General features: G+C 43.8%; 1 long non-coding RNA gene across 1 annotated transcript; it reads right to left on the reverse strand.

Moving 5' to 3' along the window:
* Nucleotides 1-4140: 4140 nt before the first annotated feature.
* LOC148148491 (uncharacterized) lies at nt 4141-112673 on the reverse strand. The gene is made up of 4 exons (XR_015758735.1): nt 112353-112673; nt 110134-110460; nt 107610-107680; nt 4141-4656 (listed from the first exon to the last, which is right to left on the reverse strand). It is a non-coding gene; the product is annotated as an uncharacterized LOC148148491 (long non-coding RNA).
* Nucleotides 112674-144179: the final 31506 nt, after the last annotated feature.

A 144179-nucleotide genomic window follows, 5' to 3' on the forward strand; every position in this document is an offset into this window, starting at 1 on the left:
CTTAACCTCATCCTTACGATCCTATTGAATGTCATAGCAAACTTGAAAGGCCAAGCGCCTCCTCCAGTTCCTATTGGCTTATGGTCTTATGGTCTCATCAATTTGCCTGCCTCAGAAGCATCTATCCATAGCAAAGATAAATTGCTGGAGAAACTCAGCTGGTCTGGCAGCCTCTGTGGAAAGAAAAACAAAATTAACTTTTCGAGTGCAGAAACCCTTCTTCAGAACTGATTGTCGCTGTTTAAATGTTGGTACAATTGCTGAAGATGCGGTGGGGGTGGAGTGGGAGAGGGAGAGAGAGAGAGATAGAGATATAGAGATAGAGACGTAGAAAGAGAGAGAGAAAGAAAAACAGCTGAGCAGACAAAGGAATGAGTAAAGGTCAGCCTGGGAGAATCAATGCTAATGGAGATTATTAGTAGCTGACAACGGGTCGTTGTGCCAAGTGATGACAAAGTCTGGTGTGTGGAGTTTGGAGGGAGGACATGGGAGAAGGTGCTCATGTACTAAAATTATTGAACTCAATATTGTTAATACAGTCAGTTTTGAAGAGAGTGAGGAAGAACACTCTGCAGAGATGGTTGGGCAGTGATGTTGAGTGACAGCAAATAGCAGCAAGATAACAAAGTTGTCAAATAACAGCATGTAAGCACAGCATGTACATCTCCAGATGGCTAATTGATCGCCATAACAAATAGCTGTCAACACTCCAAATCACGACATTGAAGATTGATAATTCAATCTCCTTAACTCTGTTTTTATCTGGTAATATAAATAATAAATTGACAACAGGTGCCTGTGTACAATTATGTATATCTGGAGTATTTTGAAAAATCTTTAGCAAAACGAGGATGTTGTAATGTGTCTCATAGTCAGTATGCCAGTATACCTTTAAGAAACATGCTCATGACATTATCACTGTAGCATTGTATGTGATCGCTAGGATATAAAGGTCTCAAACTCCATCTTAACTGGGGCCACTTTGAGCCTGATGTACACTGCTGTAGGTCTGGAGTCACATCTAGGCCAGGCCAGGCCAGGTAAGGATGGCAGTTTCCTTCCCTAAAGGATATTAGTGAACCAGACAGGTTTTTCCAGCAATCAACAACAGATTCATGGTCATCATTAGATTCTTAATTCCAAATTTCTATCACACTCAAATTCCACCATCTGTCATAGCAGGATTTGAACCTGGGTCTCTAGACCATTACCTGGGTCTCTGGATTAACAGTCTACTGATAATAGCACTAGAGCATCGCTAGAAGCTAGTTATTGTTTATAACTGAATAGCTTAATATTATCTGAGATACGAAGTGCGTGTAATAGTAATATTTGTTTATATCAGGACCAGTGATAAATGATCATTGCATCCTTGAATCCCACATTACTGAAGTCTAGTTCTTAACGTTACAGGAACTGGCATAAGTGTTGGCGCTTCACGTACAAATACCTTGCTGGAGGCAAAAGCCCATATTACAGTGGCAGGAACATCCTCTCCTCCAGGTCAGGGTACTGACAGTGGGTCAAACCTGATCTGTGAAATTAAACCCAAGTCTGTCCAAGAATGAACTGACCCCAAGCTGATCATTGGCATGAAGTAACCATTGAAGGGGTTAAGGCAAGTTGGCTGTTTGGGTTCATGCTGCTGCCTTCTGAAATATGGAGTACATCAGTCAAATCCCAGAGGAATCTCATATGTTTCAATCAGGTCCTTCTTCTAATTAATTACAAGCCCAACTTAGTCAATCTCTTCTCATAAGGCAATCCCTGCATATCTGGTTTCAGCTGTGTGAACCTTCTCTGGCCTGCCTCCATTGCCAGTGTATCTTTCCATAGATAAGGAGCTCAAAATTGTGCACAGTAATCCAGCTGTGATAGAGCGATGTGTGTGCATGTTGTTATTCATTCAGTGAGTCTTAATTTGTGAGGAGGCATAACTTTTACATGCATGTTGCAGTCTGGAAAGTAATTGGAAAGGTTCCAACATTTTTCCCATCACATGATTAACAGGATGGTTCAGAGATCAATGAGCAAAAAAAAAGGGAGAATTGAGGAGAGTTTTGTTTTCGTACAGAAGGACCAGGGATCTGGGACTCACTGCCTGAAAGGGTAGAAAAGGAAGAAACAGGAGGTATAGGCAATGGCCTACTGCTGTTATCACTGGACTATTAATCCAGAGACCCCGGTAACGTTCTGGGGACTCAGGCTCAAATCCTGTCATGGCAGAATTTGAGTGTGTAAAAAATTTGGAATTAAGAATCTAATGATGACCATCAATCCGTTGTCGATTGCTGGAAAAACCTACCTGGTTCATTAATATCCTTTAATGGAAGGAAACTGCCATCCTCACCTGGTCTGGCCTACATGTGACTCCAGACCCGCAGCAATGTGGTTGGCTCTTAACTGTCCTCTGGACAATAATTGCTGGCCTAGCTGGTGATGCCCTTAATCCGTGAATGAATTTTCAAAAATCTCATCACATCTGAATGTGGACTTGAAGTGCTCTGTAACCTATAAATTTATGGAGCAAGACCTTGAAATTAGAACAAAATTATTTTTTAGCTGACATGGACAACAATGACTCCACCTCCACCTATCGTTTACTCCTTCTCACACTCTATCTTTAATACATATAGCTACAATCCCAGTTGTAATCAGTTCTGAAGAAAGGTCACTGGACCTGAAATACTAACTGTGTTTCCTCTCCACAGATACTGCCAGACCTACTAAGTTTTTCCAGCAATTTTTGTTCTGATTTCTGGCCAACAATGAGTGGAGTGGCCACAAATGTTCTTTGTTTTTACACAATATTTTGTAGAACCAAAGGTTCTGTGATATCAACCACAAGACTCTGCTCCAATGGTGCAACTCTCTGTCGCACAGGGGAGGTGGTGGCACTGTGATCAAATTATCACATGCACACTCACACAGTACAGTGCAGTGTCTAAGCTCACTTCACCAAACGATATTCCACTTGTGCTAAACGTTATCATATTACATTCCAAAAAGCCACTTCCATTGTTTCTGATATTCAAAGATGATTCATTTCAATTTTTTGAACTGAACAGAATCTATTTCACAAACACCTGAATGTCAGAAGATTTCAATGGAGCGCTTATATTGATTATTATTTTAAAAAACACAATTTATATCTGCAGACTCTTTGTAGAGGTCAGTTGTGTCAAAGCCCATTATATTAACATGAGAAACATAACTTTACAGCAGAACAGGCAAAATAGACTCTATGGCCCCTCAACCCTGTTCCACCATTCACTGTGGTTGTGGTAAATCTTCCACCTCAACTTCATTCCTTACCTTATTCCTTAATTTCTTTATTTCCTGTCTGCAGGATACTCTGTAGTTCCTCAGTTAGTTCGGTTTTCATTGAAGGGGGATAGAAGGAAGAAGAGGAAAGTAGAGAGCAGGCATGGAGGAAGAGAGAGGAGAGGATAAGCAAGGAGAGAAGAGATGATAAGGAAGAGAAAAAGGGAAGGTGAGGAAGAGAGGAGAGAGGGTAGAGGACACTGCGTTTTAATAGCATTTTATCGTTTAATGCCAATTTTTTGTTCATGGCTACATTTCTATTGATGACACACTGCAATCTGTGATTCCGAGAGAATGTAATTCTCCAAGAAGATCAACCCTGGGTCTAACCTTGTAATTAAATCTAATTGGCAGCCTTATGGTGAGAAAACTGGGGTATGGAACAAATTTGGACAGCTTTCTCAAAGGGCTGACACAGATACAATGGAGTGAATGGTCTGTTTCTGTGCTGTAACACTCTACAACAAAAGGAATGTCACTATGATCAGAGACTTCAACATCTTTAGGCCAGTAAATGAAATCTGAGGCACAGATCAACCATGACGTTGCTTTTGGAATGGATCCAAGGGACTGATTGACCTGCCTCTATTCCAATATCTTGTAATTCTGGGTTGACAGAATGAACAAAATTCAGAATAGAACAAATAAATTGCTGAAGCTAACTTCAGCAGCGTCTAATAATACCTCTGCCTAATTCACCAATTCCTCTGCTAACTGGATTGTTTCAGGTCACCCCAGCTTTTCTGGCCTGCAATGATTAGACGATGCTAATTATCAGACTCAACAAATAGGAGGCATCAATACAGGCGAAACAAGAAATGAACGTACACACAAATGGAAGATCGATAAGATACAAATGGATCAAGCTATTATATCAATTTCTATATCGATACAAAGAATAAGGAATTGCTGTAACATCAGGTTCAAAGCATGGACTGGACTACAAATGGATGATGTCAGAGAACTCAAAACACAGAATATTTTAATGTTTGTGGACAAAGCAACCTTCAGTTTTACTTGCAAGTTGCAGGCAGTAGAGACTGAGTTCTGACATGTCTCTGGAGGAGCTCCCTGATGTATGGCCACACTCTGTCCTTGTGGAGCTTCATATTGTTCCAGTTTCCTTCCTTCCTCGTCCCAGTGGAGATTTATTCCAGACCTCCAGTTTTGTTTTGATTTGCAGTGTAAGATGTAAACTTTCAAATTTCACTGTACTAACTCGAGTTCTCTCAGGTGTGTCTGCATTCAACTTGTGTGTTGGTTTGGTTGGTTCTTTCTTGTTCTTGTGTCATTTACCTGAGTTTGTTCTTTGCTTCTTGTTTTAAGAGATTTCTGTTTGGGTGAAAAAATAGAAGAGATTTTACTTCGCCACCCTTATCCACTTGCCAAAAAAATGTTCTCCTCTCCTTGCCGGAGGTTAAATGAATGTTTTTGGAGAAACGTAAAGTAGGGTAAAGTCGTTATAGTCCCAAAGAACCAGTGGACTCCTCTCTCATTAGAGAAGGCGACTGGTGGTGATTTAACCCGAGGGCCACCATGCCTCAGGTGGGGGAAAGGTTGAGAAGGAGCAGCCTTCATGGTAACCTAGGTAGGAACATAGAAGATACCAAATAGCTGCTTCCAGTCCATACCAGTCGAGGAAAGTTAAAGAAACAAGCTAAGATCAATGTGTACCAGAAATTGGCCTTTGCTGAGGGTTTTGTGCTAAGTCCTGACCGGGGCAGGTTCTCTGTCCATCTCTCCTCCTCCTTCCACCTATCATCACACCATCCAAGTGTCCGAAGTGGTGGGACAAGAACTCCCAATACTGGAAGTTGCCATATCCTCTGATGCAGTGGAGCCCAATGGAGGCCATGCGAAACAATGAGATAAGCTGCACTGAGTTAAAGATGAGCTTGCTTACATCCACCAGGGGGCATCAGTCTAAGGATAGGGCCTGTCTCCATGATCATTAGCTTCAAAGGGGACTGTTGGGTTGGTTTGGGTGGTGGGATGGGGATGTCCTCTACTGGTTAACACAAAACTCAGGAACGAAATCTACCCCAGCAAACTGGAATAGATTACCTCAGGGGAACCACAGGGGCAAGTAGGTGAAAATTGTTGGGGATATGCAGCAATGTAGATTGAGGTTAAAATCCGATCAGCCACGATCTTACTGAATGGTGGGGTGGATTCAAAGGGCTTAGTTTTTAACCTATTCAATTTCCTATTTATAGGAAGCTCTACCTCTGTTGCATGTTCTCGTGGCATCATTGCTAAATGGAACTCATGGACAAAATCTTAACAGTGTTTTGTGGAATACAGCCACACTTTTTTAATAGTCAGTATTCCATCTCACTTTTGGTACAGTCCTGTCGCCTCTATCCAACCACAATAAAATACTTGATTGATCATTTGAAGGCAAAAGTTACTTCGACAAGCATATGAACAAGGAACGAGAGAAGGCCATTTCCCTGAATGGGGGCAGCTCCAACAACACTCAACAAGCTTGACATCATCCAGGACAAAGCAGCCCGCTTGATTGGCACCACATCCACAAGTATCCACTTCCTAAACCACCGATGCTCAGTAGTAGAAGTGTGTATTATCTACAAGATGCACTGCAGACATTCACCACAAGTCTTTGGACAGCACCTTCTAAACCCATGACCACTTCCAACCAAAAGGAGAAGGGCAGCAGATCAAGGAAACACCGTCACTTACAGGTTCCTCTCCAAGCCACTCACCATCCTGACTTGGAAGTGAATCACTATTGCTGGGTGAAAATCCTGATATTTCCTCCTGAACAGCATTGTGGGTCAACCTACAGCACATGGACTGCAGTGGTTCAAGAAGGCAGCTCACCACCACCTTCTTAAGGATAACTAGGCATGGGCAATAAATGCTGGTCAGCCAGTGTGAGAAACAAAGCTCACGTGTCAATAAATTTCAGTCTGAGTCAAATTCTGAAGCAGCGAATTTTATTGAAACGTTCTTGCAAGACGGCTGTCTAACAGGTAGGCACCCCCGATCTGAGGGTTACATTCTGAATTATGCAGTTCAGCTGCATCTCTCGGTCCTCCCCTTTTACCCCACTGGTTACTTTTGCTGTAGCGCGTAGCCTATCACAAGCTCTAGCTTCACTCTGCCTCTGTTTACTTCTCCCACTACTCTAAGCCTGTCGCCCCTTACTCTTATTTATCTTATTCCTTATATGTGACTATCCTGGCGTAGGTTGCTGTCTTCATGCGATCATCCTGCCAAACTAAATTCTTTCCATTGGCCACATCCCTCCTGCGACTGATACACTATTCTCCTGTGACTGGTACACCCTGATCCATGGTTGCTCTGCCCTATTAGTCATAGATAATTCTACCTGTTTCGCTTCTCACTGTTTAGTATTTGCATGCACAGCCCAATTTTATCATGCAAGCTTTTGCAGAAGCAACACCTCGAACATAGACATAGAACATAGAACAATACAGCACAGAACAGGCCCTTCGGCCCACGATGTTGTGCCGAACATTTGTCCTAGCTTAAGCACCTATCCATGTACCTATCCAATTGCCGCTTAAATGTCACCAATGACTCTGACTCTGCCACTCCCACAGGCAGCGCATTCCATGCCCCCACCACTCTCTGGGTAAAGAACCTACCCCTGACATCCCCCCTATACCTTCCACCCTTCACCTTAAATTTATGTCCCCTTTGAACACTCTGTTGTACCCGGGGAAAAAGTTTCTGACTGTCTACTCTATCTATTCTTCTGATCATTTTATAAACCTCTATCAAGTCACCCCTCATCCTTCGCCGTTCCAATGAGAAAAGGCCTAGCACTCTCAACCTATCCTCGTACGACCTATTCTCCATTCCAGGCAACATCCTGGTAAATCTTCTCTGCAACATCTCCAAAGCTTCCACATCTTTCCTAAAGTGAGGCGACCAGAACTGCACACAGTACTCCAAATGTGGCCTAACCAAGGTCCTGTACAGCTGCAACATCACTTTACGACTCTTGAATTCAATCCCTCTGCTAATGAACGCTAATATACCATAGGCCTTCTTACAAGCTCTATCCACCTGAGTGGCAGCTTTCAAAGATCTATAAACATAGACCCCAAGATCCCTCTGCTCCTCCACCTTACTAAGAACCCTACCGTTAACCCTGTATTCCGCATTCTTATTTGTCTTTCTAAAATGGACAACCTCACACTTGACAGGGTTGAACTCCATCTGCCACTCCTCAGCCCAGCTCTGCATCATATCTAAGTCCCTTTGCAGCCGACAACAGCCCTCCTCACTATCCACAACTCCACCAATCTTCGTATCATCTGCAAATTTACTGACCAACCCTTCGACTCCCTCTTCCAAGTCATTAATAAAAATTACAAACAGCGGAGGACCCAGAACTGATCCCTGCGGAACTCCACTTGTAACTGGGCTCCAAGCTGAATATTTACCGTCTACCACCACTCTCTGACTTCGACCGGTTAGCCAGTTTTCTATCCAACTGGCCAAATTTCCCTCTATCCCATGCCTCCTGACTTTCCGCATGAGCCTACTGCATGCCTTGGGGTTATCCTTGATCCTTGAACACCTGTTCCCTTATTCTGCACAATTTTAACCCTATACCTTACAATCCCCCCCCCTTTTCTTTTTGGGTAATAATTGTTGTCTTCTGCATTTGTCTCATACGTTGCCTTTCAGTTTGCTAGCATCATCCCTGAGACTTCATTTATCTTGGATAATTCCTTAAGGTCACCCATCCCCTCATTGTTCAAGAGATTGAGTCCCTCTGCCTGATTACCTTTTAGAGGCATTTGGTTTGCCAAGGCCGTCTCAATTAGCCACTGGGTTAACCCCCATACACAAGGTATGATACAACAGCCAATTGCTGTCAGTACCCCTGCTACCACTATCAGGGAGGTGAGGATGGAGACTACCACGCCTTTCCACTTCCCAAACCATGACTTCAGCCATCCTGTGAGTGATTGTCCACTCCTGAATTCTCAGCCAGTTCTTCCGCCAAGTTGGTCAATCCTTGCAAGGCACGAGAGATTGACCCGTCAGGTGCTGTATTATTTGGAATAAAAGTACAACTGCTCCCTCCTAACATCACGAATACATCCCCTTTTTCAGCTAAAATCATATCTAAAGCCATTCTGTTTTCCCAGGCCATTCTACTGGTTGCATTAAGCTGTTCTGCTATGCTTTTGACTGCGTCCCCAGTGTAATTGATTAATCTTTGCTGATTATAGAAAATATAGTTTATCCAGTTCACATTCTTGTTGACCGTTACCCACCAGAATAGAGCCGATTCAAAACCTGCTGCAATCTGGTTGCGAGCCTTGTACTCATCTGATACCCCTCTAGGAACTCCTACAGAGTCTAGATATATCTGATCATCAAACAAAGTACCCAATAGTGATCTCATACTTTGTCCCCCTTTCTTTACTATCTCTTTCTTTTCAAATGCCAGGGTGAACGGAACTGGCAATTGTACAATCGCACACAATCTGGAGGTAGGGTGGGTCTCAATATTTTCTCTCTGCAGTACCACCACAGATCCACTCGGGGAATCCTTAATGCTGAGTAGTTCCCTCCCTTTTTCATCACGTACTCAATCTCGGTACATGCTTTCAGCTCCCCCAAATATCTGGACCGATTTGTTCTTCGCCTGTTTACACACGATGTGTGATTTCCAACCATGGCAGAAACATGGTGGGGGGGGGGGGGGTCTTTAAGCCTTCCTTCTTTAAAGGAGGGAACATTAATAGAAGGGGCATACAGTCTTTATTACTCCATGCAGTCTCATCCTGATACAGGGCTATCATATATGTCATGCCCCTCCTGTCTCGCTTCCACCCGAGTGGAAAGGGCACTACTTGGGCCATTGGTCTCCCAGAGGCACATGTATAACAATTGCTTTTATTCAGACTTTTCACAGTGTACTTTACCCATTCAGCCCAGGCATTTGTATCCCCATATCCTGTCTCTCCTTCAATGGTCTGCTTTAAGTCCTTTAGCTCTACAATTTTTATCACTTTAGGGTCAGAGTAAGGGACTCTATTATTCCTTTCCCTTACTCGGGTTCTGTCTTGCACCTGTATTTTAAAACTACATCCCAGGAAATCCTTCCCATCTGTTTTCATCTCTATTCTGAATGTTTGGTTTAACTGGACCTGATAGGTTTCTCCCCCTAAAACTGTTCATACCATGAGGTTTCCTTTATTGTTAAATATTTTGGATTACACTCTTTATCGGGACAGTCAAGAGCTGGCCGGAAGTGGGCTCGGTGTACTGTAACAAGTGGATTGATCAAGAGATCACCTTTGACGTCGTCCTGTCTCCACCATTCTTTACATTTTTTTATCCCAAAGATATTCCTTACACTTCTCTCTCCGGGACACTTTCCTCCCGTTAGTCCTGCCCCATGCCCCCCTTTCGGGACCTTTTTCACAGAACCTAAGATGCATCTCTGAGTTACTGTATTGCCTTTGATTTCTTACATCTCCACAATCCACCAGGCTGCAGGTATCTGTTTCTATAACTTGTGTATCTGTACTTTTTGGAACCGTTATCACTAAGTAAGATGACCACACCATGGCCTGACAGAATCCTAAGACTAGAAAAGCTAATATAGTGTACATAAACATTCTTCCCATTCTACAGTGGTAGTGAAGCACCAAGCATTCAATACTGCAGAAACTATCCCGCGCTCGCGCCGATACTGTATAATCAGTTATTTAAAAGTCTTTTTGGCTTAAGTTTAAGTGGTTCTTCTGTCGATTCGGTTGTCCAGACTTCTCTCTCAACTGGAGATTCCACTGGCCCTTTAATCCGGGTGTAGTGAGTCCAGCCTTTCTCTGCCATTCTTATCGCTGTTTCAGTAGTTAGGAGCGCTTGGTATGGCCCCTCCCAGTCTGGTTGCAATTTGGTCTCAGTCCATGATTTGACTAGGACACAATCTCCCGGTTGAATCGGATGGACGGTGAATTCAAGGGGTGGAGTCTGTGCCAACAAACTCTGTTTCCTGAGGAAAGACAAAGAGGAGGACAAGCCCAGTATATACTTCTTTAAGAACAGATCTTTAGTCTCCAGGGTTGCAGATCCCCTTTCGTTCCCAGATAGGGCAGGCCAAGCAATATCTCATAAGGGCACAGTCCCATATCTTTCCTTGGGGCCGTTCGCACTCGCAAAACGGCTATAGGTAAACATTTAGTCCAAGGGAGTTTGGTTTCTACTACTAATTTAGATAACTGCTTCTTGAGTGTCTGGTTCATTCTCTCAACCTTTCCTGATGAAGGGGGTGCCAAGGGGTGTGGAACTCCCAGGGGACTCCTAACCCCTTCATTACTCCCTGGAGTACCCTGGAAGTGAAATGAGTTCCCTCATCTGAATTTATGCATTCCACTATCCCGTATTTGGGAATTATGTGTTCAAGTATTATCTTGAACACCCCACTTGCAGTGGCAGTGACTAAAGGGTACGCCTCCACCCATCCAGATAGGTGATCAGCCATTACCAGCATATACCTCAGTCTTCCCACTCGGGGTAATTCGGTATAATCTGCCTGAATGCTCCGAAATGGTCTTAGCCCAGGTTCTCTCCCTCCTGGGACTTGTTTCCTTAACACCTTCTTGTTTACTTATTTGCATGTTACACATCACTCACATCTCTGTTTGGCTCTCGTACTGCATCCATATTTCCTTAAGACTAAATCACACACTGCTTGCAATCCCCAGTGACTCCCCTGATGTAAGACAGCCATAATTTCTCGCATCATCATTTTATTCAACATTCCCCTCCCATCGGGTTACCTCCAGCGCCCATATGCTGTCCTTGCAGCCCCTAAATCTTTTAGTTCCTTTTCCTCCTTTGCAGTAAACAATGGGGCACCCTGAAGATCCGGAACTGTAGGTATTAGGGAGTATATCACTGCTCCTGGTGGATTTAGGGCTGCTTCTTTAGCTACCTCATTGGCCAGATTATTTCCTCTTACTTCCGGTTCATTCCCCTTCTGATGTCCATTTATATGAACTACTGCTATTTCTCTCGGGAGTAACAGGGATTCCAGCACTTGTTTTATCAATTGCTCATGTGCTAGTTCTTTTCCTCTGCAATTTATCAGTCCTCTTTCTTGCCAAATTTTTCCGAAGGTGTGTACCACTCCAAATGCATATTTGGCGTCTGTGTACACCATTCCTTCCTTGTCTTCTAATGTTCTGAGGGCTCTTTCTAGGGCATAGAGTTCACAAGTTTGGGCTGACCAGCCATTAGGCAGTCTTTCAGCCTCAATAACACTTCCCTCCATCCCGTCTACTACAGCATATCCATTGTGTCTTTTATCCTCAATCACCCGTGAGGACCCGTCGATAAACAACCGAGCTCCCACATGCAATGGGACGTCTCTTAAGTCCATCCGCACTTTAGTCTGATATTCAATAATATGAAGGCAGTCGTGTTCTGGATTACCAGGGGCTTCCCCTCTCCCCCACCACAGAAATGCAGCTGAATTTAAGCCACTGTCTGTGACTAACACAAGGTCATTCTGCTCTATTAAGATTGTCTCATATTTCAAGATCCCAGAGTCTGTGAGCCATCATCCTGCTTTCTGGTTTAATATGGTCTGTACCTGGTGTGGGGTGCTGACTATTAAGGCTCCCCCAAAAGTAAGTTTCCAACTCTCCTCTACCAATAAGGCTGTTGCTGCCACTCTGGCCAGTAATGTAGCTTTCCATTCTTTAATTAACAATGAATTAATGCAATCATGTTTTAAATTAACCATGAATCAATATGACAGGTTATTGAGAATGTGTGAAGGAATCCTGCCAATTAATATTGATTCAGGCCAACACAATTGATTTATTATAAATATTAATTATTATCTGTAATTCAGGGTGGAAATGCAACAAGTGACTAAAACATTTTAAAAACTGTAATTGCGCAGTTCTGTTTGTTTACCAGTCACTTGTGACTTCTCATTCTGTTTCTGTAATTGTTTTGCTCAAGCACATTCATTTTTAAGAACCTCAACAGATTTCATAGCACCATTTGCAGTTAATTCAATCCCCAATTTGGTGGCAGTATCTTGCCATGAGCGCAAAACTGATTCTTCGTGCCTCTCATCACAAAACTGTCACCATGGTCCAATTAACTTTTTCGTTCCCGCTCCCATGTTACGTTGCCAGATCAATTGCTGAGCCGATTTAACCAATTGAACAGCTTTAGGGCCACCTAATGGCCATTCTTCATCACCCAATGTTTTGTTTAGACCTTGATCTTTTTTTCAGAAATATTGCAATATTTCTTGCTCCCTATAGCTTCAAATACCAGGAGCTTCTTGCTCCCTGTAACCTCAAATACCAATTTATCAATTTATGCTTGTCTAACCTTAAAGCCTGTTCCTAACTATACATTTTGGAATCTTACTTGTAAGTATATATTTATATATTATAAATTCATTTATTCAGTACTAAATATTTAAAATATAAAATGCATACAGTTCCCAACTTTGAAATTCACTATAATTACCTGGCTTTAGTCCCTTAACTTAAATCCAAAATTAGTTTTCTTAAGTAGTCCTGACCAGTCATTGCTCAATTACAATGCTATAGGTCGTGAAATAACCGGAGCTGCCTTAAAAGGTACGTCTACATTCAAGTTAAAAAAAAACTATTAAAGCATGAATAATGGCCAATCCAAGGTCACCGATATTAACCATAGGATTTTTTAAAAATCATTTATTACAATCTAATATTGAACTGAAACTTCAACTGTCATTGAGGGCGTGGACATGCTGAATCAAGCTACGGCTGGCGCATTATAATCACCAATGAAACACATCAGTCTTAAAATTAAGTGAAAACAAATGAGTCTGAAACACAAAAAAAAGGTTATAATGTTGTTTTCCTCCGTATTAAGCTCATTTGAAATCACTTTTATGTAAGGATAAAAGAGATTAGTTAGAAACTGATAGTAAGGCAGTCATGACCTGTAAAAAGAACAGAAGTTAACATTTTATTTCATAATTACTGTAAAATCCTTAACCGTAAAAGAATTCATGTTAAATTTCCATAATAGAAATCAGATTCAAAACAGTCTGGATCTCAAGCTCCAGGGAACAAAGCACAAACATTGAATCCCCAACAAACAAATGTGCATTCAAACCGAATCACAAAGGGTTAAACTTTCTATTAGCTGTACAGCTCTTTCTCTCTCTCTCTCTCTCTCTCACTCACACACACACACACACACAGACACACACACAGACACACAGACACAGACACATACACACACACAGACACATACACACACACATACACACATACACACACACACACACACACACACACACACACACACACATACCATATCTCACAAGACACTTTCTGAGCTTCCCGCAACAACTCCTCTAGAGGCTTCTCGCTCCACCCCTCTATCTTTTGAATCTTTTTCTGGATGTCTGGCCATGATTTAGTTACGAAGTGTATCCTCAGTAGCCCTTCAGCTACCAGCCCTTCCGACACGAAGCATAATCTGATTCCTCCTGACTGAAAGGCTGTTTTCCGTTGACATATAAATTCAAATATTTAAAACACAGTCTTCGTCCGACCCGTACTTTGGCCAGAAGACGGCGGGACGAAGAATGGATTCCTTAGCCCATACAAAGCAACAATATTTAATCAGCTTTTTTCCTGTCTTTTTCCCTTGTACAAGTATTATTTTTCCAATTCCACATCATCCTGCCCAACGGACTTTCTGGAGGTATGTTGTCAGGGACCCAGCCTCCATTTCCATTTCCTTTTTTGTCCTGGAGGCTTTTCCTTTACCCTCAGCACAGCCCACATTGAATTCCTTATTAACTACTAGAACTCAATCCCAGCCACCAAGGCAGTACTTAAAAAAAAATCTCTTTTCTTTCCTTGGTCCGTGCATGGAGTTGCCTGACTGCAGTTGTGCCTACCATAAACGATGGGGACTCAAACCCCACAAACCTCTTTACTGGTTCAGAATGACTTTCTTAGGATTCTGATCAGTCAATCAGGAGGGGCACCTGCCACTGAGAAACACGGGACCGTTCTAAAAGGGAACAGGATGCGTCTTCCTAACCGTCGATGGTGCCTACTCCACCAATGATGACAGGATCCTGGACAAGCCCCCAATTGTGAGAAACAAAGCTTATGCATCAATAAATTTCAGTCCGAGTCAAATTCTGAAGCAGCGAATTTTATTGAAACGTTCTTGCAAGACGGCTGCCTAACAGGTAGGCACCCCCGATCTGAGGGTTACATTCTGAATTATGCAGTTCAGCTGCATCTCTCGGTCCTCCCCTTTTACCCCACTGGTTACTTTTGCTGTAGCGCGTAGCCTTTCACAAGCTCTAGCTTCACTCCGCCTCCGTTTACTTCTCCCACTACTCTAAGCCTGTCGCCCCTTACTCTTATTTATCTTATTCCTTATATGTGACTATCCTGGCATAGTTTGCTGTCTTTGTGGCGATCATCCTACTGTTGGGGAGATTTCACTGGGGTGTTTAATGTAGGGCTAGGGAGGGTGACACTAGTTCTGCAACAGACACTTCTAGTTCCAGCCCTGAAATGGTTAACAACAGCCAAGCGAGCTGCTGCTGGAAACTGCATGACTACCTGGCTGGAGCTTGTAAGGGATATGCACAATGTTAATTAAATCTTGGAGCCTGTAAATACCAGCCAGTATCAATTGCCCCATCGAAACTCGGGATTAATAAAGAAACCGATCGGAATCTGTAACTGTTAGACAAGTGTGAATTGCTCTATCGGAACCTGTAACTGTTAAGTGTGAATGGCTCTATTTAAGTCTAAAGTTGATCAGTGTAATTGTCAATTTAGTTAAACTGAAACTATTGAAAATGGCTAGCCTGTCAGATGCATAGTAATTCCTTGAAACAATGAACTATTGAATACGGGATCGGAACCACTCCCGGGGATGGCTGAGCCATTGTCAAGCACAGCAGGAGCTGGACAGGCACTTTGATGCGGCCAATAGGAGGATGGATCCCCAGCGCGCGCAGATGAATGGACCAATGGGGAAGGCGAACTGACCGGGGACTCCAGGCAGCGCGAAGTATAATTGTGTCAAGTTTGAATGAGAAGGGAGAACGCCTTCTCCAACGAATGCATGCTTGTAGATTCGTTGTACCAGTTAAGATTCTGTGAATAAACGGCTGTCTGCGTCTAACCATAGTTGCCAGTGTGAGTCTCTCCTTCCGAAAGAACACGCAAAGACGGGACCCCGCGGGTCCGTCTTAACACTACCAAACTAAATTCTTTCCGTTGGCCACATCCCTCCTGCGACTGATACACTATTCTCCTGCAACTGGTACACTCTGATCCACGGTTACTCTGCCCTATTAGTCATGGATAATTCTATCTGTTTTCGCTTCTCACTGTTTAGTATTTGCATGCGCAGCCCAATTTTATCATGCAAGCTTTTGCAGAAGCAACGCCTGTTCCCTTATTCTGCACAATTTTAACCCTATACCTTACAGCCAGCAACACCCTTGTCCCACGAACGAATAAGTTAAAAACTAAGCCCTTTGAATCTGCACCACCATTCAATAAGATCATGGCTGATCGGATTTTAACCTCAATCTACATTCCTGCATAACCCCAACAATTTTCACCTACTTGACCCTGTGGTACCCCCAAGATAATGTATTCCAAAAAATAACGAATTACTTTTTGCTTTCCAGATCTAACTCTGCTTGGACCTATTGAAACTATTGAAAATGGCTAGCCATTTTCTGCTATCGTTTTTCTGCTATCTCCTGCCAATTCATGTATCATCTATTGAGTTTTGTATGGTCAAGCCTCACTGAGGCAGCACACTGGAAATCAAACCCAATATCTAAGGAGTTGTGGCAAAAACTAATGACTTTATCGAAATATGCAAAATCGCATATTAATTTGATGAATGGACAGGACACAATACTTAACAGTAATGACTACTTGTTACAAATAAAAAGATTTTCACCACAGGTCAACACCTATAAACTGCTGATATATAACTCTGCTAGTTAAACTCTAACACACTTCTGAAAATCCCAAGAAAAATATGCAGATAAACAAAGATAGCTAAATAAAAATTGGTCTTTTGGGTGGAGCTGGAAATGTGTTGCTGGAAAAGCGCAGCAGGTCAGGCAGCATCCAGGGAACAGGAGAATCAACGTTTCGGGCATAAGCCCTTCTTCAGGAATGAGGAAAGTTTGTCCAGCAGGCTAAGATAAAAGGTGGGGAGGAGGGACTTGGGGGAGGGGCGTCGGAAATGTGATAGGTGGAAAGAGGTCAAGGTGAGGGTGATAGGTCAGACTGGGGTGGGGGCGGAGAGGTCGGGAAGAAGATTGCAGGTTAGGAAGGCGGTGCTGAATTCGATGGATTTGACTGAGGCAGGGTGGGGGGAGGGGAAATGAGGAAACTGGTGAAATCCGAGTTCATCCCTTGTGGTTGGAGGGTTCCTAGGCGGAAGATGAGGCGTTCTTCCTCCAACCGTCGTTTTGTTGTGGTCTGACGATGGAGGAGTCCAAAGACCTGCATATCCTTGGTGGAGTGGGAGGGGGAATTGAAATGTTGAGCCACAGGGTGGTTGGGTTGGTTGGTCCAGGTGTCCCAGAGGTGTTCTCTGAAACGCTCCGCAAGTAGCCGGCCTGTCTCCCCAATATAGAGGAGGCCACATCGGGTGCAGAGGATGCAATAGATGATGTGTGTGGAGGTGCAGGTGAATCTGTGGCGGATATGGAAGTTTCCTTTGGGGCCTTGGAGGGTGGTGAGGGGGGAGGTGTGGGCGCAAGTCTTGCACCTCGTGCGGTTGCAGGGGAAGGTGCCGGGAGTGGAGGTTGGGTTGGTGAGGGGTGTGGATCTGACGAGGGAGTCACGGAGGGAGTGGTCTTTACGGAATGCTGATAGGGGAGGGGAGGGAAATATATCGTTGGTGGTGGGGTCCGTTTGGAGGTAGCGGAAATGACGGCGGATGATGCGCTGTACATGGAGATTGGTGGGGTGGTAGGTGAGGACCAGTGGGGTTCTGTCCTGGTGGCGGTTGGAGGGGCGGGGCTCAAGGACGGAGGAGCGGGAAGTGGAAGAGATGCGGTAGAGGGCATCGTCGACCACGTCGGGGGGGAAATTGCGGACCTTGAAGAAGGAGGCCATCTGGGTTGTGCGTTTTTGGAACTGGTCCTCCTGGGAGCAGATGCGGCGGAGTCGAAGGAATTGGGAGAATGGGATGGCGTTTTTACAGGGGGCAGGATGGGAGGAGGTGTAGTCCAGGTAGCTGTGGGAGTCGGTCGGTTTGTAGTAGATGTCCGTGTTGATTCGGTCGCCTGAGATAGAAATAGAAAGGTCGAGGAAGGGGAGGGAGGAATCTGAGACTGTCCAGGTGAATTTGAGGTCGGGGTGGAAGGTGTTGGTGAAGTGGATGAACTGTTCAACCTCCTCGTGGGACCACGAGGCGGTGCCGATACAGTCATCGATGTAGCGGAGGAAAAGGTGGTGGTGGGGCCAGTGTAGTTGCGGAAGATGGATTGTTCCACATATCCTACGAAGAGGCAGGCATAGCTGGGGCCCATGCGGGTGCCCATGGCTACTCCTTTCGTTTGGAGGAAGTGGGAGGATTGGAAAGAGAAGTTGTTCAGGGTGAGGACCAGTTCAGTCAGTCGAAGGAGGGTGTCGGTGGAAGGGTACTGGGTGGTTCGGCGGGAAAGAAAGAAGCGGAGGGCTTTGAGTCCTTCGTGATGGGGGATGGAGGTGTACAGGGACTGGATGTCCATGGTGAAAATAAGGCGTTGGGGACCGGGGAAGCGAAAATCATGGAGCAGGTGGAGGGCATGGGTGGTGTCCCGAACGTAGGTGGGGAGTTCTTGGACTAAGGGGGACAGGACGGTGTCAAGGTATGCGGAGATGAGTTCGGTGGGGCAGGAGCAGGCGGAGACAATGGGTCGGCCGGGGCAGTCAGGTTTGTGGATTTTGGGCAGGAGGTAGAAGCGGGAGGTGCGGGGTTGTGGGACTATGAGGTTGGAGGCGGTGGATGGGAGGTCCCCTGAGGTGATGAGGTTATGGATGGTCTGGGAGATGATGGTTTGGTGGTGGGGGGTGGGGTCATGGTCAAGGGGGCAGAAGGAGGAGGTATGTGCGAGCTGGCGTTTGGCCTCAGCGGTGTAGAGGTCGGTGCGCCAAACTACTACCGCGCCTCCCTTGTCTGCTGGTTTGATAATGAGGTTGGGGTTGCAGCGGAGTGAGTGGAGGGCTGGGCGTTCCGAGGGTGAGAGGTTGGAGTGGGTGAGAGGGGTGGGGGAGTTCAGGTGGCGGTTAATATCGCGGCGGCAGTTGGCTATGAAGAGGTCGAGGGCAGATAGGAGGCCAGCATGGGGTGTCCAGGTGGATGGGGTGTGTTGGAGGCGGGAGAAGGGGTCGTCAGAGGGTGGGCGAGAGTCTTGGTTAAAGAAGTAGGCGCGGAGGCGAAGGCGGCGGAAGAATTGTTCGATGTCACGCCGCATGTTAAACTCATTAATCCGAGAGTATAGGGGAATGAAGGTGAGGCCTCTGCTGAGGACTGATCTTTCATCCTCAGAGAGGGGTAGGTCTGGAGGGATAGTGAAAACACGGCAGGGCTGGGAGCTAGGACCTGGTGTGGGGCTGGAGCTGGGTGTGGGGGCGGGGTTAGGTCTGGGGGCGGGGACGGGGATCGGCGTGGGGGCGGGGTTGGGCGTGGTGATGGCGATCGGCGAAGGGGCGGGGTTAGACGTGGTGACAGAAATAGGTGTGGGGGCGGGGTTAGGCATGCAGTCGGAGATCGGCGAAGGGGCGGGGTTGGGCGTGGTGACGGAACTCGCCGGGGGGGGCAGGGTTAGGCGTGGAGATCGGCGTGGGGGCGGAGACACATGCGGCATTGTGGGCGTGTAGGTTAGTGACGTCAGTGGGGGCGGAAGTGGCTGCGGCGACCGCAGAGACAGAGTTATTCCCCATAGCCGCGGAGGTCGCGAATCTGCCGGCGATTGTCTTCATGGCGATCGTGGAGGCGGTTGTTTGGGCGGCGATCACGGAGGCTGCGAGGTCGGTGGGGGCGGAAGTGACGTCATCATCGTCGGCGGCGGCAGCTATTGCTTTTGGGTGGAGGCAAAAGAAACTGGGAAGCAGTTTAAAAGGAGTCCTCAGGACTCAGTGGAGTGTTTCCCAAGTTCTTTATTTCATTACTTGTTTCCTGCAGGTTTTGAAGAGGTGGTTGGAAGGGGGGGGGGGGTCGCACTTCTTCACAGAAGGCACAGAATGACTGGAACACAAATTGTACAGTCTCTACCTTATTGGTTAAAACCAACAACTTACAGCAACTTGCAGAAAATAAACTAGCTAGCTTCAGGCTTTAGGTATGGATGAGAAGAGAGACACTCATCTACTTTTTCAACAGTCTGAATGATTCTGCCACAAACATTCACATCCATAAGCTTTCAGCTAGGCAGCAGCCAATCAAATTGTTGTGGTCAAGCTAATATCCTTTGGCATTGACGCCTGGTCACATCTCCACAAGCCCATCAACAATTGGTTTCCAACTGAATAACACTTTTTCATACACCCAGATGTCAATCCATCTTCAAACAACTTCCCATCACTGCTTTAAAAAAGTAGCAGTGTAAACATTATTTACAATGAGTCTCACTAACTTGCCTTCAATTCTTTCCTTAACCCTTTGTCATAAAAGAGTTCTTTTTCTATTTCAGTTCACAATCTCAAATAAAGTATAATAAAAAGATTTATGTAATAGATTTACATAGGAAGGTCAAAAGGGAAAAGATAGGTTGACCAATTAGTCTGCCAGCCTTGTTTCCATAGCCTCTGATGTTGCTTTCTCTCAAATAGCTTTCTAATTCATTCTTAAATGTTAACATGAGCTCTGCCTCAATGACAAACTCTGGTTCACCAACCTCATAATCTTTTATGTTAATAACATTTCCCTGTTTCGAATATTCTTCAAAAGTGAGACATGTTGATGGAGCTTTTTTCTTGAAGTCATCAGGAGAAACACAAGAATGCCAAACTTCAAACAGACAATCCCAACAATTTGTACAAATCTGATCAGTTATTTGCCATTAGTGCTGTAGGTCCTGACATATCCTATGTCCTTAAGTTATGTCTGACACTAAACTGTATCTGGATTAGTGGTGCTGGAAGAGCACAGCAGTTCAGGCAGCATCCAAGGAGCTTTGAAATCGACGTTTCGGGCAAAAGCCCTTCATCAGGAATAAAGGCAGAGAGCCTGGAGCATGGTGAGATAAGCTAGGGGAGGGTGGGGGTGGGGAGAAAGTAGCATAGAGTACAATGGGTGAGTGGGGGAGGGGATGAAGGTGATAGGTCAGGGAGGAGAGGGTGGAGTGGATAGGTGGAAAAGGAGATAGGCAGGTAGGACAAGTCCGGACAAGTCATGGGGACAGTGCTGAGCTGGAGGTTTGGAACTAGGGTGAGGTGGGGGAAGGGGAAATGAGGAAACTGTTGAAGTCCATATTGATGCCCTGGGGTTGAAGTGTTCCGAGGCGGAAGATGAGGCGTTCTTCCTCCAGGCGTCTGGTGGTGAGGGAGCGGCGGTGAAGGAGGCCCAGGACCTCCATGTCCTCAGCAGAGTGGGAGGGGGAGTTGAAATGTTGGGCCACAGGGCACTGTGGTTGATTGCATCTGTGAATTGCGGGCTCATCGCCCAAAACAATCTAATTATTCCTTGTAATTTGGTTCAATCTTCCTCCTGTTTCAAATGAAGCTGCCAGCTTGCACTTCCAAATCAGTTATGAAAATGATTAAATAAGTAGGACCCTCCTCGCTGATTGTCTCCATCCAGAATATTGACTCATTCAAATCGACTTGCTGAATCCTATTATCCAGCTATTATTCCGTCCGCTCCAGTTGCTCTGATATGAATGAACATACCACCAATTATTCCATGTCTCCACAAATGCTCCACAACTTTGTACATGATAATAAGACCAGAAAGCTCAGCAGTTGAAATAGACCATTCAGCCCATCGAGTCTGTTCCATCATTCAATGAGACTATGGTTGATCTGATAACGCTAAACTCCACTTCCCTGCTGTTTCCCTTAACCCTAGATTCCCTTACTGGCTAAAAATCTGATGTGCAGATGCCGGTGTTGGACTGGGGTGGACAAAGTCAGAAGTGACACAACACCAGGTTACAATCCAACAAGTTTGTTTGAAATCAGCAGCTTTTGGAGCGCTGCTCCTTCATCAGGTGAAGTGCAGGGAAGTACCCAGGCACAAGATTTATACAAGAGAGATAATGGTAAGATAATTGCAGGTAATTAAGAGTGTAAAAAGATAAATACAAATAGTAAGTGGAGCATCAACAGGTGAGATAATAAGTCTCTGCAGGTGGTCAAAAGTGTAAGATGGTATGCCTGAACTGTCAACAGCTGAATAGTAAGTGAAGGGGATGACTTATGATCCAATTAATAATCACAAAAAAATCAAAAATAAGGTGGTGTTAGGGACAAATCAAATGGCTGGAATAACATGATAGGTAAAAGAATTGCATGCCAAGGGTCTAACCAAAGTAGCAAGTAATCCAAAACTAATTAAGGTAGATAGCAAGTTATCAAGGTGATGGTTATCAAAACAGGAGAGTAAGGAATATTTTGCACCGGACAGTGTGGTGGGGTTACATGTATCGATACATGAACCCAAGATCAGGGTCGGGGCTGTCTTCATGGGTACGGAACTTGGCTATTGGTTCTGCTCCGTGATTCTGTGTTGTGTATCTCGAAGACTTCCTTGGAGGACACTTACTTGAAGATCAGAGCCTGAATGTCCTTGGCCATTGACTGGGAGGGAACACTCCTGTCTGGTGATAGTTGTGCGGTGTTCATTAAAAATCTATTTATGTCAATCTTGAACATACTTATTAATCCAGGCTCAACATACCTCCGTGGTAAAGAATTCCAGAGTGTCACTACTTTGAGAGAAGAAGTTTCTCTTCATCTCTATCCTAACTGGGCAGCCCCTTACTCTGAGATTATGTCCTCTGGTCCCCGTCTCTCTCACGTAATAATTCATTCTATAATCTTCCTGCTATTGATATGAAATTAAATTTGCCTTTAAATGTCCAGATTTTGCCAGTAAAGGTGGTATTTTTGATTTCATCCAGCATCTGACCTATGCTATTCCCTTTCTAACAATATCAGAAGAATTCTGACTGATGTTTCTGCCAGCATGCTTTTCAATTCTGTACGAGTCCTTGGGTGAATCCTTTCCAATTGAATTGCTTCACATCAGTCTTAGAAAACTCAGTGGTACTGTTAACATCCTAATCTGCACCATTTTAGAATATCCACTTTTTTGTTTCTGACTTTGTATTGTACTTTTCTCTTGTAAATATTTTCCTTGGAGCATCACGGGTTGAGGGGTGACCTTACAGAAGTTTATAAAATTATGAAGGACATGGCTTAGTGAATAATCAAGGTCTTTGAGGAGAAAGTGAGGTCTGCGGATGCTGGAGATCAGAACTGTGGTCGATGATGCCCTCCACCGCATCTCTTCCACTTCCCGCTCCTCCGCCCTTGAGCCCCGCCCCTCCAACCGCCACCAGGACAGAACCCCACTGGTCCTCACCTACCACCCCATCAATCTCCATGTACAGCGCATCATCCGCCGTCATTTCCGCCACCTCCAAACGGACCCCACCACCAAGGATATATTTCCCTCCCCTCCCCTATCAGCATTCCGTAAAGACCACTCCCTCCGTGACTCCCTCATCAGATCCACACCCCCCACCAGCCCAACCTCCACTCCCGGCACCTTCCCCTGCAACCGCAGGAGGTGCAAGACTTGCGCCCACACCTCCCCCCTCACCTCCCTCCAAGGCCCCAAAGGAAACTTCCAAATCCGCCACAGATTCACCTGCACCTCCACACACATCATCTATTGCATCCTCTGCACCTGATGTGGCCTCCTCTATATTGGGGAGACAGGCCGGCTACTTGCGGAGCGTTTCAGAGAACACCTCTGGGACACCCGGACCAACCAACCCAACCACCCTGTGGCTCAACATTTCAATTCCCCCTCCCACTCCACCAAGGATATGCAGGTCTTTGGACTCCTCCATCGTCAGACCACAACAAAACGACGGTTGGAGGAAGAACGCCTCATCTTCCGCCTAGGAATCCTCCAACCACAAGGGATGAACTCGGATTTCACCAGTTTCCTCATTTCCCCTCCCCCCACCTTGTCTCAGTCAAATCCATCGAATTCAGCACCGCCTTCCTAACCTGCAATCTTCTTCCCGACCTCTCCGCCCCCACCCCAGTCTGACCTATCACCCTCACCTTGACCTCTTTCCACCTATCACATTTCCGACGCCCCTCCCCCAAGTCCCTCCTCCCTACTTTTTATCTTAGCCTGCTGGACAAACTTTCCTCATTCCTGAAGAAGGGCTTATGCCCGAAACGTCGATTCTCCTGTTCCCTGGATGCTGCCTGACCTGCTGCGCTTTTCCAGCAACACATTTTCAGTCAAGGTCTTTGCCCCAGAGTAGGGGAGTCCAAAACTAGAGGGCATATATTTAAGGTGAGAGGGGAAAGATTTACAAGGGACTGAAAGGACAACTTAAAATGTCTGGATGGGTATATGAAGGATACGGGCCATTTGGAACTAGATTCAGTTAACCTATCTGGTCAGCAAGGACGGGTTGGACCGAAGGGTCTTTTTTTCCATGCTGTACATCTCTTTGACCCTATGCCTCCAAATATCATCACACCTGGCTCAATGGATGGCACTCTTGAGTCAGAAGTCATGCGTTCGTGATTCCACTCCATGGAGGTGAGTGCTGAGGAAGTGTCTCGGGACCCGAAACATAGTGCATACAGTTCTGGTCACCGCATTAGAAAACAGATGTGGAAGCTTTGGAAAGGGTTCAGAGGAGATTTACTAGGATGTTGCCTGGTACAGAGGGAAGGTCTATTGAGGAAAGGCTGAGGGACTTGAGGCTGTTTTCATTGGACTGAAGAAGGTTGAGAGGTGACTTAATTGAGACATATAAGGTAATCAGAGGGTTAGATAGGTCGGACAGTGGGAGTATTTTTCCTCGGATGGTGATGGTAGCACAAGAGGATATAGCTTTAAATTGAAGGGTGATAGATGTCAGAGGTAGTTTCTTTATTCAGAGAGTAGTAGGGGTGTGGAATACACTGCCTGCAACAGTAGTAGGCTCGCGAACTTTAATGGTATTTAAATGGTCATTGGATAAACATATGGATGAGAATGGAATAATGTAAGATAGATAGAGTTCAGACTGGTTCCACAGATCAGCGCAACATCGAGGGCCGAAGGGCCTGTACTGTGCTGTAATGTTCTATGTTAACTCCGATTTCTCTGCACAAATGCTGCCAAACCTGCTGAGCTTTTCCAGCAATTTCTGTTTCTGTGTTTGATTTCCAGTATCTGCAGTTCTTTGATTTTGTTTTGTTTAGATGAGTACAAAATTTCATTTGATTCAAACTGAGGGAGTGCTGCACTGTCACAGGGACCAACTTCTGTATGAAATATTAAACTCAAAGTCCCCATCCTCCTCCTTGAGGATGTTTTTTTCTCCCTAGTGTCCGAGCTAGTATCAATCCTTCAATGAATGCCTTAAAATACATTACCTTGTCATTACCATTTAGTTACCTATGAGAGTTTGCTGTGCCAAAAGTTCTGCTACATTACGACAGTGACCCTACTCGAAGGGTTTAATTGTCTATAAGACATTTTGGAATTCAATTGGCTGTGAAAGTTCTAATTCTGGATTCTCTTAAAGTTCAGTTGGCAGCTCGGAAGGCAAATGAAATGTTGGCATTCATTTCGAGACGACCAGAATACAAGAGCAGAGAGGTAATGCTGAGGCTGCATAAAGCTCCGTTCAGACCGCATTTGGAATTTTGTGAGACATTTTAGGCTCTGTATCTGAGGAAGGATATATTGGCATGAGAGGTGATCCAGAGGAGGTTTGGTAATAAAAGTGAACAGGTCGCAGTACTGCACTCTGCCCAGTAGAAGGCACTACAGCCCATGAGTCTCCACCACTATAATCCATGAATCATCCTTGGGATGAAGGACTTGATATATGAGGAACAGTTGGGGACTCTGGCTCTGAACTCAATGGAGTTTAGAAGGATGAGAGTTAAGGTTTGGATTGAAACTTACAGAATACTAAGAAGTTAGGTGAGAATGCACATGGAGAAGGTGTTTCCACCAGTAGGAGAGACTCAGACCCAAAGGCACAGTCTCAGAATGAATGGACACCCCTTTGGAACTGAGACCAGGAGGAATTTCTTCAGCCAGAGGGTGGTGAATCTGTGGAACTTATTGCCACAGAAGGCTATCGAGGCCACATCATTGAGTGTCTTTAAGACAGAGATAGAGAGGTTCTTGCTTACTAAGGGGAGAAAGCGGGAGAATGGGGGAGAGAAACATATCAACCATGATCAAATGGCGGAGCAGGCTCGATGGGCTCCCATATCTAATAGACTAAAGGTGCCAGTTCTACTCTTCTTTCAAAAAAGTCACTGCAAGCCCATGGATGCCAGCCACACTCACACTGAATCCAACACAGGCATGATGGATCGAAGGGCCTCCTCCAATACTGGATGAATGCAAATAGAGTCAAAGAGATGTACAGCATGGAAACAGACCCTTCGGTCCAACCCGTCCATACCGACTAGACATCCCAATCCAATCTAGTCCCACCTGCCAGTACCCGACCCATATCCCTCCAAACCCTTCCTATTCATATACCCATCCAAATGCCTCTTAAATGTTGCAATTGTACCAGCCTCCACCACATCCTTGGGCAGCTCATTCCATACACATACCATCTCTTCCTGGTCGCTGGCACAGTTTGTCACTCAGAAGGGGGAGGGGGCTGTAGCGCAATGTACAGGTAGCTATGTTGAGTCAGTGTGAAACCCATCAGCATAAAGCAGATCTGACACTACTGTGTGTATGTGTGTAGGTGGCAAGTAGATTGAAATGGAATTGATTCAGCCAGTTACAAACATGTTTCCTTTCTGGGTCTGTCAGAAGGTAGGAATTTTTATAAAAAGCTGTGATCATCATGAGGAACGTAACAGTCACCCATGTGGTTCTGCTATCTGGAAATTTCTACTGTGACCTCTCAAAGGTTAGAACCTAATTGTTTCCAGGGATGATTGATGAAGCAGGTGGGGGTAAACACAACTCTGTGTTTTGTCCAGACAGTAGAGGTTTCTATAAGTACTTGTGTTAATATCCCGGAGAGCTTAGTGGGAGGAGAGTTATAAAGGGAGCTGGCTGTGCTCTTTCAGATTACCCACATGAATTACTGTGGTGGAGACTCCTGAGCTGTACTGCCTTCTACTGGGCAGAGTACAGTACTGCGACTTCTTCACTTTTATTCCCAATGCTGTAATGTTAGCACTCAGCTATCTTGAAGTGGTCAATTCTGCTCTGCATTGTACAGAATTCAATCGATAGTTTGTGGATTACATTTAAAGATTCTGGGCTGGGGAAATCGAGGGATGGTTTGTCCAATTTTCTGTGAGAAGCCGCACTGAAAACCTCATGCAGTTGGACCACCTGGTCTCATTAATATGTTAGCAACCCCCAGGACCTTGAGTTGTACTTTGAAGGGCTCTCGTCTGCCTTCAATCATCTTCTCACTCCTGAACGGGAACAGCAGCAAAGTCAAAATGTCTGGTTTTAAACGATAAGATGTTGGAGCAGAAATGGACCATTCAGCCCTTCAAGTGCTCTGCTATTCAACGAGATCATGACTGATCTGATAATCCTCAACTTCACTTTCCTGCCTCTTCCCCATAACCCTTGATTCCCCTTCCTGATTAAAAATCTGTCTCAGCCTTAGCTTTCGGAGCGACACTCCTTCATCAGGTGATAGTGACACTATCACCTGATGAAGGAGCATCGCTCTGAAAGCTAGTGTGCTTCCAATTAAACCTGTTGGACTATAACCTGGTGTTGTGTGATTTTTAACTTTGTACACCCCAGTCCAACACCGGCATCTCCAAATCACGTCTCAGCCTTAGATATACTTAATGACCCAGACTCGATAGCCCCCAGCAGTGAAGAAATCCGTAGATTTACTACCCTATGAGACAAAATCCCTTCTCGTCTTTGCCTTAAATGGGCGACCCCTTATTCTGAGATCGCGTCCGCTGATCTAGACTCTCCCAACAGAGGAAAGAGCTTTTCTGTAAATATCCTGCACAGTCCCCTAAGGTTATGAAGGGAGGTTCCAGGATTTTCTGATCTCATCAGACTGATTCAGATCTAGTGTACAATGCAGAAACAGACCATTCAGGCCAACTGATCTATACTGTAGCAAGTTTGACATTCTAACTATTCTCTGGGTAAATAGGTTTGACATGTCTGGTATGTAATAGGGGTTTTCTCGGGTTGGGATAGTTCAGTTCGCACTCAAGGGGTCCATTCATCCATTCATTCAGCAGTTATTCAATTAGCACCACTCCCCTCCCAATTTCCCACAATCATGCAAGTCAACTCTCTTCGAGGACACACCCAATTGCCTTTAAATAGTTCCCACAGAATCTGATTCCACTGCTCTTTCAGGTGGTGTGTGTGTTTCTGTTTTTCTCCATACCCTCTTCAAAAAGCACTCCCTCTTTCTGGCATACAGTACCTGCAAGACTCACCTGGGCTTTAGTGCCTGTCCAAATGGTTAGCAGGCTATTCGCCACTGGAAGGCATGACTGATTCAAACCACACCTGATAAATGTGCAGAAGCACCATCCAGCATAGCGTCTGAAGAGTTGAGCTCTCCCAGCTTTTAATCATAGCATCATGGTAAACTTACAGTGCAGAAAGAGGCCATTTGGCCCATTAAATCTGCACTTCTCGATTATCTAATCTGTCTCTATCAGCCAGTGCCAAGCTCCTGCATTTTCCCCATATCCCTGCACACTGTTACCATCCGATAAAATAGCCAATGCTCTCTTGAATGCCTCAGTTGAACCTGCCTCCCCTCACATTTCCAGACAGTGCATTCTACACTCTAAATACTCACTGGATGGAAATGGTATTTTTCGCACATCACCCTTGCTTCACTTTAAATATGTGACCTCTCATTCTTGTTTATTTAACAAGTGGACTCACCTTCTCCCTGTCCTGCCCTCTCATGATTTTGAAAACATCAATCTGATCTCCTCTCAATCGTCTTCACTCCAAGGAGAACAGCCCCACCTTCTTCAATCTATCAGCAGAGCTCATTCCTGGAACCAGTTTAGTAAATTGCTTCTTCACGGTCTCCAATGCATTTGCATCTTTCCCAGAACATGGCAGACACAACTTCCGTTGGGCCAAGGGACATTGCTGTACTATAAGACTCTCTGAAAACTGTGCGCATTGCTCCAGCTAATACCTAACAAGGGACTTGTCCAAATTCAACATCATTTCCCTGCTCTTGTACTTGAAATAAGCCTCTTGTCATTCCCCCAACACAAGAAAACACAATAATCAATCAGCTGATCATTGCACTGCAGTGGTTGCATTTGGTTAGTGATCTCACCTGTGGTCTCTTCTACTGATACCCAAGTTTGAGTGTTAAAGGGAAAGACACACCAACCCCAAAGGTGCTGAAGAACAGAGAAAGTTCAGAGATTTGAATGATGCAGTCTCATTATTTCCCATGATTCCCCTTGGAGTCCCACCCAAACCCAGCCAACTCCATTGCCATCAGTGGAAGATGGTAGAGTGCAGGATTTTTCATTAGTGAAGCAGGAAGGTTGAGGTGGGAAATTTCCTGACCTGGTGGTCTGCCTTTTTTCTAGGGCCCCTGCTCCCCTGCTGGAATCTCCTCCTGCGGTTGCAGCTGGAATGAAGTTGGAATAGGCACACCAGGAGGCAGTTCAGAGGTAGCCCCAGAAGTGATCATGTGCTAAGGCAGCCTGGTTAGAGGGCCCAGTTCAGTTCTCTTGAAGTTCAGCCCCATTGTACTTTTAGGCTGGTCAACTGGTCAGCTCTCACACCCGGTTGGCACACCATCCACAGCTCATGTCCTTTCGCATCCCGGCCCCAGATACATCTAAATAAAATGGGCAAACAGGTCTTGCTGCCCTTGAACCACATTCTCTTTGTATTGTCTGACAGGGAAGTTGTCAATGACTCCCCCTGTCCCCACTACAGCTCCCCATCCCTGCTCCTCAGGTCTCCAGTGAAAATTGTAGTCAGGACCTGACATGGTCATTTGAACTCTGTTGCCTTTCTTATAAACTGCAGGGCAGATTCACAGTGAGGGGTCAAGAGTCTAAATCCCTGCCTTTAACTTTATTCCGACCCACAAATTAGCCTAATTTCTTCCTGGCTAAAATCAGACCCTCTCAACTTGTTAGGACAGAGGAGGAATGGGCATTTTGCTAAAGTACTTGGAGATGATGATAACTTCAAGACTAAATGCTTTACGAAGATACTGGAAACACAGAGAGCAAAGCTAAATACTCCCTAAAGAAAAATTAACACAATTATTAACAATGAATAAAGTGTGGAATGAGACAAAGATATTTTAAAACATCTTTGTTAAAATTGAATAGCTTGCAGCCAGGAACCCTCATGCCACATTTACATCAATTCATCTCTCATTCCAAGCTCTACCTATAATTTAGACCTCTCAAGAAACATAAGCAATTCATCATTTATTAAGGAGATTGCCAAGACTGATTTTGTAAGTTATTGTCAGCTTTTTAGTTTGAAGGTTTACCCTTGCTATCAACTACTCAAGATTCCCAACTGATTGTTTCCATGCAACACATTTATTCAGAATTCAAAAAGAAACTTACACTCAATAAAATGGCCACAGGTGCAAGGTCACCTGGATGTGCTGAAGAGTTAGTAAGGGAGAAGCAATTGTGGTTCTCTCGATCCAGTCTCTCTGTTGTTGATCTGTCTACTTTATTCTGGGTTAGTTAGCTATCCTCATGGAGCGCAGTCTCTTATCTTCAGTCAGTGCTTGGTCCCCACTTGACCAGCTCAGGATAGGCTGAACGTGCCTTCTCAAGGCTCAGTAATTGACCACTTGTTTCTTAACAACCTTATACATTGCTGTGGTTCTGTTCGCCGAGCTGGAAGTTTTTGTTGCAAACGTTTCGTCCCCTGGCTAGGCGACATCATCAGTGCTTGGGAGCCTCCTGCGAAGCGCTTCTTTGATGTTTCCTCCAGTGTTTATAGTGGTCTGTCCCTGCCGCTTCCGGTTGTCAGTTTCAGCTGTCCGCTGTAGTGGTTGGTATATTGGGTCCAGGTCGATGTGTTTGTTGATGGAGTTTGTGGATGAATGCCATGCCTCTAGGAATTCCCTGGCTGTTCTCTGTCTGGCTTGCCCTATGATAGTAGTGTTGTCCCAGTCGAATTCATGTTGCTTGTTGTCTGCGTGTGTGGCTACTAAGGATAGCTGGTCGTGTCGTTTCGTGGCTAGTTGATGTTCATGTATGCGGATTGTTAGCTGTCTTCCTGTTTGTCCTATATAGTGTTTAGTGCAGTCCTTGCATGGTATTTTGTACACTACATTCGTCTTGCTCATGTTGGGTATCGGGTCCTTCGTTCTGGTGAGTTGTTGTCTGAGCGTGGCTGTTGGTTTGTGTGCCGTTATGAGTCCTAGAGGTCTCAGTAGTCTGGCAGTCAGTTCCGAGATGCTCTTGATGTATGGTTGTGTGGCTAGTCCTTTTGGTTGTGGTATGTCCTCGTTCCGTGGTCTTTCTCTTAGGCATCTGCTGATGAAGTTGCGCGGGTATCCGTTTTTGGCGAATACCTTGTATAGGTGTTCCACATCTTCTTTTTGCAGTCCTGGTGTACTGCAGTGTGTTGTGGCCCTTTTGAATAGTGTCCTGATGCAGCTTCGTTTGTGTGTAACGAAACGTTTGCAACTAAAACTTCCAGCTCGGCGAACAGAACCACAACAACGAGCACCCGAGCTACAAATCTTCGCACAAACTTTGAACCTTATACATTTTTTTGATCATCTGACATAGCTCATTCTCTCTTCTCCAACTCTCAAAACTAATCAGACAACAATCATCTCTATCACCATCCCACACCACTTCCCCAATTAATTCTCAGCCCCCTTGCCCCTCCCCAGTCCTGATGAAGAGTCCTGCCCTAAAAGTTAATTTTCCTGCTCTTCGGATGCTGCCTGACCTGCTGTGCTATTCCAGCACCTCACTCTATCTGCAATAGTCATCTCAGCCAACTTTACAGATTCCAAGTAACCATCCTAAGCTATGTGTTTGTCACAGATATAGCAACAATTTTGACGTTAAAAAGCACACAACACCAGGTTATAGTCCAGCAGGTTTATTTGGAAGCACTATCTTTCAGAGCACTGCTCCTTTAGATGATTGTGGAGTATAAGATCGTAAGACACAGAATTTATAGTGTGATGTAACTGAAATTATATTTTGAAAAAGACCTGGATTGTTTGTTAAGTCTCTCATCTTTTACAATGAACATGTTGGTTTCAGTTCTTTCATATGTAAATTGCAGAATTTTTTTAAAAATTACATTCTCAAGTGAACTTTACCAATTGGTGTCATCTCGACCCAGATAAGGCATTTTAGGTGTGAGGTGCCCTACGTGAATCTGTCTGTGCTATAATGGTCAGACTGATTCTACTCTAAAAAACAGATTTACAGAATCTTACATGGATTCATGCTGTTTTTGAGCAAAATAAAATGTAATTCTGCAAGTACAAATTCACCCCACAAACTTATATGTGTATGTGTGTGTGTGTTGGGGGGGAGGGGGCGTGCGGAAGGAGGGATAGAGTCATACAGCACAGAAACCCACCCTTCAGTCCAACCAGTTCATGTCGAACATAAACCCAAACTAAACTCATTCCACCTGCTCGCGCTTGGCCCAGGTACCTCCAAATATTTCTTAATCATATATTTATCCAAGTGTCTTTTAAATGTTGTAACTCTACCCGCATCCACCACTTCATCTGAAAGTTCATTCCACACACTAACCAACCTCTGCGTAAAAACGTTGCCCCTCATGTCTTTTTTAAATTTTCCCCCTCTTACCTTAAAAATATGCCCCGTTGCTTTGAACTCACGCACCTTAGGGAATAAATATCTGCCATTCACCGTATCGAAACCACTCCTGATTTCATAAACCTCTGCAAGGTGACCCCTCAACCTCCTACGCTCCAGTGAAAAAAGGCCCAACCTCTCCTTATGACTAAAACCATCCATTCCTGGCAACATCCTGGTTAATGATTTCTGAACCCTCTCCAGTGAGGTCAGGGCCCAATTCACAAGTTCAAATCCCACCACAGTAGTTGGTGAAATTGAAATTTGATTAGTTAATAATGGTAAGCATGCCTCCACAACAGTGGCCGTGAAAATGCTGAATTGGTATAAAATCCCATTAAGTTCACGAATGCCCTTTTGGGAAGGAAATCCACCATCATTCCTGGTCCAGACATGCAACCATCAGAAATAGGAACAAAAGGAGCCCATTCAGTCCCTTGTGTCTTCTCTGCCATGCAATAGGAACATGGCTGACCCCAACACTCTTCATGGCCACTTTCCTGCCTGTTCCCCATAACCTCCAATTCCCAGACTGATCCAAATCCATGTCAGCCTTAAATATAGAAAGGGACTCTGCCCCCACACTTCTCTGTGGCAAGGAGTTCCAAAGACTCTCAACCCTCTGAGAGAAAAGATGGCTCCTCATCTCAATCCCAAAATGGTGCCCCTTTATTCTGAGACAATGCCCTCTTTTCCTAGACTCTCCCATGAGAGGAAAAATCCTCTCAGCATTTCCCCTGTCAAGCTCCTCAAGATCACCTCTCATTCTTCGAGATAATGTGCTTATTATTTCACTGCCCATTGAAATAGCCCACCAAGCCGTTCATTTAGCCCGAACTAACTGTTGTGGGTGTTTTTATGCCACATGGACTGCAAAGCTCATGAAGCTGATTTTACATCACCAGCTCATGGACAATTAAGGAAAGGGCAGGAAAAGTGTCGGTTGTTCCAGCAATGTCCACAGCCAATAAACAAATCTAAAAATAATGAAGAAGCCAGGACATTGTGTCATTAACTGATAGCAGTAGTTAATGCTAAGCTATGTGATTATACAAGGAAGGTGCTGCGTATGCTGAGACGACAGGGAATTTTTATTAGGTTTTATTTGTTATGAGGTTTTATTATCACATGAACTCAAGTACAGGGATGCAGGACCATACGAGATAGTTCAGTACAAAATCTGAGGTGAAAAGTCGAAAAATAAAGAAATGTTAAAAGTACAGCATTACAGTTCTTGTCAGTGTAAAGTAACAAATAAGAAATAGGTAGAGACAGCTGCACCAAGGTTTACTGATGCTACACTGGAGATTGTGGTAGAGGGGACGGAAATTGTAGCAATGGCTCTTATTGAGTAATGGTGTGAAGGGTGTACTCAGCAGCCCCTCCTAAAAAGACACTGCCACAGAATTCAATGCTAAGAATCAAGTCCCAGAGACTTAGATACAATGTCACGAGGTGTTCAATGACAACGGATGAGAGGTAAGTTTAATGTATGCGCTGCCAAATGCCTTATCCCACCAAGTGCACTATTAGCCTCAGACGCTTCCTAATTCATAATGCCCGCCCTCCAAGAATCTCATCCCCAAACATTCAGATGCTTATTCCCACCCTCACACAACCAGCCATGTTGCAGGTCTCAGAAATGTGCCTCACAGATCCCACACACTGCCTGCTATTCAGCAAAGGAAATAGCTTCGGCCAAGCACATTGCATGACACTCAGCGATGCAGTTCCCTCTCACTTGCAGAGGATGGTCAGCATGCAGCCAGAGCTCAGCGGTGGGCAGAACTCATCCCCCTCATTGTTTTGACCCCAATGAAGGATACAGTGCTCATTGTCATGGGCAGGGCATTGCTAATGATATAGACAGACATGGGGCTCAATCCACAACAGATAAGCATATTCTCACACACAATCTTCTTTCTGTTATCCCTCCTTCTTGCTCAACCTATGACATCTTGTTATTTACACGCTGCAAGCAGTGTGTTCCAAATCATATTAACTCACCATTTACAACATTTACAAATGTATGCAACAGAGCTGCAGAGCCTAGATCTGATCGATTAATTATGGAATCACTTCACCCTGAATATTGAGTGTTGGCTCTGCTTTTTGGCATGCAAGTAGTCCTGAGCTGCAGTCTTCAGCAGTGTTTATATAGGTTCCCCTTATCTTTAGGTAAATTTGGTGCTGCATGCCCTCCTTCACTCTTCAGAGAACCAAGGTCGATCCTGGACTTGATAGTGATGGCAGAGTGGAGGATTTACAGGATTACCAAGACCTAGATTATGTTTGAGTGCAATCCAGCTGCTGTCGATAATCCACCTGATTCCCAGTTTTGTGTTATTGGATCTGTTCAAAGTCTATCCCATTTAGCACAGTGGCAGCACCAGATAACATGATGGAGAAAATTCTTGTTGTGAAAATGGGATTTCATTCTCATAAGCACTGTGCAGCAGTCAGTCCTGTCACTTTTCCCTAGGACAACACATTCAAAATCAAGTTCCACTGTTCTCAAGGTCATTACAAAAATTAAACATTTACCAAAATACACAAAGTCCCAATTCAGTTTCTGGTTAAAGGCCACAGCTTATAACAGCTGGTAAGGAAAATAAATTGGCTTTCTTCAAGTTTTAGGTATTTTACTGGAGGCAGAGACTCACTGCCTACGCCTTGCAACAGTCCAAAGGTTTCTGCCAGTATCATTCACACCCACAAGCTGTTCAGCGTAATGGAGTCAGACTTTTGCTGTCAAGCTATGGCACCCACAACTGTTCACAACATCAAAAAGCAATCAGAACCTCACTTTCCACATATCCCCTGGTCCCAGCCCATCTGAAAATAGCCTCCCCTACTGGTTGAACAAATTAGCAGTGTAAACATGACTTACAACGAGTTTCAGTAACTTGCTTCTTAAAAGTGTAGCAATTCCTTCCATAATCTTTGATTTTGGAAGCAGTTCCCTTTTCCCCCATTTCAATCCACAAACAAAAGTCCAGAAAGTATAAAGATCCAATCTTCATACTCATACCATCACCAATATTGGCAGCTACATCTGTAGTAGGCAGATTGGTGAGGATCAGGTCAAGTATGCTTTTGTTTTGCAATATAAATGTCTAATCTATTAATTATCCATTAACTATTAGTTTATTTATTATAATCTACAAGTAAAGTTTATACAGCTACTCAACTTTGTAATACAACCTTATGACATTGTTTTTAAGTTCATACTCAATCACGGTTGTGAATGGCAGTCAAGTATGTATTCCCCTTTCGTTAGTTCTCTCAACAGCTGTGGATACCCAATACCGAAGCTAAGTTGTTTAGGATTAATCAACATTAGTTGATGAGGGTAATGCAGTTGATAATTTATCTGGACATACACAAAACATTTATAAAATGGCACATAATAAGTTGAAGCCTCTGAAATAACCTCTGAAATGACAGCATGGATATGAACTTCGATGTGTGACAGAAATCAGAATAGTGGCAAACAGTTTTTTAGATCCAATGAAGGTATTGTTGTCTATGGGTATTATAGCATCCTAAAGGGCTAATACTGATGAGTGTAATAAGCATTGCCCACTATAATGATGCTATGGGACTTGGTGAGAGAGTAAAATAGTCAGATCTTGTAGGAAACAAGCCTAAAGTTGCTTTTCTCAGCAGTTTTTGGAGTAATGCGTAATCTATTCTGTAATTAGTAGCAGAGATGCAGTAAACTACATCCTGTTTATTCTACAAGATGATTCTTATTAGACCAGAAGTGACAACACTTGTAGACACTAGGACACGTAAGCTCCCAAGGAACGCATACACTTTGAAGATGTAAGTGGCAGCACGTGTAAGAGTGGAGATTTCCGGGATTCAGGATTAGAGCCACTGCTTCCTTGATATGGATATTCGTGACCTAGACATGCTGGTTCAGGGCATGATTTAAAAATTTGCACTTGATACAAGATTTGGTAGTATACTGTGATTTTATTGATTGTTTAGTGAATGCAAATCCTGAAAGAGAAGCAATTGCCACCTCATTTGCTGAGTTTAAAATGATTGGTCTGAGGTAGGGGTCTCCCCACTTGGTGCACAATGTTTGAACTGAGATGCAATTAGTAGCTCTGGACCTGTATAGCGAGGAATAGGTTCATAATGATAGTTCAAAGGATGACATTCAACAGATGGAGTTTGTGACTGTAAAGATTAGTAATTCTTTTTCATAAACTGTGAAGAGGATAATGATAGGCTTCGTGAGGATACAGACAAGCTGGTGAAATGGGTGAACATGTGGCAGATGACATTTAATGCAGAGAAATGCAAAGTAACATTTTTCAAAGAAGAATTAGGAAAGGCAACAGAAAATGAAGAGTTCTAAAGGGTGTCCTGGAACAGCAGGACCTTAGAAAAAATATGCACAAATCTATGAAGGTGGTGGGACAGGATGAGAAAGGGATTAAAAAGATTTACATAATTCTGGGCTTCATAAATTGTGGTGTAATGCACAAAGGTTTAACGAGCCATTGTAAAATATTGCCTCAACAGGAATATTGTATTCAACGTCAAATTTCCCAATTTGAATTTCAGAAAAAATATTCGTAAGAAAATTTTGAAGGATGAAGGATTTATTTTCTCAAGGTAAGTTGAAGAAGTTGGGGCTATTTTCATAAAAGAAGATAAGAGGAGTTTGATAGAGTGTTCAAAATCACGAGGGGTCCACAGAGTTAATAGAGAAAACCCATCTCCTTTGACAGATGGTTGAGAATTTTTTTTAAACCATTCATTACTGAGGCCAACATTTCTTACCTATCTCACATTGCCCAGAGAGCAGTTAAGAACCAACCACATTGCTGTGGGTCTGGAGTCATATGTAGGCCAGACCATATAAGGGTGAACAGTTTCCTTCCCTAAAGGACATTAGTGAACCAGATGGGCTTTTTCCGACAACCGGCTCAGAATTCCAGATATTTATTAAATTAAAATTTCACCATCTGCCATGGCGGGATTAGAACCCAGGCCTTTGGATTAACAATCCAGTGATGATTCCATGAGGTCAGCGCCTCCCCCTGGAAGGAGCAAAAGGATGTAGATTTAAGCTGATTCGCAAATAAAAGGGTGGCATGAGAGAAACATTTCATATGCAGTGAGTAGTTAGGATTTGGAAGGTGCTGCCTGAAAGTGTGATGGGGACAGATTCAATCAGGGCTTTCTGAAAAGGAATTGAGTGTGTAGCTGAAAAGAAGTAAATAGCAGAATGATCAGGTAAGAGTCGGGCAGTGAAACCAGTTGAGTTGCTTTTGCAGAGAACCAGCACAGATGTGATGGACTGAATGGCCCCAATGTATGTAATCATTCTGAGATTTGGTTCCAGGGGACAGAGCCACTAAATCCTTTTTGAGCCCAGATTGTTGATATTGATTGGCTGTTACATTGTGCGTCACAAGTCCTCACTTCAACCAATGCCCACGCATGCATTCTATGGATAAGCAAACAAGTGCGGGAATCCTAGTTGCGTTTTCCCATGCCTAAACTCTACAGCACTGGAGATGATCAGAGCACCTCGATTGCATCTGCTCCTCGCTGCCTTCTCTACCATTTGGTCCTCCTCCCCATCCCAGCCGAGATCATCCAGCCATCTCTATAACTCAGCAGAATGCGGAAAAGGAGCTCTTCTTATTAATTTGCACCTATACCCTCTGAAAGGGAGATTATCCATCCCAAATGTGTTTATGTGCTGTGGTGCTGCTTGTTCAATCTGCTTGGAATTGCTCCCTGTGGCTATTGATTGGTTGTCAGCAGCTCTGAAGGTTATTCTATAAGGCTTCGCACTACTTGTCAGCTCCTGCTAAATAACCTCAACATGCCCCTGACAAGCTCCACGACATTTCCTTATTAAAAAGTGAAATACAAATTTTTGTGTTTGTTATTAAAATTCACAGCTCAAACTAAAACTCTTGCCTACAATTAAGCACTGATATAAATTTGGAGTCACTGTTGTAAATCCCCCTTCTGCTCATTTGAATTGAACACTAAAACTACTTATGCACAGCTTGCATGATATCCCAGTGACATAACTCAATAACATTATAAAGGCAGACAACACAACTCGTACCCATTAGAACAGGCTCTCTGTTCTGTGTAAATATCGCAATAAAAAGTTTTTGACAGGAAACAAAATGCAACTTTCGAAAGGAAGAAACTTGTGCTTAAAACATGCTTCAACACCGCCTTGGAATGCCGTAAAGGACAGAGGTAGTCTACAGCCATTGAGGTAGCTCTGTACTACCAAATGACCATTGAATGTTATTGGAATTCCAATCAGTGTTATTGATCTGGCAATCTGTGCATAAGAAAATATCACAAATGATTATACCATTGATCAGATAAGAAACGAATATTGACCAAGATGAAGGGAGAATCACCTGTTTGTTTTTCATGGTGCCCCTGTGATTTCTTTCCTCCAAGGCAGGTAGACAGGCCCCCAGTTTGAATGTCATATGAAAGGCACACAGACAACAACGTGGGCTCCCTCAGTGCGCCACTGAAGGATGACTATGTGGGTTACAATGGGTTTTCAGTAAACAATCTTGTGGGCTGGCAAACATTTGCGTTGTAATCAATATGGTAGTCTCGATTTCCCCATCAGTGTAATCTTATTAAGGGCATTTGACAAAAAAAAAACAAGATCTTAAAAAAAGGTCAGCTCCTGACGGATCATGACATGGCAAGGATGTTTCTTTGTATCGGAGAAACTAGAGCGAGAGGTCACACATTAAAACCTTTGATTTATTCATGGGGTGAGGTGTCACTACCAGGCCAGCATTTATTGCCTATCTCTAATTAAGAGTCAACCATATTGCTGTGGGTCTGGAGTCACATGGAGGTCAGGCCAGATAAGGATGGCAGTTTCCTTCCCTAAAGGACATAAGTGATGTCATTTTTCCGACAATTAACAATGGACTCATGGTCATCATTAGACTCTTAATTCCAGAATTTCTTTTGAAAGGAAAATCAAATTCCATTATCGGCCAAGACAGAATTCAAACATAGATCCCCAGGGCATTACCTGGTTCTCTGGATTAACCACTTAGCGATGATACCACTAGGCCATCACCTTTCGCTCAGAGATGGAGCAAACCTGAGATGAGACAAAATGCTTCCTCTTAGAGGATCGTGGTCTTTGGAATTCTCTTGACACCACACTTTAGCAGTGGCATTAAGATCATGGCAATGACACAATGGAAGTTGACTAGACTGAATAAGGTGTTTTAGTTATCTGGAGCAGTATTTCATGCTCTCTCCTGTGACAGGTTTGGAGGCAAAACATTTAATTAGCTGGGATAGTGCAACATTAGTGTGGTGATGGATTGGAATGGCTGTAAGTTAGTAATGGATTCAAACGGCTGAAGGATGGTGATGGATTGGAATGGCTGCAGATTGGTAATGGATTGGAATGGCTATAGATTGGTGATGGGTTGGAATGACTGTAGGATAGTGATGGGTTGGAATGACTGTAGGATAGTGATGGGTTGGAATGGCTGCAGATTGGTGATGGATTGGAATGACTGTAGGATAGTGATGGATTGGAATGGCTGCAAATTTGTGATGGGTTGGAATGGATGGAGATTGGTGATGGGTTGGAATGGCTGCAAATTGGTGGTGGGTTGGAATGGCTGCAGATTGGTGATGAATTGTAATAGCTATAGGATAGTGATGGATTGGAATGGCTGTAGGATGATGATAAGTTGGAATGGCTACAGGTTGGTGATGGGTTGGAATGACTGTAGGATAGTGATGGATTGGAATGGCTGTAGGATGGTGATGGGCTGGAATGGCTGTAGGATGATGATGGTTTGGATGGTTGTAGGATGGTGATGTGTTGGAATGCCTGTAGGATAGTGATGGGTTGGAATGGCTGTAGGATAGTGATGGATTGGAATGGTTGTAGGATGGTGATGTGTTGGAATGCCTGTAGGATAGTGATGGGTTGGAATGGCTGTCGGATGATGATGGATTGGAATGGCTGCAGATTGGTGATGGTTTGGAATGGCTGAGGGATGGTGATCAGTCAGGACCCCACCAGCCTCCCACCTCCACCCCAATTAAACCTGCGGTGAGAAGATCCCTGGATGATCCCCCTTCCTTGCCAGCAATCTTTAAGTTACATAATTATTACAACAAGGAAGAAGGCAATTCAGACAATGTGCCTGCTAAGAAACATTATCAATTCTTACTTCAAACATTATACTTCATTCACACCCATATCTTACATATTTTCCAATGAACCTGCTCAGAAATGTTACAACACATCACTGGAGTAGTGGAGTCTTGAACCCAGAGTTCCTGATCCCTTGGAATGGTTACTAGTAAGTAACCTGTGGATTGCTCAATCGATTCACAATGCTCTGGATCACCCTTAAAGATGCAGCAAAGCAGTCTGCTCACTATCCAGTTGGCTGTCGAGAAAACCAAACAGCCTCCATAACATCTCCTGCCCCAGAGATAATCGAGAATTTGAGCTTGTCTTCTTTACAGTAGCAAAGCTTAAGAGAAGACTTAACAAAGGGGTTGAAAATTGAGGGATTTTGTGAGAGTAAAAAGGATTAAATTGCTTCTACACGTCACAGTGATAGTAAGCAGAGCATCAAATTTAAAATGATCATCAGAAAAACACTAGGAAGGCAGTGAGATTTATTTTTAACTTAATATGTCCTGTAATGCATTGTCTGAAAGTGTCGTGGAAAAAGATTCAGTAGGAACTTTCTTAAGGAAAAGTCTGCAGTTCTACAGTAAAAAAGCAGGAAGAGTGGGGCCAATTGGACACTCAGTGAGAGGTAAAATTGCTTTTTTTTCCACTGTTCCATTCAGTCACAATCTTCTGTACCAACATGAGCGAAATCCCAAAACTCTCTTCCTGACAGCACTGTGAGAGCATCTGCTGTGGTTCAACAAGAGCAGCTCAGTACCACCTTCTCAAGGTGATTAAATGTCAACCTTTCTGACAACACCGACAAACAGAGAAATGACTTCCTTTCTGAACCTCTGAATACATCAGGAAATGAAGCGGAGATCTTCTTGATTTGGATGGGTCCGTGCAACATCATGAACATTCTGCAGTCCAAATCTGAGAAACATGCAACTGGGCATGAAGTATGGCACTTTGAGCAAGACTTCTCCTTCGAGGCATCTGATTGGTGAATACTCATTGCACTGCAGACTTGATCTGTCAACTCAGAGTGCAATCTCAATAAGGTTATCTCAGATTACAACAGGATCTTGACCAGATGGGCCAATGGGCTGAGGAGTGGCAGGTGGAGCTTAATTTAGATAAATGTGAGGTGCTGCATTTTGGGAAAGCAAATCTCAGCAGGACTTATACACTTAGTGGTAAGGTCCTGAGGAGTGTTGCTGAATAAAGAGACCTTGGAGTGCAGGTTCATAGCTCCTTGAAAGTGGAGTCGCAGGTAGGTAGGATAGTGAAGAAGGTGTTTGAGGTGCTTTCCTTTATCTGTCAGAGTATTGAGTACAGGGGTTTGGAGGTCATGTTGCAGCTGTATAGGACATTGGTTAGGCCACTGTTAGAATATTATGTGCAATTCTGGTCTCCTTCCTATCGGAAAGATGTTGTGAAACTTGAAAGGGTTCAGAAAATATTTACAAGAATGTTGCCAGGGTTGGAGGATTTGAGCTATAGGGAGAGGTTGAATAAGCTAAAGAGTTTCAGAAGCTGAGGGGTGACCTCATAGAGATTTATAAAATCATGAGGGTATGGATAGGATAAATAGACAAAGTCTTTTCCCTGGGATAGGAGAGTCTAGAGGGAAAAGGTTTAGGGTGAGAGGGGAAAGATATAAAAGAGACCAAAGGTACTACTTTTTCACGCAGAGGGTGGTGCGTGTATGGAATGAGCTGCCAGAGGATGTGATGGAGGCTGGTACAATTGCAACATTTAAAAGGCATTTGGATGGGTATATGAATATACCCATTTCGCTCATTCCTGCTAAGATTTGCTTTCCCAAAATGCAGCACCTCACATTTATCTAAATTAAACTCCATCTGTCACTCCTCAGCCCATTAGCCCATCTGATCAAGATCCCATTGTACTCTGAGGTAATCTTCTTCGCTGTCCACCATACCTCCAATTTTGTTGTCATCTACAAACTTACTAACTGTACCTCTTATGTCTTCTTTCCTGTGAGAGTGTAAACAGGCCAATTTTGCTGACCTGATGAGGTATAAGCCAAAATAGACCCAGGGAAACAATAATTTGGGATTCAGAATTCTTAAATGGTGACCTGATTCCAGCATTCCAGTATTTTGATTTGCATCTGGGATATGAAGGCCCATGACATAATAGGCACAAAAACTGAAGTAGGTAAAAACAATGACTGCAGATGCTGGAAACCAGATTCTGGATTAGAGTGGTGCTGGAAAAGCACAGCAGTTCAGACAGCATCCAATGAGCAGGAACGTCGACGTTTCGAGCAAAAACCCTTCATCAGGAATACAGGCAGAGTGCCTGAAGAGTGGAGAGATAAATGAGAGGAGGGTGGAGGTGGGGAGAAAGTAGCATAGAGTACAATAAGTGAATGGGGGTGGGGATGAAAACTGATGTTATGACTGCTTTTCTCCTATGTACATATATATAATGTATGCATGCTATATATTTCAGATCTTTCATGGAGAATGATTGGCTTCTGAAGCCTGTCTGAATCATAGCAGTTCATGAAGTTTATGAACCATGGGAACGCTGTTCTGGAGTTTAGAAACTTTTAACAGGTGAGCATAAAAACTGTTGACACTTATTCATCAAAGTTAGATGCTGTGAAGTAACATAAATGTTTTACCACAGGGCTTTGTTTCAAAATTTATTGGCCAACATTTTGGAAGTGTTCACATGCATTGGATTACTTTATCCAGTGGATGAAATGCTCTTCTACATACTACAGTATTAAGATGGATATTTTATTTTGTCATTTGGACCTTGTGCTTTAATCTTTACATTGATTCACAGTTCAGCCATTCTGTGCCTACCTGAAGCAGTCGAATAAATGTCCATCCGTTCCACTGATTCTGAGATTTTAATGTGTTTAGCTCCAGACTTCTTTCTCTCTGTTGTGCAATGGAACTTCAGTCCGAGTATATGGCTAAGCTACAATCCCATGGATGGATTCAGCTGCTGTTATGGACCAGGGAACACCTCCTCAAAATGTTTTAAGAAGGTAGGCAAACCCTAAATTCTTACTTTTTTCAGGCAGATGTAAGATGGATATTTTAGGAGTGATGCAGCTGGTCAAACCACTCAGCTTTAAACAAAATAGAATTTATTTAAACACGATGAATGGAACACAAACAAAAGAAAACAGAATTTAGAATAACAACTTACTTGATAACCCAATCGATTCTGTCGCAGCTTAACAAAGGAGCTGTTCCAGTTCCCACAACATCCTATAAACACACGCCTTGGTAAAGGTAAATTTAAACACAGGGTCTTTCAGGCAGGAGAGATTTCAGCGAGTAAGTTCAGGCAAGAAACGTCTGTTGAAGCATGGAATCTCTTTTCATTGTAGCTGCTTCTCTGTTACCTGCTGTTTTCTGACTGCCTGCTCAAAACTAAACCAAACTTGAAAAAAAATTGAATTGGGAGAACTGGCCACTCTCCTTTCATTGTACAACAGTGTTAAAAAAAAAAAACCTGAAGGCCTCATCTGATTGTTGTTAGCCATTTTGGCACCACTGACTCTGCAACCCCTCTTGTAAAAAACCAAGGACAGCACAACCTTGTTAAAGGGGCAGCATCATCACACTGTACAGTGTTTGTTCAGTCATCTGTGTCAGTGGGAGCCATCAATGGGATTCTAAGCTTTAATTTTATGAACTGTTTTATGAGCAGTTGACAGAGTTTCCCAGGAGACATTTCTGAATGTCTTTACATTTATGCTGATTGTTTTTTGAGCACTTGTGGCAGTCATGCATTCACTTCAAGATGGATACTGCATGAATTGGCAAGGAGGCATTTTGTAAGGGAGAATAATGAAGAAAAATTGAAGTATATGGATTGAGAACTGATGGCTAGAACATTTCATGTCAAGAACTGGGCTTGTTGTTCCACCAAACAGAATTAGACATTTTGGCCTACCAGATTTCCTACCCATCCACCTCCATTCCCAGACTTGCTTCAGGAGATAATTTCCCAAATCCATACTTCCTTGCTGCCCCATCAGGACAATGACTGGGTAGGTAGGATTGTGATGATAAGTAATAGTCTGATCGATAATTACCCATAAAGCCCTCTGTCTTCCATCCCAGCAGGATGTGAAAGTTCCTATGGCTTTTTTTTAATTCACTGATGGAAAGAGGGCATCACTGTCTAGGCCAGCATTTATTGCCCATCCCTAATTGCCAGAGAACAGTCAACAATATTGCTGTGGGTCTGAAGTCACATGTAGGTCAGACCAAGTAAGGATGACCGTTTTCTTTCCTAAAGGACGTTAGTGAACCAGTCTGGTTTTTCTGACAATCGACAACGGATTCAGGGTCAACTTAATTCCAGATTTTTTTTATACATTGAATTCAAATTCCACTATCTGCCATGGAAGGATTAAAATCTAGGTCCCCAGAACATTACCTGGGTCTCTGGATTAACAGTCCAGCAATCATACCAGTAGGCCGCCACTTCCTCCCTAATTAATTACTTTGATTAGGAGTAGGAGGATTCATTCATGATTAATATTTTTCATGCTATTAGTACACTTACTTCTTCAACAACAGTAGAAAACCATAGACCTAACAAAGATCTTTGAAAGTTTATCTGACCGGTCCATCACTTCAATATATCTTTCAATGGGAAAGCTTAAAAACCAGAGATTAATGTTTCAAAATATTTGTTAACAAAAAACCCAGAGGGGATGAGAAGATTTTATTTTGTATATGCCTCTACATGTGATGACTTGGAATAGCTGCCTACAAGATTAGTGAAAAAGATTTGATAGTAACTTTCAACAAGGATACATAGCTGATAGAAAAATAAAAGCAGACCAGTTAGCCTGATACCTGTTGTTGCAAAATGGCTAAAGGGCTGAAAACTACAGTGGGAAATGGGCACTGTACCTCACACACTACTCCCCTCACTTCTCCCCAATCCTCGCACTCCAACAAGAAATGAAACCACATTGACATATAACAGCATGCACAGGATACGTTGTGTAATTATGAAATTTCCTCTATTCACTGGAAAAGAGATTCCACCCTTAAGAGCAACCAACCAATCTCCAGCTAGCAACAACACAGACTCAGTTACGGTAGTGCATGTAGGCCCATGTAGAAGACAGCATGGTCCCTGGATAGAGCTAAGTCTGGGACATTTGACCTTAATTATTTACTTAGCTCTGGTGGGCAGTACCCGCTCAGCAGTCATCCTATAGGAGTGAGCAGGAGAGTGATTGTGAAGATAGTGTGCTAACCACCCAAAATATAATTCATGTCCACCCCCAAAAAGGACAGCCAAAAATAATGTAATATCCAACCCATTGTCCATAATTAATGATGGAGTCACTGAACAAACTTTTCAGGTGGCCAGAGAGAACCAAATGGATTTCTAAAGTGTAGGCCATGTTTGAATCTGATGGGATGTCTTGCGGAATGATTCAAGTGGGGATCTTTGAATGTTATCTGTTTAGTTTTTCGTAAATACTTACCAAACTGTAGTAATTAGATTTTAGTCACAGGTCTTTTGAGATCATTGCCCATTTTGCCAGTAGTTAACTCCCTGGATCAGCTCATTTGATGATATTTTTCAAGGCAATGAATTTTCCATAAAATCTGATGTTTTCAGGATCTTGTATTGTTCACAAAAAGGTTCTACCAATGCATTTTTAATGCATCTGAACCCATTTAACCACCTCTTTTTATTCTATTCTATCCCAGTATTATGCTATAGCCAGAAACTTCATAAAACACCTGTGAGACAGTTCTTATATCTGGTGCCAGTCAGTCTATGTCCTTCATGAAGAGGAATGCTAATTTATTGCATCTTATTACTCAGGCAGGGACAATTTTATCTACGGAGACTTGTCATTTGAGACTTGGCTGAGATTGCCAAACTCAATTTACATTGGACCTGCGTAAGTGTGCTAAGCTTTCTGGATATACAGTGATTCATTCACATATCTACCTGATCCGTCGAAACAGATTTATTTCTAATGTGGATGGGTCCTCTTCCTCTGAAAATCTCTCATGTAACACATTTAGGCAACCATGTTAGCTATGCATTCTTTTGTAGCTTATTACAACATGTCATTCCCGAAAATGAACATTTTTAATGACTGTGATAACACAAATCAGTGAAAAAGAGAAATATGTGAATTTAACAAAATGGTAATGATCGTCACAGCACAACAGTTAACTCGTACATAGATAAAGATGTCAGACAAAGGAGCATTCATCATTTTTCATCTGCAATCACAAACCCGACAGTTTTCTGGTCAGGGTGAGGGGACAGCTAAAAGTAAAGGCACACCATCTGAGCCAGCTGAAATAACCCAACACTAGCTTTTTGATTTAATGCTCTTCATTGCAGTTCGATCAATAATTCTGGGCCCAGTCAGACTCCTATATCCAATTTACAGGAGTCTATCACTGAGTAGACGGAGTCAAAGTGAAGACAAAGTCAACGCATTAATGATGTGCTACACGGTGCTATTTTTAACACGCTTAGTAAATATGATAGCTGGTGCTGGTGGCATCTAATGGCAGATAATCAATGTTGCATCAACCCTCATTTTTTTCTTTTATTGACAGGCTGTCCAATTTGGATACCGTGGGTGGCTAATTGGAAAGTCAACTGTCCATGGTGTACTTGGCCACATAGTGAGGATTCAAGTTTTCTTCAAAGTTAGTCCATAATGACCGGCTTCCCAATCGACTTTCAGCAGTGACCCTGCGCGTGAAATCAATATAGTAAGTGCAAGACTAGACAAAGGAAATCACGTCTAGGTATAAATTGCACCTATGTCATCTGTGGTATTCCAATATCCTAAGGTGTTCATTTCTTTCTCCCTTACTCCTTTTTCCTTCAACAGGGCTTTAAAGCCATAACTTGGCGGCACCTAAAACAATGGCACCCAACACAAGCCTAAAATCATCAGCCATCCATGCAACCCACAGAAACCAAGTACCATAGCGTCAGCCAGCATGGAAAGATGCCATTCAATCCATGCATCCAATTTGTCCAACTCACCCTCAAACATATGAACAAGGAACAAGAGTAGGTCACTTGAAGGGCTTATGCCCGAAACATCGATTCTCCTGTTCCTTGGATGCTGCCTGACCTGCTGCGCTTTTCCAGCAACACATTTTCAGCTCTGATCTCCAGCATCTGCAGCCCTGACTTTCTCCTCCTTTGAGCATGTTCCACCATTCTGTAAGATCATGGCTGACCTAATTTTAACCTCAGCTCTACATTTCTGCATACCCCTGATAAACCTTCAACTCCTTGGGATCGAAAATCTATCTCCCTCGGCCTACAAAAGATTTAAAAACTGAGCAAGGGAATTCTAAAGACTTGCCCTTTCTCCATAGCTTAGCAAGATGTGCTAAAGTTTCTCTTGAATGGTGTTGAGGATCCTGCTTCCAGTATTCTTTCAGATCACAGAGACACTGAATTGCCACAGTACACAAGGAGTCCTCTCTGCCCATCAGGCCTACAAGCTACCCATTTGTACTATTCCACTGCCTCTTCCCTGCATCCTTGCACATTGTACCCTTCTAAGGAACAGTCTCATGCCCTCTTGAATGCCACTATTGAACGTGCCTTCCAGGTAGTGCATTCTAACCCCTGACCATTCACTGCATGAAAACAAGTTTCCTCATATCATTTTAGTTTCTTTTACTAAACATTTAAATCTGTGCCTTCTTATTCTCAATTCGTTCACAAGTGGGAATCGATTCTCCATTTCTACTCTGTCCAGATCTGTCATGATTTTTCACTATTTCTATTCAGCTCTCCTCTCAGCCTTCTCTTCTCCAAGGAAGCTAGTCCCATCTTCTTCAACTTCTCCCGTCCATCCTCACAACTGAAATTTCTTATCCCTGGAACTGTTCCTACACTCTTCTCCAGCATTCTCTCCAGCATCTTCATATCCCTGCTCTAGTGTGACATTCAAAACTGAATACAATCACAGAATTACAGAATTGTTACAGGGCTGACAGAGGCCATTTGGCCCATTATGTTCATACTATCCATCTGAGCACCTTGAGTGCCGATCTCCTGCCTTTTCCCTGTAAATGAATACATTGTTTCTATTTCTTTGGTACCTAATACCCACTCGTATGCCTCAATTGAACATTGCCTCCATCAGACTTGCCAGCAGCACATTCCATACTCACCATGTGAAGAAGTTTTACTCCCTTTGCATTTGCTTCTTTTGTGGAACATGTTAAAGCTGTGCCCTCTGGTCCTCGATCCTTCTACGAACAGGAACACCGTCCAGACGTCTCAGGATCCCCTCACCATTCCCTCTCCAAGAACAGTCCCAACATCTCCAATCCATCCTCATAACTGAAATGTTTCATCCCTTTGTGTAAATCTCATCTGAATTTTCTCAACACATTCACATCCTTCCTAAAGTGTGGCTGCTGGAACTATTGGGGAGTCAGTTTAATAGTTACTCAGGAGTTAGACAGGTTTTTATTAGTCCAACGTTACTTGGGTAACTAACCTAACTCCCACAGAACCTTCAGAATTCTCCAACTTAAATGGATACTTTTACAGGGTTGCAGCTGCTTGGAAAGTGCCCCATGGAATCTTCAATTTCCCCACAGTCTGCTACATCAGAGATTCAGCAAGGTCCGAACACGCAAATCCTATCTATGCTCTACCAATTACTATCTGGTCATTGCAAAAGCTGTGTCATTGTCTCTCCATGCTCTTCCTATGAAAATTAAATTCAACTACCTGTCAATCCAAAAGGAAAAAACAATACAACTTGTGACTGACACACTTTACTTTGAAATAGAAGACAAGCATTACTTGCCTCTGAGATGATGGGGTTGGTACTCATGCCTCCTCAACAGCAAGCAGATCCTCCGGATTACTAAAACAAATACACAGAATGCTGAAGAAACTCGGCACGAGGAAGAGAGATACAGAGTTCATGTCTCAAATTAACCTCAGAAGAAGGGTCATACCAGACTCAAAGCATTAACTCTGTTTGTCTCGCCACAGATGCTGCCAAACTTGTTGAGTTTCTCCAGCATTTTCTGTGTTGGTTTCAGATTTCCTGTATCCACAGTATTTTGCCTCTGGACTATTAGCAATACAGCTGCATTATAACTATCAGCAATAAAAACAGCCTCTTAATTGTCTGTCTAGTTATTTTGCTAATTGCTATAACTCTGGGTGGTGTGGTTACTAATACATCTGCCTGTGGAAGTCCTAATTTTGCTTTATAAAAACAGTGCATAATTTTAAATTCCACTCTTAACTTTCTGTGCTCCAGGGAAAACAATTTCAACTTCTATTGACTCTTTATTCCTTACATCAGAGATTCTGCAGGGTCCCAACACACAAGTCCCATTTACTCTTCACCAATTACTATTTGGAACTATTCCAGTAAAACTCTCACCCCATGATACAGAGAGATTCATGTAAATCACAATCAAGTAACTGATCAATCTGATATCAGTAAGAGAGAAGGCACAAGTCCAGAATGAGCATGTGAAGAGAGTGATCTGAGATACTGCACTGGAGAGAATCTGCTATGTACAGCTCTAGATATAGGAGTGTTACAGTACTTAGAGAGTTGAAGAGACTTCCTGAGTAATAAGGAGAAAACACCATGATAAGAATGCATTTACTGCTCACCAGAGCCAAGGATACTCCAGAACTTAGTTCAATATACAGGTCACAGTATTAGTTTAAAGCACAAGATTAAGTAAATTTGACATATATTCTAAAGGGTGGCCCCCTGAATTGGACAGAATACTGCAGCTGAATTGGTTCAATTTCATTTCGAATTTTTCTCCTCCTTTCTTGCTGACTTTTGCCATAGAATTCCTACAGCGTGGAAGCAAGCCATTCAGCCCATCGAGTCCACTCTCACCCTCCAAACAGCATCCCACCCAAACCCACCTCTTACACTATCCCTGTACCTCCACATTTACCTTAGCTTGTACACCCAACCTACACATCCCTGGACATTATGGCCAATCCAGCTAACCTGGACTGTGGGAGGAAACCGGAGCACCCAGAGGAAACTCACACAGACATGGGGGGATAAGGCAAACTCCACACAGACAGTTGCCTGAGGGTGGAATCGAACCCGGGCGCTGTGAGGTAGCAGCGCTAGCCACTGGGCCACCATATTTGAAATATCTTAGCATGGAACTTGTGAAAAGATCTTATCTTAGCCCTGTTGCCCCAGGACATGCCAGGCTTGAGATGTAGGCACATTTACAAAATTCTTAAGCGACACTGCTGGTGGGAGAAACTTAGAACATTTATCGCTGTGCTGAGGATGATTGTCCTATTTCAGAGACTACAGATAGACATCTCATTCAAGAGAGTCACAGTCAAAGTCAATACACTTGATGATGCAAAGGCTATTTGCATTCTCGCTCACAGAAAACTTTTGTAACAAAGCTCTCCTTTTTGGTGAAGTGTGATGGACTGGTTTCTAAGTGAACCAACAATCTGAAGTTGCTGTATTATTGTACAGCAAACATCATAGAAACTACTAAATGGTCCTTTATTCTTTATCAACTGCCAGCCTCCACAAAACTATCATTATGCCATAACCCAACCATAGCCTTCACTCTTTGTATACATTAGTTTGTATAAGCTTAGCATTCCAAAGAACGGATTCAGAAAATAAGCCTGCCTTACAAAGTAAACAAATTGTTGTATTCATTGAACCATCCGAACAATACAAGACTACCTGATAAAATGGATTACAGCTTGAAAAAGGGCCCTTTGTCATTTTGATTGCCTTATGTTATTGCCCAAATATCAACTGTTCTGACACATTTTGCGAAGATAGTCCTTTCACAGTATAATGGAGTGCTGAGGTAAAATGGATTATTTAATAAAACGGATCCATCAATAAGACCTCACATTGACAGCGTTCCTGGTAGAAGTATTAACTTAATTATCATGTTGCCCACAGGGTCTCCATGGTACAGCATGGAAGGATGTGAAACATTTGTACAATAACATCAACTTTCATAATGTCTCTGAGCGCTTCACAAACAGTGAAATACTTTTGAAGTTTTGTCACTGTTCCCATGTAGAGTGGGCAGAGGAGGTGGATGTATGCTACTGAATTATTAATCCTTCCTTAATAATGTAAGTTCAAATTCAACTTTTAAAAACCAAAACTGAAATCAAAGGCTATAATGAGTAGAACTTTCCATGCAACCATCAGATTGGCACAATAAAACCAGCTGGTTCAATAACTTTCCTTCCTGACTGGGCCTGTTCTGTGTGTAACCTGAGACACAGTAATGGCATTAGCTTTTAGCTCCCTTATTGAATCACTGCAAATTGTGCAAGAAGTCATCCCATTACCAACTTTCAGGGCAGCCTATTGTCAGCTGTGATTCAACACTGTTATCTTGAGCTAGAAAGTTTTAGGTTCATGCTCTTTGGACCAACTCAGAAGTTACATGACACCAGGTTCTTGCCCAGTTTATTTGAAATCATAAGCTTTCGGAGCGCCGCTCCTTCAATAGGTCTCTGAAAGCACCACCCCAAAAGCTTGTGATTTTCAATAAACCTGTTGGACTATAGCCTGCTGTCATGTGAGTTCTGACTTTGTCTACCCCAGACCAACACCAGCACCTCCACATCATGTTTTTTGGGATGTGATATTAAACCAAGGCCTTCTCAGGTGGATGTACAAAATATTTTGTGATCATTTTGCTGAAGACTTCCCCCTGATGTTTTAGCCAATGTTTATTCTTCAATCCATATCAGAAAGACAGATTATCTCATTGCTGCTTGTGGGAGCTGACTGTGTGCAAAATGGTTGCAGAGTTTCCTGCATTAAACATTGACTGTACATCATCGACTACAAGCAGCACACTTGGTGATGTCCATTACCTAAGAAATGTAAGAATTTTATTTTAATCTATATTTAGAATTTCATTCTTGCCCATGACATCCAATTCATCAGAAAGAAGTGTGGAAATTCATTGTACTTTTACCAAATGAGCTCACGGTAGACAAATAGGAGTCTGGAAGAACACAGCAAGCCAGGCAGCATCAGGAGGTGGAGAAGTCAACATTTCAGGTTTTAACCCATCTTCAGAACTTAACCCTTCTTCAGGACTAAAGGGTTAATACCCAAAAATGTTGACTTCTCCACCTCCTGATGCTGCCTGGCTTGCTGTGTTCATCTAGACTCCTGTTTATCTACTCTGGATTTCAGCATCTGCAGTCCTTTTATCTCTATTGGAGCTCATAGGTTGGTAATTAAAAATAGAAATATATATTTCCTGATGGTGCTATTTCTCTGTGTAGATAAACATGTGAGAAAGGTTATACATTGAGGGAAGGTCTATTTTCCAATTAACCTAATTAGGATAGGAAAATTAGCATAAATTAGCATCAGACATTAATACATTATCAAAAGGAGCAGGGAGAAAATTGTCTGCATTTGTCTGGTAAGGGTAGAATGGATTCAAAAGGAATTAAAGGGTGCGAGGGGAATATTTTTGTCCAACAATGTTCCCAGATTGATTCTTTTTTTATTACAGCTTTAGTGTGATTTCCAGGAGTGAGGCTTCAAGTTATTCCCAAAGCTAAGTAAATTCCTAACCAATGGATACAAGGCTCCCAGCAACAACAATTGTAACGAATTGGATGTAGTGAACTGGTCCAAAAAGATCGAAAGCATGAACATAAGCGAATATTTAAGACCGAATCAAGGGAAAAGATATTATTACTGGTAACTGAAAGCTTGAACAAAAATGGCAAGCTTTAAGAATTATCCTAATGGGGCAGAGAGAGGTATAACGATGAAAAATTGTTTTGAGGGGTTGAAGGGTTAAGACAACTGAAAACTGCCAATGGTGGGGTGAAAGCAGTGAGAAATGCACAAAAGGCCATGACAGAAACAGCACAGATCTTTGGAGGGCTGGAGAACGAGACGAAGTTAGGTGGTTTGGAGGATTAAGGCCAAGGAGGGAGCGTGAATGTGAAGGTGGCAATTTTAAAATCGAAACGTCACTGGATGGGGAATTGATGTGACAGCACATACAAGGGAGTAATAGTTAAATCGGAATGTTTGCAAAATTGGACAGAGAAGCAGAGTTGTGATATGCCTATGATGTGTGAAGGAGGAGAGACTGTTTATTACAGCTTTAGAGTAGCCAAATCTGAAGGTAACAGAGTTAGTGTCATCCCTGGAGCGAATTGCAGCAAGGTGACTTAACATGATTAGCCTCCATTCAAATAAAATAAAATTGATCATTCTAGTAAGATTCCCTGATAAAAAGATTAAATGTAATGAACACGGTGTAGTTTCAGTTCAGGTTATTAGGCTTGAAATGTCGACACTGTATTTTCTCCACAGATGCTGCCAGACCTGCTGAGTTCCTCCAGCCATTTCTGTGTTTGTTTGCTTGTTTCAGGTTGGCAGCATCCACAGTTATTGTAGTTCACACAAAGCCCTATCTGTTGCTTCACGACAGATCTAGTTCCAAGTGTTAACAAAGGTCTTACAGTTGTGCCACACTGAGATCAAGGTACGTCATATTTCACACTGTACTCAGCTTACACATGTCTAAGATCTATAATATGTGGTACATCCTGCAAGCTGCTTTGACCATTCTTTATCCCCCGACTTATCTATGGACACTAACTAATTAGTCCCTACACACTGTGAAGTTCAGAGGTCCCCTGCATTGTTCAGACTCTACTGGGTAAACTTCCCCCAATGTCTTAGTCTCAACTTTAAATGTAGTAAAGAACTAAAGCTTTCCATCCTAAATGAGGGATTTAAAATGACCCGGGGTTATATAGACGTGTCATCGAGAGTTACAGGACAGGATGATACAAAACTTTTGTATTCACTTGTGGGATGTGACCGTTGCTGGCTGGACCAGTATTTATTGCCCACCACCAGTTCCCTTGTGAAGGGGGAGGTGAGCTGTCTTCTTGAACCGCTGCAGTCCATGTGCCTGGTAGGCCCACAATGGTGTCAGGGAGGGAATTCCAGAATTTTTGCCTTGCAGCAATGAAGGAACAGTGATAGAATAGAATACAATTAGCTTTATTGTCACACTTACTCAGATGAATGCAGTGAAAAGTCTACAAGTCGTCACTTATTGCACTGTCTTAGGTACAGAGGTCCCCAAGTATTGCTTTTTCAGTTACACTTCTTGGAAAAATAGAGAAGTAAAAAAGTCCAACAATGCAGATTTAGGAATGAATTATAAAATGGAAAAGAAAGCCTGTAGAGAGAAACAGTCTTCCGACCCAGTCCATGCTGATACCTAGCTCCCTGTCCGCACCATGCCAAGACTCCAAATCACGCTTGGCTTCACCTCAGGGTTCACAAGGCCAGGAAACCACTCTGACACAGGGACAACGTACAAACTCCACACAGACAGTCACCCAAGGTTGGAATCGAACCGGGATCCCTGGTGCTCTGAGGCAGCAGTGCTAACTACCGAACTGCCCTGCTGCCCACAGAGCTCTGGTTTCGATTTTCTACTTTTGTTTCTGGAATGGTATAAAGGATGGGGGTCTCTAATGAAGTGGAGCATCATGGTTATTCTTTGTGGAACTGGGAAAACCTAAAGACAGACCTGTTAACAATAGTGGCTCAAAGTTAAGGAGACGTTTGGCCGAGTTATTAAAGAGAAGCTGTTTCACTGGCAGGAGAGTCAGTTGCCAAATTTAAGGTAATTAGCCAAAGAACCAAACAGGGGAAGATGTGGAAAGCTTATTTTATTTAATGATTTTCTATTATCTAGAATACATTGCCTGGAAGGGTGGTGGAGGGAGATTCACACTAACGTTCAAAGGGAATTGAACAAATTCTTAAAAAGATGAAATAAAAAATTTCAGGGCTCTTGGGAAAGAGCCTGGATGTGGAACTAGTTGCATGGCTCTTCCAGAGGTAACACAAGTACAGTGGGTCAAATGGTCCTCTTATGTCCCATATGACTCTAACTTATGAAGCACTTAGCAAATTAAAATCAGCATTTTGCATTGCCTCTGTGCATTAAAGTGCTCCTACGTGTCAGCATTGCCTCCCGAGTGCTAACAAGTGGGATCCTACTCAAGATCTACACTTCCATTCTCGATTAGGACCCTGATACATGAAACAGTCCAGTTTCCTAGCCTCATGTCATGTCAGTGTCAGTGATGTAATACAGTTTTCAAATTATTAGCCCTATTGTCTGGGGGCTGAGGTTGGCACCCTACCCAAATGCAGGCAGGAACCAATTACAGGGGAGGCCAGGGCAGGTCTTGCCACTGCTTTTGGAGATGGCTGAGCAGGGAGAGCAATGGTGTTGTGGACAACTCTCCGCCAGGCTGCTCCGGCAATTCCCTGATGCCTCCTTTGTGGCCTGGATTGACCCCAGTCTGACAGAGGGTCTGTCATCTTCTCTCCGCCTGGGAGGAGACGTCCATCGAGCCAGAACATTGGGTCGACATGATTAGAGCCAGTAACAGAACCCAGCATGACTCAAGTCCCTCTCACAACTGTAAGCACTCACGAAACCAAGCCTCTTGAGCTCAAACAACGATAATTCTGCACCATTGTTTAAACAACTGAGTTTATGTGCCACTGAGGCATATTGGCTCAGTGGTTAGCACTGCTGCCTCACAGTGCTAGGGTCCCAGGTTCAATTCCACCTTCGGGTGAGTGTTTGCGTGGGATTTGCACATTCACCCTGTGTCTGCCTGAGGTTCGTCCGGCAGTCCAAAGATGTGAGGATAAGTGGATTATCCATTGCAAACCTGCCCATGGTGTCCATGGATATGCAGGCTAGGTTTGTTAGCCATGGAAAATGCAGGGTCCCAGGAATTGGCTGTGATGCTCTTTGGGGGGTTGCTGCAGTCTCAATGGGTGAATGTCCTGCTCACACACTGTAGGAATTCTAAATGAAAAAAAATGCTATACCTTCCTGTGAACCATTCCAATCCTTATGGCTCCCTACTTGATTCTGACAGTGTGCAAAGGTCTCCCAGCAGAAAGCTGATGGGGCTCGCTTGTTATATTGAAGAGGAAGCTGGACATGACCCTTGCAGCTAAAGGGATCAAAGGGAATGGAGAGAAAGCGGGAATGGGATACTGAGATTGCATGGTCAGCCATGATCGTATAGAACACAGAACATTACAGCACAGTACAGGCCCTTCGGCCCTTGACATTGCACTGCCCTGTGAAAACAATCTGAAGCCAATTTATTCTTCAATATTCCATTATCATCCATATGTTTATCCAATGACCATTTAAATGCCCTTAAAGTTGGCGAGTACACTACTGCTGCAGGCAGGGCATTCCACACCCCTCCTACTCTCTGAGTAAAGAAACTACCTCTGACATCTGTCCTATATCGAGAACTCCTTAATTTAAAGCTATGTCCCCTTGTGGTAGCCATCACCTTCTGAGGACTGTCCACCCTATCCATACCTCTGATCATCTTGTATGTCTCTATTAAGTCATCTCTTAACCTTTTTCTTTCTAACAAAAATATCTTTAAGTCCCTCAGCCTTTCCTCATAAGAACTTCCCTCCATACCAGGCAGTGTCCTGGTAAATCTCCTCTGAATCCTTTCCAAAGCTACATCCTTCCTATAACCAGAACTGTATGCAATCTTCCAAGTGCACCTACACCAGAGTTTTGTACAGCTGCAACATGAGCAGCTGAATGGCGGTGAAGGCTTGAAAGGGCTACTGGTCTGCTCCTGCAAATATTTTTGAGGTTTCCACATTCCCCCATTTGAAAATGGTTGTCGAGACAGCTGACAAGCTCCATAAATGAGCTCAGGTGTTTTGAGAAATGCAGGTAGATACATTTTCCCCCCGAGTCCCCACTTTAAATATAGAAACCATCTGCAAAAGAACCAATAACACATTCCACATCGTCCCATACCTGAACCTGTCACACCTTCCACATCGACCCATACCTGAACCTGTCACACCTTCCAGATCAACCCATACCTGAACCTGTCACACCTTCCAGATTGACCCACACTTGAACCTGTCACACCTTCCAGATCAACTCATATCTGAACCTGTCACACCTTCCAGATCGTCCCATACCTGAACCTGTCACACCTTCCAGATTGACCCACACCTGAACCTGTCATACCTTCCAGATCAACCCGTACCTGAACCTGTCACACCTTCCAGATCGACCCATACCTGAACCTGTCACACCTTTCAGATCGTCCCATACCTGAACGTGTCACACCTTCCAGATCGTCCCATACCTGAACCTGTCACACCTTTCAGATCATCCCATACCTGAACCTCTCACACCTTCCAGATCTACACATACCTGAACCTGTCACACCTTCCAGATCGTCCCATACCTGACCCTATCACACCTTTCAGATCGTCCCATACCTGAACCTGTCACACCTTCCACATCGTCCCATACCTGACCCTGTCACACCTTTCAGATCGTCCCATACCTGAACATGTCACACCTTCCAGATCGGCCCATACCTGACCCTGTCACACCTTTCAGATCGTCCCATACCTGAACCTGTCACACCTTCCAGATCGGCCCATACCTGAACCTGTCACACCTTCCAGATCGACCCATACCTGACGCTGTCACACCTTTCAGATCGTCCCATACCTGAACCTGTCACACCTTCCAGATCGACCCATACCTGAACCTGTCACACCTTCCACATCGTCCCATACCTGAACCTGTCACACCTTCCAGATCGACCCATACCTGAACCTATCACACCTTCCACATCGTCCCATACCTGAACCTGTCACACCTTCCAGATCTTCCCATATCTGACCCTGTCACATCTTCCACATCGACCCGTAGCTGAACCTGTCACACCTTCCAGATCTACCCATATCTGAACCTGTCACATCTTCCACATCGACCCATAGCTGAACCTGTCACACCTTCCAGATCTTCCCATATCTGACCTTTCACATCTTCCACATCGACCCATAGCTGAACCTGTCACACCTTCCAGATCTACCCATATCTGAACCTGTCACACCTTCCACATCGACGCATATCTGAACCTGTCACACCTTCCACATCGACCCATACCTGAACCTGTCACACCTTCCAGATAGACCCATAGCTGAACCTGTCAACCATCAACACTGGAAAATCCAGCCTGCATGACATCAGAAAGAAAGAGGAGGTGGGTGTTCATTCAGGAGAAACATTCAGGACGTAACAACATGTGAGGCCAGAAGAGATAATTAAGAGCCAGAAACCAAGTGTGGAAAAAGTAGCACAAAAATTTGAAGGACAAAATGAAAAGGTAAGCATTCGAATCTTTTATTCAATAAAAAATTGGCTGTATATCAATCACATTCACTTCACTGCTCCAAGCATTTCTTTAGATAATTTTATTTTAATCTCAAAAGATTCAGATAGTAAAAAAAAAGTGGAAACAGAGACCAGGGGAAAAAATGTGTAGTTCCCAATTGGCTTTTGGTGTTTAGTTATTTTAATGTGCTCTGAATGTCATTCTCTGGCCGGAGGTAAAATATAATGTATATGTGTATATTTAGTGCAACAAAAAAAAATGCCTCTTGAGCATAGCACAATGTTCTTTCAAATCTGGTTTTCAGAATTTATCTGTGACCTAATTCAGTCTGAAGTCAATTACATATGGTGGAACCTTCCCAACCAGTCAGTACTGGGGGTAAGCTTTCTTACTGAACTGTCTTTCACAGATCGGATGAGCGATTTCAAAGCCAGTAAAGTTTTGGCTGCTTCTCTCCCCCTTCCTATAGATTATGCCATCAGTTAGAGGGTTGCTGAACCTCAGCTTTGTGCTGTGAATTTACAGTGCAATAGACTTTTAGATTCCGTGGAACTCTGCACTAATCTCATCCACATTGTAACCATCTAGCCAACTGCGCTGACTGGCCCCCACAATGACAAAGTCATGTGGGGCACTTCAGTAGCATTCTTGCTCTGGGTTTTGTGACACAAGATTCCCTTCAGGGTTCAATTCCTACCTGCCCCAGACATGTGTCATAGAAACATAGACACGTAGAAGGTAGGAGCAGGAGGAGGCCTTCAAGCCTGCTCCACCATTCATCGTCCAACTCAACAGCCTTCATCCTGCTTTCTCCCCATAACCTTTGATCCCATTCTTCTCAAGTGCTTTATCTAGCTGCCTCTTGAATACATTCAATGTTTTGGCATCAGCTGCTTCCTGTAGTAATGAATTCCACAGGCTCACCACTCTTTGGGTGGAGAAATGTCTCCTCATCTCCATCCTAAGTGGTCCACCCCGAATCCTCAGATTGTGACCCCGGGTTCTGGATGCACCCACCATCAGGAACATCCTCCCTGAGTCTACCCTGCCTAGTCCTGATAGAATTTTATAAGGCTCTGTGTGGGAGTCTCCCTCCCCCCCTCCTCATTTATCTGAACTCCAGTGAAAACAATCCTAACCAAGTTAATCTCTACTCATACGTCGTTCCCACCATCCCTGGAATCAGTCTTGGAAATCTTCACTGCACTCCCTCGAGAACAAGAGCATCCTTCCTCAGAAATCTGTCATATCCCGTTTGAACAACTTGTTTCAAAATACATAGATCTTCTTATTCTCCTTGTGTCCCCTTTTCTCTGCCTTCCCCCATTATCTCCGAACAGTACAGCTCTTTGTTAGGGCATTTCCTCAAGATGACAAATGTGAGGTGATGCATTTAGGCAAGTCTAATTGTAGAGCGAATTATATAATGAATGGAAGAGCCTTGGGAAAAGTTGATGGGCAGAGAGATCTGGGAGTGCAGGTCCATTGGACCCTGAAGGTTGCTGCACAGGTGGATGGAGTGGTCAAGAAGGTATATAGTGTGCTTGCCTTCATCGGACGGAGTATTGAGTATACGAGCTGGCAAGTCATGTTAACATTTTACAAGACATTGGTTCGGCCGGATTTAGAATACTGTGTATAGTTCTGGTCGCCACATTACCAAAAGGATGTGGACGCTTTGGAAAGGGTGCAGAGAAGATTTATGAGGATGTTGCCTAGTATGGAAGGTGCTAGCTATGAAGAGAGGTTGAGTAGGTTAGCTTTATTTTCACTAGAAAAAAGGAGATGGTGGGGGGGCCTGATTGAGGTTTACAAAATCATGAAGGGTCAAGAAAGGGGAGATAGAGTCATAGAGTCATAGAGATGTACAGCATGGAAACAGACCCTTCGGTCCAACCCAACCATGCTGACCAGATATCCCAACCCAAACTAGTCCCACCTGCCAGCACCCGACCCATATCCCTCCAAACCCTTCATATTCAGATACCCATCCAAATGCCACTTAAATGTTGCAATTGTACCAGCCTCCACCACTTCCTCTGGCAGCTCATTCCATACACGCACCACCCTCTGCGTGAAAAAGTTGTTGCTTAGGTCTCTTTTATATCTTTCCCCTCTCACCCTAAACCTATGCCCTCTAGGTCTGGACTCCTCGACCCCAGGGAAAAGACTGTGTCTATTTATCCTATCCATGCCCCTCATAATTTTGTAAACCTCTATAAGGTCACCCCTCAGCCTCCAACGCTCCAGGGAAAACAGCCCAAGCCTGTTCAGCCTCTCCCTATAGCTCAAATCCTACAACCCTGGCAACATCTGAACCCTTTCAAGTTTCACAATATCTTTCCAATAGGAAGGAGATCTGAATTGCACACAATATTCCAACAGTGGCCTAACCAATGTCCTGTACAGCTGCAACATGACCTCTCAACTCCTGTATTCAATACTCTGGCCAATAAAGGAAAGCATACCAAATGCCTTCTTCACTATCCTGTCTACCTGCGACTCCACTTTCAAGGAGCTATGAACCTGCACTCCAAGGTCTCTTTGTTCAGCAACATTCCCGAGGACCTTACCATTAAGTTTATAAATACTGCTAAGATTTGCTTTCCCAAAATGCAGCACCTCGCATTTATCTGAATTAAACTCCATTTGCCACTTCTCAGCCCATTTGCCCATCTGATCAAGATCCTGTTGTAATCTGAGGTAACCCTCTTCACTGTCCACTATACCTCCAATTTTGGTGTCATCTGCAAATTTACCAACTGTACCTCTTATGCTCACATCCAAATCATTTATGTAAATGACAAAAAGTAGAGGGCTCAGCACCAATCCTTGTGTCACTCCACTGGTCACAGGCCTCCAGTCTGAAAAACAACCCTCCACCACCACCCTCTGTCTTCTACCTTTGAGCCAGTTCTGTATTCCATGAGATCTAACCTTGCTAATCAGTCTCCCATGGGGAACCTTGGCGAACGCCTTACTGAAGTCCATGTAGATCACATCTACTGCTCTGCCCTCATCAATCCTCTTTGTTACTTCTTCTAAAAACTCAATCAAGTTTGTGAGACATGGTTTTGCATGCACAAAGCCATGTTGACTATCCCTAATCAGGTAGAGATAAGCTTTTTCCCAGGGTGAAGGATTCAATAACAAGGGGTCATGCTTTCAAGGTGAGAGGTGGAAAGTTTAAGGGGGATACATGCATCAAGTACATCACACAGGTTGGTGGGCGTTTGGAATGCGTTGCCAGCAGAGGTGGTAGAGGCAGGCACGGTGGATTCATTTAAGCTGCGTCTGGACAGATGCATGAGTAGGTGGGGAGCAGAGGGATACAGATGCTTAGGAATTGACCAACAGGTTCAGACAGTACATTTGGATCGGCTCAGGCTTGGAGGGCCGAAGGACCTGTTCCTGGGCTGTAGATTTCCTTTGTTCTTTGTTCTATGATGATCACACAGCAGTCATTCTCTCCACTTGTGCAATACAGGCACCATTTTGGAGTCAAAGTGGAACCCATAGCACATTGAGGAGCTGAGAACTGAATTCCGAGCCCAACATGGGAATGGAGCAATTTTATAACTTTATTAAGCTGTTAAATGATGAATAATCATTATTGCCTATAATACAGCCATGTTTATAATATTAATAGTTTATTAAAATTCATTAACTGCTACAGTGGATGATTAAACTTTAAAGTGAATTCTTAAACAAAATTCCCCTGATTATGCAACAAATTCTTCTTGTATGGAGTTTCAATTGAGCAGGGTAGAAAGAAAAATGTCTGAACTCCCAATTAATTCAGTCATTATATTCTGAGAGGCATCTGGGAGCAAGATTCCCCAATCAATTAGAAAGCAGGATTTACCCAGCTGATTGTTCCAAAGCTGCATCTGAATTAAAATGATAGGTGTGCAATAGTCTGGATTTGGAGATACACTTCTATTTTGCATACACGCATTTAAACACAGAGATCAAGAGGTTTGTCAAAAATACCCCACTTGTCCAAAATATTTGATCTACAGATACCTGACTGAGAGACTTAGCATTAAAATACACGAAAGGTGTGCTGTTTCTGCACTTATTCCACTCGATACCCATTAAACACCAGCGGAAAGCTTAGGACTTAACATTAAAAAAGCAAAGAACTCCAGATTTTGGAAATCTGAAAGAGAAGCAAAGCCTGCTGGGAGAAACTCAGCAGGTCTGGCAACATCTGAGAAACAGGTTAACTGTTTAAGGTCTCGTGATCTTTTGTCAGAACGTTCTGAGGAAGGGTCACTAGACTCTAAATGTTAACTGTTTCTCTCTCCACAGATGCTGCCAGACCTGCTGAGTTTCTCCAGCAATTTCTGTTTTGGTTTGGACTTATATTACCTGGAATAGGTAAAGCGGAGGCAGAGTTTGATTGTATTTTTTAAGATTTTTAAAACTAAATGCTAGGATGGACAGCAATAAACATTTTCCACTCAGGAGGTAAGCACAGGACAAAGAGACTACCTTAAACCCATAGCCAGGACATTCAGCTCAGAAAGACAGAAGGGATGGAACTCTCTCCCAAAATTAAACATCTCCACTTCTGACCTTACAACAGAGTGAAGGTCATTGACGAAGCAACTGAAGATGATTGAGCATAGAACACTACTCTGAGGAGCTCCTGCACAGATGTCCTGGAGCTCAGATGACTGACCTCTATCAACCGGAATCATCTTCCCATCTTTGACTCCAATCTGTGGAGAATTTGCCCCCAGTATGCATTGCTTCCAGTTATGCCAGGGCTCCTTGATGCTACACTCGGTCAAATGTGGCTTTGATGGCAACCTCACCTCACGTCTGGAATTTAACTCTTCAGTCCCTGTTTGAACCAAGGCTATAATAGGGTTGGAAACTGAATATTGAAGTGTCGATAACACCTTATGTCACTTGCAGATGATCAAGAGTAGGCTGATGGGATAGCAATTTGCCAGGTTGGATTTGTCCAGCTTTTCAAGAGTAGGACATGCCTGGGCAACTGTATACCTTGTTGGGTAGATGTTGGTGCTGTAACTGTACTGGAAGAGCTTGGTTAGGGAAGTGGCAAATTCTGGAGCACAAGTCTTTAGTACAACTGCTGGAATGTTGTTACTGCTCATAGTCTTTGCAGTACCCGGTGCCTCTAAGTGTTCCTTGATATCATGGGGAGAGAATCGAATTGGCTGAAGATTGAGATCAGTGATGCTGGGTACCACAGAAGGAGGCCAAGATAGGTCAACCCCTTGGCACTTTTAGCCGATGATTGTTGGGAATGCATCAGTCTTAGCTTTTGCACTGATATGCTGGGCTCCCTCATCACTGAGGCTAGGGATATTTTTGAAACCTCCCCTTCCAGTGAGTTGTTTAATTGTCATCCACCACCTTTAATCAGTATTCAGGACCAGACTCCATGAATTGACCGCCCTGGCTGCTTTCTCCCTTGTGTTACAAGCCTCCGGGTCCCCTGTGTGAACGCAGTGTCCCTCCTGTTTTTGTGCAGCCTCCAGCCTGTGCAGCGCACCCACAGCCTTTTGCCTGTCGCTCCATTCGTTGTGGTTTTCCAATTGATCCAGGACATGCTTTAGAAGCTCCTGTCACACGAGTGCAGCTCCCCTTTAAGATGAGCAGGCTGCCTTTAAGAAGCACTGTGTGCTCCTCGTGTAGAGCTGCTGAGCGAACGTGTAGTCAGCCAGAAAAGCAGGTCAGCCTGGGTAACGTTGCTTCATCCAGCTTCTCCTTAAAGGCGTCAAAGCTATTTACCTCATTCATTCCATGGCTTTTATATTCTAACCACTTCGGATGAACAAATTTCTCCTGACTTATATCTAGCAAGGCTTTCTTTAGTGTGCATTCAATTTGTCAGCAGTCTTATGCACGATTGAGTAGCTAGTCAAACTCTCAACCTAATTGACCTGCCTCTCAAAAAGCGCTTCTTATTGGTGATGTGTGCTTGCAGCTGACAGGACCTTCCTACTTGTTCCATCTTTCTATTTGATGAAGCTTGGAATATTACTGTTCCGAAGCTCCTTTCTTAATGTGTGTAACTAGAATTGATCGGGCGTGTTAGTCACTGCATGCTTCTAAGTGACAACACTTGTTACTGCGTACATTTGAAACTGACAGGTTCTATTACTTTGTACATGTGAACGACAAGAGCATGTTAGTTCCCAGACTGCAGTGGAAACAGCTTCTAATGAACATTGGTATAACAGAACTCCAGTTTGTAGCTCATTGACCCTTGTCGAACTTTCCTTGTAGTGAGGTGACAACTTACTGACAATGAAAACCCCCTTCTCACTGATCTAGCTCTGCAGAACCCAGATGTAGTCAGTCCTCCCATACTGACACCGACAATAGTTGCGGGACTGGCACCAAACTTCCCCCAGTATTTACAGGAAATTCCTGAGGCAGTTTCCAGGAGGGAGGGCGGTCACAAAGTGAGTTCCAAACTGGCAAGTGGGACTACATTAATTTAGGATTTCTGGTCAGCACGGACGAGTTGGCCCAATGGGTCTATTTCCATGCTGTACAACTTTCCATGACTTCACTAGTTACTGGTACTCGGGAGTTTACCAGTGTTCTCAGGGGTTGTGGTGGAGGCAGGTTCAATTACAACATTTAAAAGACATTTGGACAGGTATGTGGACAGGAAAGATTGAGAGGGATCTGGGCAAAATGAAGGAAAATGGGATTAGTACCGTTTAAAAAATGTTCGACATGGATAAATCGGGCCAAAGGGTCTGTTTACATACTGTGTAACTCTCTAACTATGACCTTCCCTCCATCATTAGCTCAGAAGTGGGGATGTTCGTTGATGATGGCACAGTATTCATGTACCATTCACGACTCCTCAGATACTGAAGCTATTCAAGTCCATGTACAACAAGCAGAGCTCTTCAGGAGAACTCTCATTCAATATCCATTTAACAATCTACAAGTGGCAAGTAACAATTGTACCACACAAGTACCAAGTAATGATTGTATCCAACAAGGAAGAATCTAAGATACACCCCTACATTCAGATGAGGAAAGACATCACTTCGACTGGGACAACACAACCATCCTAGGACAAGCCAAACAAGAATTCCTAGAAGTATGGCATTCCAACAGGAACTCTTCAACAAATACGTTGACTTGGACCTGATCTACCACCCCCTGAGAAAAAGAACAGGAAATGACATCACCACAGGAATGACATCACCACATGCAATGATATCACCAACACAAACAAACATAATCATATAAATAGAAAGCAGGAATCATCAGCAATGCTTCATCGAGAGGCTCACTGATGATGTTACCTAGTATGGTGACAAAACGTCTGAAAATGAACCTTCCAGCTCAGTGAGCAAACCTACATCCACATCCATCACCCCCTACACTCAATGGAATTACCATCACTAACTCCCTCATTATCAACATTCTCTGAGTTCCCATTGACCAGAAACTGAACTGGGCTAAACACAGTGGCTACATATACTTGGAATACTGTGGTAAATAATCCACCTCCTGACTCCCCAAAAGCCTGTCCACCATCTACAGGGCACAAGTCAGGAGTGTGATAGAGTACTCCTCACTTGCCTGGATGAGTGCAGCTCCAACAATACGCAAGAAGCTTGACAACATCCAGGTCAAAGCAGCCCACTTGTTTGACACCACTTTTCAACATTCCACTTCCAATACACAACATTAGCAATGTGTACCATCTGCCAACTGTATTGGTGGAGAAACTCACCAAGTCTCCTTGGACAGCACCTTCCAAACCTACTCCCATTGGGAAAGACAAGGACTGGGAATACATGGGAGCACTACTGCTTGAGTTCCCCTCCAAGTCACTCACCATCCTGACTTTGGAATACATCATGTCACTGGGTCAACATTGTGGAACTCTCTAACAGCACTGTGAGCCTATCTACACCCCAAGCACTGCAGTGGATCAAGATAGCTTCTTACCATCACCTTCACCAAAAAATTTAAAGATGGACAATGGAAACACTCACATCCCATCAACAAATAAATAAACAAATAAATAAATAAATTATGTTTTTGTGTCTCTTTTCTCTCTGTGCCTATCTCTCTTGCCATTTACAAGTCTGTCCTTTGAGGCCACCCACTCTCCATCTTCCCTTATAAATCCCCTGTGAAGGGTTCAGTTTTTGAGAGGCGCAAAGATGCATTATAAAGTCATTCGTCAGATCACAGCTGGAAATCTGCACAGTATTTTTTTTCAGTTCTGTTATCTAAGTAAAGACGTAATGTTATCTGGAATTTCCTCCCTAAGGGCATTGTGGGTCAACTTACAGCACCTGAACTGCAGTGGTTCAAGAGGGCAGCTCACCACCATTTTCTCAAGGGCAGCCTGGGATGGGCAATAAATGCTGGCAAACCATTTAAAAATAAATTTTAAAAAACTTTTGAGAGCCCTTATAGTGCAGGGGTACTGTCCCTATCTCTGAGTTAGCAGATCCCCAGCTACCCGAGATATATCACAACAGGTTTAATGAAAGCATCTATATGACATTAGATACAGTGCAGAAAAGGCGAAAGTGAGGACTGCAGATGCTGGAGATTAGAGTCAAGATTAGAGTGGTGCTGGAAAAGCACAGCAGGTCAGGCAGCATCCGAGGAGCAGGAAAATCGACGTTTCAGGCAAAAGCCCTTCATCAGGAAGGGCTTCCTAATGAAGGGCTTTTGCCCGAAACATCGATTTTCCTGCTCCTCAGATGCTACCTGACCTGCTGTGCTTTTCCAGCACCACTCTAATCTTCACCGTGCAGAGAAGGGTCACTCATATCTCTGGGATGGAGGGATTTTCTCATACGCAGGATCATAGTATCCCTACAATGAGAGTTTCCCTGAATGAAAGCCATTCAGCCCATCAAGTATACACTGACTCACCAAAGATCATCCCACACAGACCCCACTCCTTTATCCTATAACCCTGCATTACACATGGTTATCCCGCACATCCCTGGACACTATGGGCAATTTAGTAGAGCCAACCACAGGGAGAAATTGCATGCTCCACACAGACTGCCTGAGGGTAGAATAAAACTCAGTTCCTTGTTTCTATGAGGCAGCCGTGGTAACCACCATGCTACCCTGGTTAATCTTCCACTCATTGTAGGTTTGAAAATTGAGAAATCTTATTGAATCATATCAGATTCTTTGGGATCTTGATGCAAAGAGATTGTTTCCCCTTGTGGGAAAGATTAGGAGCTGAGGGAATAATCATCCGTCCAAGTCACAATGTGGAGGAATGTCATCTCTGTGATAGTAGTGAATCTGAAGCTATTTTACTGGAGGGGGATGTGAAGGTGGACCTCCATCTGCTCCTAGGTTTTATGGTCTTTTGCTCTCATGACCTAACCAGCAGCTGACAATGACTTGCACCTGTTGTCTCTAGCAGGACACGTACTCTGCTGTCATTTGAACATTAATCTTGTCCATGAGGGAGTCTGGTCTATTGGGATTCCAAGTCAATCTGTCATCACAACCAGACCCACTGGTTTGTCATTTGCTTCTCAGGGATCACAATCTTTATCTCCAAAAATAAAACTCCTGGAGCAGTGCAAAGCAATAATGTGTACATTAATCTAATGGATAACATAGAACATAGAACATTACAGCGCAGTACAGGCCCTTCGGCCCTCAATGTTGCACCGACCTGTCATACCAATCTGAAGCCCATCGAACCTACACTATTCCATGTACGTCCGTATGCCTATCCAATGACAACTAAAATGTACTTAAAGTTGGTGAATCTACTACCATTGCAGGCAAAGCATTCCATTCACCTACAACTCTCGGAGTAAAGAAACTACCTCTGACATCTGTCCTATATCTATCACCCCTCAATTTAAAGCTATGCCCCCTCATGCTCGCCGTCACCATACTTGGAAAAAGGCTCTCCCTGTCCACCCTACCTAACCCTCTGATTATCTTATATGTCTCTATTAAATCGCCTCTCAACCTTCTTCTCTCTAACGAAAACAGCCTCAAGTCCCTCAGCCTTTCCTCATAAGACCTCCCCTTCATACCAGGCAACATCCTAGTAAATCTCCTCTGCACCCTTTCCAAAGCTTCCAAATCCATCTTATAATGCAGTGACCCGAACTGTACACAATACTCCAAGTGCGGCCGCACCAGAGTTTTGTACAGCTGTAGCATAACCTCATAGTTCCGGAACTCGATCCCTCTATTAATAAAAGCTAAAACACTGTATGCCTTCTTAACAACCCTGTCAACCTGGGTGGCAACTTTCAAGGAACTGTGTACATGGACACCGAGATCTCTCTGCTCATCAACACTACCAAGAATCTTACCATTAGCCCAGTACTTTGCATTCCGGTTACTCCGGCCAAAGTGAATCACCTCACACTTGTCTGCATTAAACTCCATTTGCCACCTCTCAGCCCAGCTCTGCAGCTCATCTATGTTTCTCTGTAACCTACTACATCCTTCGTCACTATCCACAACTCCACCGACCTTAGTGTCGTCTGCAAATTTACTAACCCACCCTTCTACACCCTCATCCAGGTCGTTTATAAAAATGACGAACAGCAGTGGACCCAACACCGACCCTTGCGATACGCCACTGGTAACTGGACTCCAGGATGAACATTTCCCCTCAACCACCATCCTCTGTCTTCTTTCAGCAAGCCAATTACTGATCCAAACTGCTTTATCTCCCACAATCCCATTCCTCCACATTTTGTACAATAGCTTACTGTGGGGAACTTTTTCGAATGCCTTGCTGAAATCCATATACACCACATCAACCGGTTTGCACTCATCTATCTGTTTGGTCACCTTCTCAAAGAACTCAATAAGGTTTGTGAGGCATGACCTACCCTTCACAAAACCGTGCTGACTATCCCTAATCAAATTATTATTTTCTAGATGATTATAAATCCTAAATCTTATAACCTTTTCCAACACTTTACCAACAACTGAAGTAAGGCTCACTGGTCTATAATTACCAGGGCTGTCTCTACTCCCCTTCTTGAACAGGGGAACCACATTTGCTATCCTCCAGTCTTCTGGCACTATTCCTAGACAATGACGATTTAAAGATCAATGTCAAAGGCTCAGCCATTTCCTCCCTGGCTTCCCAGAGTATCCTAGGATAAATCCCATCTGGCCCAGGGGACTTATCTATTTTCACACTCTGCAGGATTTCTAATACCTCCTCCTTTTGAACCTCAATCACACCTAGTCTAGTAGTCTGTATCTCAGTAATCTCCTCGACAACAATGTCATTTTCTAGAGTGAATACTGCCGAAAAATATTCATTTAGTGCTTCCCCTATCTCCTCTGACTCCACACACAACTTCCCACTACTATCCTTGATTGGCCCTAATCTTACTCTCGTCATTCTTTTATTCCTTAAATGCCTCTGGAGAGTTTTAGAGTTTACCCTGATCCCATCTGCCAACAATTTCTCATGTCCTCCTAGCTCTTCTGAGCTCTCTCTTTAGGTCTTTCCTGGCTACCTTGTAACCCTCAAGCGCCCTAACTGAGCCTTCATATCTCATCCTAACATAAGCCTTCTTCTTCCTCTTGACCAGAGATTCCACTTCCTTCATAAACCACGGCTCCTGCGCTCTACAGCTTCCTCCCTGCCTGACAGGTACATACTTATCTAGGACACTCAGGAGCTTTTCCTTGAATAAGCACCACATTTCTAATGTGCCCATCCCCTGCAGTTTCCTTCCCCATCCTATGCTTCCTAAATCTTGCCTAATCGCAGCGTAATTTCCTTTCCCCCAGCTGTAACTCTTGCCCAGTGGTATATACCTATCCCTTTCTATCACTAAAGTAAACATAACAGAATTGTGATTGCTATCACCAAAGTGCTCACCTATGTCCAAGTCTAACACCTGGTCGGGCTCATTACCCAGTACCAAATCTAATGTGGCCTCGCCCCTTGTTGGCCTGTCTACATACTGTGTCAGGAAGCCCTCCTGCACACACTGGACAAAAACTGACCCATCTATAGTACTCGTACTATAGTGTTCCCAGTCAATATTTGGAAAGTTGAAGTCCCCCATGACAACTACCCTGTGTCTCTCACTCCTATCGAGAATCATCTTTGCTAACCTTTCCTCTACATCTCTGGAACTATTCAGAGGCCCATAGAAAACTCCCAACAGGGTGACCTCTCCTTTCCTGTTTCTAACCTCAGCCCACACTACCTCAGTTGACGAGTCCCCAAACATCCTTTCTGCAACTGCAATACTGTCCTTGACCAACAATCCAACACCTCCCCATCTTTTACCATCTTCTCTGTTCTTACTGAAACATCGAAATCCTGGAACCTGCAACAACCATTCCTGTCCCTGCTCTAAACATGTCTCCGAAATGGCCACAACATCGAAGTCCCAGGTACCAACCTATGCTGCAAGTTCACCACCTTATTCTGGATGCTCCTGGCATTGAAGTAGACACACTTCAAACCAACTTCTTGCTTGCCGGTGCCATCTTGCGTCCCTGAAACTTGATTTCGGACCTCCCTACTCTCAACTTTTTCTATACTCGTACTACACCTTTGGTTCCCATCCCCCTGCTGGATTAGTTTAAACCCACCCCAATAGCCTTAGCGAATTTCCCCCCCTAGATATTGGTACCCCTCTGGTTCAGATGAAGACCATTCTGCTTGTGGAGGTCCCACCTACCCCAGAAAGAGCCCCACTTATCCAAGAATCCAAAACCCTCCCTCCTGCACCATCCCTGTAGCCACGTGTTCAACTCCTCTCTCTCCCTATTCCTCTCCTCACTAGCACGTGGCACGGACAACAAACCAGAGACAACAACTCTGTTCGTCCTAGCTCTAAGTTTCCATCCTAGCTCCCTGAATTTCTGCCTTAAATCTCCATCTCTCTTCCTACCTCTGTCATTGGTGGCTATGTGGGCCACGACTTGGGGCTGCTCCCCCTCCCCTTAAGGATCCCAAAAACATGATCAGAGACATCATGAACCTTGGCACCTGGGAGGCAGCATACCAACCGTGAGTCTCTCTCGTCCCCACAGAACCTCCTATCTGTCCCCTAACGATGGAGTCCCCAATGACTGCTGCTCTGCTCCTCTTCCCCTTTCCCTTCTGAGCAACAGGGACCAACTCTTTGCCAGAGCCCTGTGCCCCACTGCTTCCCCCTGGTAAGTCATCCCCCCCCCAACAGTATCCAAAACGGTATACTTATTATTGAGGGGAACGGCCACAGGGGATCCCTGCCAGTTCCCTTTCCATCCCCTGACTGTAACCCATCTGCTTTTTTCTTGTACCTGAGGAGTGACTACCTCCCTGTAACTCCCCTCAATAACTCCCTCTGCCTCCCGAATGATCCGAAGTTCATCCAGCTCCAGCTCCAGTTCCCTAACGCGGTTTTCAAGGAGCTGGAGTTGGGTGTACTTCCCACAGATGTAGTCAGCAGGGACACTAGTGGTGACCCTTACCTCCCACATTCTGCAACATATGACAGTGTAATACATTACTTGGGACCAAGCATGCTTGGACACATTCCTGATACCACAAATTCCTGCACCAGCTGAGGTTCCCATGAAGGATTCTCTTTCTCTACCTTTCTTCCCATCTAAGGTGTAGTAAACTCAGGTTAAACCATCAGCATCACTAATGAGAGAGCAGCCCTATGATCCAGTTGGACTATGGCCACTTTACCTTTTATACTTATTGTTTTAAAGAGTGGAAAGAGCTTTACTCTGTATCTAACCAACCCTGTGCTGTCTCTGGACTGGGAGCATTTGATGGGGACTGTGCACAGAAATCTTTACTTCTAGTTGAAAAGAGTAGATACAGACCCTTTGGCTTACCACATCTAAGTTGACCAACAAATACCAAACTACATTCCTCCGATTTACCTTCATTTGATCCACAGCCTACTGTGCCCTGGCATTTTAAATGTTTAGCCTTAAATGTGGGAGTACCTGCCTCCACCACCCTCTCAGACAACACCTTCCACATTTTAACAGCCCGCAGAGTGAATTTTTTTTGCTAAAAGGCAAGGATATGAAATGTTGCATTTTCTAAATTAACCTTCTATCAAGAACAGTATTGATTCTACTCTTGGGGTGGCTCGGTGGCTAGCACTGCTGCCTCACAGCACCAGAGACCCAGATTCAATTCCCACCTCAGCCGACTGACTGTGTGGAGTTGGAACGTTCTCCCTGTGTCTGCGTGGGTTTCCTCCGGGTGCTCCGGTTTCCTCCCACAGTCCAAAGATATACAGGTTAGGTGAATTAGCCATGCTAAGTTGCCCGTAGTGTTAGGTGCATTAGTCATGGGTAAATGTAGGGGAATGGCTCTGGGTGTGTTACTCTTCAGAGGGTCAATGTGGACTTGTTGGGCCGAAGGGCCTGTTTCCACACTGTAGGGAATCTAATCTAATCTATTGTAATGCTTCATCAAATGATTTGGGTTTGAGCCAACACTGTACTCTTCCAGTCTAGCTTTCCAGTCAGAAAAGTTCGATATATCCATTTTCAATTCTTATGTATCAACCATCGTACTCTCTTGGAATGAGATGAAATATTTCTCGGCGAACAGGAAGTAAAATCTTCCTTGTGCTTTTTCAACATTCCTAAGGCTTTTTTTGAACATTTTATTTCCAGGACATTCATGGCTTGTGAGATGTTGATAGTCGAAAACAGAGATACAACCATCAACTATTGCTCAATAGTAACACAGTTGGAAAGTTGGGAAAATTGAACATTTAATTCCTATACCAAAGACTTGAGTATAAAATGTGCACTGACATTCCCAGTGCAGTACTGAGGGAGTGCTGCACGATCAGACGTGTGACCTATTAAATATACAGTAAACAGAGGGATAGTTTGCCTTCAGAGATGGATGCAAGACATCCCACAGCAATATTTTGAAGAATATTTGAGTAGTTTGTCTGGTCATAGCACATTGCTGTTTCTGGGTGCTTCTGTCTGTAAATTGATTGCCTGATTTCTTAATATTCAGCGACTACACCTCAAAAGCACATCATTAGCTGGAAAGTGCTGTGAGGCATTCAGAATTTGTGAGAAGTGCTTTATAAATGCAAGTCTTTCTTTCTCCTATGATAATAAATAAATACAGTTTATTTAGTCCCTATTTGAAGTTCATGTATAATTCAGAAAAAAGACAAGGAAGGCTGCCAGAATTTGATAGCCCAGCTGAGGATGTGTATTTCCTCAGGAAATTAAATAGACTGTGTAGATTCCACAAGAAGGCAAATTATATGCAATAACCACAAGTGGCGGCCATTGAAGGATTTTTCACAATTTCCATTTTATGCAATTTTGCATTTTATTGGCACGCATAGTCCTGATCAAAACCTGCCTCACCATCAGACTTTTGATAACATCAGCAGATAAAACCTAATTTTCAGCCTTTGTATTCTTTGGTTCCTTCACAAACCTGAGTAGACCCATTGGGAATAGCATTGGTGTATATAAGACACATCACAGAAAACCAAAGAAAGGTTTACTCAGGTAGAGATGTTGTTACGCGAAGGACATCCAAAATGAATAATGCAAGCATTACTGGGTGACCCATATCTACTTTAGGCCACCAGAAGATTTAGATTATCACAATTTGTTTTAAAACCTTTATTCACTGGTTGTGGGCATTTATTGTCCATTTCTTATTGCCCAGAGGGCAGCTATGGGTCAGCCATATTACTGGGGGTCTGGAGTCACATGTAGACCACACCAGATGAGGATAGCAGATTTCTTTCCCTAAAGGGCTTTAATTATATGGGTTTTTCCCAGTAATGGTTTCACTTGTTCATCATTAGATTCTTATTTTCAGATCCTTAGTGAATTAATGTTCCACCATCTGCCATGCTGGTGCCCAGAACAATAGAAACAAAAATTTCAGGCCTGTTTAAAAGAAGGGTCACTGGACCCAAAACATTAACTCTGCTTTCTCTCCACTGATGCTGCCAGACCTGCTGAGTTTTTCTAGCTATTTCTCTTTTTATTTCTGATTTCCAGCATCTGCAGTTCTTTGTTGTTTTTAATTCCAGAACTTGTCCTGGGTATCTGGGTTAATGCTGCCTGAACTGCTGTGCTCTTCCAGCACCATTGATCCAGTAACTGGGTTATTAGCCGAGCAATAATGTCATGAAGCCATCACCTTCCCAGATGTTTTATACATGACGTTCCCATCAGAACTGCTTTTAAGAGTACTCCAGTTAACTTAAAAGTGCTACATTTAACTCTGAGCACGGCACAAATGCTTTAGAGGGTGATATGTTAGTATGAGTTTTGTAATGTTTCAACAATTGCTCTTGAATTAAGGAGAACTTTGCCTTGCTTAATTTTTGTAGTCCACTTGTCACAAAGAGACCTGTCCTCCACCTCCACACCCTGGTTTGTACTGCACCACAACCATTCCTGTAGTTTCTGTTGCACATTCCATACTTTTCAGATCTGCCAGTTTCCCCGCTGAAATACCTGTCCAGAGCTATGAACAGAAGTGTTATGTAGATGACAATATGTAACAGGGTGGGTAAAGAGCAATTGACTATGATGACACCGGAACTTCCCTTGATGAATGAGCAGCGCTCCGAAAGCTTGAGATTTTAAATAAACCTGCTGAGCTATAATCTGGTGTCGTATGACTTCTGAATTGCCCACCCCAGTCAAATACCAGCACTTCCACATCACAGACACAGGAACTAGGATGGTTAAATTAAAAGTATCCTCAACTAGGTTGGTGTTCTCTCGAATATTAAGGATTAATCTTTGATCTAATTGAAGGGTTTATGATGAGTAACAAAGTTGATAAGTAGAAAGAAAATAGTTTCCCTTGTGGGACAGTCCAGAACAAGAGTGCCACAGCTTTAAAATTAGACCAAAGCAATACAGAGGATATATCATGAAGCCTGCCTTCACAGAAGGAATAATGCAAAATTTTCTCCAATTGTTGAGACTTCAGGTCAATTGAAAATTGATATTGATGAATTCTTGTTAGACAAGGAATATTAAATGATACAGAATTGAGGTGATCGATGGTGTTAAGGCATGGATCAGTGAATGGCAAAACAGGCCCAAGGGTTTAGATCATCTCCTGTTTAGCTGCCTCTGGGTCGACATGACTCAGTACCAAACTCAACGGAACTTCACAACAAAATGAGTCTAGCAGTAAAAATTTTAAAAAGCAGATTAATGCTCAAAAATAATTATATCATCTTCAAACAATGGCAAAGGCCTCCCTCTAGTGGTATGTCACAGGTTAACATCAGCGACAACAAAGGGGTCTGGGGAAGACGCTGGTCAGGAAGGTTTGACTGTTTAACACAAAGTTGTTAATTGGAGCTGCTTTTGCGCTGTGAAACATCAGGATATCCAGCAAGATAATATCACTATTTTAGGCATTTGGATGTTAACTTTGGAAGTCCCAACCATGGCCTGTCAAACATTAGCATTATAGTTTAGCAAGGCCTATTGTGATGACGAAATCAATCCGTTACATTCTTGGAAACTGTGATGAATGACTATGGATGGACTAATTACCAAAGGTCTGCTCCCTTCAGCTAGGTTTGGAGATTTTGTGAATGAAATACAATTTGCAAACAAAACACCGCTAATAAAATGTCAACCTGTATTGGGTATGGAGGATACAAATCTCTGGTTTTAAGGTGACTGTCTTCCAACTGGGTCTGCCTTCTGTCTCTGCTTATATGAACAGACTACTAAGCCCCCACAGCTAATATGGCACTAATATGTCAGTCCCTTTAAGAAAGCCAGGTGTCCTTGATGCCATTGGACAGAATGGAGACCATCCATTCGGCTTCCTCTTCTACTCCCCCAACCTCTCCCCCACCCTACGCCAAACATCCCGAGCCCATGAGGTCAAGGTTTGCCTGTGACCTTGATCCAAGACCTTTCTGTGTTTTCTCCTCTGTTGCCCATCCCCCCGTTTTCTCAGATAACGCTGTCCTTAGGTCAACCTCCCACCCTCTTTGCCCCACCGTGAACGTGGACATGATTGGGCAAAATTAGAGCGGGCCACGAAGCCCCTTATAAACAAAGAACTTCTCGCTTTTATCCTGCATCTTTCTCAAACCCCGGACACCGCAAAGCACTTTTCAGCCAATGAAGCAAGTTTGTAAAAAAGAGGCAACCAATTTGCACAGTGAGATCCCAAAAGCAGCAATGCGGCATCGACCACATAATCTGATTCGGTGATGCAATTGAGTTGCGAATATTGACCGAGGAAACTAGGGAGAACTCTTTGTTGCTGTTCTTTGGGTAAATATGTTGGACACTTTGCACCTACCTGAGTGGGAACCAATTTACAGCCTCAGCTGGGAGGTGTGGCCTATGATAGTGCAGCACTCCCTCAGTCCTTCACTAAATTGTCAGGATCTGGTGATTAACGTTTCTGGAATGGTGTGAGCCTCAAACTGACACGGGGTAACAGTGCTAACTGCTGAGGTCTGACCAATTGTCTCTGATTCTGCATCGGCTCAGAGCTTCAAGTTTTATTCTAAATCTACTGCCTGCTATACCTGATGTCTGTAAAGAAAGTGCAAAATGTGCTCCATTACGATGGACTGACATAGCTCATCATAATGAGCATATAAATTAATTGAAACATTGCCTTGGAAACTATAGGTTTCAATTACACAAACATACAGGTTTTCATGTAGAAAATCCCAACTCAGCAAAGATATTTGAATCAATAAATTGCAGTGCAAATAAAACATATGAGCTTCTCTCACGAGCTGACTTGGTAATAACTAATATAGTCCCAGTCCGTACTGACTAGCATTTACTCAAGCTGTGCTGTCAGATCTCTGCTTATATACAAATATGGATTCAGTCAAGTCTCACTTGGCAGCATTCTGGTTAGGCTCGCACTTCAGAGTTAGGGTTAACATTTTCCACTCTGAGTCATAAAGCTCTCAGGCTCAGGCTCCACTCTAGAGACATTGATGCAAAATTCAGGGCTGACAACTGAATGCAATGCTGAGAGAGTGCTGCACTGTCAGAGGAATGAGAAATAAACAGCTCTCTCTCTCAGGTGAATGTTGAAGATCTCGAAACAGGATTCAAAGAAAATCAAGGGTGCTCCCCCCAGTGTCCTGGCTGACATTTAACCCTCAAACAACATCACTGAAACAGATAGGCTGGCCAGTATCTCACTGCTTATGTGGGATCTTACTGTGCGTAATTTTACTGCACTGGCCAGAGTGGCTGAACTTCAAAAAGTACTTCAGGTCAGCATGAGGTCATGAAAGAATTCCAGCTTTCAGAATAAAACCAGTCTGATTCCAGGTTAAAACTGAGACAGATTCTGAACAAGGCCTCGCACCTACAATACACTATCAGACCTGAGATACCACCTTTTACATATTCCTATCAGCCTGCCTGCTTGTCATGACAGCACAGCACTGACATTGGCTTTACAAACACTTTACGCACCATCTAACACCCATGGTCACCTGCAGAGATGTTTAATCCGACACTCCGCTCACACCAGTTGTATGATCTTTTGATTCCTCTGTCCTAGATCTTTCTGGTTGTAGGTTTGCTCGCTGAGCTGGTAGGTTTGGGTTTTCAGATGTTTCATCACGATGCTAGGTAATATCATCAATGAGCCTCTGGGGAACCGCTGGTGTTCTGTCCCACTTTCTGTTTATCTGTCTTGGTCTGTTGTGATGGGTGATAGCACTTTCAGTTCTTTTCCTGAGGTTGGTAAGGGGGGTCCAAATCGATACGTTTGTTAATGGAGTACTGGTTTGAATGCCAGGCCTTTAGGAATTCACATGCATCCCGGGATGGATGTATTGTCCCAGTTGAACTTGCGTCCCTCGTTGTCTGTGTGTATGGACACCAGTAATAGATGGTCGTGTCTTTTGGTGACTAGTTGGTGCTCAAGTATCCTGGTGGCTAGTTTCCTGCCCATCTGTCCAGTATAATGTTTCTTGCAGTCCTTGTAGGGTATTTTGTGTCTGACGTTCGTTCTGCTGTTGTTGGTACTTTCGTTTCATTGGGAGCTGTTTCAGTGCATTGCTAGGTTTGTGGGCTACCATGATGCCAAGGGGCCAGAGTAGTCTGGTCGTTATCTGTGAGATGTCTTTGATGTATGGCAGTGTGGCTAGAGTCTCTGGGCGTGCTGTGTCTTCTTGTTTTGGTTTGTTGTGTAAGAATCGGTGGACTGTGCTTATCAGGTACCCGTTGTTCTTGAATACATTGCGTAGGTGTTTTTCTTCAGCATCTCGTAGTTCCTTGGTGCTGCAGTGTCCTGATGCAGTCCCATTTGTGGGTGTTGTGATGGTTGCTTCTGTAGTCAATCTTTCTGCCTACAAACTCTGGGTCTGCGTGCTCTTCTCTCTCACTGCACCTGACAAAGGGCCTACGCTCCAAAAGCTTGTGATTTCAAATAAACCTGTTGGACTATAGCCTGGTGTCATGTGACTTCGGACTCTGTCATGAAAGAATCTGTATAAATCTAACCTTTTCTTCTTGAATACAAAAGGTAGATTCATCTGCTTTGGGTAAGAGATGGAAAAATAAGTGAGGATTCTTTTTTTTTCCCGTGTTGCTGCCATCACTCTGTTAACAGGCAGGACGATGTCAGAATGAATCTTGTTTTTGGTGCTTAAAACAATCTGAAGAAATATTAAAATGGAGACCCAGATGTCAGGGCATTGGGTCATTTTGAGATGAGAGCTCAGTTTTTGACAAACATTTCAAACTTCCACCATCATAGGCTGTCAGTTTTTCCCATTGACCATATACAATAGTAGAGGCAAAATTAATATACAGTTAGAATCCCAGAGATACAACAAAGACAGAACATTTACATTATTGAGGGGAAATAACTAAAGCGTTAATAAACATCTTGTTCACATTGTCATTGAAGTATCTTATTTAATAATTTTCTTATGAATTTAATTTTATCTGTCAACTGGAACAGGAGGCCCATTTAAAATCCATAATTGATAGACCAGTTGCTACAAAAAAAATCAAACCTATTATAAAGCAGTAACTTGCACTCTCTCCTGCTTAAAAAGAATTGGCATAATCCATCATTGTCAAGGCTTTTTCTTTTATTATTAACAGAAACTCAGCTCTGCTTTGTTATGATAAATATTTAACATTGTGATTCAGTTTGTAACTTCAGGAACTAAAATCCTGAGAACAAAGGAGCAATGGATGCAATAACATAAATCTTCTCAATATTACCTGGTGGATGAGAGTGGCTTGGAAAATCATTCATTTCGCTCCATTTAGTCTGATGCATTGCTGGCTGTGCAAACTACTCAACATGGTTTTTATCACAGGAATCAAAGAGGTGTCAGTTTAAGACTAGACAATTTGTTTAATGTATTGGTCCCATTTCAACTTCCATTTTCTGAGTGACTCACCACTCTTTGTCCTCCTCAATGTAGAGGAGACTATATTGCGAGCGGGAAATGCAGTACACTAGGTTGAGTGGAATGCATACCAACCGACTGCATTGGAGAACACTTATGTCTGTCCTCAAAAATCACCCTCAGTCTCCAGTTGCCTACCATTCAACCTACTTAGACAGTGACATTCTCATTTGGTGAATGAATTTTAAAAATCCATCATGGCCAGCATCTCTGTCTCAGGCTTGCTGCAGTGCTCCAGAAAAGCTCAGTGCAGAACATTTCATTTTCCACTTAGGAACCTTGCAGCCTTTCGGATTCGGTATTGAGTTCAACAACATAACAGCCTGAGCATCTTCTCCCATGTCCTTGACCCATCCCCGTGCCCCAGACTCTGTCATGACATAGAAACATAGAAATGCAGAAAATAGTTACAGGAGGTGCAGGCCATTCGGCCCTTCAAGCTTGTACCACCATTCAATACGATCATGGCTCATCATGCAACTTCAGTATCCCATCCCTGTTTTCTCTCCATACCCCTTGACCTCTTTAGCTGCAAGGACCATGTCCAGTTCCCTCTTAAATATATCGAATGGACTGGCCCTAACAGCTTCCTATGGGAGAGAATTCCACAGGTTCACAACTCTCTGAGTGAAGAAATTCTTCCTCATCTCAGTCCGGAATGGCTTACCCCTTATTCTTACGCCATGACCCCTGGTTCTGGAATTGCCCAATGTTGGAAACATTCTTTCCATATCTAGCCTGTCCAGTCCCATCAGGAGATTATGTTTCTATGAGAACCCCCTTCATTCTCCTAAACTCCAGCGAGTACAAGCCCAGTCGATCCAGTCTTTCCTCATATGTCAATCCCGCCATCCCAGGAATCAGTCTGGTGAACCTTTGCTGGATTCCATCAATAGTAAGAATGTCCTTCCTCAGATTAGGAGACCAAAACTGCACACAATCCTCAAGGTGTGGCCTCACCAAGGCCCTGTTTAACTGCAGCAAGACATCCCTACTCCGATACTTACATCCTCTCACTATGAAGGCCAGCATGCCATTAGCTTTCCTCACTGCCTGCTGCACCTACATGCCAACCTTCAGCAACTGTTCCACATGACACCCAGGTCTTGTTGTACCTCCCCCTTTCCTAAACTGTCCCCATTCAGATAATAACCTGACTTCCTGCTTTTGTGACCAAAGTGGATAACCTCATATGTATCCACATGATATTGCATTTGCCAAGTATTTGCCCACTCAGCAGCCTCTGAGCATCCTCCTCACAGCATACACTGCCACCCAGCTTGGTGTCATCTGCAAATTTGGGGATATTGCATTCAATCCTTTTGTATCAATCATTACTGTATATTGTGAACAGGTGGGGTCCCAGCACTGAACCCTGTGATACCCTACTCCCCACTGCCTGCCACTCAGAAAGGGCCCATTTATTCCAACTCTCTGTTTCCTGTCTATGAACCAGTTCTCTATCCATGTCAATACATTACCTTCGAAACAATGAGCTTTAATATTCCTTACTAGTCTCTTCTGTGGAACCTTGTCAAAAGCCTTTTGAAAGTCCATATACACAACATCTACTGATTCACCCTTGTCTACTCTACTGGTCACATCCTGAAATATTCCCAGAAGATTTGACAAGCACGATATCCCTTTAGTGAATCTATGCTGACTTGGGCCAATTCTGTCACCACTTTTCAAATGCATGAGCTGTTTTTAGTGGAACCAAGCCATTTTCACCTAACTATAGCCTGCATTACCAGCTTTACTTTCTCCTGAGAATACTACTGTCCAACCCTTTGTCCCCCTGTCATTCTCTCTCTCTCTGTTTCTCTCTTTTTCTTTCTCTCTCTCTCTCTCTCTCTCGTGCTCTCTAGATTCCATTTCCACCCATCCACTTACTCTTTGCTCCCACCATCATCGCTGTCTCACCCAACCTCCTGTCTTCAGTATTAATGCCATCTTCTCCCAGATACTATCAGTTCTGAAGAAGGGTCGCTGGACTCAAAACATTAACTCTGCTTTCTCTCGACCAGTGCTCCCAGACCACCTGAGTATGTACACCAATTTCTGTTCTTTCTTTCAGATTCCTGGTCCTTTGTTTGCTTGAAGATTTCCTAAGTTCTATGGATGGTTTGGCCTAGGGAATTATCTTGACCTGCTGTATGCACACTGAAGTGTTTGGTATCCAACAACCTCAACCATTTCCCATTCTGCTCAGTCAGACTGCAGTCAAACTTCACTGAATCCATTGCTTTCAGCAGTTCCTGACTTGGTGTAGAGTGCAGCCCAAGTGGTGGAACACATCAGGAAGCTAAACAAAGACTTTTTGTTGTATGTCTGCACCTCTTGCAAGTACTCTCTTGTCAAAATGTGCCAAGGTGCAACTTACCTTTGGTCCGTTTCCTAGTTTCCTGAAATTCTTTCATGTGCTTTTCATTGATGTGTTCCTCATGGACAGATTTTTCGTGTACAAATAACGATGGCACAGTGGCTCAGTGGTTAGCACTGCTGCCTCACGGTGCCAGGGACCTGGGTTCAATTCCAACCTCGGGCAACCCTCTGTGTGGAGTTTGCACGTTCTCCCCATGTCTGCATGAATTTCCTCCTGGTGCTCCAGTTTCCTCCCACAGTCCAAAGATGTGTTGACCATGCTAAATTTCCCTGTAGTAATCAGGGATGCAGAGGTTTGGTGGATTAGCCATGGGGGAATGCAGAGTTACGGGAATGGGGGTGGTGAGTCTGGGTGGGATGCTATTCGGAGAGTCAGTGTGGACTTGGTGGGTCAAATGGCCTATTTCCACACTGTAGGGATTCTATAAAATTCTACAATTCTGCTGCTGATGGTCCACGGTACCGCATGGGGATTCCCAGTATTGAGCTGCTAGATCCATTCTGACTCAGTTTGATGATTATTGCCGCGACTCAGGTATTATTGGGAGTGGATAGCAAAAACCCCACTTGCTACTCTCTCTCCTTGCACCAGCTAATATTCAATGGACAGGAGGACTGATTTAGCAGTTGAGAGAAAGCTGGCGATGACAATCAACAGGAAGTTTTCTGATTTACATTTGAGCTGGTCATATGAGATATCCTCACAGGATATTTTCTCTCAATGTGCCATCACTTCTGGTGGGTTTGTCCTGCCAGATGGACAGGCATAGCCAAGGGTTTAGTGCAGAAATCTGGCATTCGGCTGACATTAAGGACCCTGAGAGTGTGTTTGTGTGAAGCTGTTGCTTACTAACCTACGGGGCAAATCTCCCAATTTTACAGCAAGTGCCCAACTGTTAATAAGGAGGGCTTGGCAGTGGAGACCCTGTCATGTCAAGTGCCGTGAGGTCCATCCAATTTCTGTTTCACTATCATTTCTCCTGCTCGTTTGATACAGTCGAGTGGCTTGCTAAACTGTTTCACTTAAAAGTCAACAACATTGTTGTGGGTCTAGAGACACTTCTGGCCAGACCAACTCGGAATGAACCAGCTGGGCTTACGGCAGTGTCCAATAGTTACTCGGCCACCATTACTGGGATTAGCTTTTTGCTTTCAGATTTGCTTAATGAAGTTTAAGTTTCACAGCCGCAGTGATGGGATTCCAGCTGATGTCTCTCGGATCATTAATCCTGGCTTCTGAACTGCTCATCCAATAACATTGCCATTATGCTCAATGAGGTCCGAAGTTCCATATTTCCCCAAGTAAATCTCTGTATCTCTTCCCCTTTTTCTAACTTTTAAACACTCTGTATGACCTGCTTCATTAACCAAGCATTCGGTCATCTGTCCTAATATCACTTTCTCTGGCTGAACATCAAATTTTGATTGGTAACATTCCTGACAAGTGTCTTGGGATGTTTAGCCTGTTAATGGTGTCATGTATAAATGTGAGTTGATGTTTTTGGCATGGTTATCCCACGACTCCAGACACACACAGTGCTTTCTCTCTGTGTGAGCTCTGATAAACACTGCCTACAGTTTATTCACCCCATGGAAGGCAGAACATCTGAGCACAATCACTGACCACAGCCAGTGGCAACATACACCAGAGTAGTTCTCTGTGAAGATCCCATTGAGCAGCTTGCTTTGGTCACCTCAGAGAGCAATGACGAACCACTGGGATGGGCTTGAGTCACAAATTGGCCAGAATATATAAGGGCAACAGGTTTCCTTTGCCAGACGGCATTGGTCAAGTTGGTTTTGTTTTAACAGTCTATCAGCTTCACGATAGTCAGGTTAGGGGAATGGGTCTGGGTGGGTTACTCTTCGGACGGTCAGTGTGGACTTGTTAGGCCAAAGGGCCTGTTTCCACACTGTAGGGATTCTGTTCTATAAAAGATAATTTTACTGCAACCCCTATTTTTAAATTCCAGATTTTTGAAAGTGAATTCAAACTCTCAAACTTCTGCTGTGGTCTTGGAACTCACGTTCTTTGAGTGGATCAGAAATATAGTCACCGGCAAGGAGAAGATATGACTTGACCACAACAGCCTTCACAGTTACGAATGGTCCTACATGGACAGCAGCCACTTAGAAAAGGATTGACGTGAGCTAAGAGTGCATGAAGCAAAACTCCAGTGTAGGGATCATGGAAATGTGGTTGATGTAGATCAACCATGACCTTAGCCAATTCGGAGCAAGTTTGAAGGGCTGCATAACCTCATTTTGCCCCTTTCTCATATGTTAGCAATTTTCACCACCCCAAGGACAGAAAGCTGCTGGAAAAATTGTCATAGGAACATAAAAAAAGAGGATGTAGGCCATTCAGCCCCTCAAGCCTGCTGCAAAGTTCAATAAGACCATGCTGACCAACTGGAGTCCCTGTTCCCACTTTCTTCCCTTGTCCTTTGATCCCTTTAGACCTAAGAACTATATCTCACACCGCCTTGAAAGTTTTCAATGTATTGGCTTCAATCACTTTCTGTGGCAGAGAATTCTACTGTTTCTCCAGTAGGGTGAAGAAATTTATCTTCATCGAGTCCAAAATGTTTTACCACATATCCTTTGATGATGACACTAATTCTGGACTTCCTGGTCACTGAGAACATCCTGCATTTACTGTGACTAGTCATAGAGTCATAGTCATAGAGATGTACAGCATGGAAACAGACCCTTCGGTCCAACCCATCCATGCCGACCAGATATCCCAACCCAATCTAGTCCCACCTGCCAGCACCTGGCCCATATCCTTCCAAACCCTTCCTATTTATATATCTATCCAAATGCCTCTTAAATGTTGCAATTGTACCAGTCTCCACCACTTCCTCCGGCAGCTCATTCCATACACGTACCATCCTCTGCGTGAAAAAGTTGCCCCTTAGGTCTCTTTTATATCTTTCCCCTCTCACCCTAAACCTATGCCCTCTAGTTCTGGACTCCCCAACCCCAGGGAAAAGACTTTGTCTATTTATCCTATCCATGCCCCTCATAATTTTGTAAACCTCTATAAGGTCACCCCTCAGCCTCCGACGCTCCAGAGAAAACAGCCCCAGCCTGTTCAGCCTCTCCCTGTAGCTCAGATCCTCCAACCCTGGCAACATCCTTGTCAATCTTTTTTGAACCCTTTCAAGTTTCACAACATCTTTTCGATAGGAAGGAGACCAGAATTGCACTCAATATTCCAACAGTGGCCTAACCAATGTCCTGTACAGCCGCAACATGATCTCCCAACTCCTGTACTCAATACTCTGACCAATAAAGGAAATGCCTTCTTCACTATCCAATCTACCTGCGACTCCACTTTCAAGGAGCTATGAACCTGCACTCCAAGGTCTCTTTGTTCAGCAACACTCCCTACGACCTTACCATTAAGTGTATACACCCCTTCATTCTTTTAAATCCATTAACTATAGTTCTAGACGATCCAGTCTCTCTTCATACATCAGCCTTGCCTCCCCAGGAATCTGTTTGGCAAATTCCTCCCGTAGCCATAACTTCTTTCCTCAGATAAGATCAAAATTGCACACAATACTCCACCAATGCCCTATACAACTGCACGAGACATCCAGGCTTCTATACTCGAATCCATTGACTATGGGGTTAAAACTCACACAGTACCCGGTTATGGTCTAATAGGTTTCTTTGGAAGCACTAGCTTTTGGAGCGCTGCTCCTTCATAAGGTGGTTGTGGAGTATAAGATCGTCAGACACAGAATTTATAGCAAAAGTTTACAGTGTGATGTAACTGAAATTATATATTGAAAAAGACCTGGATTGTTTGTTACGTCTCTCATCTTTTAGAATGAACATGTTGGTTTCAGTTCTTTCATATGTAAATCACAGAACATGTAAAAGTTACATTCTCAAGTGAACTATAATAATTGGTGTCATGTCGGCCCAGATAATGCATTTAAGGTGTGAGCTGTCCTGTGTGAGGCTGTCTGTGCCACAATGGTCAGACTGATTCTAATCTAAGAAATGGATTTACAGAATCAATTCTCACTATGAAGACCAACATACCTTCTTCACCACCTGCTTCCTTTCAGTGACTGTCGTACAAGGACAACCAAGTCTTTTGGCATCTCTCCCCTTCCCAATCCATTACCAATTCAATGCAATATCATCTACTTGAGCTCACTGTTTCTTAACCTCAGAAATATTGTTTCCCTCAGTCTTTTGTTACTTTGATAGCCTGCCATTTGCTAAAATCAATCCTCTGCACTATCTAACCCAAACGAATCCTTTATCTGCAGCAAGTGGATTCTAATTTAATATTGTGATAACCTGGCTGACGTCATGGTAATTTCAGTATTAGAGGGAAGTCATTCAACCTATCTTAATCCTAGCTTGTCCATTTGACTTAAATCCCATTTTCCTGCCCTATTCCTAAATGTATTTCCTCCAAAGCCTAAAAACATTGGCACACCATCAGCCAGCCAACTCTTGTCTATATCATTTTTCTATCTGCTGAAAGAAAAGCAGAAAGACTCACAAACTCAGCATGTCTGAACACATCTTTCAGCCTATGTGGTGTGGAGAAGGTGAGGACTTCTGATACTGGAGAGTCAGAGTCAAAAAGGGTGGCGCTGGAAAACCACAGAGGGTCAGGTAGCATCCGAGGAGCAGGAGAGTCAACATTTCGGGCATAAGCCCTTCATCAAGAATTTTGGGGGAGGGAATGAGAGATAAATAGTGGCTGGGGGTGAGGCTGGGTGGAAGTTGACAGGTGGATGAAGATGCAGGATAACTGTGATTGGTCGGTGGGGAGGGTGAAGCAGATAGGTGGGAAGGAAGATGGATAGGTCAAGAGGGCGGTGCAGAGTTGGAGAGTGGAACTTAAGTGGTGTGCCTTCTGGGTTGTGAATTTGCAACCTCTAAGCTCTAATAGTGTTTTTAACCATGGCTCTTTGTGTGGGTCTCTATTTGACACATTGTCTTTCTGAAACTGTATCCTACTTCTCTACATTTTGGTAAACTCAATGAAGGGTAGAGGGATCCAAAAATAGAGGGCATAGGTTTAAAGGGAGAGAGGAAAGATTTTAAAAGGACCTATAGGGCAACTTTTTTCCACAGATGGTGGTGTTCATATGGGATGTACTGCCAGGGGATACAAGCACAACATTTAAAAGGCATCTGGACGGGTATATGCATAGGAAAAATTGAGAGAAATATGGGCCAAATGCTAGCAAATGGGACGAGACTAATTTAGAATATCTGGTTAGCATGGACAAGTTGGACTGAAGGGTCTGTTTCCATGCAGTGTATTTCAATGTCTCCATGATTCTAAGTCAACGTTTCATTTCTGCTCCTAATATCTAAGCAAGGTCTTCTGAATTAGCCAAACATTCCTTGATAGGAGTCTAAATTAGAGTGGTGCTAGAAAAGCACAGCAGTTCAGGCAGCATCCGAGGAGCAGGAAAATCGACGTTTTGGGCAAAAGCCCTTCATCAGGAATCTGCAGTTCTCACTTTCGCCCCCATTCCTTGATAGGACACAAGTGTCTCAATTCTAACATCTGACCTCTCCCTCCCTACAGTACCTTCTGTCTCCTGGATCTGTTTTCCTAATGTTTGTGGTCATTTATTTTCTGCTTTGTCTTCTCTTGTTCACAGTAAGTTTCAACTACAACATTCGACATATGTCTGTCACTGACCATGATATTCCTCACATCTCAGGGGCACAAAATACATTTTTCCCCAGACTGCAGAAATCCTTTCCTTCATTGGTCTGCCTTTAGCTTTTCAATTCAGACTGAAACAGCACTGCTGCTTCCTAATATATCTCACCTTTTATTCCTCCTCACATCCTTGGTGTTGTCCTGAACTGTAGACTTTAGCTATTGATCCAGGCTTATCAGTTCCACACGTATCCAACACAAGAGTGAAGTTGGGTGAGGAGCGCTAACCTTTCTGGGAGGGGACACAGCCCCAGCCTCTTGCCCTGACCATGGTGGATGTGTAGAAACATTAATCATTTGGAGTAATGGGCTTAAGAGAGAAGCACTAACACAGAGACAAAGGCAGAGGCAGGAAATCAATATGAGAGCCTGTGGTGTGCAGTCTGTTTGATTTGTAATGCATGGCTGAGAGAGCGAGAGAGAGAGAGAGACAGAGAGACTCTGACCCGCGTCAGAGACTGAGGAGGTATACGGTCAGTACTATAATATGACCAAAGGCATCACAGGGATAAAAAAACTTTAAAGTGAATCTTCAAAAAGTGAATAGTTAATGTGAACATAACCTTACAAACCATGAGCAAGAGTAGGGCCATTCCACCCACAAGCCTATCCCACCGTTCAGTATGAACATGGCTGATCTGATTGTAACCTTGAATCCAGACTCTCATCTATCTATGATAACCTTTTACCTCCTTGTTTATCAAGAATCAATTTACCTCTTCCTTAAAAATATTTAAACACTCTGCTTCCACCAGCTTTTCAGAGAGAGATTCCACACACCCTCTGAGAGAATGTTTTTCACTAAATCTTTGTTTAAATTGGTGACTCTGATTTTTAAACAGTGACCCCAACTCTAGATTCTCGCATAAGAAGAAACATCTCCACAGCTACACTGTCAAGAACCTCCCCTCCCCCGCGCCCCTGAGGGAAGGACAGGACTGGTCAGTTCAATATTCTGGGGTTAAGGTGCTATTGGAAGGATATAAAGGGAGGCAAGAGGGTAGGGGGAGTAGCATTTTTGGTTAAGGAAAACATTACTGCTGTACTTAAGGAGAATATTTATGAGGGATTATCCAGTGAGCTGTACAGGCAGAACTCAGCAATAAGAAGGGGATGATCACCTTGATGGGATTGTAGTGTAGGCCCTCCCAATAGTCAGAGGAAATTGAGGACCAAATATATAGAGAGATCTCAGATATATGTAAGAATAACAGGGTTGTAATGGTAGGGGATTTAAAATTTCTAAACATCGACAGGGACTGCCAGAGCATTAAGGGCTTGGATGGTGAGGAATTTGCTAAATGTGTTCAAGAATATTTTCTTTAACAATATGTAGATGTACCCACTAGAGAAGGAGCAAACCTTGTCCTTTTTTTGGGAAATAAAGCAGGGCAAGTCTTAACTGGGGGAGCACTTTGGGACTAGTGATCATAATTCTATAACTTTTAAAATAGTTATAGAAAAGGATAAGCTCAAGTTCTTAATTGGAGTTCAACAAATTTTGATCAGATGAAACAGGAACTTTCAAGAGTTGTTTGGAGTAGACTGTTTGCAGGTAAATGGGCAACTGGCAAGTGGGAGGCCTTCAACAGTGAGATAATGAGACTTTAAAGGCATTATGCTCCTTTTAGAGTGAAGGGTAAGGCTGGTAAGAGTAGGGAACAATGGATGAATAAAGATATTGGGGTTTTGGTCAAGAATAAAGGGTCATACATTAGGTATTGACAACTGGGATCAAGTGAATCTCTTGAAGAGTATAAAGGGTGCAGGGGCATTATTAAGAGGGAAATCAGCAGGGCAAAGGGAGATATGATATAGTCTTGGCAGATAAGGTTAAGGACAATTCAAAGAGATACTACAAGTGCATTAAAAACAAAAGAGCAAGTAGAGAGGGAATAAGTCCCCTTAAAGATTGATGTGTGGAACCATAGGAGATAAGAGAGAAAATAAACAAATATCTCATGTCATATTTCCTGTGGAGAAAGACAAGGAGGCTAGGGAATTCGGGAAAATACACATTGATGTCTTGCCTTTATTAAAGAAAAACTGTGAGCAGAAGCCTGGGAACTGAAGACCAGTGAGAGTCTGACATCAGTAGTGGGCAAGTTGTTGGTGGGGATTCTGAGAGATAGGATTTACATGCATTTGGAGACACAAGGACTAATTAGGGAAAGTCAGCATGGCTTTGTGTGTGGGAAATTGTGTCTCACAAACCTGATTGAGTTTTTTAAAGATGTAATCAAAAAGATTGATGAGGGCAGAATGGTAGATGTTATCTACATGGACTTAAGTGAAGCCTTTGACAGGGTTCTGTATGGCAGACTAACAAGTAAATTTAGGTCACATGGGAATCAGCTTACTAATTGGATATTAAATTGGCTTGATGCTAGGAGAAAAAGGGTGGTGATGGAGGACTGTTTTTCAGACTGGAGCCCTGTGACTAGTAGGTGTTCCACAGGGTCCACTTTTGATTGTCATTCATACAAATGATTTGGATGAGAATTTAGGATGCATGACTACTAATTTGCGGATGACACCTAAATTGGAGGTGTAGTTGACAGTGAAGACAGTCACCTAAAACTACAAAGGGATTTTGATCAATTGAGTCAGAGGGCTGAGGAGGGGCAAATGGAATAGTGGATCAATGTGAGGTATTGTATTTTGATAACACAATAAGCAAGGGCAGGATATATACAGTTCATAGTAGGGCCCTGGTTAGTGTTGAAAATGTGTTGCTGGAAAAGCGCAGCAGGTCAGGCAGCATCCAGGGAACAGGAGAATCGACGTTTCGGGCATAAGCCCTTCTTATGCCCGAAACATCGATTCTCCTGTTCCCTGGATGCTGCCTGACCTGCTGCGCTTTTCCAGCAACACATTTTCAGCTCTGATCTCCAGCATCTGCAGACCTCACTTTTCCCTGGTTAGTGTTGTCAAACAGAGACACGTAAGGGTACATGGACATAGTTCTTTGAAACTTGCATCACAGGTAGACCGGGTGTTTAAGAAGGCAGTAAGCACACTTGCCTTCATTGTTCAGACCATTGAGTATAGGGGGTGTCATGCTGATGTTACACAGGACATTGGTGAGGCCACTTTGGAGTACTGTGTGCAGTTTTCATCACCCTGTTATAGGAAGGATATTATTAATTTGGAGAGGGTTCAAGAAAGATTTACCAGGATATTGCTAGAACTGCAGGGTTTTAGTTACTAGGATAAGCCAGATGGGTTGGGAATTTTTTTCACTGGAACTTAGGAGATTGAGAGGTGGCCTTATAGAGATTTATAAAATCATGAGAGGCATAAACAAGGCAAATAGCAAAAGTCATTTCTCTATGGTGAGGGAGTTCAAAATTAAGGGACATATTTTAAGGTGAGAAGAGAAAGATTTAAATGGGATCCGAGGGGCAACTTTTTCACACCAAAGGTGATTTGTATGTAGAAGGAACTGCCAAAGGAAGTGGTAGATTCAGGTACAATTGTAACATTTAAAAGACATTTGGACAGGTAGATGAATAGGAAAGGTGTCGAGGGATATGGGCCAAATGCAGACAGCTGGGATGAGTTTAGTCTGGGAAACTTGGCTGGTATGAATGAGTTCGACTGAAGGCTCTGTTTCCATGCTGCATGACTTTATGATTATGATTCTGTTCACAGGAGAACAGGTGGATAATTGATGAGCATTTCTAACTTGCCTCTCATGACTAGACACTCATTTCAGCTAAGGACATAAGTACAGCTTAAAAACTTTACAAAGAAAATTAATAATTTAGAACTTCAAAACCAAATGTCTTTGCTTGATAGAGTTAAAGCTGTTCTGGTTGCATTATGACATTAACAAGAATATTCTATTCTATGCTTACTTAGAGGTAAAGGAAAATAAAAGCAAAGGGTCCAGTCTCTATTTCGTTAAAAGATGCCTGGTGAGCTCAGGCCTGTGATTTGTACGTCCCGGGAAGCCCTGGATGGCCATCTGAGCAGAAGTTACGTCCGGCTGGAGAAACTCAAGCTCTGAATTTAGAACTGGAGGAGCAGCTCTGGACAGTGCACTGCAATCACAAGGCTGAGCACATTGTGGATAACATGGTTCAGAGCATGCAGCTTAAGGAAGAGCAGGCAAAGAGGAAATAGGTGACCAACAGACAGCAGCAGGAGACTGGGCAGATAGAGAGAGTGTATCTCACTTTCAAGCCATTCCTGAACCTTGGGAAAGGGTGAGAGTGATCATTCATCTGTGGAGACCGACCAGAGCCAAGACCAGGGCACTGTGGGTGGTGTTGCTGATCAGGAGGGAGGGAAAAAGCGTGGAAAGGCTAGGATTGAGGTTGGGGATTTATGAGTGAGAGGAGCAGATGGGCACCTTTGTGGGGACAGACATGACTCCAGAATGGTATGTTGCATCCTGGATGCCAGGTCATGGCTGCAGGGCATTCTGAAGCGGAGGTGAACAATCAGAGGTCATGGTGCATCTTGGAACCAATGACACAAGAGGAAAGTGAAATGAGGTCTTACAAAAGGTCCTGCAGTGTTAGTAGGAAATTGTAAGGCAGGACATCAAAGATAATAGTCTCTAGTTTACTCCCAGTACCACATACTGGTGAGGTACATTGACAGGAGGATTGTAACCTGCTGAGTAGTTCAACAGGGGAAAAAGTTGAGATGAAACCAGAAGTTGAAATGCTAGTAAAATGCTAGTTTGGCCCAAGTGAACCGGGAGCAGCTACTTGCACTGTGTCAGAGATTGGGAGGCATTCAAGAAGAAATTTCGTAAGGATTTTGATCAACTCCTCACGGCAAACTGGTCAAGAAAGTAAGAGTCCATGGGATCCGAAGCGATGCAGTACATTGGTGACAAAATTGGCTGAGAGGCAGGAAGCAGAGGGTGACAGAAGTGGGATGTCTCTGCGATGTTTCAGGGGATGAAATAAAAATTGGTCAGGTGATAAATAGTGAGGAACAGTGACATAAGCTGCAGGAGGGTATCCATATTTTGTTTTCCTCCTCCTCCAACTATCTTAATTACAATTCAGACCTAAAATTCACTTCTCTTTTTAATACTTGTCTCAACTCATTTTATTTCAATTATTTATTTGCAGTGTTTTTAATCATAAAGTGTTAGTTCTTGCACAGGACGGGTTCCAACTATTTCACCTTCCCAACAGAGAGCATCCCAGATCTCATGGACCTGATTTACGCTATATGTTCTGGGAGTGTGAGTCCGGTGATGGCAGAGGTTTGGCCAAATGGTCATATCCTGGCTCTGAGCTCAATGTACGGACAGATAATGGACAAGTCGAAGAATTCCACAAAGATATGACTTGAATTGCTTCCATTGCCAGATTATTAAATTATTACCTGGAATACGCACATCTTGATTTTTGTTATACCAATAACCATAATGGGTTGAGCCAAGCTTCAATTTTAGCAAGTTTCATAGAGGATTTCTCTCCGTGAGCTGGAGTGAGATTTCCTGAGCTATTCTCTGAAACTCATTTCATGATGAGTCACCTTGCCTCCATGTTATCCCACTCACCGTATCTTCACTCTTGCCACAGTTGGAAGTGTTCACCACTGCCAGGACCTCTTGGGACCCCCAGTGCTGGAAGCCCAGTCAGGAAGTGCCCTTCACAATGCACACAGCGGGTGGGAAACCAAAATGCAAGTGTACATTCAGGGCATATAAGGGGCACAGTTGACTCATCATTGGTAATACAAGTGCACGTGGGTAATCTATTGTTATTTAAGAACCAAGTTACACAGGATACTCATCTTTAGATCTTAGATCTTTCCATCTTCGAACCTTCTCGAAGGGAATGTTACGCTGTACCCATTGTCCAGCACAGTTCAACATCTTTTCATTTTTTAATGTATCACAAATAGGAATACCTTCAAATAGTTGAAAGCATTCCCTTATCTTTAACAACCAGAACAGTGAGAAGCTGCATTTGCTTCTGGGTAAGACCTGCTTGCCTTTTGAGCAGCAGCAAGTTCACAGCCAATGAGTGATCATTGCATCCAGCTCTCATCTATCCGGACCTGGTGTTAACTCAGTTCGTCTTGAGTTGATCACTGCAGCACTCTATCAGGCAGAAGGTATTCTTTGTCCTGCTCATGTTCATGTTCGGAAAACTGCTACCACTCTCCCACTCTTGAGAATCCATCAGTTTACTTTGTGGCCTACTCCACTTGGGCAGAGTACAACGTGCTAGGATTATGTGGCACAATCGCTCTGGAATGTCTTTCAGCAACTCTCCAGATTGTTCAAAGCACTTGAACCTCATCTTCAGGAGACATATTGTTTGCCCCACTTCATCTCTGGTTGAAGAATGAGCTGCATTTGTATCTGCTCCCCAGCCTCAGTCAGGGGTTGTATAATGGGCTTGCCAACCATGGTCACAGAGTGTGGCCCATGTCTCCATCATTGTAAGGCAGCCAACTCTTCAAACAAAACAGGAACATGAGATTTCTTAAGGTTATAGACATCAAGGCAGCTTCCAAGATACCAGTGTAGATTTTGAGGATGTGATCCAGATGTGATCTGTGATTACTTGCAAATTGATGGAATGGAAAGTTTTTTCCATTGATGAGCTCAATTGTGAAATTATCCAATGTGAGGTGTACACAGTCTGTAGCACCCAGCACCTGAAGAAATCAGTTATATTGACAAAGCCTGCTGCCCAGGGGATAGGACTAAACCCATCATGGGCAAATGAGCTGAAGCCATGTGATCCAGCACAAATTGCATTGGGAACAGCTTTCATACATTAAGGATTGAAAGATTCCACACAAATCCTCAATGGACCCCTGAATGCAGCTGGTTGCATTAAACTGTATCACTCAAATACCCATCCCTTCACATCACCAGTCCCATTGCAGCAGTTGGCAAGATTCTGTTACAGTGTCCAGAGACATCTTCATTCAGGGACAACACCGTACTCTGCTCATCTGAAGAAATGGCAATGAAGACGATAGACTGTGGGCCTGCTGGACTTCCTACACATTCTTGGGAGCCCTTCAGCCCTGAACTCTTCATGTGGAGGCTGTTTGGTATCTGTTGGAGATTGCTGCTGGTCCTGGGCTTGCTGGTGCACTTGTTCCTCATTCATCTCTCTGCACGTTCAATGTATCACAACAGCAGTGACAGTGACCCTTAATGCAACTGGATCAGTGATCACAGCACCAATGACCTTGTGTGGAGAACATAGGACCTAGAACAGGTCCTTAGCAATGTGAGCAGTCAGCATTTACATCACTCACAAAAGGACAGTTTTACATCGCCTTCCATACAACGGGGCATGGCACAGTCCATCAAGGAGAGCCATGGAATGCTGCTACATGGTCCTTTGCCATAGCGACCTCATTCTGCATGATAAAAGCTGGAGGAGATTGTAAATGTGCTGCGCCAAATACTGATACCTTGTCCTCCCAGTTGAAAGTGTGTTGCTGGAAAAGCACAGCAGGTCAGGCAGCATCTGAGGAGCAGGAAAATCGACGGTTTGGACTGGAGCTCTTCATCAGGATGACACTCTCAACTCTGATCTCCAGCATCTGCAGACCACAATGTCTTCCAGTTTGTCCTTCCACTCCAACATCAGTCAAGAAAGGTGTCATTCTACGTAAGAGCATATTTGTGAATACTGACAGTTCAAGGTGAGAAGAAATCGACCCCAAACCCCTTTGTGCATCTTCTGAGATCTTCCATTACCTTGATGATTCGTGGCCCGCATTAGGTGCCATTTTTATGTGCTGCCTGTTACAGAGATGACTATGATCAATCTGCAATGGCTAATGGCATGGTCAAGATTGCTCGTGACTAGGATTTATATCCCACAGATATTTTTCTAATTAATCTGTTCCGAGCTGTTGTTATATGCCTGAGAGGCAGGAACCCGGGACTCATGCTCGAGGGGTAGGGGCACTATCACAGTGCCACAAGAGCAGAGCTGTGTTCCTCATGGTCGTTCACTGAATGGACATTGCTGTCATTACAGTTATCTATGGCCTGTACTGCATCAGTGCGTAAATTTATCCTCTGGGTATGTCATGGCCATTTCCATTTTCAGTGCGTATTTGTGATTTGTAGAGGTATGGAACACAACACATCTCACTGTTGACTCAATGAGTTGCTCAGCATGATATTTGAGAGCAACCCCCCCAACCCCTGCTGAAATTCCATCTCCCTACCTTGCTGATACTCCCTTTCGAAGCCAGCAACACTGAACTGCTACCCATTCCCACAGTCCTCTTCCAATTGAGAGCTCAGCTCTCAACACTAGCCCCTGAACCCTGACCTGGACAATGCAGGTACAATCCAAAGTGCAGGCCTGAAGTGTGAAACTCAACTGTAAGTGGATCGGAAGTGGGTCATGAGGATGTGGAGAGGTCAGTATATTTCTGATGCCAACAACCATGGATGAGGGATGTCAGTGGTCACTGCATGTGAAATGTTGATGACTGCTGCCTAGGATGGAGGTGCACGTGGTGAGTTGGTATCACCCGATACCCATTCTCATTTTCATGTCTGAAATTGGTACCATTGAGTTTCTATCCAGCAAACGGGAGAACGGAAAACTGCAAGTCGGCAAGATTAGATAATAATGCAATGTTAATGCTTACAAACAGACCAACATAGATTCATTATTACTCCTTAAGACCAGAATGCCATGTTATTCAGGAGCAGAATTAGGCTATTTGCCTGTACTACAGGTCGTTCTGCTATAATGTGTGTTTCGTTAACACAAATTCACTATAACATGAGTTAGGAACATGGTTTCTAAAGCATGAACTTTTAAAACGTGTATTGGTTATAACGTGATTCGAGCCCCATTAGTTTAAATGGCATTGTATTACACGATTTTCTTATAACATAGGATTGCACGAGAGCGGAACTACAGCAGTATAGCGGAACTGACTGTACTCATAATCAAAACATTCACTGTATAATCAATCAATCAACACTTGATCCATCGAGTCTGCTCCATCATTTGATCATGGCTGATTTACTTCTCAACTGCTATCTCCCCGTAGCCCTTGATCCCTTAATAATCAAGAATCTATCTATCTCTGTCTGAAACACACTCAATGACCTGGCCTCCATAGCCTTCTGTGGCAATGAATTTCATAGATTCACCACCCTCTGACTGAAGAAATTCACTTACTACCTAACAAGGTTCTCATCTTGCAGCTCAATGCTCATTTGGAAGAATGTGACTTTGTGATCTTGATATAAAAATCTGCAAAGATGTGCAGGTTAGGTGAATTGGCCATGCCAAATTGCCCATAGTGTTCAGGGATATGTAGATTAGGTGCGTTAGTCAGGGGTAAATATAGGATAGCGGAATGGGTCTGGGTGGGATACTCTTCGGAGGGTCAGTGTGGACTGGTTGGGCCAAAGGGCCTGTTTCTACAATGTAGGGATTCTGATTCTGATTCTGATTCTGAAGATCTTTGATCTCACCTAATTTTCTCTCCAAAGTCCCATGTGCTTCAGGAGCTGGGGAGATTCCATCCATAGCAACCACCAAAGCACCATAGCATCCTGTACATCTTTCCTACACTTCAACCCAGCCAGCTTCCCACCGATCTTCTGACAATATCTGTCCCCAATATAACGTGATCGTTAATGAAGTTCTTCTTCTGCTAGCGTTGTTTTATATCCTCTGAAAAGCCCTGGCTTCACCAGGTCAAATTCATCCCAGTCTCATGAGTCTGCCCTTAGGGTGGAGGGGGTGGGATCCAGGGAGGCAGTGAGGAAAGAGATCAAGCTGAGATTGGTACAAACAGTCAGGGCAGACAGGGACAAAGCAGAGAACAAGGTAGGACTGATAAATTAAACTGCACTTATTACAATGCAAGAGGCCTAACAGGGAAGGCAGATGAACTCAGGGCATGGTTAGGAACATGGAACTGGGATATCATAGCAACTACAGAAATGTGGCTCAGGGATGGGCAGGACTGGCAGCTTAATGTTCCAGGATACAAATGCGACAGGAAGGACAAAAAGAGAGGCAACAGAGGAGAGTGAGTGACATTTTTGATAAGGGATAGCATTATAGCTATACTGAAGGAAGATATTCCGGGAAATACATCCAGGGACTTTATTTGGGTGAAACTGAGAAATAAGAAAGGGGTGATCACCTTATTGGGATTGTATTATAGACCCCCCAATAGACAGAGGGAAATTGAGAAACAAACTTGTAAGGTGATCTCAGCTATCTGTAGGAATAATAGGGTGGTTATGTTAGGGGATTTTGATTTTACAAACATAGACTGGGACTGCCATAGTGTTAAGGGTTTAGATAGAGAGGAATTTGTTAAGTGTGAACAAGAAAATTTTCTGATTCAGTATGTACCTACTAGAGAACGTGCAAAACTTAACCTACTCTTGGGAAATAAGGCAGGGCAGGTGACTGAGGTATCAATGGGCCAGCGACCATAATTCTATTAGTTTTAAAATAGTGACGGAAATGGATAGACCAGATCTAAAAGTTGAAGTTCTAAATTGGAGAAAGGCTAATTTCAAAGGTATTAGCCAAGAACTTTAAAAGCTGATTGGGGGCAAATGTTCGCAGGTAAAGGGACAGCTGGAAAATGGCAAGCCTTCAGAAATGAGATAACAAGAATCCAGATAAAGTATATTCCTGTCAGGGTGAAAGGAAAGGCTGGTAGGTATAGGGAATGCTGGATGACTAAAGAAATTGAGGGTTTGGTTAAGAAAAAGAAGGAAGGATATGTCAGATACAGACAGGATAGATCTATAGAAGAGTATAAAGGCAGTAGGAATATACTTAAGAGGGAAATCCGGAAGGCAAAAAGGGGACATGTGATAGCTTTGGCAAATAGAGTTAAGGAGAATCCAAAGGGTTTTTAGAAATATATTAAGGACAATAGGGTAACTAGGAAGAGAATATGGCCCCTCAAAGATCAGCAAGGCGGCTGTTGTGTGGAGCTGCAGGAGATGAGGGAGATACCAAAACGAGTATTTTACATTAGAGTTTACTGTGGAAAAGGACATGGAAGATATAGAATGTGGGAAAATAGATGATGACATCTTGAAAAATGTCCAAATTACAGAGGAGCAAGTGCTGAATGTCTTGAAACACATATAAGTCGATAAATCCCCAGGACCTGAGCAGGTGTACCTGAGAACTCTGAAGGAAGCTATGGAAGTGATTGCGGAGCCTCTTGCTGAGATATTTGTATCATCAATATTCACAGGTGAGGTGCCGGAAGACTGGAGGTTGGCTAGCGTGGTGCCACTATTTAAGAAACAGTGGTAAGGACAAGCCAGGGAACTATAGACTGGTGAGCCTGATGTCGGTGGTGGGCAAGTTGTTATTGGGAATCCTGAGGGACAGGGTGTACATGTATTTGGAAAGTCAAGGACTGATTAGGGATAGTCAACATGGTTTTGTGCGTGGGAAATCATGTCTCACAAACTTAATTGAGTTTTTTGAAGAAGTAACAAAGAAGATTGATGAGGGCAGAGCAGTACATGTGATCTATATGGATTTCAGTAAGGCGTTCGACAAGGTTCCCATGGGAGGCTGGTTAGCAAGGTTAGATCTCATGGAATACAGGGAGAACTAGCCATTTGAAAAAGAACTAGCTCAAAGGTAGAAGACAGAGGGTGGTGGTAGAGGGTTGTTTTTCAGACTGGAGGCCTGTGACCAGTGGAGTGCCACAAGGATCAGTGCTGGGTCCACTACTTTTCATCATTTATATAAATGATTTGGATATGAGCATAAGAGGTACAGTTAGTAAGTTTGCAGATGACACCAAAGTTGAGGTGTAGTGGACAGCGAAGAGGGTTACCTCAGATTACAACAGGATCTGGACCAGATGGGCCAATGGGCTGAGAAGTGGCAGATGGAGTTTAATTCAGATAAATACAAGGTGCTGCATTTTGGGAAAGCAAATCTTAGCAGGACTTATACACTTAATGGTAAGGTCCTAGAGAGTGTTGCTGAACAAAGAGACCTTGGAGTGCAGATTCATAGCTCCTTGAAAGCAGAGTCAGAGTAGATAGGATAGTGAAGAAGGCGTTTGGTATGCTTTTCTTTATTGGTCAGAGTATTGAGTACAGGAGTTGGGAGGTCATGTTGCAGCTGTACAGGACATTAGTTAGGCCACCTTTGTAAAATTGCACGCAATTCTGGTCCCCTTCCTAACGGAAGGATGTTGTGAAACTTGAAAGGGTACAGAAAAGATTTATAGGGATGATGCCAGGGTTGGAGGGTTTGAGCTCTAGGGAGAGGCTGAACAGGCTGGGGCTGTTTTCCCTGGAGCGTTGGAGGGGTGACTTGATAGAGGTTTATAAAATCATGAGGGGCATGAATAGGGTAAATAGACAAAGTCTTTTCCCTGGAGTCAGGGAGTTAAGAGGGCATAGGTTTAGGGTGAGAGGAGAAAGATATAAAAGGGACCTGAGGGGCAACTTTTTCATGCAGAAGGTGGTATGTGTATAGAATGAGTTGCCAGAGGAAGTGGTGGTGGCTAGTACCATTGCAATATTTAAAAGGCATTTGGATGGGTATATGAATAGGAAGGGTTTGGAGGGATATGGGCCAGGTGCTGGCAGGTGGACTAGATTAGGTTGGGATATCTGGTCGGGTTGGTCCGAAGGGTCTATTTCTGTGCTGTACATCTCTATGACTCTATGACTCTAAGTTATAGGAAGGATGCGAAATGTATCTCAGCAGATTGTATTATGCTAACATAAAATCCATAATGCGCCAATTAACGCTTTGGGTGCTAAACCTCTGTGTTCCCTTGAGAGGGTTGGTGACATTCAGGAGACTATTAACGATGTCTCTCACATCATTTCAATGCCTTTTTGTAAATATGCAGATAACTTGTTAAATTCCATGCTGTCACATATGCTTTGTGCAATACTTTTAACAATGCAGTTCATTATTCGTCAATGCAATTGTATAACAAATGTAAACGCGCCTCCAATCAGTAACTTCAGTATCCATCCTCCCTCGTAATTTCATTGGCAAATGTAACCGGCTGATTATAGATTTTGATAACTGCATTTTCTATATCAAATGGAATCAATTAAAGTGTAAATCCCTGCACCTACTCTTCTCTCCCCATACCTGCCATGAGCATTTTCCAATTCCCACACCCAATTCTGCATTTGAATTCTTTTGCCTTTTAGTCTTTGATTTGTGTCAGTGTAACGATTCTAAGGAGCTCAATCTAAGGAATTACAATGTGGGGTCCATTTGCCAATTAGTTAGTGCCAGCATAGATTGGTTCATTGCTTTTGCTATTCAATTTGCCCTTTCTTTAGTTTCTCAATCACACTGACTTCAAAATATTGTTGTATGTAATGCATTCTTTTCAGGGCAAATACTTCTAGTAAATAATTACAATGTTTATTTGACTTACATCAAGTCAAATTTTTAATTCTAAAATCAACATCAGGATCATCATTTAGTTTCATGCTTCCTATTTCTTTTCTGACATGACACTGGGAGAGAATGTTTTATTATTTTGCTTATATGTTAGTATCACCTTCATCTCTGAATCCCATGGGAATGTTTTTTGAGAACATAGTAGAGTTAATCCTGGTGCCGCTGGCCAATAAATTACCTGACACAACATCATCAAAAACAAAGGATCTGTTCATTATGGCATTGCTTCATGGATTCAAACTGGTTAACTTTCTCACAACAGTGAATACATTTCAATGCACAGCATAGATTTCAGAAATAAAAGTAAAGCACTGTTGATGCTTTGAAATCAAATCAAAGTGCTGGAGAAATATGCCAAGAAATATAATCTGAAGTCCAATGATGACCACAAAACCATGATCAACTGTTGGAAAATCCTATCTGGATCACTAACGTCCTTTAGGAAACTAAACTTATGAGGAAACATTCCATTCCCAAGCATCCCAGTTGTCCACCTATTTTGAAAAACGTGCTCTCCCCACCCCTCCACGTCATCCAGACAGTCTTCTACTGCACCTCCTCCATTCCCTGCACCACTGCTCTAAACATCCCCCACCCATGCAGTAAAGACAGGATCCCCCTTGTCGTCACCTACCACCCCACCAGTCTCTGCATGCAACGTTTTATCCTTAAACACATCAGCCAACTCCAACTAGACCCCATCACCAAGAACATCTTCCCTTCCCCACCCCTCTCTGACTTCCGCAAGGACTATTCCCTTTGTCAATCCTTGGTTCGTGCATTCTCACCACACTCTCCAAACCCCCAGGTACCTTCCCCTGCAACTGTAAAGGATGGGAAACCTGCCGGTACCCACCACCCCCTCACCTCCATCCAGGGCCCCAAACAGTCCTTCCAGGTGAGACAGAGGTTCACCTGCCTCTCCTCCAACCTAGTTTACTGCATCTGCTGCTCCCGATGTGGTCTTCTCTGCATCAGCGAGACTGAACGTAAACTTAGACATCAGTTCATTAAGCATCTCAGCCGGGCCCACAGAGGCTGACCGGACCTCCCAGTCACCGCCCATTTTAATTCCCCTTCCCACACCCTTTCCGACGTAACCATCCTTGGCCTCCTGCATTGTCACAATGAATCACACCACAAATTGGAGGAACAACACCTCATCTTCTGCCTGGACAGCCTACAGCCTGGAGAACTCAACTTTGAGTTCTCCAATTTCAAATAACTTCCCTTCCCAGCCCCAAATCCCCTCCCAGCCCCTCCAAGCCATTCCTCCCATCGACCCTTTCTTCCAGCTACCAATCAGATTCATCCCTCCCATCGAACAACCAAGTCATACCCTCTACCTGTGTTCACCTATCCTGACCTCACCACCCCACCCACCTCCCCACTCAAACCCCCCACCACATCCTTTACCTGCAGCTCCCCTTAAACCTATCCCCAGTCCTGAAGAAGAGTTGCACCCGAAACGTTGACTTGTCCACCTCCTGATGCTGTGTTCTTCCAGCCTCCTGCTGGTCATACTTACTAGTCTAGTTTATAGTCTCAGATTCACATCACTGGGGCTGACTCTTAACTGCCCTCTGGGCAATTAGGGACAGGCAATAAATTCTGGTCTAACCAGTGTTACATCGCTATATGAATCAGACAGAAAGTTGACATTTTAAGTCCAATATGATCTTCTTCTGAACTTATATAATCAATATGTTTGCTAAAGAGTAGAAAATGAGGACTGCAGATGCTGTAGAGTCAGAGTCACAATAAGATGCTATTTAAACTTAAGCCTTCATTGCTTGGTTTTCATCACTGGGATATTCTCTACACCTAACACTTAATTTTAAAACTACTGTAATACATTCTTCCAATCTTCTCCTACCCTCCTTTATCCTTTGAGATTTTATATATTGTTTCTGATTTCAATTGTAATTGCCAAATTTAAGCAGTCTGCTTCTCACATCTTCTGAGGTCCGTTGTTATCTTGGGCATACTATATTATCATTTAAAGTGTTCCCTCTTTTACTCAAGTGAATTGCCTTTCTGTGAAAGGCTGCAATTAATTTCTTTACAATTCATTGTATGTCTTTTTAATGCTTTTTTTGTCCCGGTCTTTACTGTTGCTGATTGCTAGATAACCATAAATTAAATCATCCTTTGGCCAATGAATCCCTGAAGTCCACCTACTTCTGCATTTTAACTGCAGCCCTGATTATTTATTGAAAAAGAAACCAACCTAAATTCAAGCTACCTGGAGGACCATCTGGATGCATGTACAGATAGCGGATTATCTTCAGTGTCAGTTATAGTAAGGCCACTTTCTGTCAGGCATTCAAAAACCAAGGAACTCAGACACCTGAAGGTGAGTGAGCTAACAGACCTCTCATTGCACTAACCATGTGTTACATGCAATGTATAAAAGCAAAATACTGCAGATGCTGGAAATCCAAAATAAAGACAGGAAGTGCTGGAGAAACTCAACAGGTCGGGCACCATCAACTGAGAGAAAAACAGCGTTAACATTTCGAGTTCAGCATGACTCTGTTTCAGAGCTGTGAGCTGCTGGCCTTTTCAAACTTGAAACATTGGGTGTGTTTTCTGACTCCACAGATGCTGCCAGATCTGCTGAGTTTCTCCAGCACTTCTCTGCTTTTATGTGAACTTACATTGATGAAGAGCAAGACATTGCATGTAGCTCTGACAAGGAACGAAAATTCACTCAGATATTCTTCTTCTGAGGCAATGGCTCATGGTCGAGGTGAATAACTCCCACACTGAGAATGAGTTCTCAGGTAACTAAACAGTCCATCGTATGACCTGGTGTCATTGGCATGGGTGGGAATGGGAGGGTGCAATCCCCGTGTTTGCGAAGCACTCCTTTGACATTGACTTCATTTTGGCAATGAGACTCAAGATGAACAATTTATCTCCATATCCTTTCCCCCCACTTCGGATGGTCTAGGCACAGGGATTGCCAGGGAACTGACTCACATTAAAACTCGATGTTGCTGTTAACCTGCGTCTGTTGTTGAAAAAAGGTCACAGAGGTGTAACCATGGGACTGTGGACATTTATTTGGTATTTTTAGCCTACACTAGGTGTTGTTGCATTATGTTTTAGCTCAAACAATGACTGAAATCATTGTATTGGCATGTCAGGCATATCTATATGTTTTTTAAAATCTTGTGTCCTTTCCTTCAGCCACAATTATTAATCTCTTATTTCCACCATCATCTACCATTGTAAATTGCTGTGTCAAAATGTATCATTCAAATTGACCATAACCATTATGGTGAAGGAGAGTTTCTATTGTCTCTCTCTCTCGGTCACCATTTATACAAATCCATTAGTTGACTAATTGTGAAATCAGGGGGACTAAAAGCATTTTCACAAGTATGTGGTGTTCTGCTTTCCTTGTTTTCTAGTGGAATTTAATTAGGCAAGAAACGAACCTTTGTCCTCAGATTAAAATTGGATTGTTGACAACAACATACTCTGTTGTCCATGGTGAATGCATGGACATATGTATGCTGAGTGGTTCCTGCTTAGCAGAATTGTTATGTCCCAGCTGAGTGTATAATAGATTCCAGTCAAATTCCAATTTTTTTTTTGTTTTCAGCCCACCTACATTTGTCTAGGTTCGAGTGGTTGATTGTGGCTTTCATGTTCCTGAACCTTGACTTCAAAATAAACGAGTTATTAAAAACAAAAGCCTGAAAGAGTACTGCAGTGCTGCTAATTTCTATTGTTTGAGCAGACTGAAGGTTCACCTTAAACTGCTTTTTCAGGAACAACTGTTTATTATGTCCCATTAAGATGTTGTAACACAGAAAGTGGGATATGAGGAAAAAAATTCTGAATGCATTGGTTCATTGCTGGGAGATTATTTTTTCAAAGTGTAAATCGACTTCTGTGTAGTCACAAGTGCTAATCAAGTATAATTAAACCATCAAATGTGTTTGTCCAAAAGCATTGTTGGGTTTTCAGTGTACTTGAGTAATGTTTAACATTTTATGATTCATGTTTCTATTCAGCTCTAATCAAATATATCTGTTATTGTAATCTGTAAAATTAGATCTGTTTAATATTGGTGGCATAGGGGAGATCTAGGATCTTGCAAATATACTGAGATGGAAAACAAATCCACAAAAATTGTGTAAGAGCTCCAGATGGAATATGTTTGTGAGCAAGAGTCCCAGGTAGTCCTAAATTTGGCAACTTCACTCAGAGAGGTTGGTGTAATGAAGGCTCCTCTTATAAGGTCCTAAGGTTTGTGGTGTAGAGGAGAGATAAATGGGAAAACTAAAATTTAGAATTATATTTACCCATGAGCAATGGTGGAAAATTGAAAAGGGAAGCTTGAAACCTATAAATGTGCTTACAGTAGTTAATGCTTCAGCCTCTGAGTTCCTGGACTCACAGTACAAGACAAGTGCAACATCCAGAAAGATGTTGCAATACAGTACCAAGGAAGTGCTGCACTGACAGAAGTTCCAGTATTTGGACAACATGTGAGGCCCACTCTACCCACTGAGATGGATGCAAAAATGTCCATGGCAATATTTTGAAGAGAAACAGGCTAGTTCTTCCTGATGTCCTTCCACAGAATTGGAGGGCACTGTCTCAAGATACAGGGTAGACTACTTAGGATTGAAGGGAGAAAAAATATCTTCACTCAAAGTGTATTGACCTGTGGAATTTGCCTCCATGAATCACTGCATGTGTCCAGTGAAGAGATGAAGTCCTTGGGGTGCAGTGATAGTGTTCCCACCTGGAAACCTGGTCTCAACCTCTACCTGCCCCAGTGATATGTAATAATGGTTTGATTAGGAAAATAATTTAAATAAAAGAGATAAGCTTTTAAATGCATCAATGAGGTATGGGGAGAAATGTAAATATGGTATTAATGTAAATGCCCAGCCTTGATGCAAATGCTCAAAAACACGTACTGACAGATTCAAGAACAGCTTCTTCCCCGCTGTTATTAGACTGCTGAATGGACCTCTCAAACTTTAAATTTAATGTTGATTTCGCTGTTTGTGCATTGTTTCTGCAGCTGTAGCATTGTATGCTTTGCTCTGTTGTACTATCCTAATGTACTTTATGTGGTATGATATGCCTGTACTGCATGCAAAACAAAATAACATTAGAACCGAGGTACATGTGACAATGATAAATCAAAATAAACTAAATCAAAGGGTCAAAACGCCTAGCCTTGTCCATAGATTCTAAGTTCCTATGTTTCTCTGTCCTGACCACTATTTCCCACTCAAACAACATCCCTTAACAAGAAACAGATTAGCTAATAATTATCATATTGCGCTTTGAGAGAATTAGCTGTGTGCACATTGGCTGCCACATTTGCTACATTGCAATCCCAACTACAAATCAATTTACTACTTTGTTGACTATAAAGCTGTTTGATACATTCTGAGACCTTGAAAGTTACCACAGGAATGCAGGTTTGTTCTTCCTTCATCTGCTGTTTTGTATATTCCAGTATCACATTAGGTCATGCATTTACAAGCTTGTGCCAAGTTGTCATGCATGACCTCCACACGTTAATTTATGAACTGGATCGGATTGACACAGGATTCGGGATACAGTGTCAGTTTCAGAAGAACCAATAGTCACTTGCAAGGCAATTTAAATATTTCATAACTAGTGTTTATTAGAAATTAATAATACATTTCAGATTATGCTATTAAATATTCATAAAGTGGTTTCAGGACTGTATTTACAGTGTTATTGAAATATTACTGAATAGCTATTAGAATTATATCACTATTTTATTATTACTCCTACCATTTCATTCTTGCGTTGTCATTTCACTGGTCCAGATGTTATAACTTTATTAAGTTCCAGTTACTGAGAAGCTGAAGAAATACAAATCAATAAAAGATCATTTCATAGTGCCAGTCATACATTCTCCCATAGATCAAGCACTTCAATGGAGTTTTTGTAAGTTCATTTAATCCCTGACTGGAACTAGCTATCAAATAAAGAAAGACCTTTTATCTATATGATATCTTTCATCGCCTCAGAGCATCGCAGTTCACATTATTGTCATCACTGTTGTAAATGCAGGCAACTCAAGTCTACGCCTTCCCATGAGATAGGTTTTCTGCCACCATTCTGTATCCACTTAGGGTTCTACAGAACCTGCTTAGTCTATTCTTATCTGGATAAATCACTTAACAGTCTAACTAGCAGAAGCTTCTGATTTGAATATGAAGTCTTTTATTGCATAATACCAACTAGTTACAGGTCATTTTGATATGATAGACATTGTAACAAAAACTATGAAGTTGACCTCGATATTATGTCTTACTCTTCAATTTCCCCTCAAAGCCACTTACTGTCTTGACTTGGAAATATATTGCCCTTCCTTCAGTGTCACTGGGTCAAAATCCTGGCACTCCCTCCTTAATAGAGTTGGGGGTCTATCTCCATCAAATGCAGCACATCCAGAAGGCTGTTCAACCCCATCTTTGCATACTTGAATACTTGGCCAGTTGCTGATTGCATTTTTTAAAACTCCATTGAGTTCCTAAACCTTTTGCCTATTTACCATTATAGTGGGCAGTGCTTAAGGCACTGCACAGATAGTCATTTGGTCATACAGAACTTGAGTATTGTTAAAAAAGACACATTTAGTCTTGCACTCGTAGAGTCATAGAGACAGAGATGTACAGCATGGAAACAGACCCTTCGGTCCAACTCATCCATATTGAATGAGCATCCTAACCTAATCTAATCCCATTTGCCAGCAATTGGCCTATATCCCACTAAACCCTTCCTATTCATATACCCATTCAGATGCCTTTTAAATGCTGTAATTGTACCAGCCTCCACCACTTCCTCTGGCTGCTCATTCCCTATATACACTCCACCCTCTCCATGAAAATGTTGCCCCTTAGGTCCTTTCTAAATCTTTCCCCTCTCACCCTAAACCATGCCCTCTCGACCTCACTCACCAGGACAACTTGCAAAAATACTAACTCAAAGGAAAAACCAACATTTATATTACATGAGAGGAGAGTACAGCTTGCTTAGCAAGGAGACTCTGGTTGGCAGAGGCACATAGAGAATGAACCCAGTAATGCTGATTGACAGTTAATGACTGTTTAAATTTTAAACCAGACAAGTTGTCTCTGAATAGTCATTTCCCTAAGAAATGAAATAGCAAATGCAAAATAGTGAAACCTATTTTGTTGAGTTGGAATAGGCACAGTGCATGTATATATTCAATCTGCAATAAACAGGGTCCTGTATTCATATACCTAGCCCCATTGTCTGCAAGTGCACCACAATGCATGTTCGACTGACAATCTTAAATTGGCTGTCTGCCTAATTCTTCACACAATCAGAATTATTCAACAATTGTTGTCCAGTTGCAAAATCACATCCACTGTTAGATAATGTGTTGCAAGATTTTCTGCTTGGGTACAGTCAGCGAGTAGCTTGTTGAGAAGAGCTGAAGGAATATGCTGTTTGACATAGTCTGCCAATCTCTGCCACTGGATTCTGGTATCCCATTGCCATTGAAATTTAAATTGAATGGTGACATTTATTGCAAGGGAGCGATGAGATATAAAGTACAGGTCTCACTGCAATTGGGCAAAACATTGGTGAGACCATACCTAGAAATTGCACCTGCCCCCAAACTTGAATATATGACCTTGTATATCAGATGCATGAATTCCTGACCAAGCCAAAGCAGGCATTGGAAGTGCTTTGCTGCTGATGTCTGGAAATTAAAATGAGGAATGGCTTTGCTTCTCAACTCAATTTCAAATTTATGACAACTAACAAACATGAACAGGGAAAGGCTATTCAGCCCTATGAGCCTGCTTCACTGCTGAGAAAGAATCTGATGTGGGCCTGAATACAGTTTTCTGTAAAGTTTGAGTCCCCAATGTTACGACCAGGCCTTCAATGAGTTTCCCCAATTCATTACAGTTTCAGACAGAATATTGTAAACTGTTGAGCTCCCATCTAAGGAAGAATGAAGTGACCCACTTTCTTTATTCACCCAGCCCCTCAGTTGGTTGTGACAAGGTCAATTTGAAAATGATCATTTGCCTTGTGAATATGTTTCTCCAAAACACAAATGACTTTACCTTTTAAAATGATTCAGACAATCACCTGATGAAAAAGCGTCGCTCCGAAAGCTAGTGTGCTTCCAATTAAACCTGTTGGACTATAACCTGGTGTTGTGTGATTTTTAACATTTTAAAATGAGCCAACTTAACTAGGCTTTTCTGAATTACAAAAGACAGTGAGTTTATTAATTACTAAACATGAAAAGAAATGCTAACGGACTTACAGTTAGATTAGAAATAAGTGGTGAGTCCAAAAAGATAAACGTGAGAAAAACAGACCTATGAATTGTTCACAAAGGGGAGATTTTGAATACTGTGACTATTGCAATGGAGGCTACCAATAACATTGATGTTGGTAGATTATCAGGCAGTTTCTTGAACTTTTATTTTGCAGATTGGTTGTCATTCTACTGTTCTGATGCCTTCCAGCCATGATTGAATTCCAATGTTCAGGATGAGAAAGAGACTTCTTTTTACATTCTATTTTCTTTCTATCTGATTGTTCGCTCACTGACTTCCTGTATTCAGAGTGATGGAGATTCCTTGATCTGCTACAGAGGGATAAATAGCACTTCAGTTGTGACCTTCACAGTATGTTATAGCAAGCAGGTCCATGCAAGCGCATTCATTTTTACTAGTTTACTCCGGTAGACTTGAAACATTTTATCCCCTGTCCTTTGGGTATTTCTGGAGGATAAAATGGACGAGTCTACAAGAGGTGGCTTCCTGCCAAGAGGGGGGAGATGATCTACTGCTCACTATCTCTCTTTTTTAACGTTTTCCTTTGTTGGAGGCTTTCTTGACCAATTACCTGTGCAACATTCCATTGAGTTCACACAGGACTTTACCAGAGTCAGTGAATTTAAATCCACAATTAACTCATTTAAATAGATGGCAAGTAGTTGAGACCCCAGCACTGCTCTCTGTGACACTTCTCCAGTTATGGTTTACCAACCTAAGAAGTTATCACCTTCTCTAGACTCTTCTTTTCTCTCAGGTAGGTAATCATAATCCATGCTAACGGATCACCCCCACCGCCTGAAATCTTGACTTGTGCAGTAACCTTTTATGCGACATGCTATTAACTGTATTTTGCAGTTCCAAATATTCTACATCTCTTGGTTCTCCTCTGTCTACTTTCAATGTAATGAATTTCTCATAGATTTGCCAATTTTGCCTTTCATTGTGACATGTTGACTCTGCCTGATTACGTTATAAATTTCTAAATATCTTGCTCAGGAATGGAATCCAGCTTTTCCTGTACAGCACAGAACAGGCCCTTTGGCTCATGTTGGCAATTTTCCCAATGATAAATGGCTGACTCACTTATAAGCTCTTGATTTCTGCTCTTTCTTAGATAGGATCATATTTGCGGACGTTCCAATTCACTGGGACCCCAAGAACTGAGGGATTTTTGGAAGAATTTGGTAATGCATCCACAGTCGCCACCCCAAGTGAGGTGGGGCCATAGTGGTAATGCCGCTGTCTAGTAATCCTGAGCCCCAGGTTCAGGCTGTGGGCGCATGGGTTCAAAGTGCACCATTGTACATAGTGAAATTTGAACTCAATAAAACACAATGACCACCACATAACAGCTGTCAATTATCATAAAAGTGCATCTCCTTCTCTTTAGAGCAGAGAAGACTGAGGAGGAACATGATTGAGATGTATAAGGTTATGAGGGGGTATGGACAGGGTAAGTAGAGAGCAGCTGTTGCCCTTGGTTGAGGGAGCATTGTTTCAGAGTGAGGGGCAAGAGATTCAGAGAGAATTTGAGAAAAAAAATCCTTTGCACTCAGACGATGGTGGGAATCTGGAATGCACAGCCTGGGAAGGTAATGGAGGTCGGAAACCTTACAACCTTTAAAAAATATTTGGATAAGCACTTGAAATAATATAAATACAAGGATATGGGACAAATGCAGGAAATTGGGATTAGCACACTTTTAGTGGTAGTCATGCCAGTGCAGGCTCAAGGGCCAAAGGGCATTTTCTAGGACTCTATGACTTTCTAATGTTATTTAGTAAAGGAAATCGGCCTAAATGTGAGTCTAGATCCACGACCGTGGTTGACTCCTATCTGTCCTCTGGGCAATAAATACTGGCCGAGTCAACAATGTTATAAAAACCATGTGTTTTTAAGGTCCTAGGATGTAAGACAGCAGACCCAAGGGATTCTTCAGCATTTCGACCCATTAGTTTGGCCAGTACTTTTTCTCTTGCGGTAATCATTGTTTTAAGTTCTTCCCTCATATTTGACTCAGATTATTTACTGTTAATAGAGTGCTTTAAACCTGCAGCTGGGAAGCTAGAGACAAAATATTTTTCCCAAGTCTCTGCCATTTCCTTATTTTCCATTATTAATTTCTAATTTCATCCTCTAAGATATCAACATTCACTTCATCTATTCTCTTCTTTTCTACATGTTTGCAGAAGCACTTACTGTCTGCTTTTATGTTCCTTGCTCATGAGTTATCCTTTGCTGGTTTTGAAATGTTGTCAATCATTTGGCTCCCACCGATCTGAGAAACATTGTCAGCCTTTTCTTTCAGTGGCAGAGGAGGGCAAGAAAGTGAAAGCTACTTCCAAACTGTCCCAGCTGCTTTCGATATCTGAACAGCGTGTTGTGCTGTTAAGGCAAAAATGAAACAGGTAAGGCAAGTTGGCTGAGCCTTCACAAAGTGACCTCCAGCACAATGTTTGGGAAGCTACTTAGAAAGAACACGCCTTCATAATTAAAGAACTCAAAACTGAAAAGGAGAGGCCGACCGTCTGATAAAGTACGCCTGTGTTCCATACACTGACACATAATGATCAATAACCAACCAATTTTAAACAAAAGTCCTCGTAAATATTTAAAATCTAATTAACTGATGGAAACTGTGCCAAGGCTAATTGCAAGGGCTGTGCAAAGAGACAGTTCCCTCGCAGCTGTCAACTCAGAGACTTGGCAGTGTGACAGATGCTGGGTATATTAAAAAAAAACAACAGCGAATTTGAATCATCTGGAGACCCCTGCAACAGAAACGCAAAATTAGGCTGCGTTGCTGAGCTTCTAACAGACCTCAACTTACTGAAAGTGCCTTCTGAAGCGTACAGCTTTAATTATAGCATGAGTGAAGAGGCCAGCACAGTGAAATGGATGTCGAATGCTCACTGAGGAATTCTAGCACAAAACAAATTACCCTGATCAATCTTTTGCTGGAGGCTACAAGTTGTATTAGAATTCAGTTTTTCTCCTCTTGCATGTCCTGCATGGGTCTTGCCAACTAGGAGAAAGTGAGGACTGCAGATGCTGGAGATCAGAGCTGAAAAATGTATTGCTGGAAAAGCGCAGCAGGTCAGGCAGCATCAAAGGAGCAGGAGAATCGACGTTTCGGGCATAAGCCCTTCTTCAGGTCTTGCTAACTCAAATCAAGGCATCTTCCAAAGCAAGAGTAGGAGCATAATTGAACTCTTTTGAAATTTTGCCTAGTGGCAAAGAAAATCCAGTAGTTCTGCTCAGTTAAGATGAAGGAGCTACCCAGGTAAGACAAGAAAGGATTTCACTGGCTGAGGGCGAGTAATGCGAAGTAATGCAGTTGCTGGAATCTAAAATAAAAATGGAACAGGGGCTGGAAATTCTCAGCAGGTCTGGAGGCGCTGATGAAGAGAAAAACAGAGCCCATATTTGATTTCAAAATTCTTACATCGGAGCTTGAAAAGGAGTTGAAAGGTTTTGAACGAGGGGGGCGATAAGAAAGAGGAAAATGGAATCGGGCGAAATGCAGGAGAGATGAAATGGCAAAGGAGATGTTGGCACAATGCTTAAATACATAGTAACTGGATAAGTTAGGAAACAAAAAGGGGTCTGGAGGAAGTGTAAATAGGAAATTAGCAGAAGCATCACCAACAGCTATCATCCCAGCACGAAACATTACCTGAAATTGTTGAACTCAGTGCCAAATGTGGAAACTGTAAAGCATCAAAGTGAAAAGGAAGGTACTGTTCCTCAGAGTTACAGTGAACCAAGGACAGAACGGTCAGAGTGGGAGTAAAGTGACAGATTCCAAGCTCAGAGGGCATGCTTATTAGCTGAGCAGAGATTGAACCATAAACTGGTCAGAGACGAAAGCCACAACAGGAACTGTGGTACCGTTCACTAAATGGAAAAGGTACACCAATTTGTGAAGGCATCATTAGATCAGTCAGCTCAAGTTGGTGGTAGAGAAGCTTTTGCACCTATATTCAGAATAGACAACCTTCCCACCAACCTATCACAGTTAGCCCCCACCAGCATCTGTCTATCACCTCCCCCTCACCTTGCCCCCATCCCCACCCAAACCCCCTATTTAGCTCTCATCCCTCTTTCCCTCCACATTCCTGATGAAGGCATTAAGCCTGAAACATTGACTCTCCTGCCCTCTGATGCTGCCTGATCTGCTGTGCTTTTCCAACACCACCCTTTATCAACTCTGACTTCTCCAGTAACTGCAGTCCTCACTTTCTCCAGATGGAAAATATAGGTTAATTCAGAAGAGTCAGCATGGATTTCCTTAAGGGAAATTGTGGTTAACATAAATTTCTGAATTTTTTGTTTGAAGAAGTAACAGACCGTATTTTAATTCAGACAGCGCAGAACGACAAAATGACATTAACAAGTTGGTGCAATGGGTGGATAAATGGCAGATGAAGATCAACATAAAGAAATGTGCTGTGAGACATGGTAGAAAATAAAGGGTATGAGTCTTGGGGGTGGGGGCAGCCAGGAGCAGAGAGACCTGAGAGTGTGCATAACTACGTTATCACGGGTGACAGGGCAGGTAATCAGAGCAGTTAATAAAGCCGAAAGCCATCAAGGTTTCATTAATAGGGGCATTGAGTTAAAAAACAAGAAACTTACGCCATTTATAAGACACTAGTTTGAACTCAGCTAGAGTATTGTGGACAGTTTCAAAAAAGTTGTGAATGCATTATAAGGGAGTGCAGAAGAGGTTTCCAAGAATGTTGTTCGAGGGTTGAGAACTTTCAGTCATGAAAATTGATTGGAGAGGTCAGCACTGTTTTCATTCAAGTGGAGAGTTGGCCAAAGGTTTAAAAACTTTGAGGGATCAAGACAGGGTAGATCGGGAGGAACTATAATCAGACTGATAATTGGAGAGCTCAAGTTTATCGTGTTTGCAAAAGAAGCACAGGTAAGGTGAGAAAAAAAAAGTTTTTTTAAATTGATTTGGGTGTCACTGGTGAGGCTAGCACTGACTGCACAAGACTGTGTCTTATAACCACAACATTATGGAGTTGGACATGCATGTAGGTCAGACAGGAACAGCAGATTCCCTTTCCTAAAGTGCATTAGAAAATCAGATGGGTCTTTACAGCAATTGTTTTAACATGGTTACTGCAGTGATTGGGATGGGTTTGGCTGGGTTGATCTCATTGAGTATGAGTTCCTTGATTTGGGGCTGTTAACCTGGGCCAATCAGGGAGCCCTGGCTGACAGACATAAACAGGAGTCGTGCCTGCCCCTCTTCCGTGGTTACGTTAGAGCCCGGGTGTCCTTGGAGAAGGAGCACGCGGTGTCCACCAACACCCTGGAGTTGTTCAGGGAGAGGTGGGCGCCGCAGGGAGTGGAGTGCATTATTTCTCCCTCCAACTCTATTTTGATTTAGTCCCTACCCTCCCCTTCACTGTTTTGATCACACAGCACTGCCCTTTGATATGAAGGGCAGTGTTTGTCACTGGCCACCCGGGTGTTTTCCTATCTTCCTGGTGGTGGAAATTGAATAAAAAATTTGTGCACTTTGTGTCCTTCACTGTGTCTCACACCTGCACAAAAAAAAAAAAAATAATAAATAAAGATTGGTGCACTTTGTGTCTTTCACTGTGTCTCACACCTGCACGCACACACCATGGGTGCTGGGGATAAGATAAGCACTACCGCACTTAGGCGGTAGTGTGGGGGTTAAAGAAAAAAAAATTAAAAAAAAATAACCAACAGACATGTAGAAGTTAAATTCCCTTGTCTGGTCTTTGTCTTCCTAAGCAATACTTCTTTTCTTTTTTTTTTTATTTTAAAAAAAAAAAGAAAAAAAAAAAAAAAAAAAAATAAACAGGAGTCGTGCCTGCCCCTCTTCCGTGGTTACGTTAGAGCCCGGGTGTCCTTGGAGAAGGAGCACACGGTGTCGACCAACACCCTGGAGTTGTTCAGGGAGAGGTGGGTGCCACAGGGAGTGGAGTGCATCACTTCTCCCTCCAACTCTATTTTGATTTAGTCCCTACCCTCCCCTTCACTGTTTTGATCACACAGCACTGCCCTTTGATGTGAAGGGCAGTGTTTGTCACTGGCCACCCGGGTGTTTTCCTATCTTCCTGGTGGTGGAAATTGAATAAAAAATTTGTGCACTTTGTGTCTTTCACTGTGTCTCATACCTGCACACACACACTATGGGTGCTGGGGGAAAAAATAAGCACTACCGCACTTAGATGGTAGTGTGGGGGTTAAAATAAAAAAAAGGGGGGAAAATAAATAAATAAAAATAAACAGGAGTCTAGCCGGAAGGTGGGTAGGGGTGGGCTACCTTAGAGTGGTCGGAAGGTGTGAGGGATGGGGGCTTGCTGGGTCTGTATTGTCTGCACTTTTGTATGTAACAGTACTGTCTAATGTACAAATGTCATTGTCACTGTCTTGTCTTATGTGGAACTGGGATTTGAGGTTTGTGCTCATCTCCCTGTAAAATGGCTGAACGGTAGGGTTTGGGGCCTGGCTTTGCTGCTCCTCTCCCTTGTAGAATTGCTGTCTCTTGTGTACAGCTGTAAATGTTTTTTGTAAACTGTTTTGTAATTTGTTTAATAGAATATTATAAATTGGAAATAAAAATAAACAGGAGATGGATGAGTTGTAAAAAAAAAAATCTCCTCAGCATTGTTACCCTGGGCGGGTACCGGGGCAAGCTATCCTAGAGGTGATCGGAAGGTGCTGAGGGTGGTTAGTGAAGTTGGAAGGTGGGTAGGCTGTCCTGACCACTGTTACCCTGGGCGGGTACCGGGGCGAACTGTCATAGAGGTGGTCGGAAGGTGTGCCAGGGCGGTTAGTGAAGCCGGAAGGTGGGTAGGCCGTCCTGATCGCCGTTACCCTGGGTGGGTACGAGGGCAGATTGTCCTAGAGGTGGTCGGAAGGTGTGCCAGGGCGGTTAGTGAAGCCGGAAGGTGGGTAGGCCGTCCTGATCACCGTTACCCTGGGCGGGTACGAGGGCAGATTGTCCTAGAGGTGGTCGGAAGGTGTGCCAGGGCGGACCAAGAACTGGAAGGGACATGGGGTGGACCGAGAGCTGGAAGGTACGTAGGGGCGGGCTGCCTTTGAGTGGTCGGAAGGTGGGAGGGATGGGGGTCTTGCTGGGTTTTCTGGGGATCTGTATTGTATGCACTGTTCCTTATGTAATTGGACTGTCTTATATGTACAAATGTCATTGTTATTGTTTGTAATGATTGTAACTGGGATTTGAGGTTTATCCTCATTTCCCTGAGAACCAGTTGAATGTTAGGGTGAGGGGCTTGGCTTTGCCATTCCTCTCTCTTGTAAAATTGCTGTTTCTCTGTATACAGTTGTAAATGGTAATTGTTTTGTAAACTGTGAATTGTTTAATAAAAAATATCATAAACAGGAGTCTCGGGGTTTTCTTCACTTTAGGAACTGGTTCTGAGCTCGATCAGAACCCATGGACTGTGCACATGTACCGTAAAGGGTGACTTGGTGACAGAAAACCAGCCTCGGTGGAGATATTTCAGTTATCATTAGGCTAGTTACTTATTGCAGATTTTTATTGAATTTGACTGTCAGCTATTGTGTGATAAAAACCAACATCCTCAGAGCATTAACCAGGGTTTCTGGGTTAGCAGTCGAAAAGGAACAAACAAGGAGCAGGAGAATCGACGTTTCGAGCATAAGCCCTTCATCAGGAATGAGACTGGTGAGCGGGGGGTGGGAGGAGGTGGTGGGAGGGGGTGGTGGTTGGGGGTAAGGTAACTGAGAATGTGATAGGTAGGTGAAGGTGTCGGAGAAGATGATAGGTCAGAGAGGAGGGTGGAGGGGAGAGATGGAAAAGGTGATGGACAGGTCAGGAGGGCGGTGTCAAGTTGGAGGCTTGAGACTGGGCTAATGTGGGGTGAGAGGAAATGAGGAAACTATTGAAATTCACACTCATCTCGTGTGGTTGCAAGGTCCCAAGGCTAAATATGAGGTGTTCTTCCTCCAGGGCTCAGGTGTAATGGTTTGGCCCAGGACCTGCATGTACTTGACATACTGGGAGGGGGAGTTGAAATGTTCAGCCGTGGGCCGGTGGGGTTGGTGGGTGCGGATGTTCCAGACGGGTGCAACGAATACAGTAGATGACATTGGTAGAGGTACAGGTAGTTTTCTGCTGGATGTGGGAGGATCCTTTGGGGCTATCGATGGCAGTGAGGGGAGTGGTGTGGGCACAGGTTTTACACTTCCTGTGGTAACAGGTGAAGGTGCCAGGTGTGGGGTGTTGGCTAGTGGAGGGGGCGGGGGGGACGAGGACCTGACGAGAGATTTGCAGAGGGAATGGTCTCTCTGAACACTGATAGGGGTAGGGGTGGAAATATATTTTTGGTGGTGGGGTCCGATGGGAGGTGGCAAAAGTTGGGGAGAATGAGGCGATGTATGCAGAGGTTGGTGGGGTGGAAAGTGAGGACCAGGGTGGTTCTGTCCTTGTTGCACTGAGAGAGGTGGGGTTCAAGGGGGTCATGCGGGAAGTGGAGGAGATGAGCTGGAGGGCATCGTCAACCAGGTGGGAAGGGAAATTGCGATCATGGAAGAAGGAGGCCATCTGGGACTTTCTGAGGTGGAATTTGTCATCCTGGGAACAGATGCGGCGGAGGCGGAGGAATTGGAATAAGGGATGGCGTTTTTATAGGAGGTAGGATGGGAGAAGGTGTAGTTGAAGTAGCTGTGGGAGTCAGTGGGTTTGTAGTATATGTCTGTAGTTAGTCAGTCACCAGAGACAGTGATGGAGAGGTCCAGGAAGGGGACGGAGTTGTCCGAGATGGTTCAGGTGAATTTGAGGTAAGGTTGAAAGATGTTGGTGAAGTTGATGAACTGTTCAACCTCCTCATGGGAGCACAAGGTAGCACCAATATAGTCATCAATGTAGTGAGGAACAGGTGATGGGTGGTGTCGGTGTAACTGCGCAAGATGGACTGTTCCACGTACCCAACAAAGATGCAGGTATAGCTAGGGCCCATTTGGGTGCCCATGGCTACCCCTTTGGTTAGGAGGAAGTGGGAGGATTGGAAGGAGAAGTTGTTGAGGGTGAGGACCAGATGAGGGTGTTGGTAGAAGGGTACCGGTTGGGATGGCGCGAGAGGAAGAAACGGAGGGTTTGGAGACCTTCGCTGTGGCAGATCAATGGGTACAGGGACTGGATGTCCATGGTGAGGATGAGGCATCAGGGGCCGGGGAAATGAAAATCTTGGAGGCGGTGAAGGGTGTGTGTGTGGTGTCACGAACATAGGTGGGAAGTTCCTGTACTAAGGGGGAACAGAACGGTATCGAGGGAGAAAGAGATGACGTCAGTGGGACAGGCACAGGCTGAGACAATGGGTCGACCGGAGCAGTCAGGTTTGTGGAAGGAGGTAGAATCGGGTAGCGCAGGGTTCATGGACAATGAGGTTGGGGGCTGTGGGTGGGAAGATCCCCAGAGGTGATGAGGTTGTGGATGGTCTGGGAGATGATGGTTTGGTGATGAGTGATGGGGTCGTGATCAACGGGGCAGTTGGAAGAGGTGTCTATGAATTGGCGCCTGGCTTCAGCGATGTAGAAGTCGGTACGCCACATTATTACTGTGCCTCCTTTTGTCTGCAGGTTCGATGGTGAGGTTGGGGTTGGAGCGAGGGGAGTGGAGGGCTGTGCGTTGTGAGGGCGGGAGGTTGGATTGGGTGAGGGGTGGACAGGTTGATGTCACAGCCACAGTTAGAAGTGAAAAAGGTCAAGGGCAGGTAACAGGCCAACATGGGGTGTCCAGGTGGATGGGGTGTGTTGGAGGTGGGAGAAGGGGTCCTCATTGAAAATATGGGCCCGGAGGCAGAGGCGAAGAAATATTCAAGATCGCAACGCGTGTGGGGCATAGAGGGATGAAGGTAAGGCCTTTGCTGAGGACTAAACGTTCGTCCTCAGTGAGGGGGAGATCTGGGGGAATAGTAAACACACAGCTGGGATGGGAACTAGGACCTGGGGTGGGGCTGGAGTTGCATGTGGGGGCGGAGACAGTCACTTGAGTGGGTGTGGCTATAGGGTCAGGAGTGACGTCGCCAACAGAAGTGACCTCACAAAGGGGGCAGAAGTGGGGCCTATAGCAGTGTCCATGAGGGCAGACATGATGTTATGCATGACGACGGCAACACTATGGCCTGGTGCTCGGGGAGTGAAGTCACTGGTGGCAAAAGTGACGTCGGCGATGGAGTCATCAGTGTCCAGGTGAGTGATATCTTTAGGGGCAGAAGTGGCTGCGGCGGCGGCCAATGTGGGGGCGGAAGTGGCATGCAGAGTAGGCATCGCCTTTGTGCCAGAGGCAGTGGATCCTGCACCAATAGGGGAGGCGGTCGACTTCCCGGCAATCGCGGAGGTGGTGTGGTTGGCAGTGGCTGTGATCCATCTGGCAGCGGGGGTGAAAGTGATGTCATCGTTCGCTCCGGCGGTCATGGAAGGAGCGGCTGTGTGGCTAATGGCGTCTGGGCGGTTCCAAACACCAGGAAACCCATGTATTGAGGTAAGTACCTGAAAGTTTGTTTAACCTTCCGCTCTTTTCTGTCCGATATGGTGGAGAAAACCCATTTGCTGAGTGTGTAAATTCTTCTGAGGTCCATTGCAGGTCTGGGAGAGAGTGGTCCTGAGCTGAGGTGGGACTGGCTGCAGCGGGAGTAGATGGCAGCACATGGCTGATAGAGTGGAGAGGAGGATTGGAAAGAGAATGGTTGCTGAAGGTTTCAGATTTGTAGTACATACTCGGTATCCTGTTCCGGTCCAAATTGTGTTGGTCTGAAAGTGATCCAGAGTCCATGACAGGGACTGAGGAAGGAGATGTGGCTGTGGTAGCGAGTCTGCTTCAGGACATGGCTGAAGAGCTTCAGGGCAGAGGAGAGGATTTGGGGTGCAGTGAGAGAGAGATTCACTGAGATCCTTGTAGAGAGAGGAGGAGAACTTCTTCAAAGTTCATGATGTGGAGATGCCGGTGTTGGACTGGGATGGACAAAGTTACAAATCACACAACACCAGGTTATAGTCCAACAGGTTTATTTGGAAACACTAGCTTTCGGAGCGACGCTCCTTCATCAGGTGGTTGTGGAGAATACTCTGAAAGGTAGTGCTACCAAATAAACCTGTTGGGCTATAACCTGGTGTTGTGTGATTTTTAACTTCCTCAAGGTTAGCCTAGCATTATCCAGCTAGCTCCATCACGCTACTACCTCCTTGGTTAGGATCTGGAATGAACTGGCTGCAAACATGAGGGACGTACAACTGAGGCATTTAAGAGGGCATGAGAGGATTATTTAAATAAAAACAATATGCAGTGCTATGAGGAAAAGCAGGAGATTGGCACATCATAAAACCCTCAAGAGTGCCAGTGCCGAGCCGATGGGCTAAATGGCCTCCTTCCAGATGGTTGAAAATGTGTTGCTGGAACAACGCAGCAGGTCAGGCAGCATCCAGGGAACAGGAGAATCAACGTTTCGGGCATAAGCCCTTCTTCAGGAATCCCGAAACGTCGATTCTCCTGTTCCCTGGATGCTGCCTGACCTGCTGCGCTGTTCCAGCAACACATTTTCAGCTCTGATCTCCAGCATCTGCAGACCTCACTTTCTCTCCTTCCACATGGTAACAATTCTCTGACCTTCAGCGCATCTCCAGGAATGACTCACTTACCCTGCATAATGTTCTTCCCAATCCGCTGCAACAATATAATGCGAGCATTAATTAATATTAATTCACTTCAGTTAATTCTCAGTGATTGTTGTGAGTTTGGTTGGAAGCATTTATGGACTCTCTCAGAATTTCAACCTGAGAACATATTCAGTAACAACAGCCAATTAGAGTGGGAATTTAACGACCAGTAAGGTTGAAGACACTGCAAGATCATCTCGTCATCTCCCACGATTGGACATTAATCTCCAGGACACAGCTCTGAGCAATTAAAGAAGAAAAATCAGAAGAATACATTAAAAATTATGGAATTTTTAGGATTTTCTTTGATTTCCTTTGGTTTATGGGTTGTAAGAAATAGCAGTCATGGGCAAGAAATTGTTGTTTGACTGAAAGGTCAAGAATCAGCCAAGTTAGGAGATGAAGTGACAATGGATGTGGAAATGGAATATCTTGCTGGGGTTGATATACCATGTAACAAAGCATGGGAGCGAGGAGTGGGTACAGGACCTTGGTGATGCTTCTTCTGGAGTAGTGTGTATGGTTCTGGTCATTTCGAAGAAGATTATTAAATTGAAGTGGATTCAGAAAAGATTTATGAGAACATGGCGGAGAATAGAGGGTTTGTGCTATAAAAAGAGGCTGGACTTTTTCACAGGAGATTGAAGGGTGAACTTATTGAGGTTTATAATATCATAGAGCCGTACAGTCATACAGATGGACAGCATGGAAACAGACCCTTCGGTCCAACCCGTCCATACCGACCAGATATCCCAACCCAATCTAGTCCCACCTGCCAGTACCCGACCCATATCCCTCCAAATCCTTCCTATTCATATACCCATCCAGATGCCTTTTAAATGTCGCAATTGTACCAGTCTCCACCACATCCTCTGGCAGCCCATTCCATACACGTACCACCCTCTGTATGAAAACGTTGCCCCTTAGGTCTCTTTTACACCTTTTTCCTCTCACCCTAACCTATGCCCTCTAGTTCTGGACTCCCCGACCTCAGGGAAAAGACCTTGTCTATTTACTCTATTCATGCCCCTCATGATTTTATAAACCTCTAAAGGGTCACCCCTCAGCCTCCGATGCTCCAGGGAAAACAGCCTCTCCCTATAGCTCAAATCCTCCAACCCTGGCAACATCATTATAAATCTTTTCTGAACCCTTTCAAATTTTACAACGTCCCTCCGATAGGAAGGAGACCAGAATTGCAGGCAATATTCCAACAATGGCCTAACCAATGTCCTGTACAGCCACAACATGACCTCCCAATCCTGTACTCAATAGTCTGGCAGATAAAGGAAAGCATACCAAATGCCTTCTTCACTATCCTATCTACCTGCGACTCCACTTTTAAGGAATTATGAAAATGCACTCCAAGGTCTCTTTGTTCAGCAACACTCCCTAGGACCTTACCTGCTCAGATTAGCTTTCCCAAAATGCAGAACCTTGCACTTATCTAAATTAACCTCCATCTGCCACTTCTCAGCCCATTGGCCCATCTGATCACAATCTCGCTGTACTGTGCGATAACCTTCTTCGCTGTTTACTACACCTCCAATTTTGGTGTCATCTACAAACTCACTAACTATACATCTTAAGCTCACATCTAAATCATTTATATAAGTGACAAAAAGTACCGATCCTTGGGGCACTCCACTGGTCACAGGCCTTCACCACAACCCCCTATCTTCTACCTTTGAGCCAGTTCTGTGTCCAAATGGTTAGTTCTCCCTGTATTTCATGAGATCTAACCTTACTAACCAGTCTCCCATCGGGAACCTTGTCGAACACCTTACTGAAGTCCATGTAGATCACATCTACTGCTCTGCCCTCATCAATCCTCTTTGTTACTTCTTCAAAAAACTCAGTCAAGTTTGTGAGACATGATTTCCCATGCACAAAGCCATATTGACTATCCATAATCAGTCCTTGCCTTTCCAAATACACGTACATCCTGTTCCTCAGGATTCCCTCCAACAACTTGCCCACCACCAATGTCAGGCTCATTGGTATCTCATTCCCTGGCTTGTCCTTACCACCCTTCTTAAACAGAAGCACCATGTCAGCCAACTTCCAGTCTTCCGGCACCTCACCTGTGACATCAATGACACAAATATCTCAGTAAGAGGCCCAGCAACCACTTCTCTAGCTTCCCACAGAGTTCGAGGTTACACCTGATCAGGTCCTGGAGATTTATCCACCTTTACCCATTTCAAGACATCCAGCACTTCCTCCTCTGTTAAATGGACATTTTTCAAGATGTCACCAACTATTTCCCTACATTCTATATCTTCCAAATTCTTTTCCTGATGCAAAATACTCATTTAATATCTCCCCCATCTCCTGCGGCTCCACACAAATGCAGCCTTGCTGATCTTTGAGGTGGCCTATTCTCTCCCTAATTACCCTTTTGTCCTTAATATATTTGTAAAAACCCTTTGGATTCTCCTTCATTCTATTTGCCAAAGCTATCTCATGCCCCCTTTTTCCCTCCTGATTTCCCTCTTAAGTATACTCCTACTTTCTTTATGCTCTTCTAAGGATTCACTCGATCTATCCTATCTATACCTGCATATGCTTCCTTCTTTTTCTTCACCAAACCCTCAATTTCTTTAGTCATCCAGCATTCCCTATACCTACCAGCCTTTCCTTTCACCCTAACAGGAATATACTGTCTCTGGACTCGCTTTATCTGATTTCTGAAGGCTTCCCATTTTCCAACCATCCCTTTACCTGCGAACATCTGCCCCCAGTTAGCTTTCGAAAGTTCTTGCCTAATCCCGTCAAAATTGGCCTTTCTCCAATTTAGAACTTCAACTTTTAGATCTCGTTTATCCTTTTCCATCACTATTTTAAAACTAATAGAATTATGGTCGTTGGCCCCAAAGTGCTCCCCCACTGACACCTCAGTCACCTGCCCTGCCTTATTTCCCAAGAGTAGGTCAAGTTTTGCATCTTCTCTAGTAGGTACATCCACATACTGAATCAGAAAATTTTCTTGTACACACTTACCAAATTCCTCTCCATCTAAACCCCTAACACTTTGGCATTCCCAGTCTATGTTTGGAAAGTTAAAATCCCCGACCATAACTACCCTATTATTCTTTCAGATAGCTGAGATCACCTGACAAGTTTCTTTCTCAATTTCCCTCCGACTACTGGGGGGTCTATAATACAATCCCAATAAGGTGATCATCCCTTTCTTAGTTCTCAGTTCCACCCAACTAACTTCCCTGGATGTATTTCCGGGAATATCCTCCCTCAGCACAGCTGTAATGCTATCCCTTATCAAAAACACCACTCCCCTTCCTCTTTTGCCTCCCTTTCCATCCTTCCTGTGGTATTTGTATACTGGAACATTAATCTGCCAGTCCTGCCCATCCCTGAGCCATGTTTCCGTAATTGCTATGATGTCCCAGTCCCATGTTCCTAACCATGCCCTGAGTTCATCTGCCTTCCCTGTTAGGCCTCTTACATTAAAATAAATAGTTTAATTTATTAGTCCTACCTTGCCCCTGCCTGCCCTGACTGTTTGACTTGCTTCTGTTCTCAGCTGTACCCATCTCAGATCGATCTCTTTCCTCACTATCTCCCTGGTCCCACCTCCCCTCCCCCCCCCACCTTACCAGTTTAAATCCTCCGAAGCAGTTCTAGCAAATTTCCCTGCCAGTATATTAGTCCCTTTCCAATTTAGGTGCAATCTGTCTTTCTTGTACAGGTCACTTCTACCCCAAAAGAGATTTCAATGATCCAAAATGTGAATCCTTCGCCCATACACCAGCTCCTCAGCCATGCATTCATCTGCTCTATCCTCCTATTTCTGTCGTCACAAGCTCGTAGCACTGGGAGTAATCCAGATATTACTACCCTTGAGGACCTCCTTTTTAAATTTCTGCCTAACTCTCTGTAATCTCCCTTCAGAATCTCAACCTTTTCCCTTCCCATATCATTGGTTCCAATGTGGGCAATGACCTCCTGCTGGCCCCTCTCCCCCGTGAGAACATTCTGCATCCTCTCTGAGACATCCTTGATCCTGGCACCAGGGAAACAACACACCATTCTGCTTTTTCGCAGCTGGCCACAAAAACGTCTGTCTGTACCTCAGACTAGAGAGTCCCCAAACCCGACGTACCTCTCATTATATTAGAACCAGTCTCAATACCAGAAACTTGGCTATTTATGCTACATGCCCCTGAGTGTCCATCACCCCCTACTTTTTCCAAATCAGCATACCTGTTTGAAATGGTAAAGCCACAGGAGACTCCTGCACTATTGCTGACCTCTCTTACCTTTCCTAGAGTTAACCCATCTATGTGACTGTATCTGAGACTTTCACCCCTTCCTATAACTGCCATCTATCACATCCCCTTGCTCTTGTAAATTCTTCATTGCCTCTAACGGCCTCTCCAACCAATCCATTCGATCTGATAGGATTCACAACCAGCAGCATTTATTGCAGATATAATCCTCAGTAACCCGTAAACTCTCCATAAACTCTCACATCCGACAAGAAGTGCATATCACTCTACTAAGGGACATTTTTGCTCCTTCACAATCTACTGACCCAGAAAATAGCACTGTCTTATTCCTTTACAAAACACTGCTCCAGGTAAAATTAATACTTATGGCTTATATTTTAAGTTTAATCAAGAGACATAGCTCAATAAAAACATATAATCAAGAAAGAACCCACTCCAAGCACTACTACAGACTTATTTTAAGGCCGTGCTTAAAACCCACTTCTCTGATTCTGTGCTGCGAACTTTGCCCAAACAGGTTCCTCCAAGATCAGTTGTGAATTTTACTGTTTGTTAATTTTCCCAGACGCGCTCCAATGTCCAGCGATACATGAATTCAAACAGCAAAGGCAGTAACTGTGCAGGTTCACTGCTCTCTCAGTTAGCAATGTGGGTTTCTTTCTTTCTCTCTCTCTCTCTCTCTCTCTCTCTCCTGCACTGACCTTACCATGTGTTTCCTTTGTCTGCTCTTCTCCCTTTTAAAACTGCTGTTGTTTTGACTTTTTTTCCCCAAAGTTCCAAAACAATGCAACAGCATATAAAGCAGTAATTTCTGCTCCTGGAATTCGAGGAAATCACCTCCAACACCTAAAGTACCTCAAAAAAAGGAGCAGTTATTCCAGCCAGAAATTTTTCCCATCCTCCATCTTGGATTACCCAAGCCAATGATGGACAACATGGCTGCAGCAGTAGTAAAAATACCGCTGATGGAAAAATTCCCTGCTCTGGGCTCCCGGAGACTATTAGCTCAGATAATGGGCCACACTTTGTGGCCAGAATTGACCAGGAAATTTGCAGAGAACTAGCAATAAAATAGCAGTTCCACTGTTCCCACCAGCCAAAGGCAGCTGGAGTGGTAGAAAAAGCAAATGTTACCCTAAAAAGCAAGCCATCAAAATTAAAACAAACAGGCCTAAACTGGTTGAAGGTCGTACCCCTAGCCCTATTCCACATGAGAGTTACCCCTTCTAGCAAAACCAGTCTGTCCCCCTGCTGAGATAATTTGCAGGAAACCCATGAGGACCGCATGGAGAATTTCTCTTTCCCCGAGAAATTGGATATGAACACCCTGGGAGAGGAAGTGGGGATGTACCTACAGGGACTAACCAAATCTCTCCAAAGCTTGCATTCACAAGTACGCCAGGCTTACCAAGAAAGCAACGATCTGTCTGAAGGGGGCTACCCCACTGCCGAGCCAGGGGACTTCATCCTGATAAAGGACTGGGACCGAGATGGAAAGGTACGTTGCAGGTGCTACTAACCACTCCTATGGCTGTGAAAGTACAAGATTCTGGGTCAGTGGTGCTGGAAGAGCACAGCAATTCAGGCAGCACTACTGATCCAGAAGCTGTGCTCTTCCAGCACCTGTGAAAGTACAAGGCCATCCCCGGTGGATACTCAGAACCGACTGCAAAAGAGTCAGTGTGGAAGCAGACAACCACTAAGGACAATGTTGTCCATACTTGTGACTTTCGTGACTTTGGGAGATGGGGCCTTAAGAAAGGGTAGATCCCAAACTGGCACCCCTCAGCATTATACCTTTTTGCACCGAGCATAGCAGATAGCCCGCGAAACAGGGAGAGATACTTACTGCTGGGTATATGCCCACATGCCACCCCACTCAGTGGGAGGAATCCCTTTGTGGCCCGTGCCTTTTCGCTGGCTGAATGGCTGCTGCGTTGAGGCCCTTCCAGTGATCTTGTCAACACTGAGGACACACGACAGTGGCAGTCAGCAGGCTATAATCTGACCTCATTCAGGGATTGGTATCACCCCAGTTATAACCAATCGCATAGGCCCCCCTCCCTTGTAGCTCTTAACAATACCATAGACTACACCCATTTGTTTCAGGCAGGAAGAGAAGCCCACCAAAGGCACTTATGTGGGAATGGGTGAGTGCTCCTCTACCATCCCCAGGTCCAACCCATTGAGAACTTCACAGAATATGGGTATTATATAGATTTGATTGGTCCACTGTCCCTAACAAAACCTCAGGCCACCTCTGGAATAACCCTGCTCCCAGACTGTTGGAAGGGGGTGCACTATTTCCACCCTGACAGCTTACAATGGTACATACTTCATTTGCGGATTGAAAGTCTAACCCTGGCTTCCCTCAGATTGAGAGGGGTCATATTATACGGGGCATGTTGTACCCCGCATTCAGGTTCTGGGCAACCTGCAATCACGCCCAAGATCCAGGAAGTCTCTCGACGGGTTCCTCACCTGGGTGGGAATGTTCTCTCCCCCAACAGGAATCTATTTGCACTCCCGAGAACTTAGCCAGTAGTTTACGCTCTAACTAAGACTAACGCCAATCTACTCATTTAGGACTGTGGCCCTCCAAAACCGTTTGGCACTGGACTTCCTGCTAGCCAATGAGGGTGGTACCTGTGCCATTGTAGGGGCAGAATGTTGCACCTACATTCCCTGATGTCCACCAACATCACTGACCCCTTGAAACACATCACACGAGAAATCCAGACTCTCCAAACTATTGACGGTGGGGGGGGGTTTAGTGATGGTTTGGGAGGGTGGTCACTAGAGGGTATCCTTGGAGGGTTAGGAGCCTGCTGGCACATTTCAGAATCACCATACTCATTGTGATCTCCTGCATTTTAGTACTCCGGTGATTATGGCCACTATTGTCCAAATGCTTCCACAACAGGCTCGGGGTTGGGGGGGGGGAGTGAGGGGGGAGAGGGGGTGGTGCTGGTTGATAATCAAATGATCAAAAGGAGCGAATGAGCAAGTTATAATGTCATGGGGTGGGGGTCAGTTCCATGCTTTGCTTCTCTTTCAGGGTACATTGGGGACTTTAGGGTTAAAAATCCCCATACCAAAAAAAAAACTTATTGCAACAGCAACTGAAAGCCTGTACTCTTTCAATCCACACATTGGAATTCCCCCATTCCACACAAGTAAGCCTAAACAAGACCTTTGTCCTTTCCAGACAGGACTAATAGCCCAGGCCCCAACCCAGTCAGCTGCCTCCCTCTCCCATTGTCTCACTTCCCCTCCATATTCCCCTCCATGTGAATCCCCCAGTAACCTCACCTCCATATGAGCATAGGTACGTGAGTTCCCCATTTGTAGCAGACAAAACCTTTCTGCCTTAATTTCTTCACATTAACTGATAATCATGGAGGATGTGATAATTGGTTTCTATAGTCCATTCACACATTATTACAGGACATCAACATTCACCGGGTTTTGTAAAATCATAATTACCTACTTTAAGTTACGTGATGTCAATCACGCATGTGACTGATAAGTCTTTGTTCAATTCCTATAAAATATACTGTGTCTGGGTGTAAGGCAGAGATTTCGTGAAGAAGAGTCACTACAAGTGGGTACTAGGGTACTTTAGTGACGCTTTGAATCTCTCGCCGGCTGTCCGATAATAAAGCTACTGTTGTTGAAGAGAAAACTTGTGTTGTCTGGATTTGTGGAAAAAAGCAGATATCAATACTCTTTGAATCTGTGACTCTGACACTGTGACACTGTGAATCTGTGACTCAGTCAATCTGTCAATCTGTGACTGTGATTCTGTGATTGTGATTCTGAACACTGTGACTCTGTGACTCTATCACTCTGAGATTCGGTGTAACTCTGTATGACTCTTTAACATTGTGACTCTGTCACTGTGATTCTGTGACTCTATGACTGTGAATCTGCGACTCGGTAACTCTGTAACTCTGTGACTCTGTGACTCTGTGACTCTGTAATTCTGTGATTCTGTGATTCTGTGACTCTGTAATTCTGTGATTCTGTGATTTTGTGACGCTGTGACTCTGTGATTCTGTGACTCTGTGATTCTGTGACTCTGTGACTTTGATTCTGTGAATCAGTGGTTCTGTGACTCTGTCACTCTGTCACTCTATCACACTGTTACTCTGTCACACTGTCACTCCATGATTTTGTGATTCTGTGACTCTGTGATTCTCTGATTCTGTGTCTCTGTGACTCTGAGACTCTGTGATTCTGTGATTCCGTGACTATGTCACTCTGCAATTCTGTGACTCTGTGACTCTGTTTCTGAGATTCTGTGACTCTGTGACTCTGTGACTCTGTGATTCTGTGCCTCTGTGACTCTGTGCCTTTGTGATTCTGTGATTCTGTGCCTCTGTGACTCTGTGACTCTGTGACTCTGTGACTTTGTGATTCTGTGACTCTGTGACTCTGTAACTCTGTGATTCTGTGACTCTGTGGCTCTGTGTCTCTGTGACTCTGTAATTCTGTCACACTGTGACTCTGTGATTCTGTGATTCTGTGATTCTGTGCCTCTGTGACTCTGTGACTCTGTGACTTTGTGATTCTGTGACTCTGTGACTCTAACTTTGTGACTCTGTGATTCTGTGACTCTGTGACTCTGTGACTTTGTGATTCTGTGACTCTGTGACTCTAACTTTGTGACTCTGTGATTCTGTGACTCTGTGACTCTGTAACTCTGTGATTCTGTGACTCTGTGGCTCTGTGTCTCTGTGACTCTGTAATTCTGTCACACTGTGACTCTGTGATGCTGTGATTCTGTGACTTTGTCACTCTGTGATTCTGTGAGTCTGTGAATCCCTGACTCTGGCATTCTGTGTCTCTGTGATTCTGTGATTCTGTGTCTCTGTGACTTTGTGATTCTGTGACTCTGTGACTCTGTAACTTTGTGACTCTGTGATTCTGTGACTCTGTGACTCTGTAACTCTGTGACTCTGTGTCTCTGTGATTCTGTGATTCTGTGATTCTGTGAATCTGCGACTTGGTGACTCTGTAACTCTGTGACTCTGTGACCCTGTGATTCTGTAATTCTGAATCTTTGAATCTGTGACTCTGTGTCTCTGTGACTTTGTGACTCTGATTCTGTGACTCTCAATCAATGACTCTGAATCGATGACTGTGACTCTGTGACTCTGTGATTCTGTGATGCTGTGATTCTGTGACTTTGTCACTCTGTGATTCTGTGAGTCTGTGAATCCCTGACTCTGGCATTCTGTGTCTCTGTGATTCTGTGATTCTGTGTCTCTGTGACTTTGTGATTCTGTGACTCTGTGACTCTGTAACTCTGTGATTCTGTGACCCTGTGATTCTGTAATTCTGAATCTTTGAATCTGTGACTCTGTGTCTCTGTGACTTTGTGATTCTGATTCTGTGACTCTCAATCAATGACTCTGAGTCGATGACTGTGACTCTGTGACTCTGTGATTCTGTGATGCTGTGATTCTGTGACTCTGTGACCCTGTGATTCTGTGACTCTGTAACTGTGTGATTCTGAATCTTTGAATCTGTGACTGTGTCTCTGTGACTTTGTGACTCTACATCTCTGTGACTCTGTGTCTCTGTGTGACTAGGTGATTCTGTGATTCTGTGACTCTGTGATTCTGTGAGTCTGTGGCGCTGTGAATTTGATAGTGTGAATCAGTGGTTCTGTGACTCTGTCACTCTGTCACACTGTCACACTGTCACTCTGTCACACTGTCACTCCGTGATTTTGTGATTCTGTGACTCAGTGACTCTGTGATTCTCTGATTCTGTGACTGTGTGACTCTGTGACTTTGTCTGACTATATGTGACTCTGTGTGACCCTGTGACTCTGTGTGACTCTGTGTGACTGTGTGACTCTGTGACTCTATCTGACTATATGTGACTCTGTGTGACTCTGTGACTCGCTGTGACTCTACCTGACTATATGTGACTCTGTGACTCTGTGTGACTGTGTGACTCTGTGACTTTGTCTGACTATATGTGACTCTGTGTGAGCCTGTGACTCTGTGTGACTCTGTGACTCGATCTGACTATATGTGACTCTGTGTGACTCTGTAACTCGATGTGACTCTCTGTGACTATATGTGACTCTGTGACTCTGTGACGCGATGTGACTCCACCTGACTATATGTGACTCTGTGACTCTGTGTGACCCCGTGACTCTGTCTGACTATATGTGACTCTGTGACTCTATATGACTCTGTGTGACCCTGTGACGCTGTCTGGCTATATGTCACTGTGTGACTCTGTGTGACTCTGTGTGACTCTGTGTGACCCCGTGACTCTGTCTGACTATTTGTGACTCTGTGACTCTGTGACTCTTTGTGACTCTGTGTGACCCTGTGACTCTGTCTGGCTATATGTCACTGTGTGACTCTGTGACTCTGTGTGACTTTGTGACTCTGTGTGACTCTGTGAGTCTGTGTGAGTCTGTGTGACTCTGTGTGACTGTGTGTGACTCTGTGACTCTGTCTGACTATATGTGACTCTGTGTGACTCTGTGTGACCCGGTGACGCTGTCTGGCTATATGTGACTCTGTGACTCTGTGATTCTATGTGACTCTATGTGACTATATGTGACTATATGTGACTCTGTGTGACGCTGTGTGACTCTGTGACTGTCTGACTATATGTGACTCTGTGTGACTCTGTGACTCTGTGTGAGTCTGTGTGACTCTGTGTGACCCTGTGAGTCTGTGTGACTCTGTCTGACTATATGTGACTCTGTGTGACCCTGTGACTCTGTGTGAGTCTGTGTGACTCTGTGTGACCCTGTGATTCTGTGTGACCCTGTGATTCTGTGTGACTCTGTGACTCTGTGTGACCCTGAGACTCTGTGTGACTCTGTGTGACCCTGTGACTCTGTGTGACCCTGTGACTCTGTGTAACTCTGTGACTCTGTGTGGCCCGGTGACTCTGTCTGGCTATATGTGACTGTGTGACTCTGTGACTCTATGTGATTCTATGTGACTATATGTGACTCTGTGTGATTGTGTGTGACTCTGTCTGACTATATGTGACTCTGTGTGACTGTGTGTGACTCTGTGACTCTGTCTGACTATATGTGACTCTGTGTGACTCTGTGTGACCCGGTGACTCTGTCTGGCTATATGTGACTGTGTGACTCTGTGACTCTATGTGACTCTATGTGACTATATGTGACTCTGTGTGACTCTGTGTGACTCTGTGACTGTCTGACTATATGTGACTCTGTGTGACTCTGTGTGACTCTGTGACTGTCTGACTATATGTGACTCTGTGTGACTCTGTGACTCTGTGTGAGTCTGTGTGACTCTGTGTGACCCTGTGATTCTGTGTGACTCTGTGACTCTGTGTGACCCTGAGACTCTGTGTGACTCTGTGTGACTCTGTGACTCTGTGTGACTCTGTGTGACCCTGTGATTCTGTGTGACTCTGTGTGACTCTGTGTGACTCTGTGTGACCCGGTGACTCTGTCTGGCTATATGTGACTGTGTGACTCTGTGATTCTATGTGACTCTATGTGACTATATGTGACTCTGTGTGACTCTGTGACTCTGTGTGAGTCTGTGTGACTCTGTGTGACCCTGTGATTCTGTGTGACTCTGTGTGACTCTGTCTGACTATATGTGACTCTGTGTGACCCTGTGACTCTGTGTGAGTCTGTGTGATTCTGTGTGACCCTGTGATTCTGTGTGACTCTGTGACTCTGTGTGACCCTGAGACTCTGTGTGACTCTGTGACTCTGTCTGACTATATGTGACTCTGTGTGACTCTGTGACTCTGTGTGAGTCTGTGTGACTCTGTGTGACTCTGTGACTCTGTGTGACCCTGTGACTCTGTGTGACTCTGTGACTCTGTCTGACTATATGTGACTCTGTGTGACCCTGTGACTCTGTGTGACTCTGTGACTGTGTGACCCTGTGACTCTGTGTGAGTCTGTGTGACTCTGTGTGATCCGGTGACTCTGTCTGGCTATATGTCACTGTGTGACTCTGTGTGACTCTGACTCTGTGTGACCCTGTGACTCTGTGTGACTCTGTGACTCTGTCTGACTATATGTGACTCTGTGTGACCCTGTTACTCTGTGTGACTCTGTGACTCTGTGTGACCCTGTGACTCTGTGTGAGTCTGTGTGACTCTGTGTGATCCGGTGACTCTGTCTGGCTATATGTCACTGTGTGACTCTGTGACTCTGTGACTCTGTGTGACTCTGACTCTGTGTGACCCTGTGATTCTGTCTGGCTATATGTGACTGTGTGACTATGTGACTCTCTGTGACTCTGTGTGACTCTGGGTGACTCTGTGTGACTGTGCTTGCAGGAAGATGTCCAACCAGATTGGACAAACCTCAAAGTCAGGCAGATTCTAAAATGATTTTATGAGGAGACGGTGAATATTGAGTTGCCTGCCTGACTCAAAAAGCCCACCTTAAGGTGAGTGAGCAGAGGATTATCCCCTGAAGACACCTATCACCTTCAGAAATGAAGGGAAAGGAATTAATTTTCATTTAAGTTTGAAAGACATCAGCACAACCATGGTGAGAAAACAGCCACCCAAGTCCCAGCTCCCCCAGACCCTGATATCTTTCCGCTAAGTGATCAATCTGTTTATTACATAACTGCAATTCGGTCTGTTAGCAACATGTCCAATAAAAATTACAGTGTGATAACAAGCTTGATGTTATCAAAACAAGTATTGTCAGGAGGCAGTCCTGGTTTAGGCTGCAGTCTTTATGTTTATCTTATCTGCTTCATGTGGCTATTTCTCCAGCCAGTGACTGACCCATGTACCTCTACTGCATTAGTTCTTGAACACTTTGATCCCCGGATCACTCTGGCAGAGTGTTAAAACCCTGGGGAGCCTCTAATGGTCCTACTCCAGCTGCCTTCAGCTGAAGCTGTGTCAAGGAAATAAACTAATCAGAATGTGTGGGAGAAATGGTAAAGCTTTTGATGAGGCACCTTCCAAGCTTTGTATCCAGCCCCAGGCACTGAAAATCCAATCTGTCAGCCAGACATTGTAACAGTGACAGAAATCCTGCTGATAAAACTCTGTCTCTGTCGCTCATGCCATGCTGATGGGATCCAGTCTGGTTGTGTAAGGGATTAGGGATAGGCTTGAGGTTTCTGGTCTATTCCCTTCTGTAGCCTTGGCCATGTCATTGCAAAGCTGAAAATGTGTTGCTGGAAAAGCGCAGCAGGTCAGGCAGCATCCAAGGAACAGGAGAATCGACGTTTCGGGCATAAGCCCTTCTTCACTTTCTCCATGTCATTGCAAGTCAATGGCTTGCATTTGGAAAAACCCCGTGCACCAGCTGGTGGAACCTCACAGACCACATTTTGAAAGCCCTAACTCTGGCCCTAATGCAGTTCTCTGTTACCTCAAACATCTACAGCTGTGTATCGCCACCAGAACAGCCCTGAACATACGAACATAGGACCAACAGTTGGTCAATCATGCCCTTGAGCCTGTGGAAAAGATCAGTGCCCTCAACCTGACCTCCATTAAGTTTGAGAAATTTATATTCACTACCTAAGTAGTTATTAGTTGTTGTAAGACTTGTTGCAAGATTAAACTTTCAGTTACACAGGAAATAGAGATGTGTCATGGTTTTCCATTTCCAGATTGAATACATGCGGTGCTTTGATTTGCTTGCATGAAGTCGGCCTAAACATCATTTCAACTAAAAGAAATTAGAAGCCCTCATCTGTGGGAAACATGATTGTAAAGTCATATTAAGTCCTGTACAGGGCCATCCACATTTGAAAGACATCAGCAGCAGCACAGTGGCTCAGCAGTTAGCACTGCTGTCTCACAGTGCCAGGGACCAGTGTTCGATTCCAGCCTTGGGCGACTGTCTGTGTGGGGCTTGCACCTTCTCCCTGTGTCTGCGTGGGGTTCCCCAAATCCCTGCTCACGTGGGTGCAGGTTAGGTGAATTGGCCATGATACATTGTCCATCCTCCATCAAGGATGTTTAAGTTAGGTGCATTCATCAGGGGTAAATGTAGAGTAATAGGGTAGGGGAATGGGTTCGGAGGGCCAGTGTGGACTTGTTGGGCTGAAGGGCCTGCTTCCACACTGTAGGGATTCTATTCTCTACAAAACAGCTGACAAGGGATATACTTGCCCCAGTATTTAAGTGAAACACAATGGTACCTTTGAACAGGGCGATTCCAAATTGAACGGGACGGTCTATACAAACAGCCATCATGACATTTTGATGAGAGGACATCTAAGGATAGACACAACTTCATTAAAATATGACAAGTGATTGATTACAACCTCATTAATGAAATGATATTTTCCCAATAGATGAACAGCGCCAGTTTGGAACAAGGGGTGTAAATCTTAGTCAGCGAGACAGTCAGCCTAAAGCATCATACAGCAGTAGTTATATTATAGTAATCAGTTTCTTTGAAGCTATTCACAATATTAAGCAATAGGTTATAGTAAAAGATTCTTCAAATGCAGGTAGCGCTTTATAATACAATAGTTGTATTCTTATGAAACTCCGCATTATGGAAAATTCACACTTTAGAAACAGCACTTAAAGTGTTGGCAATGTAATCGCACTACAGACAGCACATGTTTTAAAAGTTCACACTTTAGAAACAGTGTCTGCAACTCGTCAATCGCATTGTCGCACATCAGCGCTAACAAAACGCGCATTATTGCAGAACGACCTGTAATCACAAAAATAAACTTCAGCGTACTTTAGAGATACATACATAAGCAAAATAAAATCGGAGCATTAGGGCAAAACATTCAGAGTTAATTAGTCTCGGGAAATGCTTTCCTTATCCCCAAAAAGATGTTTGACACAAAATACATTGTTTCCAACTCATTAGTTAAAAAGTGCTAACAGTAGAAGTAGCTATATAACTTTATATATAATTTCTATTATAAAGTTAGTTAATATGACAAATTTAATAGCAGTTAGAAACAGCAATTTTTTATATGTATATAATTGGGGCATTGAAAATATAAGAGCAGTGACAGAATTTAATGGAGATATCACAGAGAATACAATGATTAGCAGAATTCAAGGAGTCCTTGGAGGAAAGCTATTCTGCGACAGGTCTGAAGGAATGTCATCAGTAAATTTGGAACGTGAATCAATAGGATGCATAGAAAGTTCCCAAGCCCTGGGATTACAATGTTTGTTAAAGACCATGACATCATGGGAACCTGGGGCTGTACATATGAGTGCCCATCATTGATTAGATTTTTCACAGGATTGGCTTTGTGCAATAAGGGCAACGGCACAGTGACCATGTTGTATGTGATCATTGTAACACAAAATGTATAAAAATGTATTTCACTGTAAAGATCAGAGTGTGTCATTGATCTCTCTTCCAATCTGTGCCAAAGGTTTTCACGTCAATGCCAGATCCAGGAATCTGCACTCCCCCCACTCCCTGCATTAATCAGGTTGTTGCTTGAATGACAATACACCTCTTCCCACCCTACCTCTTGCAAAACTGCCATCCCGTATTCCCAATTCCTCCGCCTCCATCTCCGCCGTAGCTGCTCCCAGGAGGACCAGTTCCACCACAGAACACACCAGATGGCCTCCTTCTTTAGAGACCGCAACTTCCCTTCCCACGTGGTTAAAGATACCCTCCAACGCATCCCGTCCACATCCCGCACCTCCGCACTCGGACCCCACCCCTCCAACCGTAACAAGGACAGAACGCCCCTGGTGCACACCTTCCATCCTACCAACCTTCGCATAAACCAAATCATCTGCCGACATTTCCGCCACCTCCAAAAAGACCCCACCACCAGGGATATATTTCCCTCCCCACCCCTTTCCGCCTTCCGCAAAGACCGTTCCCTCCGTGACTACCTGGTCAGGTCAACGCTCCCCTACAACCCACCCTCCCATCCTGGCACCTTCCCCTGCCACTGCAGGATCTGTAAAACCTGCGCTCACACCTCCTCCCTCACCTCCATTCAAGGACCGAAAGGAGACTTCCACATCCATCAAAGTTTTACCTGCACATCCACTAATATCAATTATTGTATCCGTTGCTCCCGATGCGGTCTCCTCTACATTGGGGAGACTGGACACCTCCGCGCAGAGCGCTTTAGGGAACATCTCCGGGACACCCGCACCAATCAACCCCACCGCCCCGTGGCCCAACATTTCAACTCCCCCTCCCACTCTGCCGAGGATATGGAGGTCCTGGGCCTCCCTCACTACCAGACGCCTGGAGGAAGAACACCTCATCTTCCGCCTCAGAACACTTCAACCCCAGGGCATCAATGTGGACTTCAACAGTTTCCTCATTTCCCCTTCCCCCACCTCACCCTAGTTCCAAACTTGTCCAGACTTGTCCTATCTTCTTTTCCACCTATCCACTCCACCCTCCCCCCCTGACCTATCACCTTCATCCTCTCCCCCACTCAACGCTATGCTACTTTCTCCCCACCCCCACCCTCCTCTAGCTTATCTCTCCACCCTTCAGGCTCTCTGCCTGTATTCCTGGTGAAGGGCTTTTGCCTGAAACGTCGATTTTACTGCTCCTCAGATGCTGCCTGAACTGCTGTGCTCTTCTAGCACCACTAATCCAGAATCTGCAGTCATTGTTTTTACACCTACCTGAATGACAATACAGTCTGGCAGGTGCCTGAATCCTGCCTGCCTCCTGAGTCTTTGTACCTGGTCTTGGGGGGAGGCACGCTCCTACAAACACATTTAACTCGTACTACACCTGAGGATGTGCAGAGCTGAACACAATTCACTTCACAGCATCAGAGAATTGTTACTTCATAGAAAGAGGTCATTCAACCCATTGAGCCTGCACCGGTTCTATTATCTAGTGCCATCCTCCTGCCTTTTCCCCATATCCCTGCTCACGAGTTCTAGCCAAATAACCATCCAATGCCCCTCTTGGATGCCTCAATTGAACCTGCCTCCACCACATTCCAGACCCTAACAACTTATTGTGTGAAAATGATTTTTTTTCACACATTGTGTTTACTTTGTTTGCACATCACTATAAATCCATGCCTCCTTAGATCATAGAATATATAACAATACAGCACAGAAAAGGCCCTTCGGCCCTCGATGTTGCACTGACCTGTGAACTATTCTCAGCTCATCCCCCTACACTATCCCATCATGATCCACATCCATGTGCTTATCTAAGGACTGTTTAAATCTCCCTAATGTGGCTGAGTTAACTACATTGGCAGGGAAGGCATTCCACGACCTTACCACTCTCTGAGTAAAGAACCTGCCTCTGACATCTGTCTTAAATCTATCACCCCTCAAGTTGTAGTTATGCCCCCTCGTACAAGCTGATGTCATCATCCTAGGGAAAGGACTTTCACTGTCTATTCTATCTAATCCTCTGATCATCTTGTATGTCTCTATCAAATCCCCTCTTCGCCTCCATCTTTCCAATGAGAACAGACCCAAGTCTCTCAGCCTTTCCTCATAAGACCTTCCCTCCAAACCAGGCAACATCCTGGTAAATCTCCTCTGCACCTTTTCCAATACTTTCACATTCTTCCCAAAATATGGCGACCAGAACTGTACACAATATTCAAGTGTGGCCGCACTAACGTTTTGTATAGTTGCAGCATTTGTGCATTTATAACTGGAAGCAGCTTCTCCTTATCTCCTCTGGGCAGACTGCTCATGCTTTTGAAAATCTCTATCGAATCTCCCCTCAGCCTTCTCCTCTCCAAGGATAGCTTCACCAATTTCTTCAAACTATCCTCAGAACTAACGTTTCTCATTCCTGCAATCAGTATTGTGAATTATTTCCACAATCTCTCCATTCCATCCATATCTATCCTATATTGTGACACCCACAATATTATATACAACACTCAGGTGGAGGCCTAACAACTGTATCAGACAAGTTCAACATCACCTCCATGCCCATGTACTCTGTCCATATTAATGAAGCCAAGGATACCATATGCTTTATTTATTGCTCTTTCCACCTGACATTCCACTTTCAATAATCTGTGCGTATGTAGATCCAGGTCCCTCTGATCCTTCACCCCCCCCCCCTTTAGAATTGTACCTCTTTTTAATATTATCTTTGCATCTAGTTAGTTATCTTGTTATTTCTAATGACACAATATTAATTTCTTTGCACAGTTAATACTGTCAGCCACGGCTCACTCTTAAACAGAGTGGGGTCTCAAACCTCACATCTGTGACATGAGTACGCCATCCAACGCAGTACTGAAAGAATGCCTCTTTGTTAGAGGCGTCGTCCTTTGGATGTAATTTTAAACCAAGTCCTAGATAGGAGCAAATTACAGCAGATGCTGGAATCTGTTTTGAAGACAAACCTTCTGGAAATCACAGCTGGTTTGGCAGTGCCTGTGCAGAGAGAAACTGTTATAATTTTTGGAGTCAGTATGACTTCTTTGGAAATGAAGGGAGTTGGATAACGATGCATTTTTTTTTACCGTTGATAAGGAGGCAGGAGTTGTGAGTGAAACCAAGGGCAGGAGTGCCTTGAGCAACACACCAAGGGAGTGCTGATTTTAGTGGAGGAAGGATATAGATACAATATGGTGTTAATGATCTGTGTGAATCCGATAAAATAAGTCTGCTTTGCTGAGGTCAAATCTGTGCAAACAAGTCATGGGGAGGGAGAGACTTAATCAAAGTGGAGTACAGTTTTCATGCTCTGAAGTTGTTGAACTGAATCTTTAGTCTTGAAAATCGTAAAGTTCTGAAGCGGGAAAAGAGATATTTTTTGTCCAGCTTGGATTGGGCTTCACTGGAGTACTGCAGCATACCTACGCTAGAAATGTTAGCATGAGAACAAGATGGTGCATTGAAATGTCAAGAGGGGAAAGATTTAAAGGGCAACTTTTTCACACAGAGGGTGATGCCTAAGCTGCCAGAGGAAGTGGTGGAGGTTGGTACAATTACAGCATTTAAAAGGCAGTTGGATGGGTATATGAATAGGAAGGGTTTAGAGGGATATGAGCCAATTGCTGGTAAATGGGACTTGATTAGTTTAGGATTTCTGGTCGGCATGGACAAGTTGGACCAAATGATCTGTTTCTGCGCTGTACATCTCCATGACTCTGTAACGTTCTGAGTCCAGATGACTCTTCATCAGAGCTGATGTGAAATGTGGAGGGGCCACCATTTTTGAAATAGTGAAGGGGGGGTGTGTTGCTGCTGGGGGAAAATGGGTGTTGATAGTTCAGATTAAGTGATCGGATTGTGAGAATGGCAGAACAATGGGGTATCTAACTGCCCAGACTGGAAAGAACAGATGGCCCCATTGGGGTGAGGGGAGGGGAGAGAGTTTATGGTGACAGAGAATGCAACAGCTAAAGCTAAAACAAAGGGAAGATATGGCATGTGAGTTCACTACCTGAAGGTGTCAAACCCATTAGTAAGTTTCTGACTGGGCTTTAGGTAGGGCAGAGTAGGGCAGCATGGTGGCACAGTGGTTAGCACTGCTGCCTCACAGCACCAGGGTCCCAGGTTCAATTGTAGCCTTGGGCGACTGTCTGTCTGGAGTTTGTATATTCTCCCCATATCTGAATGGGTTTCCTCCAGGTGCTCTGGTTTCCTCCCACAGTCCAAAGATGTGCAGGTCAGGTGAATTGGCCATGGTAAATTGCACCATAGTGTTTGGTGCATTAGTCAAAGGGAGATGGGTCTGGGTGGGTTACTCTTCGGAGGGTTGGTGTGGACTGGTTGGGCGAAGGGCCTGTTTCCACACTGTAGAGAATCTAATCTAATCTAATAAAAGATCCCTAGGCCCTATTTTGAAGGAGAGCTGTGTAATCTCCCCAGTTTCCTAGCCAATACATACACCTTAATCAACATTACAAAGTAAACATGACACTCTGGCCATTAATACATTTTGTGTATGGAAACCTCATGAGCCTGAGTGAATGGCCACTTTTCCTACATTACACAAGTGACTACATTTTCAAAGCTTCATTTGCTGGAAATGTCCTGTCTGCAGGCTGTCTAAGGTATATGTAAAGGCAAATCTTTCTCCCTGAGAAAGAGGGATCAAGGTTTCATAGAATGTCTACAGTGTGGAAACAGGCTATTTGGCCCATCAAATTCACACCAACCCTCAACGAGTATCCCACCAGACCCACCCAATCCCATCCCTGTAACCCTGCATTTCCTATGACCTGGACTCTATGGCCAATTTCCCATGGCTAATCCACCCTAACCTGCACTTCTTTAGACAGTGGGAGGAAACTGGAGCACCCGGAGGAAACCCACGCAGACACTGGGAGAATGTGCAAACTCCACACAGACAGTCGCCTGAGGCGGGAATCGAACCCTGCTAACCACTGAGCCATCATTTCAGGAACTTAGGTTTAAGGAGTTACTATTTTGAAAATGTTATGGGATTGACAACAGGGTGGGCGGTGTGGACTGCAAAAAAACAAGTCAACCAGAAATAAGGCCGCCCTGTCAGGATTCTGCACCCATCACTTACTGAGGCTGATGACTCTCTGTGAGAAACATAACCTGCCTTAATTAAGAAACCCCTTATTTCAAAATGGTGATACAGACCCACAGAGTTTTAGAACATAGACACGTACAGCACATTACCGGCCCTTCGGCCTTCAATGTTGTACTGAACTCTTATCTTACTCTAAGATCAAACTAAATGACATACCCTACATTTCTCGATCATCCATGTACCTATCCATGTGCCTTATAAGGAGGGAATTCCTGGAATTTGACCCAGCAGCAGTGATATATTTCCAGGTCAGGATGGTGTGTGGATTGAACAGGATCTTGTAGATGGTGTTGTTTCCGTGTAACTGTGGCTATTGGCCTCCGAGATACCATGTATAAACATAAATAGCATTTGGAATTGTCTCTTACAGTTTCCTAGTCCAGCAAAACTGCATTGTCACTAACTCTTCCTCAACCTTTGACACTAAAACCAATGATAGTGCAGCCATCACTGGCCTGCCTCAGATCATGTTACCTCAAGCCTCACCCAGTGTTGTGTACAGCTTCCTGCTTTCCTTGGCTGAGTGCCACACTAAATGCTGTATTTAAACTGCTAAACCATCAGCTTAAAAAAAAATAAAATTAACAAATATCATCACTGCCACTTTGCAGCAGCAGCTGTCCTCATTAAAATAATATTGAACAAAATGGGGCCTCAGGAGAAACGACACTTAGGATTAGACTGGAGCTCGTGTTAAATTTGACAGCAGATTACGTGGAATTCTCTATTAGGCGCGCAAACTTCCATGGAAACAGCCATTTCTGCTCCAACCCTGAAGAAAGTCTGACGGAAATCCTCCTACAACCAATCCGTATGTCGATAATAATGCCACCATTAACACAGTAAATAACATCTCGGCACAAGATCGGGCCTTACATGGAGAAGTGGGGAACCATTGGGTCTTTTATACCCACTGCCCTCCCACTGCACTTCCTGGCCAATGAAATACTTTGAGTTGTAGACACTGTTGTTGTGTCAGAATCACAGAAACCAGTTTCTGCACAGCAAGATCCCATTGCTGTGCTATGTGTACCAGATTGTGTGTTTCAATGATGTTGGTTAAAAAAACTAGGTCCGACTCTTCAGCACCCACCTCAAGACAGATTGTTTAATGTTTGGGCAGGCTAGGTGCATTAGTCAGGGGAAAATGTCAAGTAATAGGGTTGGGGAGTGTGTCTGGGTGGGATACTCTTCAGAGGGTTGGTGTGGACTTGTCAGGGCCGCATGGTAGCTCAGTGGTTAGCACTGCTGCCTCACAGCCCCAGGATCCAGGTTCAATTCCAGCCTTGAGCGACTGTCTGTGTGGAGTTTACACATTCTCCCCGTGTTCCTCCCACAATTCAAAGATGTGCAGAATCAGGTGAATTGGCCATGCTAAATTGCCCATAGTGTTAGGTGCATTAGGCAGAGGGAAATGGATCTGGGTGGATTACTCTTTGGAGGGTCGGTGTGGACTTGTTGGGCTGAAGGGTCTGTTTCCACACTGTAGGGATCCCATGAATAAAAACATGCACAGAAACTGAGCTTGCAACTCAACTACAACCAGACATGTTCCCTCATGGCATAATGGTATAGAAGATGAAGTCACATGGTATCAGGGGTGAG

This window comes from Chiloscyllium plagiosum, unplaced genomic scaffold (assembly GCF_037043375.1).
Source record: "Chiloscyllium plagiosum isolate Xiang-an unplaced genomic scaffold, Cpla_swu_hap1 HiC_scaffold_12, whole genome shotgun sequence".
NCBI lineage: Eukaryota > Metazoa > Chordata > Chondrichthyes > Orectolobiformes > Hemiscylliidae > Chiloscyllium > Chiloscyllium plagiosum.